The following is a 144,179-nucleotide window of genomic DNA, read 5'->3' as shown; positions in this document are numbered from 1 at the left end:
AGTTAAAGAGAATACTCTGATTTCTACATTATGCTTTTATATTAGGTATTATTGTATGTTATAGACATATTTGTACATTACTATACATAACCTTTAAATGAGTTCTATGGTTATCACCTAACTGTTTCTGAATATTTTAATGTGAATGTTTTTGTAGCAAAATATAAAAACTTTTGGGGTTTTTTGGCCAACCTTGTGCAATCAATATTAATTGTGCTTTTTTTGTTTTGTTTTGTTTTAAATGGAGAAAACCTTACAGAATGCATAAGCTCTATTCTATGTCACTGTCAAAAATCAGTTAATGAACAGGCAGGATGGCATTGTTTGAGAGGTAGACACAATAACTAGGATAAGACAGAAGTTATGGCAGTTCTGGGGGAGTCTCACTATGTGGGTGTGCCATCATGATATGCACTCGCAGGGGCGATTGATCTGTTAGAAGGGAGGGAGTAAGTGAATGGGGACAGATGGAAAATGGCATATTGAAAAAAATCATTACTTTTATTCCAGGTTATGGGAATGGTCATCTGGGAGAGGTTATAGGCCAATGATTCAGACGCTCCTTTAAAGCTTCTGAGTATTTTTGAAGAAGAATGTGATGACTGAGGCAGAAGTGGCTCCAGTTCAGGTTCCTTACTGCCCCTTATTATCTATGATTAACTTCTCTGACTCAGTTTTCTCACTGGTAAAGTTGGGATAATAATAAACATAACTTCTGGGATTGTGAGAAGTCTTCACTGCCATTCAGGGTCTCAGGTTGATGAGGCTCTACTACCACATACGTGTGAACTTCAAGTTCACTGTGCTTGTCTCAATTCCAATTAGCTCGAAGGGGAGGAGCATGGACAGTTTTATGAGTGAGACCTGGAAGTGGCTCATACCTCTTTCACTCATATTCCATTGGCTAGATCTCATCATAGGGCCACATCCAATGCAAGGGAGGCCGAAAAAAGGGGGACTACCAATATACTCAAGGAGAAGAAAACATGGATTTTGGTGAAAATGGAGCAATCTCTAGTACCAGGTGTAATAGTACTTGACAGAGTGTTTTTGTTACTATGAACTCTCAGCTTAATGGGCCCCATACGCCTGAAAAATATTCATTCATTTATTCACTTGTTTATTCATGCCACACACACTCTTTAAGAACTTACTAGACACTATTCATTATGCTAGTTCTGGTAACTAAAATGGAAATGACTTAGATTTGTTTTTTGCATCAAAAGAGGAAAAAACTCAAATTTCCAAACATGCATGTGTTATATTACATCATAACATATAATGAATAGCAGAAGTCATGTAAACCTGTTGTTTTTTACTGCATCAGAATTATACACCTAGCATATCTCTTTCTGACTCAATACAGTTCTGACTGAACACACAGAAAACACTCAAACATATCTGTTCATTAACAGTATATTTATTTGATCAAGGAACAAGTGTGCCTGAAACCCATTAACAAATATGAATCAACCTATTCAATATGTTCCCTAAAAGGATTTAAATTTTAAGAGAATATTTTGTTATTTTTTAGGGATTTTGGCTAAATTCATTGACCACTTTATTTAGTGCTGTGTAGACAGGACCTTTAGCTCTTGGGGTAATAGATCTTATGGGACCAATTTAGTTTCATCCAGGAAAGCAAATTTCCCTGCTCTGAATGAGATCTGATTTTCATTAGATGGGTTTACTACAAGGTTATTTAGTGAAAGTAATGTCCAGAAGTTTCTAACTCAATTTAAATTGAACTTTTTCTCATCCACCTGCATCCGTGTGGTGCCTGAGTCTGAAAGCATGCTGGAATTTCATTTGGGAAGCTACCATTGACACAATTTGTGCTGAAAGCTTAGCTCTTCATGGAAAATGAATGAAAGAATGCTTAAGCATGACTTTCCTCAGAAGAATAAATTAAGGATTAATGTTGCATTTCAACTAAAGTTGGCTAATGATTATTCTCTGCACCGTGGTTTCTGAAATAACATGATTGTTGGATGAATCACAGAAATAAAAGGAAGGAAGGAAAGAACTAGATCAACTCAGGGGGACAAGTTGCTTGGGAAAATAGCTGAACCATCTAAAGCATATTTTAATTAGCCACAGTGGAGCAAACACTAAATTATGCTTTGGGCTCAACACACCTTGAAGCAGCTAGAGGGATTCTGGGGATGAATAGCTTAATTTTGTCCAAAGAAAACCACTATATAATACATCTGTTGGTGGTTAACAGATCTTCAATATGTGTAAAAGACTGAAAATATTGTATATTTAAGGAATATAATTTTGGATTCTGCTTTTTCATGAATTCAGCTGTAGAAAGGAAAACATTAGAAATGAGGCTCCCAGACTTTACTTATGAGAACTTTTACAGAAATATTCTAAGAAAAAAAATTTCATCAATCTTTATAGTGCCTGGAGGACCACTAAGGACAACAACCTAAGGACTTCTTTGAATATTCCCTAGCCTATGCACTAGGTAGGCAGAAGAGTGTGCATTAATAATTGTGGAGTCAGAACTGTTGAGTTCTGATGGCTCTTAATTCCATATCACATAGTATCTCTTCTCATGTAGGGTATTGGTCTTCTTAGCAGAACCTACAGGCTGGAGCTGGGAAGAATCTTGCCTATAGATTCGGAGTTGGAGACGGTGGCAACTTAGCATGTCTTCCCTGGAAATGCTGGTTGCTGCAGAAAAGAAGAATCCAGAAGTTGTTTTCATAACTGCTGGGGCTGCTGCCTCCAATTACCATGTAAACTATCTTGGTATTTTCTTCTGTCTGGGGATTTTGGACATTGGAGTGTCTCTGGAGGAGATACAGTGGTTCTAAACCCTGGCTACATGTTAGAACCTCCCAAACAGCTCTTTAAAAAAATGAAGATACCAAGACCTACTCACAGATATTTGATTTAATTGATCTGGGTTGGGGCCTGCTTATGTGTATTTAAAAAAATTTTCTTTGGGCATTAGTTGTGCAGTCAGGGTTGAAAACCATGGAGACAGAGGGAGCTTGATATTTTCCAAGGACTAGGAAACGGTTACATGCTGGACTTGCTCAAAGCCCAATTCAGTTTTTCTTCCCTTGTCACAGACTTTCCCACTAGAAGACATTTATGGAATAGGCCTGGCATTATTCTTGTAATATTGGATACTAACCAGTAATGGTTCACATTTTTCAATCTATCTACATTGTTTGTAAATTGTTACTTCAACTATCAAAATTAGTTGGACTAGACCACACTGGCTACTGATTAGGGCCTAGTTAACTTCTCTCTGATGCTTTGAATTATTTTATGGTTTACTCGGTTCCTGTCAGTCAGTGATATGCAAATTAAAATTTGGTGTATATTTTTCATAGTGTATAATTGTACAATCTGAAATATCCAAACCATATCTATACCTAATCCTTTCCCATGCCACACCCCCATTTCTTTTAAGCCAAATGTACATGCCCACTTACATGTTATAGTTAATGCAAACCCTGTTTTGTAGATGAAATTGGAATGGGTTTCTGTGCAGTGTTAAGTTGGCTCTGTGATTAATCCTGTATCTTTGTATTAGGTTATAGTCTCAGGTGATTACTTGGTTCCCTATAAGGTAGAGGCACTTCTTTAATTATCGTAGGTTTCCTTTACAGATACAATTTACTTAGGTATTTAAGGTGGGTCACACTGACTCAGAAGAATATGGTAGCTTATTGATTCTATTCCACCAGAAACATGATGTGGCAATCCACAAGAAACTTTCATGCATTTTTACTTAAAATAAAAGAGTCACAAGGGTATTTACCATGATTAGTAGGTGAATGCTTGGTTAGTTTGTCTTCTGAAGACAGCTGATCTAGGGAGGCTAAGGATGGCAGAAAGAATACCTAGGGGCAACAGGGAGTATTCCAGATGGCGCTGGGCTGAGAATTGGGGAAAAAACTTGGAGATGGCTCTACTACTTACTGTATCTGGAAAATGACCTGGTTGAGCTAGATTATGCCTCAGGCTCTCTGCAGTCCTAAGAGCCTATGTTTTTGTTCATTACCATATTTTACAATTTTGTTTTTGTGTTAGATGATTGCCCTCATGGAGCTCAGGACCAGCATTTACATCGTCTTAAATGTCCATGGCATTTAGGGCAGCACTTCTCATTTTCCACAGTAAACTCACTGGTGATATTTAAAAGATTATTAATTTTTGAAAAAAAGTCATGCTTCTTCAGTCTTGTCAGGACACCTTAGGAGGGACTTGTTACTGAGTGATCTAGAGGAAGCAGTTGGGGGCCAGGGGAACATTAAAGGAGTGAGGGAATCAGCGAGGAGTGGAGGTTCCCTGAAAGAACAAGATGTGTATGAAAGGAGGTAGGGGTGGGAGAGTTTCATTTAAAGTTTCTGTCCTTGTCTCTGCTTGGAGTTGAAGTCTGCACAGATGTCAAATCTGTATTATTATTTTACTTAGAAAAAGTTTGTGAATTATATTTGTTACTTTGAAGCTTTTCTCAACTTTTTGAAAAAAAGATTACTGAGAAAAAATCTCCTAAAAGTTAGTCTACCTGGGTCCAAGTGCCAGCTTGTGCCAACTGAACAGGCTGTAGCTCTGGGCTGATGTCAAGTTGAAGATGGGAATGTGAACAAAGAGTTCTATTTTCTCCAATGCCTTATGGGCCCTTCTGGGCCTTGCTAAAGCCAAATTCAAGGAGGTCTTAGGGGATATGCCTCTAAGGCTGGCCCGAGTGAGGAATCCTTTGAAGTTTCCTGTTTTTTTTTTTTTTTTTTTTTCTGTTGTTTCCACTCAGTGAAGGTTTAAGATGAGACTCTGGCTCCACAGGAAGCAGCAGTTTAGAAGACAGATCCGGTAGAAACACAGGCATAACCAGCTAACCCCATCACTGGGAGGGCAGGTTTGGGAACAGAGTCATCTGAAGTTGTATTAGCATTGAGCTGAATTACTGATTTCTGCAAAACTGGAAAACATTGTCCTCTGTTAAATAAGATGTTTGCCCTTTGTGTTTCTTTTTCAAGCTTTGTTTTTGAAACTTCCTTACCCATGACTCTTTTAATCAGTTTGTTTTTCTTTAACAAAACATTAAAACCACTGGATATGTTTATAGGTTGGGGGAGCTGGGACTAACTGGGAGAATATTTAAATTTTTGTTTTCTATTTTTTTTCCTTCCCTTTTCCCTCCCTTACTACTTCTGTGGGTCAGACATCCTCTCTCAAGTGCCTGTGCTCATCCTGACACTCTGAGACCTTCCATTGTCACTTGCTCCCTGGGCAGTGTGTCATGCTCCTGAGCTCTTGGATTCTCGGCCCCACCTCACCTCTTACCCCATTATGACACTGCCAGAACAATGGACTGTGTCCTCAGAGCTTGTAAGGAGAAGGGGGCAGTCTATTAATTCAGGATAAAGGGTTAATGGACCATAATGGTCTAAAGCAAGGTCTAATGGACCATGATGGTCTAAAAACATTTTCTGTAAAGGGCTTGATAGTAGGTATTTTAGGCTTTGCGGGCCATACAGTCTCTATTGCAACTACTGAATTCTGTTGTAGTACTGAATAAGTAGCCATAGACAAAATTAAAGAAATGTATACATGTGCCATGTTGATGCGCTGCACCCATTAACTGTTCATTTAACATTAGGTATATCTCCTGTGTAACAAACCTGCACGTTGTGCACATGTACCCTAAAACTTAAAGTATAATAATAAAAAAAGAAATGTACATTGCTGTGTTCCAATAAACCACGGATATTGAAATATAAATTTTGTACCGTTTTCACTTGCCACAGAATATTATTCTTCTTTTGAAGTTTTCAGCTATTTATAAATGTTAAAACCATTCTTAACTCATTGACCAAACAAAAATAGCTTGCAGGTTGGATTTGACCAGGGCCCATAGTTTTCTGACTCCAGGTCTAAAGTGTGAGTCCTCTCAGATAATTTTTCTATATTTACCAGTACATTAGATTGCTTCAACAGAAGTAATCAGCAATTTCAGGTATTGTGTGTAGAGATATGGGGGAAGCTTCCAATCACAGCTCAGAGTTGACTGCCTGTCCATCTTCCTTCTTTAAGATCAGCTCTGGAAAGAGCTGCATTTTTCAAGTACATTTGCTCAGCTCTACAAAAGCTCAGCTGTTGAGTAGGCACTGCTATGTAAACAGTCCATATGTGTCATTTATGTTTTAGAACACAGAAGGCTCTGATTCATAATGCGAGTCAATCATGAAGCTCTGCTGATTTGTCCTTGAAAATTCTGCGCATTCTTTTTTTTTCCTCAAATCTTCTGTCCTGTGGTAACATTTGTCAAGAGTGGCCCACTTTCCTTGTTTTCCTCTTTTTTAAGGTATGCCAACTTTGGGGGATGTGTAACAATGCCTAAAATCCCAATGGCTTGATCAAGGTTCTCACTTACATCAAGTCCAATGCAGGCTGATGTCCTTGGAGGTTGGCGGTATGAATGGGGGTGCAGGTTGGAGAGGTATCTCTGCTTTATTCAGTTCCTCAGGGACACAGGCTCTTTCATGTAGTGGCTTTGCCATTCCTCAATACCCAAGAGCATTCCACTGGATCCTCTGCGTCTGACTGGCAGACAATAGAGTATGTGGAGGATCCTGCAGGAAGTGTTTTAGGGTCCAGGCTGGGAGCTCAAATGGGATGTTGGCCAGGAACCTCGATTCCTTTCCATGTGAGACTCTCTGTAGGGCTGTTTGGTCCTCTTCATGGCATGGCAGCTGGATTCCATGAGCAAGTGTTCAAAAAATAGGAAGTAGAAACTGCCAGTATTTTAGAGCCTAGGCCTGGAAACAAGCACAGTGTCACTTTTGCTGTATTTTATTGTTCAAGCAGTTATAGAGGCTGTCTCCATTCAAGAGAAGAGGCTATATTTCACTTTTTCATGGGAAGTGTTTCAGAGAATTTGAAGCCAACTTGAAACCAACACAGGGTGTTATGTTGAGAGTAAATATGAGTGAGTGCATGAGCATGACACTAATTCAGAAGTCTTCATCTCTATTCATGCCCCGCTGTGAACTATGGGTCAGCCATCCCAGGAGCATGTTGGAGTTACAAACTGATTGTTTAATGCAGGGGTTGGCAAACTACAGCCTGTGAGCTAAATCTGGCCAGCTGTCTGTTCTTGTAAATACAGGTTTATTGAAACACAGCAATGGTCAGTCATGTATATGGTATGTGCTCTTTTTACACTACAACAGCAGAGTTGAATAATTGTTATAGAGAGTATGGCCTGTAAATCATACTCTCTAATCTTTTACAGAAAAAGTTTTTTGACTCTTGCTGTAAAGAGACTCAAAAAATCTCCCATCATTAGGACCAAGTGCAAATAAGCTTGCAAAAGTCAGACCTGCTATTGTGATCGACATGAGGGCACACACATTACTCATGGTCATGAATTGCTCTGTCTTTATTAACAGAGCCTCTGAAAAGTGAGTGCATTGTGCCTTGAAATCACCCAGCTCTCCAGCAGAATAAAATGTTCTGGTTATTTGAGTGTGTTTGCTCTTGACAGTCCCTGCCTGGAAACTGGCAACAATCTATATGTTTCATTCCATCTTCTTCCTCTCATTCTCCAGCTCCATTTCTGCAATCACGGGTGCAGTCGGTAGGACCACAGGTATGTTTTTCAACCTAGATACTTTGGATGGTGCTCCTGAAGGAGTCTTCTGGAGCTGAGTGGTTCTAGGCTTTTTGTGGCTCTTCTCAGACATTGCTTGCATTTTTTGGCTGGAGAAAGATTTCTCACTCGACACCCTTTCTTTTAGAGCAAAGTTCCAAGCACTGGTCTTATGTCTGTTTTTGCTTTTAAGTCAGCACTAGATTATCTGTAGTAGTGGCATGTGTACATATTGTAAGGAGAAGTTAAAAATAAATAATCACTCATTTGGAATTGACATTTGGAATTTTCTCTCTTTCTCCTTGTCCCTTATTTTCTTCCTCTCTGAGGCAGTATTTTAGTCAAGTAAGTGTTCAAAAATAATCCACATTGAAAAATCACTTATAAAAAGCCTCAGTGGGGAGGTATTCATCAAAGGGTACAATGTTTCAGTTATGCAAGATGAATAAATCCTAGAGATCTACTGTATAGCATGGTGCCTGTAGTTAACAGTATTGTATTGTATACTTAAAATTTGCTAAGAGAGTAGATCTTATGTTAAGTGTTTTTATCACACACACAAAAATAATAAATGAAGGTGGGAGGAAACTTTTGGAGATAATGAATATGTATGTGGCATGATGGAGGTGTTGGCTTCATAGATGTGAAAGGACATTCATATCTTTCTCTTGTTTTGAAAAGTTCTCTGTTATTAGTTCTTTGATTAAACTTTCTACCCAAATCTGTCTCTCTAATTCTGCTTTAGGGTCTATAATTTTTAGATTTTCCTTTTTAAGGCTATTTTCTAGATCTCATAGGTATACTTTATTCTTTTTTTTTCTTTTCTACTTTTTTCTGTATAGTTGTATACGTATCTCCAAACTCATCAAGTTGTATACAATGAATATGTACAGCTTTTTGTATGTCAATCATACTTCAATAAAGTGTTTTTTTTAAAGCCTCACTGTAGGAAACCTAATGGTTTCTTTTCAAACTTCGTCCTTTCCCCTCCATCTTTCTCTCCATCTTTTTCTCTCCATCTCTCCCTCCCATCTGCTCCTTCTGTAACATCAGAGAGGGTTTATGGTCATGCCAATGACTTGGACTCCTGAGAAGGATGTTTTAGATTACATGTGCTGTGTTCCCATTTACAACATGGGTCCCTTGGTTAACATTTTATCGAAAGGAACATGGAGAAGGATCTTTGCTCAACCTGTGCTTTATCATCTCATAATTCATTTGGAATAGCTAAAAAGAAACCTCTAAAGATTTCACTTCCCAAGAAAGCCATAGACTTGAGGGCCTCCAGGAATGATGCTTTCGGCCTGCTTTAGACTCCATATCAACATGAAATTATGTGTTCTCTTTTATTATTTTTTTGCCAATTCCAATGTGTTTTTCGATTTTATTCCTTTGATTTGTGCTAATCTGAAACAGGCTGTTAATCCAACACAGCAGAAACATTCACTGACTTGATTCTTAGCATTCTGTAAATGTTTAGCAGAAGTCGGAATTAGAGAAGTGATAATGAAATGGGTGTGTGTGTGTGACGAAGGTCTCCTTCCCCACCTTTGCCCTTTACCCTAACATGGCTCCCAGCTTCTGGTAACCATAGTGGAAAGAGTGGAGTGGCTTTATTAGAAAAGGGAAGTGGCAGAAGAGAGGCATGTAGGAATTAACAACTTGGGCCTATGGATTTTGGAAAACACCTTGACTCCAAGATAAATGTGTATTTTTTTTCTCCCTACAGACTACAAGAGCAACTGGGAGGTTCTGATCAGCAAACACAGCTATTCCTAAGCTCACAGTCAGCACACTGACCCCTCTACCTGGAGGAATTGCCATCTTTCCCTCACATATGAAGCCAGCCTGGCTGGCTGGATCAATCTGAACCATCAATGGGGTGGCCAATGCTATATGCAGATTACTCTGAAATTCACTCTCTGGGATACTATTTGGCATATTAGTCCAGTTGAGATTTACTAATTAGTGCCCTAGTATAGTAAAAATTGGATGCCCTTTTCTACTCAGCAATCTTGGCCCTCCCCAATGCCCCTTTCAAAATATGAAATGCATTATACAAAGTACCTCTGCCTCAAAGGAGCTGGATCCATTCTTAACCCTTGGTATCTTTCAAGGATGTGAGAATGAAGATTCAGTATGTCCTGAGCATAACAGTTTGCAGGTAAGAAAATGAGGGTAGAAGGATGACATATGTCTTGCCTGAGTTCTATGAGCCTTTAGCAAACTGTAGATCACCACAGTCCTTTCCACCTTTCTCTCCTTCACTGACTTTCTTCCTCCCTGCTTGACTGCACTTTCTCCATTGATCACCGTCATGCTCTAGGCCAGTGTCTATGAAAGACCCATGGACTTCAACTCTAGCTACTAAAGACCTGTCTTTTTTCCCTCTTCTCTTACATAAAAAAATCTGTGTTGCTTTATCCTGTATTTGTGTCTTAGGAGAACATTTGCTCTCTTAGCAGTTGTCAACTATCATTTCTCTTGGGCAGAGACTCACCCTTTTGGGGCTCTGGTGCTGGCTGGCATCAAGATTTCAAAGAAGGGACTGAAGTTACTCTATGGGAAGCAGAAAGAGAAATTTGTGGCAGCTGACAAGTTGTGGAGGAAGGACAGCAAAGGGCCATGCACTAATGAGATGCTTTACAGGGATGATGAGACACACCATCTTGACTGGGCACATCTTTAGTGAATTGCTAAACTTATAAGTCATTTTGTAAGAATAGACTTCTTTGTATAAACTAGAGAAGAAGTTGAGTTTCTGACTGGATTAGTGAGGAGTAAAACAGAGTTTGTTCAACACTGAAGGCAGAATCAGAAATGGCCTTGTGGGAGCAACTCTCAAGGGACTTTAGAAACCATGGGAGGGTTTGGACTGTCACAATCCATGGCATTAAGAGCTCAGGTCAAGTGTATGTAGGTTTTTGAGGGTTGAGAAAGCCTGAGATGTTGTTATCTGGAGCACACAGGTCAATCTGACTAAAGCAATATGATGCTTCATTAACTATTGCAACAGTCACATGTGAAGCCCTTTACTCCTCCAATAGGCTTAAATTTGGCTAGGAGAGGGACTGAAGTTTTCAATTGTTTATTTTTCGGAGCTCAAGTTAGGATACACTTGAGTAAAGTTACCAAATAGGAACATCTTTGACCAATGAATCCTGGGGATAGTAGGGTGCAGGGGACAAGTCAGAGTAGATAGTGGGAACTGAAATAACTGGACTGTGGCCCTCTGTGTGCCTGTCTTTGCTTCTCCATCTCTGTCTCTGTTTCTCTTTCACAAGATGGAAACTCAACATGGAGGAAGCAGGGTGGGTTGTGAAGTCAATGCTAGTTTGGCTGGCATTTTCCCTGGGCAGAGGAGGTGACTCTCTTTCTTTGATTCACCCCTTCCCCAAATTCTCACCCATCAAGGTTGAAATGTCTTGATCAGGTTGTTAAGGACTTCTGTTTTTCTATTAGAAATAAGCCCTAAAACAACCACTGTTGAAAGAAGTTCCACCTTGATTTAAAATCTCAATATAGTTCAATGGCCACTATCAGACCTTGGATGGAGAGTGTGGAGGAAGCAGAGCACCAGGAGGGGTGAGATGCAGAAAAGACGTAATGGTTACACAGTGTCCTCAGTTTTAGGCACTCCTTGTTCATTTGAATTTACGCAGCAACTCCCATGAAAACAGCATTATTTTCTCTTTTTTTGTTAAATGAATTACTTCATGCACTTCCTTGACTCTGGGGATATAATGGCTGCCCAGGACCTCAGGAGTGAGGCTACATCTAAGGTCAATTTCAACCAGAAGGCAGCTGTAATTTCAGGAAACCATGAGATTGAATGCAAGGATGAGCACTTGTATTAAACAACAAGTCTTTTTGTATAAACCAAGGCACAGAAAGATCAAATAACTTGTTCAAGGTTGTGTGGCTACTGGCATACGAGGAATTAGATATTTATCAGGCCGTATCACACCTTATTGTGTACCAACTATGGCGAACTGAGGGGATAAAAGGTGCGTCAAAGAACACGATATGTTGAAGAGCAAATTTTCCTTTCATGATTGACCTTAGGCTGGCTATGATGGTTGGTCATTGCGGTGGAAGGAGTTGGAGAAGGGAGGGATTAAGTGAGTCAGGGAGGGAGACAAAGCAGATCATGGGGAAGGGTTAAATCTGAAAGAAGAGAAAGCGTAAAGTAGCAAAGAGAAGAACTTGGAAGAAGAAGAAAAGGAGAACAAAGAATTTACACAGGAGGATTTCTCTGTTCCCTTAGAAAACATGAGTTAAGTGGAGTGAAACTAAAAAAGAGTTCAGCTTTGGAGCAACAGATATCCATACCTATCTATGGCAAATTTCCCTTTGTGTTCATTTGAACAAAATAAATTCAATAGGATGTCATCATTGAAATTCAACCAAAATATTTTGTATGGTCTGGAATTGGTTTTAAAATTTTAAACAGTCTAGGAGAGATTCTTTCTTTTCCTGACTTTAAAAAAGTTGCAGATAAATGTGCTTCTGATCAGAGAGGAAGCAAGGAGAGGGCACTGTGCCAAACATATGTAGGCAGGTGCTATACAACTTCTCCACACAGCCCTGCCAAAGCACTTGTGGGTGACCTTGGCACTTAATGAAAAATGTGTGCTTCTCTGTGCACACATTGCAAGGAGGATGAGACCTCCCAGCTTATCTGGATTTGATATTAAAACAATATTGGAACACATCACTCCAAAGGTGTCAGAGTGGGCAATTCCCTCTTCATGTCTGGTCCTGCCCCATGCCTCCACCCAAATTCAATTCTTTTTATCTCCTAGAATAATGAGGCTGCTGAGCATCAATGATAACATCATCTGAGATGTTGGCGGATTTTGAAAAAATAACAGAAAATAAGTCTGTCTTTTGGCCCACACCTTTACCCTTAGAGTGAGCAGGATTTTCTGCTTTGCCATTTAATTTTCCTGTGACTGGAAAATACAAGGTCACAGAAAGGAAGCCTAATGAGATGGAGTGGATTTTCACCATCTCAGAACAGGTGTGGTGGAGGGTCCTGGCTCTAGTCCAGGTAGGTATATTAGTTCTAAGGGTGGTTGTAACAAATTACCAAAAATGTGGTGGCTTAAAACAACAAATCAATCCTTTCCAATTCTGAAGGCAAGAATTTCAGAATCATAGTGGCAGCAGGGACATGCTGTCTCTGAGACTCTGGGTAGAATCCTTCCTCATCTATTCCCAGCTTCTAGTGGTGGCCAAGAATCCTTGGTATTTCTTGGATGGCAGCTGCATCACTCCAATCTCTGCCTTTGTCATCACCTGGCATTCTCCCTATGTGTCTGTCTTCATGCATTTTTTTTATCCTTTTCTTATAAGGACACCAGCCATAACGGACTAGGGCCCACCTTAATGATCTTATTTTAATCTGATTCCACCTGCAAAGACCCTATTTCCAAATAAGGTCATGTTCACAGGTACCATGGATTAGGATTTCAGTGCATCTATTTGGATGACACAATTCAACACATAGCAACAAGTATTTGGGTCTGAAATGCTGGTGGGGCAGAGGCTACAATGAGATCTAATTATACTAGCTGATTGGCATGCGGGTAGGGGCAGGATCCTGGGAAGGAGAGGAAGGGAAGCCAGAAGGACAGGGTCAGTATGAGGTCTAGTACATTCTCTGGTTTACTCCAAGGAAACAGGCCTGAGGCCTGCAGAGGGTGGAAAGCTGTGTTGTCAGGGAACTCTGGGAGTTGCAGACTAGGGACAAGAGCTGCTTTGGTGCCCAAGTGATTCAGATAGTGATACGGTTTGGCTGTGTCCCCACCCAAGTCTCATATTTAATTCCCACTTGTTCTGGGACGGACCTGGTGGGAAGTAATTGAATCATGGGGGTAGGTCTTTCCCTTGCTGTTCTCATGATAGTGAACAAGTCTTATGAGATCTGATGGTTTTAAAAAGAGGAGTTACCCTGCACAAGCTCTCTCTCTTCATGTACTGCCATCTGTGTAAGACATGACTTGCTCCTCCTTGCCTTCTGCCATGATTTTGATGCCTCTCCAGTCATGTTGAACTGTAAGTCCATTAAACCTTTCTCTTTTAAATTGTCCAGTCTTGAGTATATCTTTAACAGCAGGATGAAAACATACTAATACAGTAAATTGGTACCAGTAGAATGGGATGCTGCTGAAAAGATACCTGAAACTGTGGAAGCGACTTTGGAACTGGGTAACAGGCAGAGGTTGGAACAGTTCAGAGGGCTCAGAAGAAGAGAGGAAAATGTGGGAAAGTTTGAAACTTCCTAGAGACTTGTTGAATGGCTTTGACCAAAGTGCTGTTAATGATATAGACAATGAAATCCAGGCTGAGGTAGTCTCAGATGGAGATGAGGAACTTGTTGGGAACTGGATCAAAGGTGACTCTTGTTATGTTTTAGCAAACAGACTGGTGGTATTTTGCCCTTACCCTAGAGATGTGTGGAACTTTAAACTTGAGAGAGATTATTTAGGGTATCTGGCAGAAGAAATTTCTAAGCAGTAAAGCATTCAAGAGGTGACTTGGGTGCTGTTAAAGGCATTCAGTTTTAAAAGGGAAACAGAGCATAAAAGTTCAGAAAATTTGCTGCCTGAAAATGCAACAGGAAAGAATATCCCATTTTTTAAGGAGAAATTCAAGCCAGCTACAGATATTTGCATAAGTAATGAGGGTCCAGATGTTAATCACCAAGACAGTGGGGAAAATGTCTCCAGGGCATGTCAGAGAACTTTGTGGCAGCTCCTCTCATCACAGGCCCAGAGACATAAAAGGAAAAAAATTGTTTCATTGGCTGGGCCAAGGCATGCTGTATGCAGTCTAGGGACTTGGTGCCCTGCATGCCAAGCCATGACTAAAATGGGGCCAAGGTACAGCTCAGGCTGTGGTTCAGAGAGTGCAAGCCTTAAGCCTTGGCAGCTTCCATGTGGTGCTGAGCCTGCAGATGCACAGGAGTCAAGAATTAAGGTTTGGGAATCTCTGCTTAGGTTTTAGAAGATGTATGGAGATGCCTGGATGTCCAGGCAGAAGTTTGCTGCAGGAGCAGGAACTCGTGGAGAACCTCTGCTAGGGGAGTGTGGAAGGGAAATGTGAAGTGGGAGCCCCTACCCAGAGTCCCCACTGGGGTACTCCCTGTGAGAAGAGGGCCACCGTCCTCCAGACCCCAGAATGGTAGATCCATTGACAGCTTGCACTGTGCACCTGGAAAAGCCACATTCAACATCAGCCCATGAAAGCAGCCAGGAGGCAGGCTGTACCCTGCAAAGCCACAGGAGCAGAGCTGTCTGAGACCATAGGAACCTACCTCTTGCATCAGCATGACGCATATGGGAGACATGGAATCATTTTGGCTAATTTCTCCATTCGGAATGGGTGTATTTACCCAATGCCTATACACCCATTGTATCTAGGAAGTAACTAACTTGTTTTTGATTTTACAGGCTCATAGGTGGAAGGGACTTGCCTTGTCTCAGATGTGAGTTTGGACTGTGGACTTTTGAGTTAATGTCAAAATGAGTTAAGACATTGGGGTACTGTTGGGACGGCATGATTGGTTTTAAACTGTGAGGAAATAAGATTTGGGAGGAGCCAGGAGCAGAATAATATGGTTTGGCTGTGTTCCCACCCAGGTCTCATCTTGAATTCCCACGTGTTATGAGAGAGACCCAGTGGGAGTTAATTGAATCATGAGGACAGGTCTTTCCCACGCTATTCTCATGATAGTGAACAAGTCTCATGAGATCTGATGGTTTTACACAGAGGAGTTCTCCTGCACAAGCTCTCTCTCTTTGCCTACTGCCATCCATGTAAGACGTGACTTGCTCCTTCTTGCCTTCCACCATGATTGTGAGGCCTCTCCAGCCATGTGGAACTGTAAGTCCATTAAACATCTTTCTTTTGTAAATTGCCCAGTCTTGGGTATGTTCAGCATCATGAAAATGGACTAATACTGTTAGGGAAAGGAAGGGGGGCTTTCTTTACTTTTTCAAGGAATACAGTGTGACTTTGGCACATGGAAGACCCCAGAAATACAGCACTGTTTGACACCTGGAGAGTTGACAGCCTTAAGGGTGCTAGGAGACAGTAGAGATATTAATGGGGACAAATGGCAGTGGTAGGGTGGGTCCTCTCAAGATGGCTTTTGATAGGAGTAAAAGAACAATAGAGAAAGGCAGGTCCTAAGGACCCTCCAGAACCATTAGTTTTTCAGTAGTGTGCCCATACAGACAATTGCCTGAGCTGGAAGAGTAAGAGAGTGGGAAGGGGGTACTACCAGTAATTACCCAGGGACAGCTGGAACTTCTCAGAGAAACCAGCCTCATGGCCACCCCACTTTTATTTAAATTTTATAAAAATTACATGTATTTAGGATGTACAATGGGATATTTTGATATGCATATATACAGTAAACATTACTATAGTTAGCTAATTAATATATCTATTTCTTCACATAGCTACTGTTTTTTTTTTATGTGTGGTGAGACCAGTTAAAATCTACTCCTTTAGCAAATTTCAAGTATACAATACAGTATTATTAATTATAGTCCCTGATACAGTTAGGCTTTGTGTCCCCACCCAAATCTCATTTTGAATTATAGTTGCCACAATCCCCATGTGCCATGGGAGGGACCAAGTGGGATGTAATTGAATCGTGGAGGTGGTTTCTGCCATGCTGTTCTCATGATAGTGAATGAGTTCTCACAAGATCTGATGGTTTTATAAGGGATTTTTCCCCTCTTCACTCTGCACTTCTCTCTCCTGCCACCATGTGAACAAGGACATGTTTGCTTCCCCTTCTGCCATGATTGTTAAGCATACTGAGGCCTCCCTAGCCATGTGGAGTTGTGAGTCAATTAAACCTCTTTCCTTTATAAATTACCCAGTTTCAGGTATTTCTTCATAGCAGTGTGAAAACAAATACAGTCCCTATGCTATACATTAGATCTCTTGAACTTATTCACCCTGTATAATTGAAACTTTATACCTTTCAACTAATACTTCCCTGTTCTCTTCCTCCCAGCAACCACCATTCTACCCTCTGTTTCTATGAGTTGGACTGTTTTAGATTCCTGATATCAGTAGTATAATGTATTATTTGTCCCTTTGTGTCTAGTTTATTTTACTTAGCATAGTGTCCTCCAGGTTCATCTAGGTTGTCACAAATGACAAGACTTTCTTCTTTTTAAAAGCTGAATAATATTCAATTGTATATGTATACTACTTTTTTTAAATCTATTCATCAATTGATGGACACTAAGATTGTTTTCATATGTTGGCTATTGTGAAAAATACTGCAATGAACAAGGGAGTGCAGATACTCTTTCACATACAGATTTCATTTCCTTTGGTTATGTCCTCAGAAGTGGGATTGCTGGATCATTTGGTTGTTCTATTTTTAATTCTCTTGAGCAACCTGCAGACTGTTTTCCATAATAGCTATACCAATTTACATTCCCACCAACTGTGTACCAGAGTTCCCTTTTCTTCACACCCTCACTATTGCTTGCCCTCTTGTCTTTTTGTAATAGCCATTCTAACAGCTATAAAGTGATATCTTATTGTAGTTTTAATATGCATTTTCCTGATAATTAGTGATGTCAAGTACCTTTTATATATTTTTTGCCCATTTGTAAATCTTTGGAAAAGTGTCCATTCTGTTTCTTTGCTCATTTTTAAATGAATTGTTTTTTTAAAAAAAAACTGAGTCATAGGAGATTCTTATATAATTTGGATATTAACCCTTTGTCAGATATATGGTTTGCAAATATTTTCTCCTATTCCATGGTTGCTTTTTTATTTTGTTGTTTCTTTTGTTGCACAGAAGTTTTTTCATTTGATGTAGTTCCACTTATTTATTTTTGCTTTTTATGCCTGTGCTTTTGATGTCAAATACCCCCCCAAAATTGCCAAGACCAATATCGAGAAGCTTTTTCTCTAGGTTTCCTTCTAGGAGTCTTATGTTTCAGGTCTTATGTTTAAATCTTTAATCTATTTTGAACTGTTTTGTTTGTGAGTGGTGTAAGACAAGCCTCCAATTTCATTATTTTGTATGTGAATATCCAGTTTTTCCAACACCATTTATTGAAGAGACTATCCTTTCTCTGTTGCATGTTCTTGCTGCCCTTGTCAAAAATTATTGGATAGTATATGTGTAGGTTTATTTCTGGGCTCTCTATTCTGCTCCATTGGTCTATATGTCTTTTTTTTTTATTCCAGTGCCATACTGTTTTGATTACTAAATCTTTGTAATATAATTTAAAATCAGAATGTATGATGTCTCCACCTTTGCTCTTCTTTCTCAAGATTGCCTGGGCTATTTAATGTCTATCGTGGTTCCATGTGAATTTCAGGACTGTTTTTTCTATTTCGGTGAAAAAATGCCTTTGCAATTTTGATGGGGATTGCATTGAATCTGTAGATTGTTTTGACAGTCACCCTACTCTTTAGAAGCCTGTGGTACTGTGAGCACAACAATCCCTTTCAGGGCTGACCCTAATCATAGGCATAGTGGGCAACAATCTTTTATTGATTTGAATTGGATTTGAGGTAGGCTATAGAGGGCAATAAAGTTCATTGTTTTGATTTTAGGTTTAACTTTTAGAAAAATGCCCTATAGGCTTATTTAAATGATCTAGACTTTTGCCTTTGGATTGAGGGTCCCTTCAGTACAGTGCTCTCTTTGTTGACACAATACAAGGACTACAGGAAAATACACAAATGCTAACTCTTCAGGAGATGAGCGCCCTAGCTGGGAGAGGAGTGATCTTCTTCCATTATACTATCAATGTTGGCTGGGTTGATAGAATAGCAAGTGATCACCTTTGATACCATATCCTTAGGGGATAAAGGTTCAATAGAGGGGATAAGTACTGGGGAGGAGATTGTTATCCACTTGTCTTGGTCCAACCCAAAGTTGAGGGATGGGGAATAGAGTCTGGGGGCATTGCTGAGAAAGAGTCTCAAAAAAGGACTCAAAGGGAATCTAAGATGTAATATGTCTAATTATCAAGGGTCCAGAAGCAACCTTTCTTATATCCAGAGGGAAACTCTGAGCAAAGGAATTCAGAAATATTTCATTTCTCTTCTTGGCTATGTAACCATCCTTTTCCAGGGACCAGGATGTCTGGCTTCTCTGAAAGGTATTAGTTTCCAAATATGACATTGATGACAGAGATGCCATCCTGTTTTATTATTTTAGGGTCTCTCTTCCTGCTACTATGGAAGAATGGAAAGTTTAGCTTTCAGAGGATTTTTATGAGAATCAGAAAAGCTTATACCAGCAGTCCCAGAAAGCACTAAGCATTTCTGAGTCTGTCTCAGGTCCTCTAACTTTTCTCTTCTTAATTTTTATTTTTTGCAGGTACACAGGAGTTACGTATGTTTATATGGTACATGAGATATTTTGGTACTGGCATATAGTGTGTAATAATCTCATAAGGGTAAATGGACATCCATCACCTCAAGGCATTAATCATTTCTTTGTGTTACAAGCATTCCAATTATACTCTTTTAGTTATTCTAAAATGTAAAATACATTATTCTTGACTGTAGTCAAGGTGTTATGCTACTAAATACTTGATCTTATTCATGTTATCTATTTTTGTACTCTTTAACCATTCCCACTACTCATCCCCCCACCCCTGCCACTAACCTCTGAGGCCTCTCATAACCATCTCTTTACTCTCTATCTCCACGAATTTAATTGTTTTAATTTTTAGCTCTCACAGATAAGTGAGAACATGCGAAGTTTATCTTTCTGTGCTTGGCTTACTTCACTTAACGTAGTGACCTCCAGTTCTATCCATGTTATTGCAAATGACAGGATCTCATTCGTTTTTATGGCTGAATAGTATCCATTGTGTATATGCACCACATTTTCTTTATCCATTTGTCTGTGGGTGAACACTTAGTTTGTCTCCAAGTCTTGACTATTGTGAACAGAGCTGCGATAAACATGGGGGTAAAGTTATCTCTTCAATATGCTGATGTCCTTTCTTTTGGATAGATACCTAGTAGTGGGATTGCTGGATCATATGGTAGTTTTATTTCTAGTTTTTTGAGGAACCTCCATAATGTGCTCCATAGCTGTTGTACTAATTGACATTCCCCCACCAATAGCGTATGAGGGTTCCTTTTTCTCCACATCTTTGCCAGCATTTATTATTGCCTGTCTTTTGAATAAAAGACATTTTAACTGTGGTGAGATAATATCTCCCTGTAGCTTTGTTGTGCCTTTCTTTGATGATCAACGATATTGAGCCCCTTTTCATATATGTTTGTCATTTCATGTCTTCCTTTAAGAAATGTCTATTCAGACCTTTTGCCCATTTTAAAATCGGATTATTGGATTTTTTCCTGTAGAATTGTTTGAGCTGCTTATATATGCTGATTATTAATCTCTTGTCAGATGGATAGTTTGCAAAAATTTTCTCACATTCTGTGAATTGTCTCTTCATTTTGTGGATTGTTTCCTTCACTGTGCAGAAGTTGTAAACTTGATCTGATCCCAATTGTTCATTTTTGCTTTGGTTGTCTATGCTTGTGGGGTATTACTCAAGAAATCTTTGCCTAGCCCAGTGTCTGGGGGAGTTTCCTCAATGTTTTCTTTAGTAGTTTCATAGTTTGAGGTCTTAGACTTAGGGCTTTAATACATTTTTATTTGATTTTTATATATGGTGAGAGATAGGGGTCTAATTTCATTCTTCAGCATATGGATATGCAGTTTTCCCAAGAATGCTCTGTCCAATTTATATGCCCTTTATTTCTTTATCTTGTCTGATTACTCTAGCTAGGATCTCCAGTACTTTGTTGAATAAGAGTGGTGAACGTAGGCATCCTTGTTATGTTCCAGATGTTTGAGGAAAGGCTTTCAGTTTTCCCCATTCAGTATGATACTAGCTGTGTGTCTGTTATATATGGCTTTTATTATGTTGAGGTATGTTTTTTCTACACCCATTTTTTAAATCATAAAGGGATGTTGAATTTTATCAAATGTTTTCCAGCATCAGTCAAAATGATCATATGATTTTTATCCTTCATTTTGTTGATGCAATTGTCACATTGATTAGTGTATGTTGAACCATTTTTGCATCCCTGGGATAAATCTCACTTGGTCATAATGAATGATCTTTCTAATTTGTTGTTGGATTTGATTTGCTAGTATTTTTTTGAGAATTTTTGCATCAATATTTATCAGAGGTATTGACTGGTGGTTTTCTTTTTTGATGTATCTTTAGTTTTGGTTTCAGGGTAATAATGGCCTCATAGAATGAGTTTGGAGGTATTCCCTCCTCCTCTATTTTTTGAAGTAATTTGAATAGGATTAGTATTAGTTTTTAAAAAATGTTTGGTAAAATTCAGCAGTGAAGCCATCAGGTTCCAGGCTCTTTCTTGCTGGGATGTTTTTATTATGGCTTAAATCTGATCATTAGTTATTGATCTGTTCAGGTTTTGAGTTTCTTCCTGGTTCAATCATGGCAGCTTGTAAATATCCAGAAATTTATCCATTTCTCCTAGGTTTTCTGGTTATTGGCATATAGTTACTCATATTAGCCTGTAATGATCCTTTGAATTCTGCAATATCTGTTGTAATGTTTCCTTTTTCACCTCTGTTTTTATTTATTTGGGACTCCTTTATTTTTTCTTAGTTAGTCTGGCTAAATATTTGTCAATTTTGTTTATCTTTTTAAAAAACAACTTTTCATTTTATTGATTTCTTGTATTTTTTTGTTTAAATTTTATTTCTGCTCTGATGTTTATTATTTATTTATTTTACTAGTTTTGGGTTTGGTTTGCTCTTGCTGTTCTAGTTAAGATGCATTGTTACATTGTTTATTTAAACCTTTTCCACTTTTTTGATGTAGGTGCTTATTGCTATATACTTCTCTCTTAGTACTGTTTTTACTGTATCCTATACGTTCTGATATGTTGTGTTTCCATTTTTATTTTGTTCAATAAATTTTTAAAATTTCTTCTTAATTTCTTTATTGACCCACTTGTCATTTGAAAGCATATTGTTTATTTTTATTTATTTATTTATTTATTTCTATTTTATTTTATTATTATTATACTTTAAGTTTTAGGGTACATGTGCACAATGTGCAGGTTAGTTACATATGTATACATGTGCCATGCTGGTGTGCTGCACCCATTAACTCATCATTTAGCATTAGGTATATCTCCTAATGCTATCCCTCCCCCTCCCCCCACCCCACAACAGTCCCCAGAGTGTGGTGTTCCCCTTCCTGTGTCCATGTGTTTTCATTGTTCAATTCACACATATGAGTGAGAATATGCGGTGTTTGGTTTTTTGTCCTTGTGATAGTTTACTGAGAATGATGGTTTCCAATTTCATCCATGTCCCTACAAGGACATGAACTCATCATTTTTTACAGCTGCATAGTATTCCATGGTGTATATGTGCCACATTTTCTTAATCCAGTCTATCATTGTTGGACATTTGGGTTGGTTCCAAGTCTTCTATTGTGAATAGTGCCGCAATAAACATACGTGTGCATGTGTCTTTATAGCAGCATGATTTATAGTCCTTTGGGTATATACCCAGTAATGGGATGGCTGGGTCAAATGGTATTTCTAGTTCTAGATCCCTGAGGAATCGCCACACTGACTTCCACAACGGTTGAACTAGTTTACATTCCCACCAACAGTGTAAAAGTGTTCTTATTTCTCCACATCCTCTCCAGCACCTGTTGTTTCCTGACTTTTTAATGATTGCCATTCTAACTGGTGTGAGATGGTATCTCATTGTGGTTTTGATTTGCATTTCTCTGATGGCCAGTGATGGTGAGCATTTTTTCATGTGTTTTTTGGCTGCATAAATGTCTTCTTTTGAGAAGTGTCTGTTCACATCCTTCACCCACTTTTTGATGGGGTTGTTTGTTTTTTTCTTGTAAATTTGTTGGAGTTCATTGTAGATTCTGGATATTAGCCATTTGTCAGAGGAGTAGGTTGCGAAAATTTTCTCCCATTTTGTAGGTTGCCTGTTCACTCTGATGGTAGTTTCTTTTGCTGTGCAGAAGCTCTTTAGTTTAATGAGATCCCATTTGTCAATTTTGGCTTTTGTTGCCATTGCTTTTGGTGTTTTAGACATGAAGTCCTTGCCCATGCCTATGTCCTGAATGGTAATGCCTAGGTTTTCTTCTAGGGTTTTTATGGTTTTAGGTCTAACATTTAAGTCTTTAATCCATCTTGAATTGATTTTTGTATAAGGTGTAAGGAAGGGATCCAGTTTCAGCTTTCTACATATGGCAAGCCAGTTTTCCCAGCACCATGTATTAAATAGAGGATCTTTCCCCATTGCTTATTTTTCTCAGGTTTGTCAAAGATCAGATAGTTGTAGATATGCGGCATTATTTCTGAGGGCTCTGTTCTGTTCCATTGATCTATATCTCTGTTTTGGTACCAGTACCATGCTGTTTTGGTTACTGTAGCCTTGTAGTATAGTTTGAAGTCAGGTAGCGTGATGCCTCCAGCTTTGTTCTTTTGGCTTAGGATTGACTTGGCGATGCGGGCTCTTTTTTGGTTCCATATCAACTTTAAAGTAGTTTTTTCCAATTCTGTGAAGAAAGTCATTGGTAGCTTGATGGGGATGGCATTGAATCTATAAATTACCTTGGGCAATATGGCCATTTTCACGATATTGATTCTTCCTACCCATGAGCATGGAATGTTCTTCCATTTGTTTGTATCCTCTTTTATTTCATTGAGCAGTGGTTTGTAGTTCTTCTTGAAGAGGTCCTTCACGTCCCTTGTAAGTTGGATTCCTAGGTATTTTATTCCCTTTGAAGCAATTGTGAATGGGAGTTCACTCATGATTTTGCTCTCTGTTTGTCTGTTATTGGTGTATATGAATGCTTATGATTTCTGCACATTGATTTTGTATCCTGAGACTTTGCTGAAGTTGCTTATCAGCTTAAGGAGATTTTGGGCTGAGAAAATGGGGTTTTCTAGATATACAATCATGTCGTCTGCAAACAGGGACAATTTGACTTCCTCTTTTCCTAATTGAATACCCTTTATTTCTTTCTCCTGCCTAATTGCCCTGGCCAGAACTTCCAACACTATGTTGAATAGGAGTGGTGAGAGAGGGCATCCCTGTCTTGTGCCAGTTTTCAAAGGGAATGCTTCCAGTTTTTGCCCATTCAGTATGATATTGGCTGTGGGTTTGTCATAGATAGCTTTTATTATTTTGAGATATGTCCCATCAATACCTAATTTATTGAGAGTTTTTAGCATGAAGTGTTGTTGAATTTTGTGAAAGGCCTTTTCTGCATCTATTGAGATAACCATTTGGTTTTTGTCTTTGGTTCTGTTTATATGCTGGATTACGTTTATTGATTTGCGTATATTGGACCAGCCTTGCATCCCAGGGAAGAAGCCCACTTGATCATGGTGGATAAGCTTTTTGATGTGCTGCTGGTTTCAGTTTGCCAGTATTTTATTGAGGGTTTTTGCATCAATGTTCATCAAGGATATTGGTCTAAAATTCTCTTTTTTTGTTGTGTCTCTGACAGGCTTTGGTATCAGGATGATGCCGGCCTCATAAAATGAGTTAGGGAGGATTCCCTCTTTTTCTATTGATTGGAATAGTTTCAGAAGGAATGGTACCCGTTCCTCCTTGTACCTCTGGTAGAATTTGGCTGTGAATCTATCAGGTCCTGGACTCTTTTTAGTTGGTAAGCTATTGATTGTTGCCTCAATTTCAGAGCCTGTTATTGGTCTATTCAGAGATTCAACTTCTTCCTGGTTGAGTATTGGGAGAGTGTGTGTGTTGAGGAATTTATCCATTTCTTCTAGGTTTTCTAGTTTCTTTGCGTAGAGGTGTTTGTAGTATTCTCTGATGGTAGTTTGTATTTCTGTGGGATTGGTGGTGATATCCCCTTTATCATTTTTTATTGCATCTATTTGATTCTTCTCTCTTTTCTTCTTTATTAATCTTGCTAGCGGTCTATCAATTTTGTTGATCCTTTCAAAAAACCAGCTCCTGGATTCATTAATTTTTTGAACGGTTTTTTGTGTCTCTATTTCCTTCAGTTCTGCTCTGATTTTAGTTATTTCTTGCCTTCTGCTAGCTTTTGAATGTGTTTGCTCTTGCTTTTCTAGATCTTTTAATTGTGATGTTAGGGTGTCAATTTTGGATCTTTCGTGTTTTCTCTTGTGGGCATTTAGTGCCATAAATTTCCCTCTACACACTGCTTTGAATGTGTCCCAGAGATTCTGGTATGTTGTGTCTTTGTTCTTGTTGGTTTCAAAGAACATCTCTATTTCTGCCTTCATTTCGTTATATACCCAGTAGTCATTCAGGAGCAGGTTGTTCAGTTTCCATGTAGTTGAGCAGTTTTGAATGAGTTTCTTAATCCTGAGTTCTAGTTTGATTGCACTGTGGTCTGAGAGACAGTTTGTTATAATTTCTGTTCTTTTACATTTGCTGAGGAGAGCTTTACTTCCAAGTATGTGGTGAATTTTGGAATAGGTGTGGTGTGGTGCTGAAAAAAATGTATATTCTGTTGATTTGGGGTGGAGAGTTCTGTAGATGTCTATTAGGTCTACTTGGTGCAGAGCTGAGTTCAATTCCTGGGTATCCTTATTAACTTTCTGTCTCGTTGATCTGTCTAATATTGACAGTTGGGTGTTAAAGTCTCCCATTATTATTGTGTGGGAGTCTAAGTCTCTTTGTAGGTCACTCAGGATTTGCTTTATGAATCTGGGTGCTTCTGTATTGGGTGCATATATATTTAGGATAGTTAGCTCTTCTTGTTGAATTGATGCCTTTACCATTATGTAATGTCCTTCTTTGTCTCTTTTGATCTTTGTTGGTTTAAAGTCTGTTTTATCTGAGAGTAGGATTGCAACCCCTGCCTTTTTTTGTTTTCTATTTGCTTGGTAGATCTTCCTCCATCCTTTTATTTTGAGCCTGTGTGTGTCTGCACGGGAGATGGGTTTCCTGATTACAGCACACTGATGGGTCTTGACTCATTATCCAATTTGCCAGTCTGTGTCTTTTAATTGGAGCATTTAGTCCATTTACATTTAAAGTTAATATTGTTATGTGTGAATTTGATCCTGTCATTTTGATATTAGCTGGTTATTTTGCTCGTTAGTTGATGCAGTTTCTTCCTAGCCTTGATGGTCTTTACATTTTGGCATGATTTTGCAGTGGCTGGTACTAGTTGTTCCTTTCCATGTTTAGTGCTTCCTTCAGGAGCTCTTTTAGGGCAGGCCTGGTGGTGACAAAATCTCTCAGCATTTGCTTGTCTGTAAAGTATTTTATTTCTCCTTCACTTTTGAAGCTTAGTTTGGCAGGATATGAAATTCTGGGTTGAAAATTCTTTTCTTTAAGAATGTTGAATATTGGCCCCCACTCTCTTCTGGCTTGTAGAGTTTCTTCCAAGAGATCTGCTGTTAGTCTGATGGGCTTCCCTTTGAGGGTAATCCGACCTTTCTCTCTGGCTGCCCTTAGCATTTTTTCCTTCATTTCAACTTTGGTGAATCTGACAATTATGTGTCTTGGAGCTGCTCTTCTCGAGGAGTATCTTTGTGGTGTTCTCTGTATTTCCTGAATCTGAATGTTGGCCTGCCTTGTTAGATTGGGAAAGTTCTCCTGGATAATATCCTTCAGAGTGTTTTCCAACTTGGTTCCATTCTCCCTGTCACTTTCAGGTACACCAATCAGACGCAGATTTGGTCTTTCCACATAGTCCCATATTTCTTGGAGGCTTTGTTCATTTCTTTTTATTCTTTTTTCTCTAAACTTCCCTTCTCACTTCATTTTATTCATTTCATCTTCCATCACTGACACTATCAAGCATCTTCTCTGAACCTAGGTAATAAAACTAGAAATCAATAACAGGAGGAATTTTTAAACAAATATTCTTGCAGCATATTGTTTAATATCTGTGTGTTTGTATAGTTTTAAAAATTCCTCTTATTGATTTCTAGTTTTATTACATGTGTTCAGAGAGGATGCTTGATATTATTTTAATTTTCTGAATGTTATAAGAATTGTTTTGTGACCTAACTTATAGTCTGTCCTTGAGAATAATCCATGTGCTAAAGAGACAAATATGTTTTCTGTAGCTGTTACATGAAATGTTATGCAAATATCTAGTAGGTACTTTTGGTCTATAGTGCAGATTAAATTTGATGTTTCCTTATTGATTTTCTGTCTAAATGATCTGTTCAATGCCCAAAGTGGGGTCTTAAAGTCTCCAGTTATAAATTTAACAGGGTCTATTTCCTTCTTCCCTCTTTAGCTCTAATAATATTGGCTTTATATATCTGAGTGCTCCAGTGTTGGGTGCATATATATTTACAATTTTATATACTCTTGCTGAATTGACACTTGTTAGTATGTAATGAGCTTCTTTGTGTCTTTTTATAGTTTATGTCTTGAAATCTATTTTGTTTGATATGAGTATAGCTATTCCTGCTTATTTTTAGTTACCATTTTCATGGGATATCTTTCTCCCTCCCTTTATTTTTAGTGTCTGTTTGTCTTTATAGGTGAAGTGGTTTTTCCATAGGCAACAGATGATTTTTTTTTTTAATCCATTCAGCCACTCTGTGTCTTTTCATTGGAGAGGTTAATCCGTTTACATTCAATGTTATTGTTGATAAGTAAGGACTTACCCCTGTATTTTTGTATTTGTTTTCTGATTGCTGTGTGGTCTCCTCTTTCTTTTTTCCTTCCTTCTTATCTTCTTTTTAATGAGGATGATTTTCTCTGGGGGTATATTTCAATTTCTTGCTTTTTATTTTTTATGTATTTGTTGTATGTGTTTTGATTTGAGATTACCATGAGGCTTGCAAATACTATTTTATAACCGATTATTTTAAACTGATGGCAACTTAGCACTGATTGCATAAACAATCTAACAAACAAAAAGAAAGCTAACAAAATGTTTACACTTTGACTTTACCCCCCCATATTTTAACTGTTTGTTGTTTCTATTTATACTGTATTGTACTGAATATGTCTTAAAAAGTTGTTGTAGTTATTATTTTTGATCAGTTCACCTTTTAGTCTTTTTACTCAAGATATGAGTAGTTTACACACCACAATTACAGTGTTATAATATTCTATGTTTTTCTGTGTACTTACTGTTACCCATGAGTTGTGTATCTTCAGATAATTTCTTTTTGCTCGTTAACATCCTTTACTTTCATATTGAAAAACTTCTTTTAACATTTCTTATAGGATAGGTCTGGTGTTGATGAAATCCCTCAGTTTTTATTTGTCTGAGAAAATCTTTATTTCTTCTTCATGTTTGAAAGATATTTTCATTGGATATACTATTTTAGGATAAAGGTTTTTTCTTTCAACCTTTAAATATGTCACGCCAGTCCTTCCTGACCCATAAGGTTTCCACTGAGAAGTCTGCTGCCAGACATACTGGAGCTCAATTGTATGCTATTTTTTTTCTCTTGCTGCTTTTAAGATTCTTCCTTTGTCTTTGATCTTTGGAAGTTTGATTATTAAATGCTTTTGGGTAGTCTTCTTTGGGCTACATCTGCTTGCCTGTCTGCAACCTTCTTGTTCTTGAATATTGATATCATTCTCTAGGTTTGGGAAGTTCTGTTATTATTGCTTCAAATAAACTTTCTATCCTGATGTCTCCCTACCTCCTCTTTATGGCCAATAACTCTTAGATTTGCCCACTTTGAGGCTATTTTCTAGGTCGTCTAAGTATGCTTCTTTCTTTTCTGTTTTATTTTCTTTTGTCTCCTCTGACTGTGTATTTTCAACCAGCCTGTCTTCAAGCTCACTAATTCCTTCCTCTGCTTGATAAATTCTGCTGACAAGCAACTCTAATGCAGTTTTCAGCTTGTCAGCTGCAGTTTTCAGCTCCAGAATTTCTGCTTGATTCATTTTAATTATTTAAATATCTGTTTAATTTTTCTGATAGGATTCTGAATTTCTTCTCAGTGTTATCTTGAATTTTGTTGTGTTTTCTTAAAACAGCTATTTTGAATGCTCTGTCTGAAAGGTCACATATCTCAATTTCTCCAGGACTGTTCCCTTGTGCCTTATTTAGTTTGTTTGGTGAGGTCATGTTTCCTCGATAGTCACCATACTTGTAGATGTTCATTGGTGTCTGGGCATTGAAGCATTAGGCATTTATTGTAGTCTTTTCATTCTGGGCTTATTTGTACCCATCCATCTTGGTAAGGCTTTCCAGGTGTTTGAAGGGACTTTGGTGCTGTGATTTAAATCTTTGGTAACTGCAGCCATATCTGCATTATGGGGCACATTAAGCCCAGCAACACTTTGGCTCTTGCAGATGTGTAGAGGTGCCACCTTGATGGTCTTGGATAAGACAGAGAATTCCCTGGTTTACCAGGCAATTACTCTTGTTCTCTTCCCTTGCTTACTCCCAAACAAATGGAGTCTCTATCAGTGCTGTGCTGCCTGGAGCTTGGATAGGGCTGACACAAGAACCCCTGTGACCACCACAACTGGGAGTGTGCTGGCTCAGACTTGAAGCCAGCAAGGCAGTGGGTCTTGCCCAATGCTCATGGTAACCACTGCTTGGCTACCCTCTTTGTCTGCTCAAGGTCCTAGGGCTCTACAGTCAGTGGGTGGTGAGGCCAGTCAAGCTTGTGTTCTTCCCTTCAGGGTAGCAAATTAATCCTGGCCCCTAATGGGTCCAGAGATGCCATCTGGGAGCCAGTGCCTGGAGTCAGAAATCTTAGGGATCTACTTGGTGCTCTATTCTACTGCAGCTGAGTTGGCACCAAAACCACAAGAAAGAATTCCACTCTTCCCTCTCCTTTCCACAAACAGAGGAGTGTTCCCATAGCCACTGACATCCCAGGCCCATAGTGAGAACTGCCTAGCTACTGCTGATGTTCACTCAAGGCTCAAAGGCTCTTCAGTCAGCCTGTGGTGAATGCTGCTAGTCCTGGGATTCTGCCTTCAGGAAAGTTGGCTCTCATCTGACCCAGGGCAGTTCAAGACATCCCGCCAAAGAGCCAAGGCCTGGAAGAACCTACTTAGGGCTCTACCTTACTGTGGCCTAGCTGGTACCTAAGATGCAAGACAAAGTTCCATTTACTCTTCCTTCTCCTTTTCTTTTCTTCTCTTTTTATTTTAACCATATAATTTTTAGACTTAAAAAATTTACCATACATTACCCTGTTTTCTTAAACAAAGACTAATCAACAGGATGCTTATTAGAGTCTTAATTTTACACATAAATTATAGTGCCATTGTTTTTTTGAAGCCATCATTGATTTTATTGAAGAATTATAAATATATCATTAGATCTAGAATGTTTTTCAAAATAAATGTGATTGTAAATATAGGGAACTAAGTAAGAAGCATTGGTTTTTTAGCATGAATATTTCTTTTCTTTCTTTTTTTTTATACTTTAAGTTTTGGGATACATATGAAGAATGTGCAGGTTTGTTAAATAAGCATACATGTGCCATGGTGGTTTGCTGCACCCATCAACCCATCATCTACATTAGGTATTTCTCTTAATGCTATCCCTCCCCTTGCTCTCCACCCTCAGACAGGCCCCAGTGTGTGATGTTCCCTTCCCTGTGCCCATATATTCTCATTGTTCAACTCCCACTTATGAGTGAGAACATGCAGTGTTAGGTTTTCTGTTACTGTGTTAATTTGCTAAGAATGATGGTTTCCAGCTTCATCCAAGTCCCTGCAAAGGACATGAACTCATCCTTTTTTATGGCTGCATAGTATTCCATGGTAGATACCTGCCACATTTTCTTTATCCAGTCTATCATTGATAGACATTTGGGTTGGTTCCAAGTCTTTGCTATTGTGAATAGTGCTGCAATAAACATACGTGTGCATGTGTCTTTATAGTAGAATGATATATAATCCTTTGGGTTTATACCCAGTAATGGCATTGCTGGATCAAATAGTATTTCTGGTTCTAGATCCTTAAGGAATCACCACACTGTCTTCCACAATGGTTGAACTAATTTACACTCCCACCAATAGTGTAAAAGTGTTCCTATTTCTCCACATCCTCTCCAGCATCTGTTGTTTCCTGAGTTTTTAATGATCAGCATTCTAAATGGCTTGAGATGATATCTCATTATGGTTTTGATTTGCATTTCTCTAATGACCAGTGATGATGAGCTTTTTTTATTATGTTTGTTAGCTGCATAAATGTCTTCTTTTGAGAAGTGTCTATTCATAACTTTTGCCCACTTTTTGATGGAGCTGTTTGTTTCTTTCTTGTAAATTTCTTTAAGTTTTTTGTAGATTCTGGATACTAGCCCTTTGTCAAATGGATAGATTGCAAAAATTTTCTCCCATTCTGTAGGTTGCCTGTTCACTCTGATGATAGTTACTTTTGCTTTGCAGAAGCTCTTTAGTTAAATTAGATCCCATTTGTCAATTTTAGCTTTTGTTGAAATTGTTTTTGATGTTTTAGTCATGAAGTCTTTGCCCATGTCTATGTCCTGAATGGTATTGCCTAGCTTTTTTCCTAGGGATTTTATGGTTTTAGGTCTTATATTTAAGTCTTTAATATAACTTGAGTTAATTTTTGTGTAAGGTGTAAGGAAGGAGTCCAGTTTCAGTTTTCTGCATATGGCTAACCTGTTTTACAAACACCATTTATTAAATAGGAAATACTCTCCCCATTGTTTGTTTTTGTCAGATTTATCAAAGATCAGATAGTTGTAGATGTGTGGCATTATTTCTGAGGCCTCTGTTCTGTTCCATTGGTCTATATATGTGTTTTGGTATTAGTACCATGCATTTTGGTTACTGTAGTATAGTTTAAAGTCAGGTAGTGTGATGTCTACAGCTTTGTTCTTTTTGTTTAAGTTGTCTGGGCTATATGGGCTCTTTTTTGGTTACATATGTAATTTAAAGTAGTTTTTTCTTGTTCTGTGAAGAACATCAGTGGTAGATTGATGTGAATAGCATTGAATCTATAAATTACTTTGGGCAGTATGGCCATTTTCACGATATTGATTCTTCCTATCCATGATCATGAAATGTTTTTTTGTTTGTTTGTGTCCTCTCTCATATCCTTGAGCAGTAGTTTGTCATTCTCCTTGAAGAGGTCTTTCACATCCCTTGTATGTTGTATTCCTAGGTATTTTATTCCCTTTGTAGCAATTACTAATGAGAGTTCACACATAATTTGTCTCTCTGCTTGTCTATTATTTGTGTATAGGAATGCTTGTGACTTTTGCACATTGATTTTGTATCCTGAGACTTTGCTGAAGTTGCTTATCAGCTTCAGGAGTTTTTGGGCTGAGACAATGGGGTTTTCTAAATATACAATCATATTATCTGCAAACAGAGACAATTTGACTTCCTCTCTTTCTATTTGAATACCCTTTATTTCTTTCTCTTGCCTGATTGCTTTGGCGAGAAATTCCAATACTGTGTTGAACAGGAGTGATGAGAGAGGGCATCCTTGTCTTGTGCTGGTTTTCAAAGGGAATGCTTCCAGTATTTGCCAATTTGGTATGATGTTGACTATGGGTTTGTCATAAATAGCTCTTATTATTTTGAGATGCCTTTCATTAATACCTAGTTTATTTAGAGTTTTTAGTATAAAGCATTGTTGAATTTTATTGAAGGCCTTTTCTGCATCTATTGAAATAATCATGTTGTTTTTGTCATTGGTTCTGTTTATGTGATGGATTATATTTATTGATTTGCATATGCTGAAGGAGCTTTGCATCTCAGGGACAAAGCAGACTTGATCATGGTGGGTAAGCTTTTTGATGTGCTAGTGCATTCAGTTTTCCAGCATTTTATTGAGGATTTTTGCATCAATGTTCATCAGGGTTATTGGCCTGAAATTTTTTTGTTGTTGTGTCTCTGCCAAGTTTTGGTATCAGAATGAGGCTGGCCTCTTAAAATGAGTTAGGGAGGAGTCCCCCTTTTTATATTGTTTGGAATAGTTTCAAAAGGAATGGCACCAGCTCTTCTTTATACCTCTGGGGGAATTCAGCTGTAAATCCATCTGGACCAGGATTTTTTTTGGTTGGTAGACTATTAATTACTGCCTCAATTTCAGAACTTATTATTGGTCTATTCAGGGATTCAACTTCTTCCTGGTTTAGTTTTGGGAGGGTATATGTGTCCAGGAATTTATCCATTTCTTCTAGATTTTCTAGTTTACTTGCATGGAGGTGTTTATAATATTTTCTGATGGTAGTTTGTGCTTCTGTGTGATCAGTGGTGATATCCCCTTTATCATTTTTTATTGTGTCTATTTGATTCTTCTCTCTTTTCTTCTTTACTAGTCTGGCCGGTGGTCTATCTATTTTGTTAATCTATTTTTTTTAAAAACAACAGCTTCTTCATTCATTGATTTTTTGAAGGGTTTTTTGGGTCTCTATCTCCTTCAGTTCTGCTCTGATTTTAGTTATTTTTTGTCTTCTGCTAGCTTTTGAATGTGTTTGCTCTTGCTTCTCTAGTTCTTTTAATTGTGATGTTAGGGTGTCGATTTTAGATCTTTCCCACTTTCTTCTGTGGGCATTTAGTGCTATAAATTTCCCTCTAAACACTGCTTTAGCTGTGTCCCAGAGATTCTGGTATGTTGTGTCTTTGTTCTCATTGGTTTCAAAGAACTTATTTATTTCTGCCTTCATTTTGTTATTTACCCAGTAGTCATTCAAAAGAAGGTTGTTCAGTTTCCATGTAGTTGTGTGGTTTTGAGTGAGTTTCTTAATTCTGAGTTCTAATTCTATTGCCCTGTGGTCTGAGAGATTTTGATATGATTTTGCTTTCTTTCCATTTGCTGAGGAGTGTTTTACTTCCAATTATGTGGTCAGTTTTAGAATGAGTGCAATGTGGTTCTGAGAAGAATATATATTCTGTTGATTTGGGGTGGAGAGTTCTGTAGATGTCTATTAGTTCCACTTGGTCCAGAGCCGAGTTCAAGTCCTAAATATCCTTGTTAATTTTCTGTCTCGTTGATCTGTCTAGTATTGACAGTGGGGTGTTAAAGTCTTCTACTATTATTGTGTGGAAGTCTAAGTCTCTTTGTAGGTCTCTAAGAACTTGCTTTATGAATCTGAGTTCTCCTGTATTGGGTGCATAGATACTTAGGATTTTTAGCTCTCCTTGTTGCATTGATCTTTTTACCATTATGTAATGCCCTTCTTTGTCTATTTAATCTTTGTTGGTTTGAAGTCTGTTTTATCAGATACTAGGATTGCAATCCCTGCTTTTTTTTTTTTTTGCTTGGTAAATAGTCCTCCATTTCTTTATTTATAGCCTATGTGTGTCTTTGCACATGAGATGGAGCTCCTGAATACAGTACACTGATGGGTATTGGCTCCTTATCCAATTTGCTAGTCTTTGCTTTTTAATTGGGAAATTTAGCCCATTACATTTAAGGTTAATATTGTTAAGTGTGAATTTGCTTCTGTCATTATGATGCTAGCTTGTTATTTTGCCCATTAGTTGATGCAGTTTCTTCATAGCATTGATGGTCTTTACAATTTGATATGTTTTTGTAGTGGCTGGTACCAGTTTTTCCTTTCCATACTTAGTGCTTCCTCCAGGAGCTCTTGTAAAGAAGTCCTGGTGGTGACAAAATCCCTCAGCATTTGCTTGTCTATAAAGGATTTTATTTCTGCTTTGCTTATGAAGCTTAGTCTGCCTGGATATGAAATTTTGGGTTGGAAATTGTTTTCGTTAAGAATGTTGAGAGGTGGCTGGCAAGATGGCTTAATAGGAATAGCTTTGGTCTGCAGCTCCCAGCAAGATCAATGTGGAAGTTGGGTGATTTCTGCATTTCCAACGAGATACACATCTCATCTCATTGGGACTGGTTAGGCAGTGCCAATAAATTGGCAGTGGGTGTGGCCCATGGAGGGTGAGCAGAAGCAGGGTGGGGTGTTGCCTCATGTGTGAAGCACAAGGGATGAAGGAACTTTCTTCCCTAGCCAAGGAAAGCCCTGAGGGACTGTGCCATGAGGACTGGTGCATTCCAGCCCAGATACTACACTTTTCCAATGGTCTTCACAACCCACAGACCAGAGGATTCCTTGGGGTGCCTACACCACCATGGCCCTGGGTTTTAAGCACAAAACTGGGCGATCATTTGGGCAGACACCATGTTAGCTGCAGAAGTTTTTCATATCCCAGTGGTGCCTGAAAAGCCAGTGAGACAGAACTGTTAACTTTCCTGGAAAGGAGGCTGAAGCCAGGGTGCCAAGTGGTCTAGCTCAGTGGATCCCACACCCACAGAGCCCAGCAAGCTAACATCCACTGGCTTGAAATTCTCACTGCCAGCACAGCTGTCTGAAGTCCACCTGGGATGCTCGAGCTTGGTGGGGGGAGGGGCATCCACCATTACTGAAGCTTCAGTAGGCATTTTTTTCCTCACAGTGTAAACAAAGATGCCAGGAATTTGAACTGGGCAAAGCCTACTGCAGCTCGGCAAAGCCTACTGCAGCTCAGCAAAGCCACTGTAGCCAGACTGACTCTCTAGATTCCTCCTCTCTGGGCAGGGCATCTCTGAAAGAAAGGCAGCAGCCCAGTCAGAGGCTTATAGGTGAAACTCCCATCTCCCTGGGGCAGAGCACCTGGGAGAGGGGGTGGCTGTGGGCACAGCTTCAGCAGACTTAAACGTTCCTGCCTGCCAACTCTGAAAAGAGCAGCAGATCTCCCAGAACAGCACTTGAGCTCTGCTAAAGGACAGACTGCCTCCTCAGGTGGGTCCCTGACCCCCATGCGTCCTGACTGGGAGGCACCTTCCGGAAGGGGTTGACAGACACCTCATACAGAAAAGCTCCTGCTGACATCTGGCGGGTGACCCTCTGGGATGAACCTCTCAGAGGAATGAACAGGCAGCATTCTTTGCTGTACTGCAGCCTCCACTGTTGATACCCAGGCAAGAAGAGTCTGGAGTGGACCTGCATCAAACTCCAGCAGACCTGCAGAAGAGGGGCCTGACTGTTCAAAAAAATCAAAAGCAAAAACAAAAACTAACAAACAGAGAGGAATAGCATCAACATCAACAAATGGGACATCCACACAAAAACCCCATTTGAAGGTCACCAACAACAAAGACTAAAGGTAGATAAATCCATGAAGATGAGGAAAACCAAGCACAAAAATCTGAAAATTCCAAAAACCAGAATGCCTCTTCTCCTCCAAAGGATCACAACTCCTCACCAGCAAGGGAACAAAACTGATGGGAGAATGAGTTTAATGAATTGGCAGAAGCAGGCTTCAGTAGGTGGGAATAACAATCTCCTCTGAGATAAAGGAGCATGTTGTAACCCAATGCAAGGAAGCTAAGAATGTGACAAAAGGTTAGAGGAATTGCTAACTAGAATAACCAGTTTAGAGAAACAAATGACCAGATGGAGCTGAAAAACACAGCACAAGAACTTCATGAAGCATACACAAGTATCAATAGCTGAATTGATCAATGAGAAGAAAGGATATCAGGGATTGAAGATCAACTTAATGAAATAAAGTGTGAAGACAAGATTAGAGAAAAAAATGAAAAGGAACAAACAGCCTCCAAGAAATATAGGACTATGTGAAAAGACCAAACCTACATTTGATTGGTGTACCTGAAAGTGATGGGGAGAATAGAAACAAGTTGGAAAACACTTTTCAGGATATTATCCAGGAGAACTTCCCCAGTCTAGCAAGACGAGCTCACATTCAGATTCAAGAAATACAGAGAACACCACAAAGATACTCCTTAAGAAGAGCAATGCCAAGATATATAATCGTCAGATTCACCAAGGTAGAAATGAAGGAAAAAATGTTAAGGGCAGCCAGAGAGAAAGGTTGGGTTACACACAAAGGAAAGCCCATCAGACTAACAGCAGATCTCTCTCCAGAAACCCTACAAGCCAGAAGAGAGGGGCAGCCCATATTCAACATTGTTAAGGAAAAGAATTTCAACCCACAATTTCATATCCAGTCAAACTAAGCTTCATAAGAGAAGGAGAAATAAAATCCAGACAAGCAAATGCTGAGGGATTTTGTCACCACTAGGCCTGCCTTACAAGAGCTCCTGAAGGAAGCACTAAATATGGAAAGGAAAAAGTTGTACCAGCCACTGCAAAAACATACCAAATAGTAAAGACATTTGGCACTATAAAGAAACTGCATCAACTAGTGGGCAAAATAACCAGGTAGCATCATAGTGACAGGATCAAATTCACACATAACAATATTAACTTTAAATGTAAATGGGCTAAATGCCCCAATTAAAACACAAAGACTGGCAAATTAGATACAGAGCCAACACCCATCAGTGTGCTGTATTCAGGAGCTCCATCTCACATGCAAAGACATATATAGGCTATAAATAAAAAAATGGAGGACTATTTACCAAGCAAAAAGAAAGAAAAAAAAAAAAAGGCAGGGGTTGAAATCCTAGTCTCTGATAAAACAGACTTTAAATCAACAAAGATCAAAAGAGACAAAGAAGGGCATTACATAATGGTAAAAAGATCAATGCAACAAGGAGAGCTAACTATCTTAAATATATATGCACCCAATATAGGAGTACTAAAATTCATAAAGCAAGTTCTTAGAGACCTACAAAGAGGCTTAGACTCTCAAACAATAATAGTAGGAAACTTTAACACCCTACTGTCAATATTAGACAGATCAATGAGACAGAAAATTAACAAGGATATCCAGGACTTGAACTCAGCTCTGGACCAAGCAGACCTAATGGTCATCTAAAGAACTCTCCACCCCAAATCAACAGAATATATATTCTTCTTAGAACCACATTGCACTTATTCTAAAATTGAGCACATAATTGGAAGTAAAACACTCCTCAGCAAATGGAAAGGAAATGAAATAATAACAAACAGTCTCTCAGATGACAGTGCAATAGAATTAGAACTCAGAATTAAGAAACTCACTCAAAACCACACAACTACATGGAAACTGAACAACCTTCTTCTGAATGACTACTGGGTAAATAACAAAATGAAGGCAGAAATAAATAAGTTCTCTGAAACCAATGAGAACAAAGACACAATGTACCAGAATCTCTGGGACACAGCTAAAGCAGTGTTTAGAGGGAAATTTATAGCACTAAATGCCCACAAAAGAAAGTGGGAAAGATCTAAAATCGACACCCTAACATCACAATTAAAAGAACTAGAGAAGCAAGAGCAAACACATTCAAAAGCTAGCAGAAGACACAAAATAACTAAAATCAGAGCAGAACTGAAGGAGTTAAAGACATGAAAAACCCTTCAAAAAGTCAATGAATCAAAGAGCTGTTTTTTAAAAAAAAGATTAATGAAATAGACCACTGGCCAGACTAATAAGAAAAGAGAGAAGAATCAAATAGATACAATAAAAAATGATAAAGGAGATATCACCACTGATCACACAGAAATACAAACTACCATCAGAGAATATTATAAACACCTCCATGCAAGTAAACTAGAAAATCTAGAAGAAATGGATAAATTCCTGGACACATATACCCTCCCAAAACTAAACCTAGGCAGAAGTTGAATCTCAGAATAGACCAAAACAAGTTCTGAAATTGAGGCAGTAATTAATAGCCTACCAACCAAAAAAAGCCTAGGAGCAGATAGATTCACAGCCAAATTCTACCAGAGGTGCAAACAGGAGCTGGTACCATTCCTTCTGAAAGTATTCCAATCAATAGAAAAAGAGAAACTCATCGCTAACTCATTTTATGAGTCCAGTCTCATCCTGATAGTAAAACCTGGCAGAGACACAACAAAAAAAGAAAATTTTAGGCCAATATCCCTGATGAACATTGATGCAAAAATTCTGAATAGAATACTGGAAAACTGAATCCAGCAGAGCATCAAACAGCTTATCCACCACAATCAAGTCGTCTTCATCTCTGGGATGCAAAGCTGGTTCAACATATGCATATCAATAAACATAATACATCACATAAAGAGAACCAATGACAAAAACCACATGATTATCTCAATAGATGCAGAAAAAACCTTTGATAACATTCAACACCCCTTCATGCTAAAAATTCTCAACAAAGTAGATATTGATCAAATGTGTCTCAAAATAATAGAAGCATTTCCTTTGAAAACCGGCACAAGACAAGGATGCCGTCTCTCATCACTCCTATTCAACATGCTACGGAAATTTCTGGCCAGGGTAATCAGGCAAGAGAAAGAAATAAAGGGTATTCAAATAGCATGAGAGGAAGTCAAATTGTCTCTGTTTCCAGATGACACGATTGTATATTTAGAAAACCCCATCGTCTCAGCCCAAAACTCCTTAAGCTGATAAGCAACTTCAGCAAAGTCTTAGGAAACAAAACCAATGTGCAAAAATCACAAGCATTCCTATACAGAAATAATAGACAAACAGAGAGCCAAATCATGATTGAACTCTCATTCACAATTGCTACAAAGAGAGTAAAATACCTAGGAATCCAACTTACAAGGGATGTGAAGGACTTCTTCAAGGGGAACTACAAACCACTGCACAAGGAAATAAGAGAGGACACAAACAAATGGAAAAACATTCCTTGCCCATGAATAAGAAGAATCAATATCATGAAAATGGCAATACTGCCCAAAGTAATTTATAGAGTCAATGCTATTCCCATCAATCTACCATTGACTTTTTTTAAAAATTATACCTTAAGTTCTAGGGTACATGTGCACAACGTGCAGGTGTGTTACATAGGTGTACATGTGCAATGTTGGTTTGCTGCACCCATCAACTCATCATTTACATTAGGTATTTCTCCTAATAGTACCCCTCACCCAACCCACACCCCACAACAGGCCCCAGTGTGTGATGTTTCCCTCCCTGTGTCCATGTATTCTCATTGTTCAACTTCCACTTATGAATGAGAACATGCTGTGTTTGGTTTTCTGTCCTGTGTTATTTTGCTGAGAATGATGGTTTCCAGCTTCATCTGTGTTCCTATAAAGGACATGAACTCATCCTTCTTTATGGATGCATGGTATTACATGATGTATACGTGCCATATTTTCTTTATCCAGTTTGTTATTGATGGACATTTGGGTTGGCTCCAAGTCTTTACTATTGTGAATAGTGCTGCAATAAACATGTGTGCATGTGCCTTTATAGTACCATGATTTATAATTTTTTGGATATATACCCAGTAATGGGATTGCTGGGTCAAATGATATTTCTAGTTTTAGATCCTTGAGGAATCACCACACTGTCTTCCACAATGGTTGAACCAATTTAAACTCCCACTAACTGTGTAAAAGCGTTCCTATTTCTGCACATCCTCTCCAGCATCTGTCGTTTCCTGACTTTTTAATGATTGCCATTCTAACTGGTGTGAGATGGTATCTCATTGTGGTTTTGATTTGCATTTCTCTGATGGCCAGTGATGGTGAGCATTTTTTCATGTGTTTTTTGGCTGCATAAATGTCTTCTTTTGAGAAGTGTCTGTTCATGTCCTTCACCCACTTTTTGATGGGGTTGTTTGTTTTTATTTCTTGTAAATTTGTTTAAGTTCTTTGTAGATTCTGGATATTAGCCCTTTGTCAGATGGTAGATTGAAAAGTTTTTCTCCCATTCTGTAGGTTGCCTGTTGACTCTGATGATAGTTTCTTTTGCTTTGCAGAAGCTCTTTAATTTAATTAGATTCCATTTGTCAATTTTGGATTTTGTTGCAATTGCTTTGGTGTTTTGATCATGAAGTCTTTGCATGTGCCTATGTCCTGAATGGTTATGCTTAGGTTTTCTTCTAGGGTTTTTATAGTTTTAGGTCTTACATTTAAGTCTTTAATCCATCTTAAGTTAATTTTTGTATAAAGTGTAAGGAAGGGATCCAGTTTCAGCTTTCTACATATGGCTAGCCAGTTTTCCCAGCACCATTTATTAAATAGTGAATCCTTTCCTCATTGCTTGTTTTAGTCAGGTTTGTAAAAGATCAGATGGTTGTAGATGTGTGGTGTTATTTCTGAGGACTCTGTTCTGTCCCATTGTTCTGTATATCTGTTTTGGTAACAGTACCATGCTGTTTTGATTACTGTAGACTTGCAGTATGGTTTGAAGTCAGCTAGCGTGATGCCTCCAGCTTTGTTCTTTTTGCTTAAGATAGTCTTGGTTACATGGGCTCTTTTTTGCTCCATACAAAATTTAAGGTAGTTTTTTCTACTTCTGTGAAGAAAGTCAATGGTAGCTTGATGGGAATAGCATTGAATCTATAATTTACTTTGGGCAGCATGGCCATTTTCATGATACTGATTCTTCCTATCCATGGGCATGGAATATTCTTCCATTTGTTTGTGTCCTCTTTTATTTCGTTGAGCAGTGGTTTGTCATTCTCCTTGAAGAGGTCCTTCACATCCCTTGTAAGTTGTATTCCTAGGTATTTTATTCTCTTTGTAGTAATTGTGAATTGGAGTTCACTCATGATTTGGGTCTCTGTTTGTCTCTTGCTGGTGTATAGGAATGCTTGTAATTTTTGCACATTGATTTTGTATCCTGAGACTTTGCTGAAGTTGCTTATCAGCTTAAGGAGATTTTGGGCTGAGACAATGGGGTTTTCTAAATATACAATGATGTCATCTGCAGAGACAATTTGACTTCCTCTTTTCCTAATTGAATACATTTTATTTCTTTCTCCTGCCTGATTGCCCTGGCCAGAACTTCCAATACTATGTTAAATAGGAATGGTGAGAGAGGGCATCCTTTTCTCATGCCAGTTTTCAAAGGGAATGCTTCCAGGTTTTGCCTATTCAGTATGATATTGGCTGTGGGTTTGTCATAAATAACTTTTATTATTTTGAGATATGTTCCACCAATATCTAGTTTATTGAGAGTTTTTAGCATGAAAGACTATGGAATTTTGTCGAAGGTCTTTTCTGCATCTGTTGAGATAATCATGTGATTTTTGTATTTGGTTCTGTTTGTATGATGGATTATGTTTATTGATTTGCATATGTTGAAAAAGGCTTGCATCCCAGGGATGAAGCTGACTTGATAGTCATTGATAAGCTTTTGGATGTGCTGCTTGTTTTGTTTGCCAGTATTTTATTGGGGACTTTTTCACTGATGTTCATCAGGAATATTGGCCTAAAATTCTCTTTTGTATGTGTGTGTCTCTGCCAGGCTTTGGTATCAGGATGATGCTGGCCTCATAAAATGAGTTGGGGAGGATTCCCTCTTTTTCTATTGATTGGAATAGTTTCAGAAGGAATGGTACCAGCTCCTCTTTGTATCTCTGGTAGAATTTGGCTGTGAAGCTGTCTGGTCCTGGCCTTTTTTTTGGTTGGTAGGCTATTAATTTTTGCCTCAATTTCAGAAACTATTATTGCTCTATTCAGAGATTCAACTTCTTCCTGGTTTAGTCTTGGGAGGGTATATGTGTCCCAGAGTTTTTCCATTGCTTCTAGATTTTCTAGTTTATTTGCATAGAGGTGTTTTTTGTATTCTCTCATGGTATTTTGTATTTCCGTGGGATTAGTGGTGATATCCCCTTTATTTTTTTTATTGCATCTGTTTGATTCTTCTCTCTCTCATCTTTATTAGTCTTGATAGTGGTCTATATATTTTGTTGGTATTTTCAAAAACCAGCTCCTGGATTCATTGATTTTTTGAAGGGATTTTTTTGTGTGTCTCTATCTCCTTCAGTTCTGCTCTGATCTTAGTTATTTCATGTCTTCTGCTAGCTTTTGAATGTGTTTGCTCTTGCTTCTCTAGTTCTTTTAATTGTGATGTTAGGGTGTCAGTTTTTGATATTTTCTGTTTTCTCTTGTGAGCATTTCGTGCTATAAATTTCCCTCTAAACACTGCTTTAGCTGTGTCCTAGAGAATCTGGAACATTGTGTCTTTGTTCTCATTGGTTTCAAAGAACATCTTTATTTCTGCCTTCATTTTGCTATTTACCCAGTAGTCATTCAGGAGCAGTTTATTCAGTTTCCTTGTATTTGTGTGGTTATAAGTGAGTTTTTTAATCCTGAGTTCTAATTTGATTGCACTGTGGTCTGAGAGACAGTTTGTTGTGATTTCTGTCCTTTTACATTTGCTGAGTAGTGTTTTACTTCCAATTATGTGGTCAATTTTAGAATAAATGCAATGTGTTGCTGAGAAGAATGTATATTCTGTTGATTTGGGATGGAGAGTTCTGTAGATGTCTATTAGGTCCGCTTGGTCCAGAGCTGAGTTCAAGTCCTGGATATCCTTGTTAATTTTCTTTCTCATTGATCTGTCTAATATTGACAGTGGGGTGTTAAAATTTCCCATTATTATTGTGTGGGAGTCTAAGTATCTTTGTAAGTGCCCAAGAACTTTCTTTATGAATCTGGGTGCTCTTGGATTGGGTGCATATATATTTAGGATTGTTAGCTCTTCTTGTTGAATTGATCCCTTTACCATTATGTAATGCCCTTCTTTGTCTCTTTTGATCTTTGTTGGTTTGAAGTCTGTTTTATCAGAGACCAGGATTGCAACCCCTGCTTTTTTTTTGCTTTCCATTTGCTTGATACATCCCTTTATTTTGAGCCTATGTGTGTCTTTGCACATGAGATGGGTCTCCTGAATACCGTGCACTGATCCATCTTGACTCTTTATCTAATCTGCCAGCCTGTGTCTTTTAATTGGGACATGTAGCCCATTTACATTTAAGTTTAATATTGTTATGTGTGAATTTGATTCTGTCATTATAATGCTAGCTGGTTATTTTGCCCATTAGTTGATGAAGTTTCTTCATAGCGTTGATGATCTTTACAATTTGGCATGTTGGTGAGAAAATCCCTCATATTTTGCTTGTCTGTAAAGGGTTTTATTTCTCCTTCACTTTTGAAGCTTAGTTTGGCTGGGTATGAAATTCTGGGTTGAAAATTCTTCTCTATAAAGATGTTGAATATTGGCCCCCACTTTCTTCTGGCTTATTGGGTTTCTGCGGAGAGATCCACTCTTAGTCTGATGGGCTTCCCTTTGTGGGTAACCTGACCTTTCTTTCTGGCTGCCCTTAACATTTTTTCCTTCATTTCGACCTTGGTGAATCTGACAATTATGTGTCTTGGGGTTGCTGTTCTCTAGGACTATCTTTGTGGTGTTCTCTGTATTTCCTGAATTTGAATGTTGGCCTGCCTTGCTAGGTTGGGGAAGTTCTCCTGGATAATATCCTGAAGAGTGTTTTCTAACTTGGTTCCACTCTCCCTGTCACTTTCAGGTACACCAGTCAAACATAGATTTGGTCTTTTCACATAGTCCCATATTTCTTGGAGGCTTTGTTCATTTTTTTTTTACTCTTTTTTCTCTAATCTTGTCTTCTCACTTTATTTCATTCATTTGATCTTCAATTTCTGGTATCCTTTCTTCCACTTGATCGAATTGGCTATTAAAGCTTGTGTATGCTTCACGAAGTTCTTGTGCTGTGGCTTTCAGCTCCATATGGTCATTTAAGCTCTTCTCTACACTGGTTATTCTAGTTAGCCATTCATCTAACCTTTTTTTTAAGGCTTTTAGCTTCCTTGTGATGAATTAGAACATGCTCCTTTAGCTTGGAGAAGTTTATTATTGCCAAACTTCTGAAGTCTACTTCTGTCAATTCATTAAAGTCATTCTCTGTCCAGTTTTGTTCCCTTGCTGACAAGGAGTTGTGTCCCTTTGGAGGGGAAGAGGCGTTTTGGTTTTTAGAATTTTCAGGCTTTCTGCTCTGTTTTTTCCCCATCTTTGTGGTTTGATCTACCTTTGGTTTTTGATGTTGGTGACTTACAGATGGGGTTTTGATGTGGATGTCCTTTTTGTTGATGTTGATGCTATTCCTTTCTGTTCGTTAGTTTTCCTTCTACCAGACAGGACCCTCAGCTGTAGGTCTGTTGGAGTTTGCTGGAGGTCCACTCCAGACCCTGTTTGCCTGAGTATCACCTGTGGAGGCCACAGAACAGCAAATATTGCTGCCTGATCCATCCTCTGGAAGGCTCATCCCAGGTCACCCACCTGTATGAGGTGTCTGTCAGACACTATTCAGAAGTGTCTCCCAGTCAGGCTACACAGGGGTCAGGGACCCACTTGAGGAGGCAGTCTGTCTGTTATTGGAGCTCGAACATCATGCTGGGAGAACCACTGCTCTCTTCAGAGCTGTCAGGTAGGGACGTTTAAGTCGCAGAAGCTGTCTGTTGCCTTTTGTTCAAATATGCCCTGCCCCCAGAATCTAGAGAAGCAGTAGGCCTTGCTGAGCTGTGGTGGGCTCTGCCCAGTTCAAGCTTCCTTGATGCTTTGTTTACACTGTGAGCATAGAACCACCTACTCAAGCCTCAACAATGGCGGATGCCCCTCCTCTGCCAATCTCCAGCACCCCAGGTTGACCTCAGACTGCTGCCCTAGCAGTGAGCAAGGCTCCGTGGGCATGGGACCTGCCAAGCCAGGCACAGGAGGGAATCTCCTGGTCTGCCAGTTGCAAAGACCATGGGAAAAGTGCAGTATTTGGGTAGAAGTGTACTGTTATTCCAGGTACAGTCACTCATGGCTTCCCCTGGCTAGGAAAGGAAAATCCCACAACCCCTTGCACTTCCCGGGTGAGGCAACACCCTGCCCTACTTCTGCTCACCCTCCATTGGCTGCACCCACTGGCCAACCAGTCTTAATTAGATGAACCAGGTACCTCATGTGGAAATGCAGAAATCACCAGTCTTCTGCATCAATCTCACTGGGAGCCGTAGACCAGAGCTATTCCTATTTGGCCATCTTGGAAGTGACTACCACTGACTTTCTTCACAGAATTATAAAAAAACTACTTTAAATTTCATATGGAACCAAGAAAGAGCCTGTACAGCCAATACAATCTTTAGCAAAATGAACAAAGCTGGAGGCATTATGCTACCTGACTTCAAACTATACAACAAGGCTACAGTAACCAAAACAGCATGGTACTGGTACCAAAACAGATATATATACCAATGGAACAGAATAGAGGCCTCAGAAATATGCCACACATCTACAATCATCTGATCTTTGGCAAACCTGACAAAAACAAGCAATGGGAAAAAGGATTCCCTATTTAATAAATAGTGTTGGGAAAATTGGCTAGCCATATGTAGAAAACGGAAACTGGACTTCTTCCTTATACCTTATGCAAAAATAAACTCAAGATGGATTACAGACTTAAATGTAAAACATAAAAGCATAAAATCTGTGGAAGAAAACCTAGGCAATACATTTAGAACATAGGCATGGGCAAAGACTTCATGACTAAAACACCAAAGCAATGGCAACAAAAGCCAAAATTGACAAATGGAATCTAATTAAACTAAAGAGCTTCTGCACAGCAAACACAAAACAAAACAAAACAAAATACAAACAAACAAACAGAAACCAAAACACTATCATCAGAGTGAACAGGCAACCTACAGAATAAGAGAAAAATTTTGCAGTGTATCCATCTGCCAAAAGGCTAATATCCAGAATCTACAAGAAACTTAAACAAATTTACAAGAAAAAGAACAAACAACCCCATTAAAAAGTGGGCAAAGGTTGTGTAAAGATACTTCTCAAAACAAGACATTTATGTGGCCAAAAACCATATGAAAAAAAGCCCATCAGCCCTCATCATTAGAAAAATGTAATTCAAAACCACAATAAAATACCATCTCATGCCAGTTAGAATGGCGATCACTAAAAAGTCAGGAAACAACGGATGCTGGTGAGGACATAGAAAAACAGGAACGCTTTTACACTGTTGGTAGGAATGTAAATTACTTTAACCATTGTGGAAGACAGTGTGGCAATTCCTCAAAAATCTAGAACCAGAAATACCATTTGACCAAGCAATCCTATTACTGGGTGTATACCCAAAGGATTATAAATCATGCTACCATAAAGACACATGCACATGTATGTTGATTGTGGCACTATTCACAATAGCAAAAACTTGGAACCAACCCAAATGCCCATCAATGATAGACTGGATAAACAAAATGTGGCAGGTATCTACCAGGGAATACTATGCAGCCATAAAAAAGGATGAGTTCATGTCCTTTGCAAGGACATGGATGAAACTGGAAACCATCATTCTCAGCAAACTAACACAAGAACAGAAAACGAAACACTGCATGTTGTCACTCATAAGTGGGAGTTGAACAATGAGAACACATGGACATAGGGAAAGGAACATCCCACACTGGGGCCTATTGCGGGGTGGGTAGCTAGGGGAGGGATAGCATTAGGAGAAATACCTAATGTAGATGACGGATTGATGGGTGCAGCAAACCACCATGGCACGTGTATAAGCGTGTAACAAACCTGCATGTTCTGCGCATGTATCCCACAACTTTAAGTATAATAAAAAAATTAACATTAAATATAGGGAAAGACAAATGATAATTACATAATTTTTAATACAGAATATGCAATAACAGCTATTCAAAAAGATGACAAAAGAATTAAAATAGCAATTATTTTTGTGATATCATTTTTATTTTATTCTATTTTATTATTTTTTTTAACTTTTTTTCTTTTTCTTCTTCTTCTTCTTATTATACTTTAGGCTCTATGGTACATGTACGCAATGTGCAGGTAAGTTACATATGTATACATGTGCCATGCTGGTGCACTGCACCCACCAACTCGTCATCTAGCATTAGGTATATTTCCCAATGCTATCCCTCCCCCCTCCCCCCACCCCACAACAGTCCCCAAAGTGTGATGTTCCCCTTCCTGTGTCCATGTGTTCTCATTGTTCAATTCCCACCTATGAGTGAGAATATGCGGTGTTTGGTTTTTTGTTCTTGCGATAGTTTACTGAGAATGATGATTTCCAATTTCATCCATGTCCCTACAAAGGACATGAACTCATCATTTTTTATGGCTGCATAGTATTCCATGGTGTATATGTCCCACATTTTCTTAATCCAGTCTATCATTGTCGGACATTTGGGTTGGTTCCAAGTCTTTGCTATTGTGAATAATGCCGCAATAAACATACGTGTGCATGTGTCTTTATAGCAGCATGATTTATAGTCCTTTGGGTATATACCCAGTAATGGGATGGCTGGGTCAAATGGAATTTCCAGTTCTAGATCCCTGAGGAATCACCACACTGACTTCCACAATGGTTGAACTAGTTTACAGTCCCACCAACAGTGTAAAAGTGTTCCTATTTCTCCACATCCTCTCCAGCACCTGTTGTTTCCTGACTTTTTAATGATTGCCATTCTAACTGGTGTGAGATGGCATCTCATTGTGGTTTTGATTTGCATTTCTCTGATGGCCAGTGATGGTGAGCATTTTTTCATGTGTTTTTTGGCTGCATAAATGTCTTCTTTTGAGAAGTGTCTGTTCATGTCCTTTGCCCACTTTTTGATGGGGTTGTTTGTTTTTTTCTTGTAAATTTGTTGGAGTTCATTGTAGATTCTGGATATTAGCCCTTTGTCAGAGGAGTAGGTTGCGAAAATTTTCTCCCATTTTGTAGGTTGCCTGTTCACTCTGATGGTAGTTTCCTTTGCTGTGCAGAAGCTCTTTAGTTTAATTAGATCCCATTTGTCAATGTTGGCTTTTGTTGCCATTGCTTGTGGTGTTTTAGACATGAAGTCCTTGCCCATGCCTATGTCCTGAATGGTAATGCCTAGGTTTTCTTCTAGGGTTTTTATGGTTTTAGGTCTAACATTTAAGTCTTTAATCCATCTTGAATTGATTTTTGTATAAGGTGTAAGGAAGGGATCCAGTTTCAGCTTTCTCCATATGGCTAGCCAGTTTTCCTAGCACCATTTATTAAATAGGGAATCCTTTCCCCATTTCTTGTTTTTGTCAGGTTTGTCAAAGATCAGATAGTTGTAGATATGTGGCATTATTTCTGACGGCTCTGTTCTGTTCCATTGATCTATATCTCTGTTTTGGTACCAGTACCATGCTGTTTTGGTTACTGTAGCCTTGTAGTATAGTTTGAAGTCAGGTAGCGTGATGCCTCCAGCTTTGTTCTTTTGGCTTAGGATTGACTTGGTGATGCGGGCTCTTTTTTGGTTCCATATGAACTTTAAAGTAGTTTTTTCCAATTCTGTGAAGAAAGTCATTGGTAGCTTGATGGGGATGGCATTGAACCTGTAAATTACCTTGGGAAGGATGGCCATTTCATGATATTGATTCTTCCTACCCATGAGCATGGAATGTTATTCCATTTGTTTGTATCCTCTTTTATTTCCTTGAGCAGTGGTTTGTAGTTCTCCTTGAAGAGGTCCTTCACATCCCTTGTAAGTTGGATTCCTAGGTATTTTATTCTCTTTGAAGCAATTGTGAATGGGAGTTCACTCATGATTTGCCTCTCTGTTTGTCTGTTATTGATGTATAAGAATGCTTGTGATTTTTGTACATTGATTTTGTATCCTGAGACTTTGCTGAAGTTGCTTATCAGCTTAAGGAGATTTTGGGCTGAGACAATGGGGTTTTCTAGATATACTATCATGTCATCTGCAAACAGGGACAATTTGACTTCCTCTTTTCCTAATTGAATAACCTTGATTTCCTTCTCTTGCCTAATTGCCCTGGCCAGAACTTCCAACACTATGTTGAATAGAAGTGGTGAGAGAGGGCATCCCTGTCTTGTGCCAGTTTTCAAAGGGAATGCTTCCAGTTTTTGCCCATTCAGTATGATATTGGCTGTGGGTTTGTCATAAATAACTTTTATTATTTTGAGATACGTCCCATCAATACCTAATTTATTGAGAGTTTTTAGCATGAAGGGTTGTTGAATTTTGTCAAAGGCCTTTTCTGCATCTATTGAGATAATCATGTGGTTTTTGACTTTGGTTCTGTTTATATGCTGGATTACATTTATTGATTTGCGTATATTGAACCAGCCTTGCGTCCCAGGGATGAAGCCCACTTGATCACGGTGGATAAGCTTTTTGATGTGCTGCTGGATTCTGTTTGCCAGTATTTTATTGAGGATTTTTGCATCAATGTTCATCAAGGATATTGGTCTAAAATTCTCTTTTTTTGTTGTGTCTCTGCCAGGCTTTGGTATCAGGATGATGCTGGCCTCATAAAATGAGTTAGGGAGGATTCTCTCTTTTTCTATTGATTGGAATAGTTTCAGAAGGAATGTTACCAGTTCCTCATTATACCTCTGGTAGAATTCGGCTGTGAACCCATCTGGTCCTGGACTTTTTTTGGTTGGTAAGCTATTGATTATTGCCACAATTTCAGATCCTGTTATTGGTCTATTCAGAGATTCAACTTCTTCCTGGTTTAGTCTTGGGAGGGTGTATGTGTTGAGGAATTTATCCATTTCTTCTAGATTTTCTAGTTTCTTTGCATAGAGGTGTTTGTAGTATTCTCTGATGGTAGTTTGTATTTCTGTGGGATCGGTGGTAATATCCCCTTTATCATTTTTTATTGCATCTATTTGATTCTTCTCTCTTTTTTCTTTATTAATCTTGCTAGCGGTCTATCAATTTTGTTGATCCTTTCAAAAAACCAGCTCCTGGATTCATTTATTTTTTGAAGGGTTTTTTGTGTCTCTATTTCCTTCAGTTCTGCTCTGATTTTAGTTATTTCTTGCCTTCTGCTAGCTTTTGAATGTGTTTGCTCTTGCTTTTCTAGTTCTTTTAATTGTGATGTTAGGGTGTCAATTTTGGATCTTTCCTGCTTTCTCTTGTGGGCATTTAGTGCTATAAATTTCCCTCTACACACTGCTTTGAATGCATCCCAGAGATTCTGGTATGTTGTGTCTTGGTTCTCGTTGGTTTCAAAGAACATCTTTATTTCTGCCTTCATTTCGTTATGTACCCAGTAGTCATTCAGGAGCAGGTTGTTCAGTTTCCATGTAGTTGAGCAGTTTTGAGTGTGATTCTTAATCCTGAGTTCTAGCTTGATTGCACTGTGATCTGAGAGATAGTTTGTTATAATTTCTGTTCTTTTACATTTATTGAGGAGAGCTTTACTTCCAAGTATATGGTCAATTTTGGAATAGGTGTGGTGTGGTGCTGAAAAAAATGTATATTCTGTTGATTTGGGGTGGAGAGTTCTGTAGATGTCTATTAGGTCTGCTTGGTGCAGAGCTGTGTTCAATTCCTGGGTATCCTTGTTGATTTTCTGTTTCGTTGATCTGTCTAATGTTGACAGTGGGGTGTTAAAGTCTCCCATTATTAATGTGTGGGAGTCTAAGTCTCTTTGTAGGTCACTCAGGACTTGCTTTATGAATCTGGGTGCTCCTGTATTGGGTGCATATATATTTAGGATAGTTAGCTCTTCTTGTTGAATTAATCCCTTTACCATTATGTAATGGCCTTCTTTGTCTCTTTTGATCTTTGTTGGTTTAAAGTCTGTTTTATCAGAGACTAGGATTGCAACCCCTGCCTTTTTTTGTTTTCCATTTGCTTGGTAGATATTCCTCCATCCTTTTATTTTGAGCCTATGTGTGTCTCTGCACGTGAGTTGGGTTTCCTGAATACAGCACACTGATGGGTCTTGAGTCTTTATCCAATTTGCCAGTCTGTGTCTTTTAATTGGAGCATTTAGTCTATTTACACTTAAAGTTGATATTGTTATGTGTGAATCTGATCCTGTCAATATGATGTTAGCTGGTTATTTTGCTCGTTAGTTGATGCAGTCTCTTCCTAGTCTCGATGGTCTTTACATTTTGGTATGATTTTGCAGTGGCTGGTACCGGTTGTGCCTTTCCATGTTTAGCACTTCCTTCAGGAGCTCTTTTAGGGCAGGCCTGGTGGTGACAAAATCTCTCAGCATTTGCTTGTCTGTAAAGTATTTTATTTCTCCTTCACTTATGAAGCTTAGTTTGGCAGGATATGAAATTCTGGATTGAAAATTCTTTTCTTTCAGCATGTTGAATATTGGCCCCCCACTCTCTTCTGGCTTGTAGGGTTTCTGCCGAGAGATCCGCTGTTAGTCTGATGGGCTTCCCTTTGATGGTAACCCGACCTTTCTCTCTGGCTGCCCTTAACATTTTTTCCTCCATTTCAACTTTGGTGAATCTGACAATTATGTGTCTTGGAGTTGCTCTTCTCGAGGAGTATCTTTGTGGTGTTCTCTGTAGTTCCTGAATCTGAATGTTGGCCTGCCTTGCTAGATTGGGGAAGTTCTCCTGGATTATATCCTGCAGAGTGTTTTCCAACTTGTTTCCATTCTCCCCGTCACTTTCAGGTACACCAATCAGACGTAGATTTGGTCTTTTCACATAGTCCCACATTTCTTGGAGGCTTTGCTCATTTCTTTTTATTCTTTTTTCTCTAAACTTCCCTTCTCGCTTCATTTCATTCATTTCATCTTCCAGGGCTGATACCCTTTCTTCCATTTGGTCGCATCGGCTCCTGAGGCTTCTGCATTCTTCACGTAGTTCTCGAGCCTTGGTTTTCAGCTCCATCAGCTCCTTTAAGCACTTCTCTGTATTGGTTATTCTAGTTATACATTCTTCTAAATTTTTTTCAAAGTTTTCAACTTCTTTGCCTTTGGTTTGAATATCCTCCCGTAGCTCGGAGTAATTTGATCGTCTGAAGCCTTCTTCTCTCAGCTCGTCAAAGTCATTCTCCGTCCAGCTTTGTTCCGTTGCTGGTGAGGAACTGCATTCCTTTGGAGGAGGGGAGGTACTCTGCTTTTTAGAGTTTCCAGTTTTTCTGCTCTGTTTTTTCCCCATCTTTGTGGTTTTATCTACTTTTGGTCTTTGATGATGGTGATGTACAGATGGGTTTTTGGTGTGGATGTCCTTTCTGTTAGTTTTCCTTCTAACAGACAGGACCCTCAGCTGCAGGTCTGTTGGAGTACCCAGCAGTGAGGTGTCAGTCTGCCCCTGCTGGGGGGTGCCTCCCAGTGAGGCTGCTCGGGGGTCAGGGGTCAGGGACCCACTTGAGGAGGCAGTCAGCCCGTTCTCAGATCTCCAGTTGCGTGCTGGGAGAACCGCGGCTCTCCTCAAAGCTGTCAGACAGGGACATTTAAGTCTGCAGAGGTTACTGCTGTCTTTTTGTTTGTCTGTGCCCTGCCCCCAGAGTTGGAACCTACAGAGGCAGGCAGGCCTCCTTGAGCTGTGGTGGGCTCCACCCAGTTCAAGCTTCCAGGCTGCTTTGTTTACCTAAGCGAGCCTGGGCAATGGCGGGCGCCCCTCCCCCAGCCTCGCTGCCGACTTGCTGTTTGATCTCAGACTGCTGTGCTAGCAATCAGCGAGACTCCGTGGGCGTAGGACCCTCTGAGCCAGGTACGGGCTATACTCTCCTGAGGCACCGTTTCCTAAGCCCGTCGGAAAAGCACAGTATTCGGGTGGGAGTGGCCCGACTTTCCAGGTGCCGTCTGTCACCCCTGGAAAGGGAACTCCCTGACCCCTTGCACTTCCTGAGTGAGGCAATGCCTCGCCCCTGCTTCGGTTGGCGCATGGTGCACTCACCCACTGACCTGCGCCCACTGTCTGGCACTCCCTAGTGAGATGAACACGGCACCTCAGATAGAAATGCAGAAATCACCCGTCCTCTGCGTTGTTCACTCTGGGAGCTGTAGACTGGAGCTGTTCCTATGCGGCCATCTTGGCTCCTCCCCCCCGTGATATCATTTTTAAAGGAAAGTTTTTTGTTAATTTTTGGTTTTGTTTTGTTTTTTTAATGTTGAATATTGGTCCCCACTCTCTTCTGGCTTGTAGGGTTTCTGGAGAGAAATCTGCTGTTAGTCTGATGGCCTTTCCATCCCGATGGGCTTTTCAGATGATCTGTCACTATGTTCCATCACTCCCAAATGGGACCTTCTAGTTGCAGGAAAACAAGCTCAGGAGTCCAACTGATTCTAGATTAGGATGAGTTGTATAATTATTTCATTATATATTCCAATGTAATAATAATAGAAATAAAGTACATGGTAAATGTAATTTGCTTGCATCATCCAGAAATCATCCCCCACCCCCTGGCCCATGAAAAAATTGTTTTCCATGAAACTAGTCATTTGTATCAAAAGGGTTGGGGACCTCTGCCTGAGTTCTTATTTTATGTTAGTGATATTGTAATGACTTCTCTGCTGTTTGATGAAGACTCCATTCACGTTTCTTACTTTCCCCTTTAATTTCACCATCCCTCTGCAATGAGGCTGTTCATACTCCATGCCAATGACAATTTTTTATTCAACAGGACTCTCTTCCACATATGCTGTTGCACATAAAAGAAAGCTTAGATATGGTGTTTACCTTAAAGGAACTTTAATTAATATAATCATAGAATGAGATGTTACAATCTCACAAGATAATCACCTATGAAGAAATGAATTGATGATACCTATAAGCAATTGCATATATCCGTATGTAGCTTTTAGCCCACAGCCTGGCTCTTAGAAGTGTTGGGAGAAATGTTATTTATGATGATAATAACAAGAATGCTGGTGGTGGTTGTAATGATATCCAGAGTAACGTATTTATGCATGTACACATATATACAATGAAACCTTCTGGAGGGATTGTTCCAACTGTATGTGTCCTGTCATTTCAGATGCAACAAAGGCAAAACTAAGTTTATAATATGCCATTCCATGCCAGATCATTCTCTTCACTTTCCTATTTATACAGGATAAGTGTTCTCTTAGTCATTCAGTTTTTTTATTATTTCACTTGAAGTTCTAGGATATATGTGCAGAATTTGCAAGTTTGTTACGTAGGTATACATGAGCCATGGTAGTTTGCTGCACCTATCAACCCATCATCTAAGTTTTAAGCCCCACATGCATTAGGTATTTGTTCTAATTCTTTCTCTCCCCTAGCCTCCCACATCCCAATAGGCCCCAGTATATGAAGTTCCCCTCCCTGTGTCCATGTGTTCTCATTGTTCAACTCCCACTTATGACTGAGAACATGCGGTGTTTGGTTTTCTGTTCCTGTGTTAGTTTGCTGAGACTGATGGTTTCCAGCTTTGTCCATGTCCCTGCAAAGGACATGAACTCATTGTTTTTTATGAATGCATAGTATTCCATGGTGTATATGTGCCACATTTTCTTTATCCAGTCTATCATTGATGGGCATTTGGGTTGGTTCCAAGTCTTTGCTACTGTGCATAGTGCTGCAATAAGCATACATGTGCATGTGTCTTTATAGTAGAATGATTTATAATCCTTTGGGTATATACCCAGTAATGGGATCACTGGGTCAAATGGTATTTCTAGTTCTAGATTCTTGAAGAATCGCCACACTGTCTTCTACAATGGTTGAACTAATTTACATTCTCACCAACAGTGTAAAAGTGTTCCTATTTCTCTACATCCTCTCCAGCATCTGTTGTTTCCTGACTTTTTAATGATTGCTATTCTAACTGGTGTGAGATGGTATCTCATTGTAGTTTTGATTTTCATTTCTCTAATGACGGGTGATGATGAGCTTTTTTTCATGTTTGTTGGCTACATAAATGTCTTATTTTGAAAAGTGTCTGTTCATATCCTTCACCCACCTTTTGATGGGTTTTTTTTTTCTTGTAAATTTGTTTAAGTTTCTTGTAGATTCTGGATATCACACCTTTTTAAAAAAATTTTTACTTGAGAAACAATTACATATAATTGTGGGATACAATGTGATATTTTGATATATCCATACACTTTATAAAGAGTAAATCAAGCTAATTAACATATACATCACCTCACCTACTTATAAATTTTTATAGTGAGAATATTTGAAATCTATTCTTCTAACAATTTTAAAATATTCAGTACATTATTATTAAATATGGTTACCATGCTATGCAATAGATCTCTAAAACTTTTTCCTCTGTCTAACTGAAACTTTGTGTCCATTTGACCATCATCTCCCCTTTCCTCACCCCTGACTCCCCACTTGCCTCTGGTAACCACCGTTTTACTCTTTGCTTTGAGCCCAACTTTTTAAGATTTTTACGTATGAGTGAGGTCATGCAGTACTTGTCTTTCTGTATCTGGCTTATTTCACTTAGCATAACATCCTCTAGATTGATCCATGTTGTCCCAAAAGGTATTCAGCTTTGACACCTCTCCCTCCCCTCCTCTCTCTGCCTGAAGGACACAGGAATCTAAGAGCCAGGCCTGCTTTCTCACTATTTTATCTCCAGGGCCTGTCATACTGAAATGCATGAAGCACTGAATTTGAGCAGTTGGTAAGTCCAGTTACCTCAGTTTCCATTCTTTCTGCACATATGCATTTATTGGGCATCTGTGATCTGAAGGGTGCCATGAGGAGAATGACCTAGCTATATAAAATCTCAGAAATGGTAGCCAGAAATTTGTGTGTAAAGACAGTGGTCAGTAAGTTTAGTTTGGCTTAAATATACAGTCTGAACCCTTGTGTTACTGAGAAAGAGAATAAGTAGGTGGAAAGCATTAAGAAGCAGCCAATAGAGTTTTGAAGTCCACAGTTTTGTGATGGTTGTGACACAAATTAATTCAGAGCTGCAGCAGGCCTTTGCACAAAGAGACATCAGCCTGATATTTGTAACTAAAAATAGTTTATTTGGCTGTAGTGGTGGGCGGATGAGTTAGAGCAGAATGCGGGAAAAGAGTAAGAGAAAAGAGAAAGACTTTGAAGATAAAAACCATCTAATGAGAATCCAAATCAAATTCAATAAACTTCTCAATGGCAGACACTATTGGCTACCTACCTCAGAGCCACCCAACTTTGTTCCTTCCTAGCAGAATCTTGGGCTTATTCAGGTATCATTCCTTCTTGCATAAGTTTCTGAGGTGGTCAAGCTTATTTGCAAACCCAAGAGGTAAACTAAAAGTGGCCCAAGCCAATTTTGGTGCTACTCTTATTAGAATGTGTCTAGTTCTGGCCAATGAGGAGAAATTGTTTGAAGGAATTCTGAGGAAGTTTTTCTCTTTGTTTTTGACTTTTCAAAGTTTGACCATAATATATCTAGGTGAGAATCTCTTTGAACTTATTCTACTGAAATTTTGTTGTGATTCTTGCATGTATGAATTAATGTTTTTCATCAAAACTGGGAAATTTTAGATCGCTATTTCATCAAATACTTGTTTACGCTTGCCCGTTTCCCCCTCTCTTTCAGACATCTATTATGCATATGTTGTTACATTAATGGTATCTCACAGGTCCCTGAGGCTCTGTTCGCTTTTTTTTTTTTTCTTGAGACGGAGTCTTGCTCTGTCACCCAGGCTGGAGTGCAGAGGCACAATCTCAGCTCACTGCAAGCTCCGCCTCCCGGGCTCACGCCATTCTCCTGCCTCAGCCTCCCGAGTTGCTGGGACTACAGGCGTCCACCACCATGCCCAGCTAATTTTTTGTATTTTTAGTAGAGGCAGGCTTTCACCATGTTAGCAAGGATGGTCTCAATCTCCTGACCTCGTGATCCACCCGCCTCGGCCTCCCAAAGTGCTGGGATTACAGGTGTGAGCCACCGCGCCTGGCCTGTTCGCTTTTATTCATTCATTTTTCTTCTGTTTCCTAGACTAGGTAATCTTTATTAACCTAGCTTCAAGTTTACAAATTATTTGCTCTAATAGCTCAAGTCTGTTGTTAAAACCCTGTAATGATTTCTATTTTCATTTCAGTTATTTATTTATTCACTCCAAAATTTTTATTTGAGTTTAACATTTTTATAATTTCTACCTCTTTATTGATATTATCTATTTGATAAGACATAGTTGTGATAATTTCCTCTAATTCCTGAAACGCGGTTTTTTCTTTAATTCTTTAAACATATTTATAATAGCTGCTTTAAAGTTTTTGTCTAGTTAGTCAACATCTGGGGACTCCTCAAAGCTAATTTCTGTTACCATCTCCCTTCATGTATGGACTATACATCCCTGTTTCTTTATATGTATCTTTCTTTTTCTTCCCTGAAAATTGGAATTTTCTTGTATGTATTTATTTATTTAAAAAATCCTTAACTTTTTAAAAGTTAATATGTGCAGTATAGGAAACTGAAAGACATCAGAATCAAAGAACAAAATTATTCACAGTCACAAGCGGTTTACAGTTTGATGTATCCATCTAGGTCCTGTGTGTTTATAGATACAACATCCAAATTTTATGAGATTGAGATTGTACAATATGTATCATACTTTTTCAAACATTGTGAATGTTTACTGTGTTTTGATAATCAAAAATATACTATACCAACTCAATTTGTTAGAAAAAAATGTAATCCCACCTTTCCTGGTACAAAAATTTCACAGAAAACAAAAATCACAACAGGTCTCTAGATAAAAGTATTGGCAGAGTTACCTCAAACCAGCCTTCCCTTAATGCTCAATTTAAAATTAAACAGAAAGCAGCAGAGTACACTAAGTATATTGTTTTTAAGAGAATTCATGATCAGATCTATAACATTAAAATATTAACAAGGAGGTATGTTTCCATTGAATTACTTAATGTATTCCTGCAGTACAGCCTAAAGAGATGTGCATACATGGATGGCTATTGTCAAAAAGTAAATATAAACACATCTACATATGTCTCTGCCTTTATACTTCCTCCTGCCCCTCTGCTGCTAACCTAATTAACAAGTTCTGACATACACTGGTCAGAGGTGGTTTAACAATTCCATGTCCAAGATTCATCTTTTCTATAAAGTATAGCCAAAAGATAGTTATAAACTGGCCAATTCACTAGCTCTATTTTTTATCGTACATTGTCACCTCAGGACATCCATAGGTTAGATGTTGCAAAACAATGAACTTTGTCCATAATAAACACACGCACTTTAGTAGAAATGCACATAGAGACCTACAGTTGTAATCTAAAACCATCTTCTAGATATGGAGGTATAAGCAAACTGCTCTTCCCTTTACCCTTCCTCTTCTTCCTCTTCCAACATTCCAGTGACTAAATACAGAGTTACATCTAGCTACAAGAGGTGGATTAACAAACGTCCACTCCCACAAGACAGCCCTTCCTAAAAACTAACAAAAGAATATTTATAAAGGAATTATTTTACTATCTCTACTTTTAACATACTTTGAGATTTAGGACTTGTTTACCCTTTAAAACACAATATTAATTAAAATGCACACACAGAACAGTGGTTAGACCATCTGAACTAATCTAACTCATAGGCACAGAACCCTTCTCTTTCCCCTACCTGCCACTGCTTAGTAAATAGTCAGCATACTCTCTAAGACATCAAGTTTAACAATGCTATTCCCAAATCTAACTGATTGTATGAAATAACAAAAAATACTTTAGCCGTTTACTTTTAACATATGTTGTATGCTTTTAAACATCTAGAAAGACTAGATGTTTCAAATAGGACATAAGTTTTCCACTATATACACAGTAGCATTGAATAAATGGTACACATATATGACAAAAGCTATAATTTGAAAGTGTCTTCTAAACAAGAAACAGTCTGACCTAGAACCCTTCCCCTTCCTACCTCTATCAACTCAGTGAACAGGTATAAGCATCTGTAATGCTTAGAGATTTTAACAATTTTCTTTCCACAAGAAAGATGGTGTTTTTAAGAACAGTCTTTCCTATGAATTTTAACACAAAGTATACTCAATATATTAGTTTACTAACTCTACTTTTGTCATACACTGGCAAATGCAGGGGATTTTATTGCCAACAGAAGTAACTTTCAGCAGGAAGGGGAGCTGGAAAGGGGATACAGTGGGAAGGTATTCTTCCCCTGAAGTCTGGCTGTCTCTCGCTGGACTTTTCTCCAAATTCCTGCCGTCAAGCCACCCCTCTGAAGCTAAACTGCTTCTCTCTGACATTCAGCTGTTATTCTCTTATCCCCTTCTCTGGTCTCTATCAGTGGAGCCTGTTGTTTTTATGAGTACAGGATGGGGGTGGATCAGGCTAGAGGTGGTTTTGGAAAAGGCCACATTCTGGCAGGAAAAATGGAGATGCAAAGTTCTCACTTCAGGCTGTGGTTCCAGGCTTGAAGTTGGGCCCCTTGCCAGGGACCCCAACATTTTCTGCCTAGAATGTCTCTGTTTCCTGCCTCTATTATTTCTTTGGACATAAGCATGGTCTGCACATGTGCATGGTCTTCTAGATCCCTAGGAATATGTCAGAACTTTTCAAAGCCATCTATAGAAACCTTATTCTCTAGATCTTCCATATATATTTTTTTCCAGGCTTTTATTTGCTCCAGCTGGTAAAACATCCTTTGTCAAATGGAAGTTTAAAAAATTGAAGCTGATTAGTTTCCTCAGTGCCCTGGGGTCAAAGCTTTTCCTGTGGAGCCGAGCTCTGAGTCTGGTCAAATAGACAATACCCTGTGGATGAGGCTACTCTAGGGAACTGTGAGTCAGGTGAAAAAGTAACCGTGGTTTGGCAGTAGGATTTTTTCAGGAGCTCCAAACCCTGTCTGCCTCTCTGGTGACTGTTAGGCTTGTGGATTTCAAGGCCTGCCATGGAACTGAGGAGGGGGTAGATGGGAGTAACCCAAGTAAAAACTTTATTGTCCCTGGTCTTCTTATCAAGTTCAGCAGTTTTTCAGTTCTTCAGATGTTGTAAGCCTTTGATCACTTTCCAGAGATCAAAAAAGTTGGTTTTGATAGTTTTGCCAGTATTTTCATGACTTTCATAGAAGAATGGATTTCTGGAGGTCCCGACTCTGCTATTCCAGAAGTCTTGCCTCCACTAAGTAGTTTCATCTTATTTTGTTTTGATTGTTTTTCTCTTCATGGGCAAAATAACCAGGAAGGCTCATTTCTCAATCCAATAAATTTAGGTCAGGATTCATTTGTAACTCTGGCCAAATACTCTATTTTTCTGTACTAAAATGATTATCGTTCCATGGAAGAAAAAAATTCTATCCGTAGTGTCTGTCCTTGGAAACAGAGATCCTTTGTTTTCCATGTCTAGAATGTAGGAGTGGTGTCAACATTCCAAGCATTCTGGATACTATCCAGTAATATCAAGTAAAACAGAAAGAATCTACAACAAATACTGGTGGTAGAGAATCTAATATTTATTGAGCATTTAGTATATGCCATTTCATTAGAAAAGTACGATCTTAGCCAATGCATAGTATTTAAATAGTGAATTATTCTATTAGATTCTTATATCAGAGGTAAAGGAGAATTACTAGGTAAGAAGATGCTTAGAGGCCACTTTAATTACTACTCCCCCCCACTATAATTCTTACTTATTTCTATGTGTAACTGAGACTGTTATGTGTATATGTGTGGAAAATAATAAAAGTTGAAAAAATATGTTGATCATATATACATTTAAGTTTTGCTCATTTTTACTTTTGTAGATGCTGCAAATTTGCTTTTGATCTGCTTTTTTATTTGGTCCCAAGCTCTTTATCTATTTCTTTTAATTTCATAAATATTGCTGGTACAGGCCCATCTCTATACACAGCACATGCTCAGGAAGTTGTTGACTTACTGATAGTCCACTTGGAAATTCAGTCTGAGCCTGGGACATGCCAAGGTTATTCCCTTGAAAAAATTTCATCTTTGTAGACAAAAAATAAAATTTGTATCATTGTTGTATAAAAATTGTCTATAAATTCATTTTACATTATAAGCTGAGGCATCAATGCCTAAAATATGTCCAAAATGCAGCAAAGATGAAGCAAGTATTTTTATTCTTCTTTGTTATTCATAATAATCAAAATTATATCTACAAACTTAAGCCCATGTAGTTACCCAGGAGAAACAATTTCTATTGTGCATCACATATCACCTTTCATTCCTCTTTTCTCACCCCTTTGATTTTGCTCCCACCCCCACCTTACCCTAGCATGTTGGAGTTACACATCACACAGAGAGTAGACAATACTAGAAAGGAGGTAAGTGGGAAATTGAAGAGAGTTTGGGCTACAGCATGTTGAGGCAGACTGATGCCCAAGTGAGGCAGAAAAAGCAGAGAATTCTAAGATTATTTATTTTCCCAAATATTCCAAGAGTGTGTGACAGTCTTTACTATGTATCTTAGCGTTGCAAGGGAACCTTGGAGAGAGTACAGAGAGAAGTCACTTCTAGATCATGTTCCTGATTCTGCTTTCTGTCTGCTATGGTTTGAATGTTTGTTCCCTCCAAAACTCATGTTGAAATCTAATAATCATTGTGACAATATTAAGACATGGGACATTAGAGGTGGCTGAGTGCTCATGAGTGGGATTGATGCTGTTATAAAAGGGGGAGTTCAGCCCCCATTTTCTCCTTCTTATGAATGAAAAACCAAATGCACTGGCATTAATATTAAAGGTTTTCTTATATGTGTTCAATATCTTCAGGTTCATTAAAAAAATCAATTCATTAGCAGCTTCTAAAGTAGGAGTAATGAACTAATGAAAAGGCAGAATCTTCTTTGATAGCTAGCCAGGTAGACTGAAAGAATTAATTTGCATCACCTGAAGCTCAAGCTTAGAGTCTAGGGAAGCTTTCTGCATTATGTAGAAAATGTGAGAAATATGAAAATAATGATGAGTTTAAAACTTAATCTTCTGGTTCTAACAAAATTGTAGGTTTGACTATTCATAATTTAGTCTCATGACCTCTACTAACCACTGAAAATAGATTATTAATCTTTTCTCTTTGCTCCCATGGCATTTTTAAAATTTTCCATAAGTTATTGGGGTACAGGTGGTATTTAGTTACATGAGTAAGTTCTTCAGTGGTAATTTGTGAGATTTTGGTGCACGCATAACCTAAGCAGTACACATTACACCACAATTTGTAGTCTTTTATCCCTTGCTCCCCTCCCACTCTTGTTCTCAAGTCCCCAAAGTCCATTGTATCATTCTTATGCCTTTGCATCCTCATAGCTTAGCTCCCACGTATCCGTGAGAACATATGATGTTTGGTTTTCCATTCCTGAGTTACTTCACTTAGAATAATGGTTTCCAATCTCAGTTTTGAGGGATCTTGTTGAAGGTTCTACTGTAGAGTGACTACTGAATTGTTTGCTTGGGAAACCCTGATATTAGTATCTTGAAGTCTTTTCTCTTGAGATGGTTTCATTTCCCGGGGAAGTGTGTATCAGTCTTCAGTCTAGAGTTTATATACCTGGCTGCCAGTATCATGACAGCCAAATAGGGACAGAGAGTTGGTATTTTCAGCCATCAGTACATAAGGTTTTTCTTAATCTCCCTGTTTGCTTTCAGCATTACCTGCTCTTAATTGTATCTGGTGTTCCTGGTGCAGAAACTTCTGTTTTACCTTCTTCAGAAAATAAAGCTCCAGTCTATTGCTGACGTGAGGAAGGAGAAGGGCGTTAATCATGTTCCGAATAGACGTTCAGCCAGTTCTCCAGTTTGTGTCTCTTACTCCTTATGTCCCTTCTAGAAATATCTGATATCTTCAATTCTTGAGACTTCAGGGTGTTCTACACTATAAATTGGATGAAGTCAGAGATTTTCTATCTGCCTTACGCCTTTCCAAGGTCAACTATCTATCATGCATCTGCTTTGTTAATTCCACATTTTTATTTATTTATTTTTAAAGATGGAGGCCTTACTCTGTCACCCAGGCTGGAGTGCAGTGGCTCAATCATAGTTCACTGTAGCCTCAAACCTCTAGGTTTAAGTGATCTTCCTGTCTCAGCCTCCTGAGTAGCTAGGATTATAGGCATGTGCCACCATGAATGGCTAATTTATATATATTTTTTATTTTTTGTAGACATGGAGTCTTTTTATGTTGCCAAGGCTGATCTTGAACTCCTGGCCTCAAGACATCCTCCTGCCTTGGCCTCCCAAAGTGTTGTGATTACAGGTATGAGTCACTATACCTGGCCTTCCATATTTTTGTTTGTCTTATTCCACCTTTTCCTCCTGCTGCTTCTCGAACTCTTCTTCTTTCTTCTACTTTTCCTCCTCCTTCTCCTCCTTCTTTCTTAAGTAATGACAAAATAATTCTTATAGAGGAGGTTTCATGGAGAGGAATAGGTGAGCATTGGTATTTGTCTATGCTAAACTTAAGAACACATAGTCTTTCATTGCTCTGGAGTTCTGAATTTAGAGGATCAAATGATGGTAGTTAACACGGTAGCTGGTGATTTTGTTCCTTTACTTTTGATGATACTGACTAGAAAAGGCAAAAAAGAGGAGGAGGAATAAATAAATCTATAATTAATCTGAATCTTATAAATAAGTAAAATTAAAAGTTACTGTTCTGCACAATGTAATTTTTAACAAGGACACATTAAACAAATGAGACAAAGATTCTACCTTAGACATTTAGTACAAAGAATGGTATCAACTTTTCAGTTTTCAAATTTTAAAGTAGTGTCCCAAGAGTCAAAGAAACAAAACCTGCAGAATTTCAACTTAGGGGCAAGGTTAGGGTGGAAGGAGAGTAAATTCTATAGTTGGAAAAGCAGTTCTGGATAAAAGAATAAGAAAATTATCTAGGGAACAAATCAGCTGTGGGCCAAATTTTAGTTTCTGTTCTTTCCCAATTTGAGAAGTTCTTCTTGCATATGTGTCTTGGATGTTATAAAACCCTTTCTTTGTCTGGCAATTTGCTGCCTGCCTGATTGTAACTATCAAGCTGTAGAGAAGCTCCAGTTATGACAGTTTTGAAAGAAAAGATTGAAAACCAATAAGAAGATTTGCTAAGCAAAGAGGGAGTCAGGAAGGGAAAGTTATTTTAACCTAACAGTCTATAGAAAAGAAACCTGACATTTTGGTTTTTGGCAGTTTACAGCTGGTAAAAGAATTGGGAAAATTTTTGAGACAGAGGAAGTGATGTGTGGGGAGGGCTACAAAGTGAGTATGGTGCTAAAGGGGCTTGGGGTCTTTCTTGTGAATATGCTTTTCTCTGGTTCCTGCCAGAGGTGAAGATGTGGCCTTCACTTTTAGCTTACTCAAGTATCCGTGCCACCTAGGCAAATCAGGTGCGAATACTTCCTTTTAGGTACCACAGACTGTACAACCATGATCCAAGAATGGAAAGAATCAAGTAATTCAGAATTTAGTATCTGAAATGAGAAATTGGGCTCAGAATATCTTCAACCACTGCCTTGTATTATCCCCTAACTCTGTGTGACTTCTCGTGTGTTTTTGCGATGCTTCCCTATGGAGATTGTCAGAAGCTTGAGGCATAGGTCACATGCATTATTCATTCACTCAACAATTTCTTATAGAGAGTCTATGATATTGTGGTCATTTTGCTAATGTTGAAAGAATCGAAGATGACTAGCATAGTCAAGGAGCTTAGACAATTTTCTAACATTTTATTGTTTATCAAGGAATTTTCTCATACATTAACCATTAGCTAACTTAATCAGTAATCAACTAATTGATATACAATTGATGCTCATTATTTGTGGATCCCGTATTAGCAAATTTTCCCATTTGCTAAAATTTATTTGTAACACCTAAATCAATGCCTGTGGTGCTTTCATGGTCATTCATGGACATGCGAATGCACAGGGCAGTGAAAATTTTGAGTGCCATTTATAAGTGGGAGCTAAGCATAGGGTACATGTGGACATAAAGATGGAACAGTACCTTTAGGGAACATCAACAGTAGTCTGGAAGTACTCTTCATGGCCTGGAGTGGTGGTGGCTATAGGGTGAGGTTCCTCAGCCTTTGAAATGGGTAAGAAAAAGTGGGAAGGATTGTGTCATGTGGTTTAAGTGCCAGCTCAGCTGCAATACAGTAGAACATCAGGTAGACTTCTCAGGCTTTTGACTCTAGTCCCCGAGTCCTGGACAACACTTCTGGAACCACCCAGGGATTAAGGGACCTCACTGCCCTGAAGAGAAGGACACAGGCCTGGCTAGCTTTGCCACCTGCTTATTGTAAAACCCCAGGTTCTTGAGCAAAGAGAGACAATAGCCAGGAAGTAGTTACAGCAGGCCTTGAGAGAGACCCCTGTGCTAGCTTCAGTTCTGACCCACACACTGTTCTGGTGGTGGCCACAGGGGTGCTTGTTTCACTCCACCCCCAGCTTTAGGTAGCTCAGAAAAGAGAGGGGTGGGGGAGGGATGGAGGGAGGGAGGGAGAGAGAGAGAGAGAGACTGACTCTGTATGTTTGGGAGAAAGTAAAGGAAGAGAATATTCTGCCTGGTAATCCAGAGAATTCTCCTGGATCTTGTCCAAGACCATCAAGGTGGTACCTCTACGAGTCTGCAGGAACCAGAGTTACTGGGCTTGGGGGGTGCCCCCTAAAGCAGGTACAGCTTAGATCACAGCACTCAAGTCCTTTCAAATATCTGGAAAGCCTTCCCAAGAAGGATGGCTACAAAAAAGTCCAGACAGTGAAAACTACAATAAATACCTAACTCTTCAATGACCAAACGTTGAAGAATATCTACTAGCAACAACACCATCCAGGAAAACATGACCTCACCAAAAGAACTAAATAAGGCACTAGGGAGCAATCCTGGAGAAATAGACATATGTGACATTTCAGATAGAGAATTCAAAATAGCTGTGTTGAAGATACTCAAAGAAATTCAAGATAACACAGAGTAGGAATTCAGAATTATATTAGATAAATTTAACAAAGATTGAAATAATTAAAAAGAATCAAGCAGAAATTCTGCAGCTGAAAAATGCAATTGTCATACAGAAGAATGCATCAGAGTCCTTTAGTAGCAGAACTGGTCAAGCAGAATAAATAATTGGTGAGCTTGAAGGCAGTCTAGTTAGAAATACACAGTGAGAGGAGACAAACAACAACAACAACAACAACAACCCTGAAACACACCTAGAAGATCTAGAAAATAGTGCCAAAAGGACAAATCTAAGAGTTTTTGGTCTTAAAGGGGAGGTAGAGAAAGAGATACGAGTAGAAAGTTTCTTCAAAGGAATAATAACAGAGAACTTCCCAAACCTAGAGAATTATATCAATATCTTAGTATGAGAAGGTTATAGACCACCAAGGAGATTTAAGCCAAAAAAGCCTACCTCCAGGCATTTAAGAATAAAACTCCCAAAGGTCAAGGATAAAGAAAGGATCCTAAAAGCAGCAAGAGAAAAAAAAAACAAAAAAACAAATAGCATTATAATGGAACTCCAATACAACTGGCAGCAGACTTTCAATGGAAACCTTATAGGGCAGAAGAGAGTGGCAAGGCATTTTTAAAGTGCTGAAGGAAAAAACTTTACCCTAGAATGGTAAATCTGGCAAAAATATCCTTCAAACATGAAGGGGAAATAAAGACTTTCCCAGACAAACAAAAGCTGAAGGACTTCAGTAACACCAGACCTGCTCTACAAAAATCATAAAGGGGGTACTTCAATCAGAAAGAAAATGATTTAATGAACAATAAAGAATCACCCAATGGTGCAAAACTCACTGGTAATAGTAAGTACACCGAAAAACAGAATATTATAACCCTCTAACTGCAGTGTGTAAACTACTCATCCTAAGTAGAAAGACTAAATGAGGGACTAATCAAAGGTAACAACTACAATAACTTTTCAAGACATAGTTCAATAAGATATAAATAGAAACAACAAAAAGTTAACAAGCAGGGGGACATAGTTAAAGCATAAGTTTTTATTAGTTTTCTTTTTGCTTGTTTGTTTATGCAAATAGTGTTGTTATCAGGTTAAAATAATGGGTTATAAGATAATAGTATTTGCAAGCCTCATGGTGACCTCAAAACAAAAAACATACAATGGATCCACAAAAAATAAAAAGCAGGAAACTAAATTTTATTATCAGAGAAAATCACCTTCACTAGAAGAAGACAAGAAGGAAAGAAAGAAGAAAGAGAATATCATAAAACAATCAGAAAACAAATGACAAAATGGCAGGGCAAGAGTAAATCCTTACTTATCAATAATAATATTGAATGTAAATGGATTAATCTCCCCAATCAAAAGACATAGAGTGGCTGAATGAATACAAAAAAAAAAGACCCTTTGATCTGTTTCTTACAAGTAACACACTTCACCTATAAAGACACACATAGACTGAAAATAAAGGAATGGAAAAAGATAATTCCAGACCAATGGAGTCAAAAAAAAGAGCAGGAATTGATACACTTATATCAAACAAAATTGATTTCAAGACCAAAGCTATAAGAAGAGACAACGAAGGTCATTATATAATGATAAAGGGGTCAATTCAACATGAGGATATAACAATTACAAATATATATGCACCCAACACTGAGGTACCCAGATATATAAAGGAAATATTATTAGAGCTAAAGAGAGAGATGGGCCCCAATAGAATAATAGCTACAGACTTTAACACCCCACTTTCAGCACTGGACGAATCTAGACAGAAAATCAACAAAGAAACATAAGACTTAATCTGCACTATAGACCAGATGGATCTAATAGATATTTACAGAACATTTCATCCAAAAGCTGCAGAATACACATTCTTTTCCCCAGCACATGGATATTCTCAAGGATGGACCATATGTTAGGTCACAAACAAATCTTAAAGCATTCAAAAACTTGAAATAATATCAAGCATCTTCTCTGACCACAAGGGAATAAAACTAGAAATTAATAACAAGAGGAATTTTGGAAACTATACTAACACATGGAACTTAAACAATATGCTCCTTAATGACCAGTGGGTCAATGAAGAAATTAAGAGAAAATTAAAAAAATTCCTTGAAACAAATGGTAATGGAAAAACAACATACCAAAACCTATGGGATACAGCAAAAGCAGTACTAAGAGGGAAGTTTGTAGCTGTAAGTGCCCACAATAAAAAAGAGGAAAAATTTCAAATGAACAGTCTAACAATGTATCTTAAAGAGTTAGAAAAGCAAGAGCAAACCAAACCCAAAACTAGTAGAAGAAAAGAATAAACATCAGAGGAGAAATACATGAAATTGAAATGAAAAAAATACAAAAGACCAATGAAATGAAAAATTTGTTTTTTAAAAAAGTTAAACAAAATTGACCAACCTTTAGCCAGACTAATTAAGAAAAAAAGAGGGAAGATCCAAATCAAATCAGAAATGGAAAAGAAGATATTACAACTGATACTGCACAAATTCAAAGGATCATGATGATTTAAAGGATCATTATGGGCAACTATGGAAAATATAGAAGAAATAGACAAATTCATAGATACAACCCATCAAGATTGAACCAGGAAGAAATCCAAAATCTGAACAGACTAAAACAAGTAGTGAGATTGAAGCTGTAATAAAAAGTCTCCCAGTAAAGAAAGGCCCAGGACCTGATGGCTTCACTGCTGAATTCTATCAAACATTTAAGCAATAATGAATACCAATCTGACTCAAACTATTTCAAAAAACAGAGGAGGAAGGAATGCTTCCAAATGCATTCTATGAGGCCACTAGTACCCTGATACCAAAACCAGACAAAGACACATCAAAAAAAAGAGAGAAAACTACAGGACAATATATCTGATAAGTATTGATGCAAAAATCCTTAACAAAATACTAGCAAACTGAATTCAACAATACTTTAGAAAGATCATTTATTATGACCAATTGGGATTTATCTGTGGGATCTAAGGATGATTCAACAAATGCAAATCAATCAGTGTGATACATAATATCAACAGAATGAAGGATAAAAACCATATGACCATTTCAATTGATGCTAAAAATTCATTTGATAACATTCAACATCCCTTCATGATAAAAACCTTCAAAAAAAAACTGGAGATAGAAGGAACATACCTCAACATAAAAAAAACCATATATGACAGACTCACAGCTAGTATCATACTGAATGGGGAAAAACTGAAAGCCTTTCCTCTAAGATCTGGAACACAAGGATGCCCACTTTTGCCACTGTTATTCAACGTAATACTGGAAGTCCTAGCTAGAGCAATCAGACAAGAGAAAGATATAAAGGACATCCAAATTGGAAAGGAAGAAGTCAAATTATCCTTGTTTGCAGATAATATAATCTTATATTTGGAAAAATCTAAAGACTCCACCAAAAAGCTATTAGATTTAATGCAATCCCTATCGAAATACCAATGACATTCTTCACAGAAATAGAAAAAGAATCCTAAAATTTACATCAAACCACAAAAGACCCAGAATGGCTAAAGCTATCCTAAGCCAAAAACCAAAAATGGAGGAATCACATTATCTGACTTCAAACTATACTATAGAGCTACAGTAACCAAAACAGCATGGTACTGGAATAAAAACAGACACATAATCAGTGGGACAGAATAGCGGACCCAGAGATAAATCCATACATCTAGAGTGAACTTATTTTTGACCAAGGTCCCAAAAATATATATTGGAGAAAGGACAATCTCTTTAATAAACAATGCTGGGAAAACTGGATGTTCATGTGCAAAAGAATGAAACTAGATTCCTATCTCTCACCATATATACAAATCAAATAAAAATCAATTAAAGACTTAAATCTAAGACCTCAAGCTATGAAAGTATTACAAGAAAACATTGGAGAAAATCTCCAAGATATTGGTCTGGGCAAAAATTTCTTGAGCAATATTGCACAAGCACAGGCAACCCAAACAAAAATGGGCAAATGGGATCACAACAAGTTAAAACGCTTCTGCACAGCAAAGGAAACAATCAATAAAGTGAAGAGACAACCCACAGAATGGGAAAAAATATTTGCAAACCATCATCTGACAAAGGGTTAATAACCAGAATATATAAGGAGCTCAAACAACTCTATAGGAAAAACATCTTATCTGATTAAAAAATGGGCAAAAGATTTGAATAGACATTTCTCCAAAGAAGACATGCAAATGGCAAACAGCTATATGAAAAGATGCTCAACATCATTGATGATTAGAGAAATGCAAATCAGACTGGGCATGGTGGCTCACGCCTGTAATCCCAGCACTTTGGGAGGCTGAGGCGGGTGGATCACAAGGTCAGGAAATTGAGGCCATCCTGGCTAACATGGTGAAACCCCATCTCTACTAAAAATACAAAAAATTATCCAGGTATGGTGGCATGTGCCTGTAGTCCCAGCTACTCGGGAGGCTGAGGCAGGAGAATCGCTTAAACCTGGGAGGTGGAAGTTGCGGTGAGCCGAGATCGCGCCACTGCATTCCAGCCTGGGTGACAGAGTGAGACTCCATCTCAAAAAAAAAAAAAAAAAAAAAAAAGAGAGAGAGAAATGCAAATCAGAAGTACAATGAGATATCATCTCACCCCAGTTAAAATGGCTTATATCCAAAAGACAGTCAATAACAAATGCTGGCAAGGATATGGAGAAAAAGGAACCCTTGTGTGCTATTGGTGGAAATGTGTTATTAGTACAACCACTATGGAGAAGAGTTTGGAGGTTCCTCAAAAAATTGAAAATTGAGCTACCATATGATCCAGCAGCCCCACTGCTGGGTATATACCCAAAAGAAGGGAAATCAATATTTGGAAGATGCTACACTCCTATGTGTGTTGCAGCACTGTTTACAATAGCTAAGATTTCGAAGTAACTTAAGTGTCCATCAACAGATGAGTGGATAAGGAAAATATGGTACATATACACAGTGGAGTACCACACTGCCATAAAAAAGAAAGATCTAGTCACTTGCAACAACATGGGTGGAAATGGAGATCATTAAGTGAAATAAGCCAGGCACAGAAAGACAAACTTTACATTTTCTCACTCATTGTATCTAAAAAGCAAACCAATTGAACTCATAGACATAGAGTAAAAGGATGGTTACGAGAGAATGGCAAGGGTAGTGAGGGGCTGGCGGGAAGGTGGGGATGATTAATGGGTAAACAAAATAATATTTAGAAAGAATGAATAAATCCTACTATTTGATAGTACAGTAGGGTGACTATAATCAATAATACTTTAATTGTACATTTTAAAATAACTTAAAGAATGTAATTGATTTGTTTGTAACTCCAAAGGATAAATACTTGAGGGGATGGATACCCTCTTTTCCATGTGTGCTTATTTCACATTGCATGTCTGTATCAAAATATCTCATGTACACTATAATATGTACATCTATTAGGTACCCACAAAAATTAAAAATAAAAAAATGGCCCCCAAGAGTAGTGCTGAAGTGCTGTCTTATGTTCCTAAGGGCAAGAAAACAGTGATGTGCCTCATGGAGAAAATATGTGTGCTAGATAGCTTCATTCAAGCCTGAGTTATAGTGCTGTTGTCATGAGTTCGATGTTAACAAATCAACAATGAATATTAGATAATGTATTTTTAATCAGAAACTCACACCAAATAAGGTTATGCACTGATTAGTTGATAAAAATGTGACCAGAGATTTGTTGGAACCTAACCTTGTATTTCCCCAAGGAACAATATTTTAGTATTTATTAATTCAGTGCTCATGGAGTCTTTATAAGAAACGATGATGAGTAATGAGAATCAACTATACTTTGATTCTAATTCTCATTTAACAGATGAGGAATTGAGTCTCAAAAAAAGAAATAATTTTTTTAAGTTTCACTTCTATGATAGAGCTGAGTTCCTAACTAAATCTTCTGATTCTAAATATTACAATTTCCTCATCATATATGTTGCTGAATGTCTTTACATTCACCAAACACACCACTCATAGTAAACCTTCTAATACTGGCAGAATAAACCATGTTAAAACCTCCTAGTCTGGGAAAGTCCTAGTCCAAATTTCACATTTATAAAGCTAAACATGAATATGAGCTAAATGAAACTAGACCCAGTTTCCATATTATTGCATTTCATTTAATGAACTACACATGTGTGGGTGTGTGCCTGCCTGTCTGTGTATGTGGCTAGGTCTCCATTTGATTCTACGAAAAACAAAAAAAGGAAAGAAATAATATCTGAAGATATTTTTTGATGAGACCGCTTTGACATTTTAATTGTCAAGCCTTTTACTGCTTCCAAAGTTCAAAATGCAATTCTAAGATGACGTTTTACCTTCAAGCTTTGGTGTTCCTTTTGATATTTGACTAATTTTTAAAATAGCTGTACAAATCCGTGATAGGAGAAGGCTTGTTATTCACCAGGACATTGGCAATTTCTGAAAGGCCAAATTCCATGGTGTTTGCAATGAAGTTCAAAGGCTGGAGTCTGAAATGCCAAGGAAAATAACTTTATCTGAGCACGTGAAAGTAAACTCATGATTCAAATAAGTTTTCTATGCTTCCTTTTAAAGTTGTTCAGTATGGTGTAAAATTTTTCTGCAAAAAGTTTTACACTTTTTAAAAAAAACTTACTGAGATAGATGATTCCTAGAATGAAGGACTTTTCTTTTGGCAATATGATTATTGACACTGAAAAGAAAATGACAACCCGGAAACATATTGTAAAATAAGTTACCATCAGAGTTGCAGTGTTTACTGGGGCCATCTGAATGGCCTCAAGCTCCTTGGTGATTCTTATGTTGGGTTACTGGGCATGCACTAGAGAAATTCATTACTTGAAAACAGTGGTTCATCACCGTGTTCCCACAATATGCTGAAGGCACTCTCAGTGTATCTTTTCTTTAAGTCTTTTTAATGTATGGCAACTTTTAAATGTATTTGAAAATAAAATCCTTGAATGTAAAGGATCTGTATTGAGAAGTAATAGAAAAGTATGCATCGCTGGTTCATCTCTACTGAGTAAAGGTGTCTATAGTTAGGACTTGTAATGAAGAAAGAGGGCTTAAGTTAAATATAAACATTCTTGATATTAATTGTAGCTGGTTACTGTGGCAAGTTATATCTTTTAACTTTTGCAGTATACTGGGAATATAAAGTGTATTTGCAAAGGCATCGTATTTGGAGATGTGCCTGCATGTGTAGAGAGGTAAGGGACAGTAATGTGCCCAAAACTGTCCTCTTGGGCTATTTGATCCTGACCTGTTGCCCTGAGTAGAATCCAGTCAGCCCCATAAGCCCTCTGCACCACAAATCTGGGGCAATATACCTGTAGCCATAACTCATGGAACATTAAGAGCCTTGGGACCAGGCTGTGGAGTTTCACAGGATGATGGTCACCCATGACACGTGGGAAGGGAGGAACATTCTGGGAGCCAGCAATCTGGTTTCTCCTTTTGGTTCTGGGCAGCACAAATGAGTTGTTAAGAACACAAAATCTGGACTCAGATTGTTTGAGACTGGAATTCTATCTCAGTTTACTAATCGTGTGACTATTTTACTTAATTTCTCACTCTTAATTACTGCTTTGTCACAATTCCAGAGGATTCTGGGATTAATCTAACTGATGAATGAGCATCTACAGCACTGTTGTATATGGATGATACTTTAGCACAGTGCCCGGTACATGGGAAACACTCCATAATTATTAGCTATTATTTTTTTCCAGCTAAAATTGATGAGCTTGGAAATGCATACCTTGATAGTTGCATGAATTGGTGAAGATGATGAAATCTCCACTGACAAGCTTTATAAATGAGCTAGACTTCCTATTATTCTTTGATAGTTTAAGGTCCTATTGGACCTAACACTGGTGATGGGAGTGGAGGTTTATAAGACCCTTTGGGTTTTCTTGAAGTTCACTTAGTTGATGACTTCTACATCTGCCTGATACTCCCATTCCTCTCTTGTGAACCTTGCCATTCACTGGTTATTTTCCATGGAGGAAAAGTACTGGAATTTGAAGGAAGTATATAGCTCCTCAATTTGATTCTTTTTTCTTTCCAGAATCCAGTCAGCTCAGACATTTGTTAGCTGTTTATAGGCTTTCATAAATTGTTGTAGAACAGTTTGATTTACTTGGACAGAATCTACCTCATGAAATAAATTGTGTTCCAAGTTCATGTATAAATTAGTTGTCTGGAACTTTTGCTGATTTCTCCATCTAATGCTATAAATGCCATAGCAGTTTTTAGATGAACCCAATCAAATATACTTAATGCTAGCTATTAGTAGACTCAAAATGCCTATTATACTACCATGTGTTCTACGTTGTGGAAATGGGGGACATATGGTGCAGGAGGAAGTGAAGGAGATGGAAGATTTCTTCATCCTTTGCAGGGTACAAGATTAACTCCACTGGAACTTCCAAATGGATGTGCTTTCTGGAGTTGTCACTTCCCTACCACCTTTTGTGCACCCTTGCTTATTCCCCAGCTCTGTTATCCTTGGGGCTTTTGGACTGCAACAATTATATTGTTTTCCTTTCCCTGAAACCGCAAGTTTAGCATTGAGTATCCTATCAGAAGCTGTTTCCCTCTAGATATTAGCAGGCAAACAATTTGATGGAATTTCTACACATGACCATATCAATGATTAGTAGTCCTTAATTTTTCCAGTGGTAGAATTGAAAAGGGGGTCAAATAAATGTTTAATTAGCAGAATTCTAGACAGTTTAAGAAAGTGAAATGATACATTTAAGCGAAACTGAGGAGGAAGTTAGTACTGTTTGGAAAGGAGAAGTACTTCGTAAGAAATAGCAGCCTGTTCTTCAGAGCAGGCATAGAGATCTTGCTTCTAAAACAGGGCACCTATTCATCAGCCTGGATAGAAGATGTTGTGTATCTTCCTGAAGTGTCAATTTTCTTTATGGTAATTTAAAATATATAAATATTAAGGCAATTACAGAAGTATAAGTTATAGAGTGCAGACTCATTTAATAGACCACTGGAGTTCAATGACATTTCCTGCTTGCTGTGGGTCACTCCAGGTTATGCCAGCAGACTCCACTGGGGACCAGTCTGCAGCCTCTGCTCTTCTGGATCCTGCAGAGGCAGCATCTGAGAAACCCTAGGCAGAACTCCTTCTGCACTGCATGGTTTCTTTTTTGTATGACCCCAGAGTTTCTCTAAAAGTTTCAAGATTTCCAAAACGGATGGCAAGGAGAGCGGTGGGAGCTGGATCACTCTTCAGCTAGTGTTTGCAAGATGGAGACTAATTGTACTTTAAAATCTTCAAAGTTTTAGCCTATTATAGTTGAAAATGTCTGAAACAAAAGTAAAAGGGTCTTCTTTACCCTCTGGCATTTTCAAAATTTTAGTCAATTCATTTCAGGGCTTTTCTTGAAAGGAATGTCATTATAATAAGCAAATGATGTTATTGTTGGTAATACATTGGAAGTTTTTTTGGCAGATTTAAAAATGTGCACACCTGTGCAAGAGACAGGTATCTCATAAAGTTTTTTTCCTTTCATTTTTTTTAACCCAAGACATAAGATAAAATCAATAATCTTTTATAAATGTAAGAAAATTCCAAGGATAAATTTTTTTCTGGACAGTAGAGTGGATTATTAAAGTATTGACCTTTGACTAAAGTTTATAGAATACAGGGCTGGATTGTAAATGTCTTAAGTATACCATGATCTTAAATCTAGGTAGGAAGAGAAGTGGAATTTGGTTCTTTTCTTCTCTTCTAAAAACAAAAACGATTAAATCTCTTAATCTAGGCTTAGTGTAGAACCCAAACCACACGGTGTAATCAAGAACAGGAAATTTGTCCATGTGGACATCTCTATGAAAATACAGCTTGTATTTTCAATATTAAAAACAGACCAGCTCTCAATAAGCCTATGGTAGACCTTTATTAAGACAGATATTTCCAGTTTGGCAAAAACCTATCCCTGTGGTACTGAGAAACTAAAACAAAGTGAGTGCACAAGTCATGGTTAATAAGAGATAGAAAAGGAGAGAATTAATTACCTGTTTTCATAACATTAAAGAACTCAGTTGTTTCCCATTACTGCCTTTGTTTAGCCATTTGTCTCCCATTGCTTCCTCTGTAGCAGGCTGTGCAGGTCAGGCTCAAGTAAGGAATGCGTGAAACTCAGCTTCTAAAGGGAAATCCAGGTTAAAAATTTCAGGAAAAAACCCTGAGGTTTTGTGCATTCTCTAGGGAAATCCAGACTAAAAATTTGAGGAAAGAAACACTGAGGTTTTGTCCCTTTTTTAGAACATTGATCTTAGATTCCCTCAAGGGCATTTTTTTTTCTGTTGAAACAAAACTTTGCCCATTATACAATTTCTATCTTTGGCACTTTGTTGACCACTTATATTCAAACAAAACTTAGGCATGTCTTGTGAAAGGGTGAGTGTCTATTTTAGACACTTAAACTTTGAAAGACTTTTTCTCTGTTCTGGAAAGATCGTATATGAACGAGTGAGGAGATGAAGGGAGGGAGAAAGACAGAATAGTTTTGGCTGATATTATAAACCTCTCACACAAGAGCAATCATAAAAGAGCACCACAGATTTCTTATTCCACTGTTCATGTGCCTCTCAATTTTCCATTTCATTTGCTCATTCTTCTTTGAGAGAGAATTTGAGCTAGTGAATTCTTAGGTAATTTTTGTCACCTGTCTTGTGCATTCTTGTTTGGTCAGAAAGTTGAACATGAAGACCTTTAAGTAAAAATGGCAGCCTTTCAGAGATAGTATGGATAGTGGTGATCAGGATTGCCTCATTCTCAGTTTGCATTGTCTGAATAAATCCTAATGAAAAACAACAGCAACAGCAATATCAGCAATGCTTCCTGACTGTAACACAGTTATCTTCTGTTTGTACACCAATAAGACTGGTATTTGAAGCCACTGGTTAACTCAATAGCACTCGTGTTCTTATAAAACCCTTGGTGCTGTTACCTCAAAATATCTCAAATGAATATTGTGGGTTGCTATTGCTGCCATATTGGGATACAGATTTTCCTGGATAAAATTCATATTGGGTTCTTAAAAAAAAAAAATGGAGAAGTCCCCAAAGTAACCCAAGATGCTGTGTGCTCTTGGAAGCTGGCCATTTTGTCGTTCTTGAGCTTTGCTACCAAACTTAGAGACCACAGTAAGTTACCGAAGGAGATTTCAGGTAGGACACTGCTGATTACACCAATCACCAGCTTCTGATAGAGTTGCTCAATACTGAATATCTCCAATGTGAATGGTAAGGTACCAGTCAGCATTAGAAACTTACCCCTCTATCAAGGGGAAGAAGAGGAGCCATCTGAAAAGAAATTTTGCTCTTGGACAGAGAGGCTATCAACAGCAGCTTAAGATGTGTGATTCTTTTCAAGTTAGTGTCCTACTCTGCCTCAGCAAAAAGAAGAACCAAGGTCAAATTTCTTGAAAAGAATGATGGAGTTTTAGTTCCTGCAGTGAAAGACTCCGTGGGACTTGTATCTCTGACTACGCATGTCCCTTTGTAGAACTATGTCTTGCAGCATAAAGATGGTTAAAATGTCTCAGAGGAGAATCTGAATGTTGATCACAAATTCCTAACAGGGATGGTTCTATATCCTGTACATTTATGTTATCTTAATGTAATTTTGTGTTTTCCATTCAGAGCTAGACAAGCTGCAATCCAAATATACATCCTGAAAAAACAGTTCTCTGGGGTTACAAATGAATTTTCATTGTGTCTCATAGATGGCCAGTCTTGAAGCCATAGAAGAACCAATTTAGTACATTTTTTCCAAATCCAGCTTCACCCCCCTGCATGTTCAGCTAAGAGCAGAACTAAGGGTGTATTGCCCATGTTCTAGAAAATTACCTTCACCCAGTACAAGGGTGAGCTGGCTGCTTATATCTGCCTTAATGCATTGGTAATTCTTGGACACCCTGCTGACCCATTTGCTTACAGATAACATTGACCACTCCAATAAACACACTGCCAACTCTTTTTATTTTTTGCCTTCTTTTTTTTTTTTTTTTCCTACTTTATGCTATTTGCAAAATGCATTTGGAACTGACCTTCAGATGTGAACTGACAGTAAAGTAGGATTTACATGGTGTGTGTGCTTAGGTTGGGTCTCTTTCTCTGCTTCCATATCCTGCCTGGAGTGTGAGTCACAGTCTCCGATTCCATACAAAGCGCCCTTTTCCTGAGATTTGAATCGGACTCTCAGGTTCATTTTCTCTGTTAAATTTATGTTCTGCTTGTTTCCTTGCTTCCACCCAAAGCCTGGAGTTATATGACTACTCAAGAAATGCCTTTCCAGGAGAGATGCCGGTTTTAAGCTGCGTGTGTGTGTCAAAGGAGTAGTGCCTTTCTCAGTTACTTTACTCATCTGATGGTAGAAACCAGATTTTTTGTTTTTAAACTTTGAAGAATGCAGTGGGGGTGGGGTGGGGGAGTGGGGTGAAGAGGTTATATAGTGTTTTACTTCTTTCCAAACATAAAAACTTCAGAAATTCTGTGCCAAGTTGCTGACTTCGGAATGTATTGGAGGCGATGATAAGAGCAAGGCGATTGCAATGGGAGCAGATGAAGGAAACTGTCTTGCCCACAATGTCTCCTAGCCCTTCTGTTAGATATTCCATTTTATCTTCTGCTTCTACTCTCCACATTTCTGCAGACTGTTTTCTACCCCAAGCCCACCTGCATGGACTGCAATGATGGGCTTTGCTGCCTTCTGGCTACCTTTGGGCTCAGCCAGTGGGGATCCCTGGCAGGAGATTGGAAGGAATGCAGACAGTGAGGTCAAGGTTTCTGTTCCTTGGCCTCCTCAAGATGTCTTGGACTGGTTGTTCACCTTGACTAAGGTTATATTTCCTTTCAAGAAAGCCAATGCTAAGTAACTTGACTTTTAGGTTCTGGTAACTTCTTCCCTCCTTTGTCCCTTTGGGCCTAGGGGTGGGGCAGATCTGCTGCTGTTAGCTCCAGGCCCCTGCATTATTTCTGTGATTCCCTTTTGTCCACTCATGACTTTGTAATCAGTCCCTTTGTAAATGATCTCTCCTTGAATTATCTTAATTTGAACATATTTGCTGTTGTCTGTTAGGATCCTGGCTAATATAATCAGAGTTTGAACTTATTAGTTAAGTTACTTATTTGGTTAAGAAGCTCCTCATTTACAAATCAAATACATCCTGGAAAGGTTAAGCTTGTATTTATCCTAAACTATGAATGACAAATCAGGTTTTTAGGAATCTGGTCTCCCCTCCCCTCCCCTCCCCTTCCCTTCCCTTCCCTTCCCTTTTCTTTTCTGTCCCTCTCCTCTCCTCTCCTCTCCTCTCCTCTCGTCCCTTCCCCTCCCCTCCCCTCCCCCTCTTTCTTTTCTCTCTTCTTTTCTTTCTTTTTTCTTTTCTTTTTTTCTTGTGACAGGGTGTCACTCTGTGGCTCAGGTGGGAATGCAGTGGTGCAATCTTGGCTCACTACAACCTTTGCCTCCTGGGCTCAAGCGATTCTCTTGCCTCAGCCTCTCGAGGTGCTAGGACCACAGGCATGTGCCACAGTGCTTGGATAATTTTTTGTAGAGACAGGGGTTTTGCCATGTTGCCCAGGCTGGTCTTGAATTCCTAGGCTCAAGGGATCTGTTTGCCTCTGCCTCCCAAAGTACTGGGATTACAGGCGTGAGCCATTGTGCCCAGCCTAGAATCTGATATTTTCAAGTTGGAGATTTGAAGGGAGGAAAAGGAAAGAGATTTTTGAAGAGTGGAGGGAATAGAAGAGGTGGGTAGGTATAAAAGACAAATGTAGGCTACTTCACAATGTTTTAGCTCTGTTTATCCCTGACAATTATCTATAGCAGAATGAAGGGGGATGGACAGGGCCTGTTGTTTCTCCATTAGAGGTGTTTCTCAATAAACATTGCTGTCCCCTTGGAACACTGTCAGAAGGTACGTGCCCTGCCTCTTAGAAAGGGGATGAAGCAGGTTGTCAAGGGCACACAGGAAACAGCTAAGATTGGATTTGAACTCAGAGTCTGATTTCAGCCTCCAAGCTTTTAACCACTAAATGTATGTCTTTGACTGTGAGTGGCCTTTATGTGTCCAGGCCACAAAATAAATGGAGAAGCTGTTCCTTTGATAGGAATCTTGGGATTTGAAGCATTTAAACCTGGCTGGGCCACAGAGAGTTTAGAAACGTACGAAAACTACAGAGACTAACGAGAAAGCAGAATAAAATTCATGTGGAATTTGTGACCAACATTCAAATGTTCTTTAGAGATATTTTTATTATCTCATAGTTGTGAGACTTCTTGTAAAGGGACCCAGGGAAGGAGCCAGAAGCCACGGGGAATGATCAGGCCAGAGAAGACCCGGAAGGAAGTAATAATGACTTTCACACTCACCATCAACCAGGACTTCCACTCACTATCAACCAAATTTGTCCTGAATCAGACACCTAGAGTAGAAAAACTCTTTATCCTACTAGTAATCCTCTAAGCTACTTAAATACTGGATTTAAATATTTTTCAGCTGTTTTTCCAGCCAGGTTGTGCCAAAAAGCTGTTTTTAGGTGGAGGTAGTGGGTGTTACTATTTGAGCGAAGTAGTGTTTTGGAGCAGATTGCCTGCATAAGCCTGAGGTCATGTTTTTTGGTTGGTGCTGGGGTTTAAGCAATCAGGCAGGGAGATCCTGCATGGTGGGGGATGTCTGGGAAATCTGTGCTGGGAAAACAAAGTGTTCATTTCAGTGGTTTAGGTGCTGTCTTGGCCATCCACGCTGTTATCTGCTGAATGCACAAATCATGTTGTGGTGAGTGGAACACAGGTCTCTTGTGCTTCCCACGCACTTACCAGAATATGAATGTTACAAAGAAGAAATACTAGAGACAAAAAAGCAGCTGGGTTAGACTTATACAGGCAGTTGGTTCAAAAGGTGATATACAAACTGTGTTTAGTCCAACAATTGTGAATTTGATATTTAATTTTAACTGAAACCTGGCAATACGTGAACTTGAAAATTTATTAGCTGTAACAGAATACAGCTCTTAACACTCTATGAAATCTCTGACATGCTTTAAAGGCAACAGCTGGTTTGTTAATTTAGTGAACTTATGTCAAGTGTAATCACGCCTCAGCCCTCCGAAGAATCTTGAGACTAGACGCACAAAAATAAAAACCAAGTATAGTGACTGTTGGTGTATCCTTAAAAGATTTTGTGTTGAATGTGTTAAATGGAAGTTAGAGCTAATGCACAGTTTGGTTTCTACAAAACAAACAAAGCAACAAACCCAAACCTCACTATATTTTGATTATGTTTATCCTCAGAAGTTAGAGAGAAAAGGTACTTAATCAAAGATGAAAAAATGAGGAGGCCTGCTAACTTAGCCTTTTTTTAAATGTGAGAATTTAGGGTTAAAAATGTATCCTTTAACAAACTCTTCTAGTGTAAGGCTAAAATGTAGCAGAATCTAAATATGGCTGAAGAATAGGTGGGAGGAAAAAGTCTTTAGGCCACATCTATTAGCTTTTCCTTTTTTTCTCTTTTCCTTACTAATTTACATTAAAATGATATTTCATCCCACTATCTTTCTTCATATAATAAAATATCAATTTAGACTTTTCTAGATTAGACATTGTGGTATTTTGGACACAGTAATTCTGACATGTTATTTGCAGTATTTATGAAGAAAAAGGTTTGTTACAAGAATAAAGGGTGCAAATATGATTTCCAAGGGGAGTCTTAAAATTCATTGAGATAAAATCCTTTTGCAGACTTTTCTTCATTAACTCTATGCTTCTATGGACAACTGAATCTCACTAGATAATAAAATGATAAAATGGTTGTAGAACACTGGCACATTAATTATCACATGCTCTTCTTTCTTAAAGTGATCCCATTTGACTTCTTAGACACCATTTGTTAGCATTAGTATATTTTAGCACAAGTTTGGCACATGTTAAACCTGAGCTCTGTCATTACAGTGTTCTGCTTAAATACCTAATGGCAGATGGAGAACGAATGGTTCGTTAACATTCATAGATAATTTGAAAGTTATCCAGTAAACAATCAGTAAGCCCTGTTAAGCCCCCAACAGTGTGCTAGGTGCTAGCTCTGCAGGGATGATGACAGAGTGGTGTCTAATGAGGGAGACCCATAGCCAAAGGATAATGATGTGACAGGGTGGTTCCACCACAGCGAAAAACAAAACACACTGGAGTTATTGAGCACACCACCCAACCAGCTTGGTGTTGGGGCTCAGAAGTGTCTGAGATGGTTTCATGGAGGTGATATCAGGCTGGGTCTTGAAGAATTGATCAGGGGAAGCCCAAAATGTGTTCCTTTCAAATGCTTGCGTTGCTTTGAATTTGAAAGTGAAATAAAATGTTGAACACCAGGTCACAGAATCTTCACATCTTTACAGATTCCCCACATTTTCAGCACTATAACTGTGCAGCAGTTTTGCTAAGATGTAGTTGATGTGTATGTGGGATTTCTTAAACTTACAGTGAGGAAAAATGCTTTCCGTAACACTCTCTCCCCCTCACTGCCAGGTTTCACGCAGCTCTAAAGCCGAAGGGATTATCACACAGAGTTCCTAACCTAACACAGGAGGTTGGTGATTTACTTACATGAACCAGACATCCACTTTGGGGCCATATTTCTGATGAGCAAGCAGTTCAGGGGCCGCATAGGCAGGACTTCCACCCTGAGTACTTAACTGCTCCTGAGAAAGACCCTCCAACTTCTCAGTATTACTCAATCAAAAGCCTGAAAGATTTACAAATGGACAGACCAAGAAGCTCGCCTCTGGCCGAGAAATTGAATACTTCTTAGCAGCACTTGGATAAAGAGGGTCTATGAATAACTTGATAAAATAATTCAGTAGAAAATATTTTATAGCAGCAATTCTCATGAGAATAAGGATGCAAGAAAACAGGGTGAGGCACTATTCTTATTTAAAATCATTTATTTTATTGCTTCAAATTCTTGGGCTTTTATTTTTATTTATTTTTATTTTTTGCCAGCTCTCTAGAAATGTTTTCTTTAGGTTATGTGTGGTATAACATAACTTGCCATTTGCATTCCACTATGTTGTAAAGTTTACCTGTCTGTAGATCTTGATGAGAGCACATAATGTCTGGCCTGTTAGTCCAGACTTTGCTCTTGGGTTACCACTCACCACTCTCTATTACCTCGGGAACTTGAGTTTACTCTACTCATTTTTGCTTTTTGCGTGACTCTTTTAGGGTTGGAATCACAGTTACACTGCTGCGTGACTCAATTTCCTCATCTGTAAAATGGGGAAATATTAGTATCTACCTCATAGGTTTTTATATGGATTAAAATGCTAATATAGGTTAAAGGTTTGGAACACATCATAAGTGCTCCATTAGATATCAGTTATTATTATTGTTCTTGTTATTTTTCTTGCACAATTTGTCTATTTCTACAAAGTCAGTAAGTAGAACAGCCTTTGCTGATCATTACATGTAAGGGGAGAGGACAGCCCCTGCTTTGTGCAATCATGGTTCAGCAGGAAAAAGCTGTCTGCAGGTCCACCTGGATAGCCAAGGGTCCAGGGAAGGAAGCGGAAGTGAGAGGCCCTATGGTCCTCAACTGAGGGCCTGCAAAGCTTCCCGAGTGACAATGGTAACCAGAAACAACAGAGCTTCAGTATCTGGGGTCTTGGATCTTGGACTATATAAAATCACCCCTAGTGAGCATGACTGGCCTGGAAGGACTCAAAGCTGGGTCCATGTCATGAAAGCTGTAAATTCTCAAGGATTCACCCAGCAAGATTGACAGGCAGTCTCCAGGCTCCTCTGAAAGCCTCACTGCAGACCTCTAAGCTTCAAGGATGCAGGTTATTTTCAGGATTTTATTACTTCAGTGAGAATTGCTCAGAGTTCACTTAGCAATTCTTGAAAAGCAACAGAAATGTTTAGGTATAAGGAACTTCTTAAGATTATTTTTGCCAAGATTATTTGGAATAGAATAACGTTTTGAAAAAAACCATGGAATGGTTTTACAGACAACAGAATATGTATTTATGTCATATATAACTACACTTATAAAATGCCAAATTTAGATTTTTACTTAATCATACAATATTTTAAATGAAACATCATTTTAAGTAATTTGTTACTTGATAGCTTAACATGATAATAGACTATGTGTACATCGTACATTTTTATCTATGCTTCAACTGGGTGAAGGTATGTTTCCACCACTTTTTGAAATAGTATCACTCCACCTGGATAAAATAATATGACTTTTAATGCTGCCTTCTGAGATGCTTTAGGCCTGTGTTTCAAAGAATTTAAAATTTCATTAATTAAATAATTAACTAATCAATTATTTCATTAATCTGCTGAATTAATGAAATGGACAAAGACATTTATACTTAAGAACAATTTTGATATTGTGTACATCCACAAGAAAATTTTCAATCTTCAAACCCCTAAAGACATCAAGAAAAGTAAACCTTATATACCAATATTAGTGTTTTGTGTTTTAGAACAGGAGTCCCTACCCCTATTAGGAACCGGGCCGTATAGCAGGAGGTGAGCGGTGAGTGTCCAAAGCTGAGCTCTGTCTCCTGTCAGATCAGTGGTGGCATTAGATTCTCAAAGGAGCACAAACCCTACTGTGAACTATGCATGTGAGGGATCTAGGTTGTGTGCTTCTTATGGTAATCTAATGATAAATGTAACATGCTTGAATCATCCTGAAACCACCCGCCCCCTCACTTCTGGTCCATGCCTTCCATAAAACTGGTCCCTGGTGCCAAACAGGTGGGGGACTGCTGTTTTAGAATATTGCACTTTATGCTAAAGTGGATCTTTTCTTGGCTTCAGCCTTAAAATTGATAATGAATTAAATTCCTCAAGTTTCCAGAAAAAAAAAGCACCAGCAGAGGAGACAATATTCTTTCAGCTTTCTGTTCAGTTTTGACTTGACAAGGCAGACCACTCATTTGGGTATCATCTTGTATTAAAATATGAGACCTCAGAGGCTGGGAAGAGTAGTGGGGACTGAGTGGGGAGGTGTGGTTTAGAGAGAAGGTGGGAATGATTAATGGATTCAAAAAAAAATAAAGAGTTAATAAGACCTACTATTTGATAGTACAACAGGGTGACTATAGCATGCCTGTATCAAAACATCTTATGTACCCCATCAATATATATACCTACTATGTACCTACAAAAGTAAAAAAAATTTAAAACTAAAACAAAATAAAATATTAAAATATATTTATTTATAAAATATAATTATTCATATAAAGTTCCTCACGATTCATTTCTTAGTAGGAGAAATAAATGATAAGGAGGCTTTATATGAATCATTGGGAAATTAATCAAACAAATGGAGTTTCTCTTTTTCTAATCAAGCCATAGTTGGAACGAATGCACTTAAAATCACTAAATAACTCCTAGGCAACCGGGCAGAATCTTGTATAAAGATAGCATCATTTTCAGAATTGTCTGTCAGGAACATGGGACTCAGGATAAATCATGCAGAGCACTTTTCTCCTGTCCAGCATTTTAGGCAGATAAAACTTGGCTTAACTGAACTAATACCCTAAATATCTGAGAAGAACCTCATCAGGAGACTGTGTGGAAGAAGATTGGAGTATTATCATCAAATATTATGAGAATATGAGCCATTATATTTTTTGTTGTCTTTTAAAGAATGAACTAATTGAAAAAAAAAATGATAGTCTTCTAAGTTTTTCTCTCAGTCATCCACTTGTGTGAGTCTCACAGTGGGAGTGGGGCAGAGTCCCGTAAGCATGGTCCCTGAGAAGGACTCCTAATTTGTGAGGCCTCAGAGGCATTAATGATGGCATCCAAATATCTGTGGGAATGGAGATTACCAACACTTCACTGGAGAGTCAAGAGCACTAAATAACATAATATATTTGCATATGCATCACAACATACAAAGATAATGTATGCAGGAAGTGATCTCTGTATATTTTAACCATAAGCAGAAGAGGCAGTCAGGGTGGGCTTAAAACAAAGAATTAAAGCATAAACACTAGAAACGAGATTATGTTTTCAGATGGAGTTTACTCCTTGCCTCCATCGAGCATTTTATGGAAGTTGTTTGTTCTGTCTGTCTCTTCTGTCCTTTGGTGTGTAGGCTTTTCCGAGGAAGAGAAGGCATGGTTATGCAGAAGGTAGGCAGAGAGTGGGGCCTTCTGAACTGTGTGAAGCAGTGCATGGGAGGCCCCATGAGGGGAGTTTTCTGCCTTCTTATTCTTGGACCTCACTGTGAAAAGCAGCAGGGACTTTCACCTTCTTTAGCCATGGATGTGTTACATACACACCCATGTGTAGTGATTATAAGCTTGACATCATTAAGCAATTGAACATGTGAACAAGTCATTTGTTTAAACAAATCAGAAATTTGTCAGAAACCGTTTCCCTTACAAGACTCGTTTGGATATGTATCTGTAGTGTGTTTCTGATATTAAGTTCACTATTCTCCTTTTCTTGAGTTTCTCCCATTCAAGGAAACATATAAGTATTTTTGTGTGCTATGGAAAGGGGTCACATATGATAAGAATGCAAGGATGACTAGGGAAGAAAAACTCTAGCACTAAGTTACAGAATGACTTGAAATCCTTTTCTGGCCTCTGGAGTTCTACCGAAGTGAAAAGGGAGACAGAAAACAATGCTGTGGAATGAGTTATGTATAGTTTAGTGTATGAGGGATCTTGGGAATTAGTATCTATGATCTTTCCCAAATCATAACACATTTTATAAGGCATTTAAACAATCTGGATGGATGGGAAGAACAGACACATTGTAAACCACCTAGTATCATAAGCTGGCCTCAGTCAGAGTTTCCTCCAAATCATTACGCCCACAAAAATTTGCAGAAATCCCTCCCACATTTATCAGTGCCACATTTTATGACTTTTATATATTTTGTTTATAAGAAAATTAAAGTCTTCCTCTAAACTACAATCATAGTTTTCACAAAACGTAAGTTTCTACCTAAACACTGTAAGGAGAGGAAGAATTCGTTACTCTTGGGTCAGCTCTGTGAGCCCTGTGAGCTGGTGCCTGCTTTCCCCTGCATGGCATACTCAGTGAGAAACTTCTCAAGAACACTGATCTTCCTTTAGTTTGCATTTAGCTATAGAGCCTGTGCTGGGCTCACTGTCAGTGATTGACATGTCAAGGGTTTCATAAACTTGGGGGCTTTGGTGGCTTTTCCTGACTGAGAAGAAAAAAAATGCATAATCCTTGTGTACCGTTTCATGCCAGTGCAGATGCTCCATTGCAGACAACATCTGCCTGAAGATCATCTTCACTTCCCTTTCACTTAGTTTCTTTTGATCCCAGATCCTGTCCAGGAGGTTGCCACTGAGGCATAGCTCCATCGTCATGTAATAAGAGTTCTTAGTCTCCAGGGTTTGTAGCTGGGCACCGTTAGGGTATTTAACAATTTACTGGATCCAAGATTCACACTTTGTATTCTTTAGAACATAGGAGTTTTGCTTGGCTTTCTTCTTGCTGATGCCTTTGATGGCTACCTAAATAATTGAAGATGTAAATGATGCTCAGTGAAGGTTACTAATAAAAACAGCCAAAGTTGGCTTTTTTTCTTTAAGCACAAAACAAGGAGAATAAGTAGTAACAGAAATTTTATAATATAATTTTGTAAAATTAGGATGTGAATAAAGTATCATACCTTAATAAATATCTAAAGCTAACATTTTAATAATTAAGAATTGATACTAACTATACTAAAATGTAATTATATTTCATCAATCTATTTGGTCTTTTTGTCAACTTTTCTGACATAGCTGTCAGCAAAGCTGATATGATTGTCTTTTTAATTATAAAGAACATATTTATTAATAAAAATAACAAATATATTACGTCTTGGAACATATTTCAACCACAGCCAAAAAAGTAGTTGCATCAGAAATAAAAATAATTAAATATGGAAAGAAGTTATATATGCCAATAAAATTAGCTTTAATGGATTCTAGGAAAACTCATTAGAGTTTTCTATTATTTTTCTTTTGATAGTTGTTAGTTTAAAGCAAGACTTTTTCCCTTTGTTTTCAGCAAAAACAGATAAAGAAGCATTTTATTTGGATAAGAAAATAAAACAAGTCACAATGTGATTTTTAAAATCTTATTTCTTTGAATTTATTTGTGTCTGTTGTGAAAATAATATATGTAAACACACTTAGTTGGAACACACATGTTTCTGAACTAACAAACAGATAATCAAAACTTCAAGATTTTTATTGATTTAAAATGATTTGAGCCTTCTCAGAAAACCTAGGTTGTAGACCAAGCTATGAAATAGAAAAACTATCATTTTCTACTTAATATCATATCAGATAATGGATAGGCATGAGAGTTGGATCTATTTGTCAATGTGTACTTGCCTTTTCACCCATGGGGAGACCCAGCCCTTCTATTACTTTGGCAAAAGGACCCTTGTTGATCATTTTGCCCACCAAATAAGTCCCAACTTTCTTAGTGTGAGGGAAAGTCATTTACAGATCATGGGAGAGCTTCCGGAAATACAGAGGCACCTGTAAATCCCTTCCCTGACTCTCCAGGCCTAGTTGTTCCCTGCCTAGGTGACTAGTGCTAGCTACGAAAACATCCGCCATTGTGCTTACTGCTGTGAACATCTTCACTGACCCCTACTCTAGAAAGCAGATCAGTCCTCCAGGGTAACCTGTGATGACTAACAGTTGCTGCAATTGATTCTGTGCAAATGTTCCTGAAGGCCCTGGGTAACGCAAATACCAACTCTTCCACTCTCTTCTCCTGCCCTTTGTTCCTGATCTGTGTGCTCAGGCATGCAGGTTGATCAAGTCGATGTGTAGATTATTAAGCTAACATGATACATGTCAATGAATGGCTTCCAATTGCCTTAACACCCAATCCCAGGCATTGTACAGTATAAACTTTTTTCTTCATAGAGCAAAGGGTCAGACCAAGTGTAAAGCATCTCATCAGAGAGTAATCAGCTAAATTAAAATACAGACTACTTGACTTGCTTTTCCTCCTTAATTCTTAGACTTTATTTTTTAGACATAAAAACTGAGTAGATAGTACAGAGTTCCCATATGCTATCTTCCCCTGCACACCTACAATATTTTGCACTCTTGTGGTACCTTTATTCCAACTAATGAATGATTCATATTGGCATATTGCTGTATTAGTCCATTCTCACACTGATGTAAAGAACTACCTGAATCTGGGTAATTTAAGAAGAAAAGAGATTTAATTGACTCACAGGTCTGCAGGCTGTTTAGGAGGCATGGCTGGGGATGCCTCAGGAAACTTACAATCATGGAGGAAGGTGAAGGGAAAGCAAACACGTCTTCACACGGCTGGCAGGAGACAGAGAGAGAGCAAAGGACGAGATGCTACACACTTTCAAACAACCACATCTCATGAGAAGTTTATCACAAGAACAAAAATGGGGAAGTCTGCCCCCATAATTCAGTGACCTCCCACCAGACCCCTCCAGACCCCTCCTCCGACACTAGGGATTACAATTCGACATGAGATTTGGGTAGGGACACAGAGCCAACCCATATCAATTACTATTACCTAAAGTCCATAGTTTACATGAAATTATATTCTTTGTTTTGCATTGTTTTATGAATTTTCTCGAACATGTAATCTCATGAACCCATCATTAAAGTATCATACAGAATAGTTTCACTGCCCTACAAATCCCCTGTGCTCACTATTCATCTCCACTCCTTCCAAACTCTTGGCAACAGCTGACTTTTTTATTGTCTCTATAGTTTTGCCTTTTCTAGAATGCTATATAGTTGAAATCAGACAGTATGTAGGCTTTTCAGACTGACCTCTTTTACTTAGCAATTTGCATTTAAGGTTCCTCTATGCCTTTGTATGGCTTGATAGCTCATTTCTTTTTATCACTGAGTAGTATTCCACTGTAAGAACATACCACAGTTTGTTTATCTATTGGCCTATTGAAGGACATCTGTATTGCTTCCAAATTTTGGCAATTACGAATAGAGCTGCTGAAACATTCATATGCAGTTTTTTTTTTGTGTGTGTGTGGACATAATTTCTTCAACTTATTTGGGTAAATACCAATGAGCATAATGGCTAGATCCTATGGTGAGACTACATTTAGTTTTGTGTGGACATAAGTTAGTTCAATCAAGTAAATACCTAGAGGAACTATTGCCAAATCTTACGGTAAGAGCATGCTTAGCTTTGTAAGAAACTTTTGAACTGTCTTCCAAAGTGGCTGCACCATTTTGCATGTCCACCAGCAATAAATGAATGAGAGTTTCTACTGTTCTGCACCCTCACCAGCATTTGGTATTGCTAGTATTGTTTTTGTATTTTAGCCATTCTAATAGTGATGTAGTGATAGCCCATTGTTATTTTAATTTGCAATTCCTTAATAACATGTAATGTTGAGCACCTTTTCATATGCTTATGTACAATCCATAAAGAGTTTGGGTTTTCTTTGGGGAGGTTTTCAGATCTTCTGTCCTTATTAATTGGGTTGTTTATTATCTTTTTGTTGAGTTTTATGAGTTCATTGCATATTTTGAATACAAATCTTTTATCACATAATATATTTTGCTAATATATTCTCCAAGAACTGCTTCGGTGGAGTTGGAAACAGTAATCTTTCTCCCTAAAAGACGTTATGCTACATACATGGGACAGTGAAATGTGATTAGTATACACTTGCAGTAAGAGCCTTAAAAGAGTTGAGGTTACATTAATATTTGTGGTTATAAAAAGTACCTAACTGAATTTTAGTGTAGTAAAGCAATTATTTTTTGGAGTCTTTTCTGGAAATATCTATTTTGTATGGTCAGACTGACTTGAGCTCCAGCTACAAATTGGTTAGGTTTTGGATATTAAAAATCCTTAATGTTAAAAGTATAAAGCTGCTGTATATTTCAATTCCAAAGGAAAATTTGAAGGTCTGTTACTATTTGAAGGTCAAAACTGTTTCTCCTAATGACATTCTAAATAAAGAATCATCTAGTGCAAATTCTTGTCACCGCTTTAAAGTGTTTCCTGCCACATATCTAGAAGCATGCCACATAGGAGGTGATTTCCACCTTGTTTAGGAAGATGTGAGCACCATTGTGGCCAGGGGTCTGGTTGGCTCAGATATTATAGGCTCTAGGCATGCAAACTTTCGTGACACATGTTCAGTTCTGCTATTGATGAGTGTATTTCTTACTCAAGGAAAACTTTTCCTATGTATAAAGAATATTGTTGCTGAACACTGGATAACACTTAATTTTTTTCTGTCACTTAGAGAAGCTTATATTTTCTTGACTGAAGGAAACAAACGATTTTTTTCTTTTTATTTTAGGTGGGATAGTCAGCATTTCCCATTTTTCTTAATGAACTTGTCATAAATATGCTTAGGAAAGAATTAATTGTGATGAAATTTGGCTAATAGTTATCAAGATAAACTATGATGTTTGCTTTGCAAAGTGGTGAAAATATGTGACATCTTATAACATTGATTATTTTCAAAAAATATGTCATATGAAATCCATAAATATGATACACCACATTAGCAGAAGAAAAGATTAAATCATATGCTTATCGTAATAGTTGCAAAAAAAGCATTTGACAGAATTCAAGATTCTTTCATGATACAACCTCTCAACAAATTGGATATAGTAAGAGTGTATTTCAACATAATAAAGAGCACATAAGACAAGCTCACAGGTAACACCATACTCAATGGTGAAAAACTGAAATTTTTTTTCTAAGATCAGAAATAAGGATGCTTACCCTCCCCAGTTCTATTCAACATAGTACTGGAAGTCCTGGATAGAGCAATTAGGCAAGAAAAAGAAATAAAAGGCATCCAAATTGGAAAGTCAGAAGTAAAATTGTCTTTGTTTGCAGATGATGTGATCTTATAAGTAGAAAAAACTACTAGAACCCTGATAAACAAATTCAGTAATGTTGCAAGATAAAAATGAGCACATAAAAATCAGTGGCATTTCTATGCATTAACAAACTATGTGTAAAAGAAATAAAAAATCCCATTTATAACAGCATAAAGAATATTTAGAGATAAATTTAACCAAGGACTTAGAAGGCTGTACACTGAAAACCATAAAACAATGAGGAAAAAAATGGAAGAAAACACAAATCAATGGAAAGATATCCTGTGTTCATGTATTGATGAAAAGAGTCAAGCTCTGTAAAATATTTAAAGGGACTTATTCTGAGCCAAATATGAGTGACCAATGGCCTGTAACACAGCCCCAGGAGATCTTGAGAACATGTGCCAAAGTGGTTGGTCTATAGCTTGGTTTTACACATTTAGGGAGACATAAGACGTCAATCAATACATGTAAGATATACATTGGTTTGGTCCAGAAAGGGAAGACAACTGGAAGCCAGGGCTTGCAGGTCATAGGTGGATTCAAAGATTTTCTAATTGGAAATTGGTTGAAAGAGTCACTATCTAAAGAAGTGAAATCAATAGAAAGGAATGTCTGGATTAAGATAAGGGGTTGTGGAGGCCAAGGTTTTATCATGCAGATGAAGCCTTCAAATAGCAGACTTCAGAACTCTTATTGGACCTAAAAAAGTGGGAGACTCTTAGTTAATTCTCTCCTGTATTAGAGGAAAAACCTGGAAAGAAAAGGGTTCTCTACAGAATGTTGATAATCCCTACAAGAGATAGCTTTGCAAGGCCATCTCAAAATATGTCTAAAAATATATTTTGGGGCAAAATACTTCAATTTCTTTCAGGGCCTGCTGTGTGTTATGTGATGCTATAGTAGAGTCAGGTTGGAATTTGGTGTCTGATTGCTATAAAAAGTCTGTTTCTGTAATCCCAGCACTTTGGGAGGCTGAGGTGGGTGGATCACGAGGTCAGGAGATCGAGACCATCCTGGCTAACATGGTGAAACGCTGTCTGTATGAAAAATACAAAAAATTAGCTGGGCATGGTGGCGGGTGCCTGTAGTGCCAGCTACTTGGAAGGCTGAGGCAGGAGAATGGTGTGAACCTAGGAGGCAGAGCTTTCAGTGAGCCGAGATCAAACCACTGCACTCTAGCCTGGGCGACAGAGTGAGACTCTTGTCTCAAAAAAAAAAAAAAAAAAAAGTCTGTTTCATCAGTCTCAGGATCTCTGTTTTAATGTTAATGCTGGTCAGCTGTGCCTGAATTCCAAAGGGAGATGGTATAATGAATCATGTCTGACCCTTACTTCCCACCATGGCCTTAACTAGTTTTCCAGGTTAATTTTGGAATGTCTTTGGCCAAGGGGAGGGTCCATCAGTCAGATGGAGGGCTTAAAATTTTATTTTTGGTTTACACATGGATTGAAAGAATACTGTTAAAATGTTCATGCTACCCAAAGTGATCTATAGATTCAATGCAATCCCTATCAAAAACCATGACTTTCAGATTCACCAAGGATGAAATGAAGGAAAAAAATTTAAGGCAGCCAGAGAGAAAGGTCAGGTTACCCACAAAGGGAAGCCCATCAGGCTAACAGTGGATCTGTCTCTGTAGAAATCCTAGAAGCCAGAAGAGAGTGGGAGCCAATATTCAACATCTTAAAAGAATTTTCAACCCAGAATTTCATAACCAGCCAAGCTAAGCTTCATAAGCAGAGAAATAAAATCCTTTATAGACAAGCAAATGTTGAGGGATTTTCTCACCACCAGACCTGCCTTACAAGAGCTCCTGAAGGAAGCACTAATTACGGAAAGGAAAAGCTAGTACCAGCCACTGCAAAAACATACCAAAATGTAAAGATCATTGACATTATGCAGAAACTGTATCAACTAATGGACAAAATAACCAGCTAGCATAATAATGACAGGATCAAATTAACACATAACAATATTAACCTTAAATATAAATGGGCTAAATGTCCCAATTAAAAGACACAGACTGGCAAACTGGATAAAGATTCAAGACCCATTGGTGTGCTGTATCCAGGAAACCCATCCCATGTGCAAAGACACACATGGGCTCAAAATAAAGGGATGGGGGAAGATTTACCAAGCAAAGGAAGGCAAAAAAAGGAAAGGTTGCAATCCTAGTCTCTGATAAAACACACTTTAAACCAACAAAAGTCAAAAAGACAAAGAAGGGCATTACATATTTGTAAAGGGATCAATGCAACAAGAGGAGTTAACTATCCCAAATATATATGCATCTAATACAGGAGCATCCAGATTCATAAAGCAAGTTCTTAGAGACCTGCAAAGAGACTTAGACTCCCACACAAAATAGTGGGATACTTTAACACCCCACTGTCAATATTAGACAGATCAACAAGACAGAAAATTAACAAAGATATTCAGGACTTGAAATCAGCGCTGGACCAAGTGGACCTAATAGACATCTGTAGAAGTCTCCACCCCAAATCAACAGAACATACATTCTTCTCAGCACCACATAGAACTTCTTCTAAAATTGACATCGTAATTAATAGTAAAACACTCCTCAGCAAATGCAAAAGAACAGAAATCATAACAAACAGTCTCTCAGACCACAGTGCAATCAAATTAGAACTCAGGATTAAGAAACTCACTCAAAACCACACAACTACATGGAAATTGAACAACCTGCTCCTGAATGGCTACTGGGTAAATAATGAAATTAAGGTAGAAATAAACAAGTTATTTGAAACCAATGAGAACAAAGAGACAATGTACCAGAATCTCTGGGACACAGCTAAAACAGTGTTTATAGGTAAATTTTAGCACTAAATATCCACATGAGAAAGTGGGAAAGTTCTAAAATTGATGCCCTAACATCACAATTAAAAGAACTAGAGAAGCAAGAGCAAACAAATTCAAAAGCTAGCAGGAGATAAGAAATAACTAAGATTAGAGCAGAACTGAGGGAGATAAAGACAAGAAAATCCTTCAAAAAATTAATGAATCCAGGAGCTGGTTTTTTGAAAAGATTAACAAAATAGATAGACTGCTAGCCAGACTAATAAAGAAAAAAAGAGAGAAGAATCAAATAGACACAATAAGAAATGATAAAGGGGATATCATCACTTATGCCACAGAAATACCAACTACCATGAGAGAATACTATAAACACTTCTCTGCAAATAAACTAGAAATTCTAGAAGAAATCGATAAATTCTTGGACACATACACCCTCCCAAGACTAAATAGGAAGAAATCGAATCCCTGAATAGACCAATAACAAGTTCTGAAGTTGAGGCAGTAATTAGTAGCCTACCAACCAAAAAAAAGCCCGGGACCAGACAGATTCAAAGCCTCATTCTACCAGAGGTACAAAAAGGAGCCAGTACCATTCCTTCTGAAAATATTCCAAACAATATAAAAAGAGGGACTCCTCCCTAACTCATTTTATGATGCCAGCATCATCCTGATACCAAAACCTGGCAGAGACACAACAAAAAAAGAAAAAAGAAAATTTCAGGCCAATATCCCTGATGAACATAAATGTGAAAATCCTCAATAAAACACTGGCAAACTGAATCCAGCAGCACATTAAAAAACTTATCCACCATGATCAAGTAGGCTTCATCCCTGGGAAGTAAGTCTGGTTCAACATATGCAAATCAATAAATGTAATCCATCACATAAACAGAACCACATGATTATCTCAATAGATGCAGAAAAGGCCTTTGATAAAATTCAGCAGCTCTTCATGCTAAAAACAGTCAATAAACTAGGTATTGATGGACGGAACATATCTCAAAATAATAAGAGCTATTTATGAAAAACCCACAGACAATATCATACTGAATGGGCAAAAGCTGGAAGCATTCCCTTTGAAAATTGGCACAAGACAAGAATGCCCTCTCTCACTACTTTTATTCAACATAGTATTGGAAGTTCTGGCCAGGGCAATCAGGCAAGGAAAGAAATACAGGGTACTAAAATAGGAAGAAAGGATGTCAAATTGTCTCTGTTTGCAGATGACATGATTGTATATTTATAAAACCCCATCGTCTCAGCACCAGAACACCTTAAGCTGATAAGCAACTTCAGCAAAGTCTCAGGATACAAAATCAATGTGCAAAAATCACAAGCATTCCTATATACCAATAATAGACAAGCAGAGAGCCAAATCATGAGTGAACTCCCATTTACAATTCTTACAAAGAGAATAAAATACTTACGACTACAACTTACAAGAGATGTGAAGGACCTCTTCAAGGAGAACCACAAACCACTGCACAAGGAAATAAGAGAGGACACAAACAAATGGAAAAACATTTCATGCCCATGGATAGGAAGAATGAGTATCATGAAAATGGCCATGCTGCCCAAAGTAATTTATAGGTTCAATGCTATTCCCATCAAGCTACCATTGACTTTCTTCACAGAAGTAGAAAAAACTACCTTAAATTTTGTATGGAGCAAAAAAGAGCCCATGTAACCAAGACTATCTTAAGCAAAAAGAACAAAGCTGGAGGCATCACGCTAGCTGACTTCAAACCATACTGCAAGTCTACAGTAATCAAAACAGCATGGTACTGTTACCAAAACAGATATACAGAACAATGGGACAGAACAGAGTCCTCAGAAATAACACCACACATCTACAACCATCTGATCTTTGACAAACCTGACAAAAACAAGCAATGGGGAAAGGATTCCCTATTTAATAAATGGTATTGGGAAAACTGGCTAGCCATACGCAGAAAACTGAAACTGGACCCCTTCCTTACACCTTATACAAAAATTAATTCAAGATGGATTAAAGACCTAAACATAAGACCTAAAACCATAAGACCCTAGAAGAAAACCTAGGCAGTACAATTCAGGACATAGGCATGGGCGAAGACTTCATGATGAAAACACCAAAAGCAATGGCAACAAAAGCCAAAATTGACAAATGGGATCTAATTAAACTAAAGAGCTTCTGCACAGCAATAGAAACGATCATCAGAGTGAACAGGCAATCTACAGAATGGCAGAAAATTTTTGCAATCTATCCATCTGACAAAGGGCTAATATCCAGAATCTACAAGGAACTTAAACAAATTTACAGGAAAAAAACCACACAACCCCATCAAAAAGTGGGCAAAGGATATGAACAGACACTTCTCAAAATAAGACATTTATGCAGCTAACAAACGTATGAAAAGATGCTCATCAACACTGGTCGTTAGAGAAATGCAAATCAAATCACAATGAGATACAATCTCATGCCAGTTAGAATGGCAATCATTAAAAAGCCGGGAAACAACAGATGCTGGAGAGGATGTGGAGAAATAGGAATGCTTTTACACTGTTGGTGAGATTGTAAATTCATTCAATCATTGTGGAAGACAGTGTGGTGATTCCTCAAGGATCTAGAACTAGAAATACTCTTTGACCCAGCAATCCCATACTGGGTATATACCCAAAGGATTATAAATCACTCTACTATAAAGACACATGAACACGTATGTTTATTGTGGCACTATTCACAATAAGAAAGACTTGAAACCAACCCAAATGTCTGTCAATAATAGATTGGATAAAGAAAATGTGGCACATATACACCATGGAATACTATGCAGCCATAAAAAGGATGAGTTCATGTCCTTTTCAGGGACATGGATGAAGCTGGAAACCATCATTCTCAGCAAACTAACACAGGAACAGAAAACCAAACACATGTTCTCACTAATAAGTGGGAGTTGAACAATGAGAACATATGGGCACAAGAAGGGGAACATCATACTCGGGGCCTGTCGGGGGTGGGAGGCAAGAGGAGGGATAGCATTAGGAGACATACCTAATATAAATGTTGGGTTGATGGGTGCAGCAAACCACCATGGCACATGTTTACCTATGTGACAAACCTGCACATTTTGCAGATGTATCCCAGAACTTAAAGTATTAAAAAAAGACTTTTTTTAAGTAATAAAAAAAAACCCCTAAAGTTTGCATGAAACCACAAAAGTCTCCAAGTAACTAGAGAGATTTTAAGAAATAACAAAATAAGAGATATCACACTCCCTGATTTTAAACTGTATTTCAAAGCTATAATAATCAAAACAATATGGCACTGTCATAAAAACAGACACATAGACCAATAGAACAGAATAGAGAACTCAGAAATAAACCCACACATACATAGTCAACTAATCTTTGACAAGAGTGCCAAGAATATACATGGGGAGAGAAAGTTTCTTTAATAAATGATGTTGGGAAAATTGGATATCCACATTCAAAATAATAAAGTTGGACTCTTGTCTTACACCATACACAAAGTTGACTCAAAATGGATTAAAGACTTACACACAAGACCTGAAACCATAAAACTACTAAAAGAAAGCATAAGGAAAATGAGTCAGAGTGAATGTAGAGGAAAGGGAACCCTTGTACACTGGGTTCAGAGATAATTTAACTTTGTAGAGACATTATGCATATAGCTTAATGTTTTGCATATAATGGATTATTTTCAATACTGATTTAATAAATAAAATGAGGAGATAATGGTGATTTAGGAATCATTTATTCCTCATTTCATTGTAAATTTCAAAGAATATTTTGGATCTCCTTTATTGATTAGGAGTCAGAAAAAATTAGCTATTTAAAGATGGCACTGAATTTCATAAGCAGAGATGAAGTTATTGCATTTTTGTCACCTCCAGCTATTTTCCTACTCTGTAAGCCTAACCTATTTCTACCAAAGTGTCACTTATACTCATGTTTTCTCAGGAAGTTTATATTATGTCAGAATTGGTTCATCCTGCAGAGTATAACCTCTTATTCCCATTGTTTTCAGTTCTGCCTCAGTTTTACATCTGGAACAGAGTGGGTCCTCAATTGGCCAGAGAAAAACACAGAGTTTCCTGTGGATCTCCAAGATTGACCCTTCCTATTTTTGAAGAGATTATTTTTCATCATTTTAGAAGGGTGGCATTTTCTTTTTTGGATTTACCCAGAGATTACTGCCAGATCAAACTGTAAATTTTAAGGACAATCAAGGATCTGAAATACTTGCAAAGCTGAGGCAAGGAAACCCTTGAGTGGTGTCCCATAATGTTGGACGGTTCCTACTCATTTCTACCTTCTGCTGACTGAATTTTGAGGTGATGGTGGAGGAAGGAAAGAAAGAGATAGAAAATTTGTAGTTGAAAAACACAACAATGGGCTTGAACTTGTGTTTACTTTTGGCATATGTTTGAAGGAAAGTGGAGAGGAGCCTTCTTAAAAATGCCACATACTTTAAAACCTGAAATCTGACTAAGCTATGGATTGTTGTTACTGGGGATCAGCCCAAGTTGGCACGTTGAAAAAATTCTGAGGTCAAGAAACTTCTAAAAACATTTCTTAAAATAATTCTCTTGGCACCTCGTAGAAACTTTTCTGATGAGAATAATCACTCAGGGAAGCTCTTTTGGTTTAGAAATATATTATTTATATGGACCCCCAGTCAATTGAAGTCAGTCTTTGAATATGAAAGAGGCCTCAGGTCCAGGGCAGCAGTTTCCCTCTGGCTAGATTTGCAGCTTGTGTTTTAATGTCCTCCTGCATTGAAGAGGTGTAGGAGAAGGTCACAGATCCAACACTGCTGAATGGTTTCCAGTCAGTGAAGAATAAATAGACTTCCAGAGGGAGGGAGTGTTGGAAAAGTCCAGTTGGTGTTCATCACGTTGGCTTCTGTTCAGAAACCACTATGCCCAAATTATCTTTTGGAATTTTGCTGCTGTCTTACTTTTCCTTTTATGGAGTGGGCATTTCTATAAGGAATGAGATGAGCTGAAAAAGTCTGTGCTATTTTAGAAATAAAATCAGGCTTGGATATGGATGTCAGAGGAGTGAATGAGAAGTTGCATTTAATAAAAAGTTTCCCATTTTTTCTTCAGTCTGTGTTAGAAAAAGCTAGCCTAAAAAGTAATAGACAATGTCAGAACAACTGGAACAGTTGGTGTAAAGTATTTTACACCAACTGGAAATTTACAAAATAGAAAAAAGAGGAGTAGCTAATAATCTGCTTTTAGCAAATGTAAGAATCTACTTACTGCTGCTGTCAACATGAGGAATTTGCATTTATTAGTAAGGTTTAGAAAGCTTTCTAAGACATAAGGCTACATTGATGAAGATATTATTTCTGGCAGATAAGTTTGGCATCCTAGAATCCTAGCACATTTAGAATTGCAAAATGTCTTCTTAAAATAATATTTCACATATGATTTGACATGAAATTAACTGATGGTGAGGCTGTTTCTTTTTATGCTGGATGGACTTGTTTTATTAATGGTTTATCTTCCTGATTCTAATATTCAGTGGATTTGCACCATCACCAGAGAGGCCCTGGGTTTTAGGGGTCAGACTTCTATTTTGCATTCTCAGGTTACCTGCCAAAAGATTGGGTATAAGCAATTGCCAAGAATATATGAAGTACCTTCAAATACATCCCCCAGATCATGGAGTTCTAGATCTTTGAATCCTTAGCTGTGACTTTGGTTAATGGGTGTCTGTAAATGCACATGTCTGGGTGTGCAACAGTCATTCCTTGTCTCTGTGGCCCAAAGTGGACCATAGAGTGAAAAGTGAGAATGAGACATTCATTTGTGGGATAAGATTTGAAAATTTTGGAGAAAAATAAAGTCAGTGATGCTGCTTATGGTGATCTGGGCCCTGCCTGGATTGGGGGAAGGCTTGAACTTTGGCCTTTAGGCTTTGCCCTTAATTTTAACAAGGTGTTCCATATTTACAGCTTAAGTTTTGTCTTATCATGTATAATTTCTTACTTTTCACACACCTTTTGGCAAGAACATTATTTTGTTACTGATTAGTAGGTGCAAGTTTAGTAGTTGTATAATGTATGAAGAATGTTGTCCTTTTTGATCTACTAAGCCCTTTCTTCATGAATCAGTGGCAAACTTTAATGAGAACTGCTAACCACCAATGAACAAGAATTTTTTGTTCCATATGAATGTCAGAACATTTAGCCAAGTAATGCTGACTTGTAGTGCAGAGCAGTGTGCAAACTTCTAAAGCAGTTTTGGGGTAATTCTGGGTTATGCGGCACTATTACAGAATCATAATCTATGCAAGACCTGTGCTAATGCTTACTTTTTAGTTTTAGATTAAAATTAGAAAACCACAAAGTCATGTTAGAACGATTTAGTGACATTTAAGTCTGTTCTTCAGAAATGATGGAGAAGGCTGGAATTGGAAATTGTCAATTGGTTAACAATTTAAACCCAGAGTCCTCAAGTTGTCCCACTAGAAAACACCTGCACAGAGAACTCCATATTCCACTGGGACATTTTTCCTCTTCGTATTGGCATTAATTGTGGAGCCAGCCCAGAGGCAGTAATGCTACCTGTAGGTGACAATGCTAATTTTTCTTATTACTTTGAAGACTACTGGGAAATAGCCATTTGTGAGGTGGAACAAAACACTTTGTGTGTGTATGTTTGTGTGTGTAACTATAGGTCTGAATAGTATCTAATGAATATTTGATGATGTAAAGGCAATAATTCTTCTGTTGTATTCAATAATTAGTTCTTGATAATGCTAAATAACTGGGCTCCTAATACTTCTTAGTCATGTTCAAAGGACAACAATGGATTTCTTAAAGCAGTATTCTAAGTATAGAATGTGTTTTCCTCTCTGTCTAAGGCTTGAGCAGAGTTAGAGCTGGTCTGGGTGAATTTAGGGACTGCTGGGCTTTAAACACATGGTCGCTTTTTGTTTTCCAAACTTCTCCACTGCCCCACCACTGTAACTACAATAGGTCTGTTGCCTGATATACCTGGCAAGTCAATATACCGAGACAGCAGGTTGCAGAAGATAAAGAGGTTTAATCATAGAGCTGCCGAAGGAGGAAATAGAAGGAAACCTCAAATCCATCTCCCCAAGGAGTTTAGGGATAGGGTTTTTGAAGGTTTTGGAGTGGGCCTAAGTGTGGAGATGGTTGTTAAGTCAAAGAGTACAGGGTGAAGCCATGGGACAAGGAAATGAAACTGTATTCTCATGCTGATTCTGTTCTTCTGTGTGGATCTTCAAACTGATTAGTGTCAGCTGTTTCACTGAAATTTGGGACCTGAAAATATATTAAGCAATTCTTAAACAAAAGCCTTATGATTGTAATGTCAGAAGTCCCATCTATAGGAACAATGGTGATGTAAATGGTCAACATCTAGTGAATTTTAGTTACAAGGAAATAGGTAAAAGTGAAGCCTGATTAATACTTAATTATATTTCTGTCCTGAATTCTTGTTCACCATGTGAGGATGGCTTCACCACTCTCATCTCTAAATCACCTGCCTCAGGAGGATCCTTATGAAAGGATCCCTTCTTATCCTCAGAAACACATAACTTTTCTTATAAATACTTTCTTATGTTTCCTCAGAAATGCACTACATTCTGATGCAGAGTATCTAATGCCAGGGGGTAAGAAATACTATGCTGTCCATAGAGATGCATGTGTTCTGTCAATCAAACACAAATGGTCACTTTAATAACTGTAATTATCACTGACTGTATAGTTCACACCTAACATGTAATCATCACAGACACTGGTTTCATAATTAGCCTCCTGACTAACCTGGGCAGGAAGTATAACAATGAAAAGAGGCATGTTGTGTAGACAAGTTGCCAATGCTGTAGGCAAGTTGGTCCACCCTTCTTTGGTCTAGAGAAAAAGGTTATTAACTCCTTTCCTTCCCCACTAATAAAACATGCATCTGCAAGCATTCAGACTGATCGTGACTATTTCAGGGCTTAAAGAATAGTCATCTCTGGTTGTTCTCTGGGAAGAGAGCATTCCTACACTGCAACATTAATACAGCAAATCATAGGATATATGGCCAATTTTGAAGTGAGAAAAAAGGAATCCAAGTTGTAAATTCTTGTTTCTTTAGACTGACAAGTTAATTTTAAATGTGTAGACATCATTTTGGAAAAGGAAGGCCAAAAGCTTTCCCCAGGAATATCAAATGGTTCAGAGTCATGTCTAATGGTAGATACACTCAGGTTGGGGTCATTTTGCATAGGGAGCACTGGACTGACAAGGAGGCTGTAGTCAAAGGCAGTAGGGACAAACAGCCACTTAGGCCTGACTCAGGTGTTCCAGCCTCTGACACCACTGCTCAGGGCTTCTGTGTCTGAGGACAGATTCCTGTAGAGTAGGCATCTAGCTTTTGTCCAGGAGCTTTCCGTCTCTGTCCTTACCCTTTTGGGCTATTCCTTCCTCTAAATAGAAACTCCATTATTTGCCTTTATCTTTCTTCCTCTCTTAATCTATCCTCTCATCTGATATATATTTACTGAAGTATGAACTAGACCTATGCTATGCAATCAGGATACAAAGATGACAGGATAAGTTTCTGCCCTCAAAGAGTTCATGTAGGAGACATAGATATTTAAGCAGATAATGTCAACATACAATAGAAAAGGCTGTAAGAGGGACATATACCAAGTGCTGTGGAGGCAAAGAGGGGGCATGATAACTTTTCCTTGGAGAGGTGGAGTGGGGGAAGATTTAGCCAGTAGAAGAGTTGATGTTTGAGATGAAACATGAAGCAGAAATAGAAGTAGCCAGGCAGAGAAGGAGGAAAATTAAGTATCTCATCTGGCAAAGTTTAGATTGTATTGTGTAGGCAACATAAATCCATTTTAAGCAGAAAGGGGACATGGTTAGACTATTAGCAAGATAACTCTAATGGTAGTTTAGAAGGAAACTTGGGGGGAACTCTAAGACAAGAAGACAATGAGGAGAAAAATGTAATAATCTGGCAGAAAAATGAGTGCCTGAAATATAGTAATTATTCTATGTATATATGAGAAGGTAGATAAAAGAGACTTCTCAGAAGTGTGGTTGACAGGTATTGGTGATGAATGGGGTTTGGGGCTCTATGGCTTCTCACTTAGGTGTCTGGGTAGATGTTGTAATTGTTTATTCATTCAATACCTGACATGTGTAACACACAAAGATCATCAAGATGCAATTACTCTTCTCAAGTCCAGAAGTTCTCAATTTTAACTGTGCATAAAAATCATCTGGGGAGATTTTTTAAACTTCCAATGTCTAGGCTGTACCACATATGAATTAAATTACATTCAGGGATAGAGTTGGGGGTGGAGTGGGTTCCAGGCATTAGTAGTTTTAAAATTTCCCAGGTGATTCCAATGCGTGACAAGGACTGAGAACCACTGCTCCAAAGGATCACGATCTAGTCAGTCAACACAAAGTTACAAAACAGTATAATATGAGCTCTAACAGAAATAGGGACATGGTACACCACCAGTAGAGAGAAGGACCATCTAACTCTGCTCTCTGGCTCAGACTGTCCTTCCTAAAAAAAGCTCTGCTATAGCTGAGACTGGGAGAATTGTAGGATAATTCCTGGTATTGAAGGTAGGGTGGCAACTTCAGAGAGCAGTCCTTGCAAAACATCCTGCTAATACAGAGACCAGTTGAGGAGAAGCAGAGTGAGAAAAAGAGGAAAGAAAATACGTTTCACTTTTAGTGCTTGCTGGGTCCATGGACTTCCAGGTAGAAATGCCAGCATCAGTTGGATATATGAATCTGGAGCTCAGAAAGAGTGAGGTCTGAAGATACAGATTGAGGAGTCTCAGTTTGATAGCTGCAGCCACAGGATGGTATAAAATAATTCATAAAAACTGGCATGCAACCCTAATGAGCATTGCCACTTAATTGGGGGCTGGTCTTAGAAGAAGAGCCATGCTAAGAAGGAGCAGGAAGGATGTTTATTCATCTTTGAAGATATCTTCCTTTCTCTTACCTTTCACCTCTCTGTCATTAACACCTATTTGGTCATTGTCAGACATTAGAAGTTTCAACATTTTCAACTTCTCAGTATTTTTTATTGATGGGAAAAATCTCCAACAAAGGCTACTCATTTATTATTACGATTATTTTCATTATAAAGATGGTACCGTTTGTTCAGACAAAGTCTTACCATTTTACAAGACACTGGGGAGGATACCTTCCTTGCCTATAGGGGCTCATAAATGTCAATCATAAGATATAAGCATTCTCCTTAACCACCAGTTGAAATGCTCAGAGTATAACATATCTCTTTTCTTAAACCTTTGTCTTCATTTTCAGTCTTTCCTTAGGTAGGAAGCCTTTAGATACTGTTTAGGGAAATGAATTTAAAAGAGCATACAGAGAAGGAGAAAGAATGGGGTTAAGAAGGAGAGATATTTATGGGTATAAGGGGTGCTCTTTTGATTAACTTATCAGGTATTTGTTAATCATTGACTATTTGATCACTACAGTATAAATTCCTTGGTGGTGGAGAAATGATTTATACTTACTATTGAATCTCTAGCCCAATGTCTGGCACATAGTTTATGCTTAATAAATGTTAGTTAAATAAATAAATTTTAAAATGCAGGCCAACCTTGTCTCTGATTTGTCCCATGAGGGAAAAGCAAATTAAATACAGACTTGCTCTCAAGCATTTTACAGTCTCATGAGAATGAGTGAATAAGAAGTCCCTAAATTGTTTAATATAAGTTGAAGCATAATAAATTCCTTGGGGTTGACATAAACTCAGTTATGAGGACTCATAGGAGGAAAATGTATATTAGAGTGGGTGAGGTCAGGGACAAAGATCAAGAAACATTTGATGGAAGAAGAAGCATTGAAGATGACCCTTGAAAAGATGAATAAGACTTAGACAAGTAGGACTGGATCAGTAGGACATAGCTTGAATGAAAGCAAACTGCAGTGTATTCAGAAAGGAGTGAGTGGATATAACGGAAATGGAGTAGGATTTAAGGCTGTAGAGATGGGACTGGGGCCACAGGTTATGGAGGGTTTTACCTGCTTTCCCTGAAGACATCATTCTCTTTCATGGCCTGAGCAGGCAAAGGTACTCAGTCCCTCGCAGGCAAAGGTACCTTCCATAGAGATGAACCATCCAACCCCAAATGGGACAAAGAAGAAAAGAAGGAGCTGGCATAGTAATCCCTCATCCTGCCCACCAAAGTACACTTTGCCCATCCTGTGCCTGTCCCATGGAGCCCTAGGGAAGACTGAGTGACCTGGGGCATTGATCTAAGTAAAGAGGGAGGATGGAGAGGGGAGGGGAGGGGGCTAGCACACATGTATCTCTGCCCTTCAATATTGTGGGCTCCTGGGATATAGGCATTGTCTCATGTAGCTTTGCATTCCCCCTCCCCCACTGCGATAGGGTCTAAGAGCTTCAATAAATATTTGTTAGATGAATGTGTGTGAATAAAGTTCAATAAACTTTAATATTTTCCTTTTGAAGTCCATTTATAATGTAAAAGGTGCTTTGTTAGACCGATACAAAATTCATTTCTGAGAAACAAAGATGCTGACACGTCTGGCTAGGGTGATTTGTGATGGTTGCCTTGGTATAAAATGCTACCAGGGAGGGGTCTGTGGGTGATGTGCCTGACAGGGTTCTGTGTTCAGTGCTCATTTTAGTTATCCTGAAAATCATGTCAGAATATGATACATTTACCCCAATCCTCTACCTAAGAGCTCTAATTACAGTTTCAAAATTGTTATCATTTGATCAAAATCTCTTCAAAGCTGAATTTACTTTTTTTAAACATGAGGACTTTAAAAATCTTTAACATTTCATCAATGAGTAGCTATAACATCTCTTACGTATTACCACTAAGCAGAGTTTTTGGTAGATAGTATTTTAATTCTGTGTAACTTCTTGTAAGTCAGACGTTTACATAATATGAACACTTTCACTGATTATGTTAAACTTCATTTATCCAGAGTCCACTCATTTGTAAACCAGAAGGTGTCAAGTATGAGTATTAAAAATATATCTGTTAAGCACACTGTTACCCTAAGCAAGGTGAGGTGTATTCTTTCTGCTTAATAGGATGACCAAAAAAATTGACTTTGGAGGGTGCTTTGGGGCTCTGAATACCAACACTAAAGGCACCAGTGAATTCCTTTCTTTTGTTAGTGCAGCTCAAGGCCTTTTGAGTTGGAGGATTCCACAGTTGGTCAGGGCTGTGCAGTGGGGTGGGTACAGAAGGTGTGGAAATGCCTGCTTCGTGTACATAAGACATGCCGGAGCTGGAGATTGGGGCATTTCTCCCACAGCAGCATTGGAGTCCCACTTGGCCAAAATAGCAGCCACTCAACAGGGTATGAAGGTAGCTGAAGCCTGTCCCCTCCCTCCTGCTGGGAAATACTCTCCCACAGCAGCATTGGAGTCCCACTTGGCCAAAATAGCAGCCACTCAACAGGGTATGAAGGTAGCTGAAGCCTGTCCCCTCCCTCCTGCTGGGAAACACTCTCCCACCCTCAGGGAGCTGGAGAGAGAAGACTTCCCCCTGACTGGCAAGATTGCCAATCCCCATTCTGATACATAATTTGCTTTTATTTTATCCATATTCTGTGGAATAACATTGTATTTCTTTAAAGACCTATAATGATTTTAAAGTCAGATTGCCTCCTCAACCATGGCAAATAACAACCTAGGTAAAATTTGGTAATTCAAATGAATTATCTGTTCCCTTCATTGAAGAGAAGATGCATTCACGACTTTAGTTTAATTGTTCATCTGTTATTTTTGTTGTCTCTAGAGTCCTTTGAACTTTGTTTTCCAACATTACACTACAACAAAATGTAGAGAGACACCCCCTAGGGGTAGAGGGAGCCCCAGCATCTCCTGATAAGCAACATGAGTGGACCGAATTCCTCTGTCTCTGGTACAAGACCCATGAGGCCCTGCTGTTATGATTTACTTTATGGCAGGGTTCAGAGCTTGTGTTTCTATTAATAATACTATTCTAGGGTACAGATTTATTTGCAAATGTTTTTATTGGATTCTTCTGACAGTCATCTGGTAAACAAAAGCTCCAACATTTCTGGGGTTACAAAACAAGTGTCAGAATGTTTATTAGTTTCTTTTCTTGGTGTTATTTCTACTCCCTTCCTTATCCTCATCTTTCCCTCAATTTCAGAAACAAATTTCAAAATCTCATAATCAAGTATTTATTATGAAATATAAAAGGATTACTAGAAAAACAAATATCTTGGAAGTGTCTCCCAAATCTGACCAAAATCATTTGAGTAATGTGGATGACAAATACACTTGTAACTCAGATTTCTCAATCATAAAAGATGCAGGGCTTCCTTCTCAGAAGAAAGGTTTGAATCTACTTTAAATGGATGAAGCAATTGAGATTTGGAGAGATCAGTTGTTTGCCTAAGGGGATTAGAGATACAGCTGTTGAATTTTCTTTTGTGTTTCTTTTCTCCTAGGATCTCAATGGAAGAAAAATGAAATCCTTTGCTGTTCACCTAGGAATATTTTCCTGTCTTACAACCTGCAATTGCTTCTGGTTCCCTTCCTTCCTACCACATCCATAGGGATTTCTCTGCCATTACCTTTAAATCTTAGCCTGTTAAGCACTTGTGTCCCATTCGGAGATCATTGCACCCAAACATGCTGTTCTGCTGCTTTTTCTTTTTCTTTCTTTTTTTTTTTTTTTTTTTTTTTTTTTTGAGGAGTCTTGCTCTGTTGCCCAGGCTGGAGTGCAATGGCATGTTCTCGGCTCACTGCAACCTCCACCTCCCAGGTTCAAGCAATTCTCCTGCCTCAGCCTCCTGAGTAGCTGGGATTACAGGCATCCACCACCATGCCTGGCTAATTTTTATATTTTTTAGTAGAGGCGGGGTTTCACCATGTTGGTCAGGCTGGTCTGGAACTCCTGACCTCAGGTGATCCACCTGCCTCGACCTCCCAAAGTGCTGGGATTATAGGTGTGAGCCACCGCACCTGGCCCTGCTGCTTTCTTTAGTAAGTGACCAACAGCCCATGTGAGGATCACAGGAATGTCTATTTCTCAAAATTATAACCTCCCTTTTATATCAAGGAAACTGATAGGTATTTTATAAAACTTTTCCAAATTGGTTAAATTGGTGACCATTAAGATCACCAGCTCTATTCATTGCTATCTTAGACTGTTTTTCCCTTAATAGGGAAAATCTCCCACCCACTTCTGTTGTCGTTTATGACAACAGCAGACTTCAGTTGAAGATAATTGTGACTTTTTGCTTTCAGGTTTAGATTAATGAACCCTTCCCTAAACCTTGTCTCCTGAGTTTCCGGCTGCATTTTTTCTCTCCTGGAAATTGTTTCAACAGAGTTCTGTTTTTATGTTTTGTTTTGTTTTTTAGTGAGAAGACAGCATAAAAGTTCATGTGACTGGCTCACTAAGGCCACAATGCATATTTCAGCGATAACTCCCAGTGTCCAGTTTCCTCCCGCTGGCCTAAAACAACAGAGCTCTTCATTTTGGGATTAGAGCTTCTCTCTGGAATTATGGCACATTTCTGAGACCTGTAATTCATGTTCACTAAAGGAGAAATTCTCCTTTCGTGGTGGGAGCCTGGGGAGTACATCTCAGTGAGACAACATACACTGATTTTAATCTTGATGTTCCTGCCATGAAGTTTCTGTGGGTGTACTGGGAAGATATTGAAATTCCTCCTAGGTACTACTATGACTTTACTTGTGAGAACTGCCATGAAGAGATTGTTGGGGCTCCTCTTTGTTGGTTTTATCACATGGACCCTGACTTCTGCTATCTGTAAACTTTTCTTCTGGTACCTGCAGTGCTGCAAATTCCCTCTGGACAGTCATCCTTTGCCCTCTGCTTGCCTGTGTGGCTTAAGTGGTGCTGGCCCCAGGGGTGAGCGTAGGTCCTACACCTAAGTCAGCCAACTCTTCACAGCCCCTCAGCCACAAGGGTTGCTTCAAGGACAGCATGTGATACTAAAAGAGTCAATGAACTCTATGAGACCTTTCATGGAGCTCCTGGGACACACACAGATGCTCTCCTTCTGAAGCCTGACTTTGTGAAGACAGGAGGGAGAACTACTGTGGATGTCTTGCAGCCACTTGGAGGCTGAATCCAAAGCCAACACCAAGGGTACAGCGCTGGAGAATGAACAGTGAGAAAGTAGTCCCGATGACATTGTTTGAAACCCGAATCAAGCAATGTGAGCTGGCCTTCTTTGTTCTATCAGCCAATAAAACATCTTTTCTTGGTTAAGGTTGTTTGAATGGGATGTTTGGTCACTTGCTACCAGAATCCTATCTGATATACTCAGTATGGTGGTCAAGAAATAGCACGAAGGACTCATCTACTCCAAAAATGCGTATCAGTAGATTTTAATAGACAAAAATAGAATTGGTAAATTCAAAAAAAATAAGTCATGAAAAAGTAGAAAATACTTTTAAATAAAAGACTTCTAAGTACTAAGGTCACGTAAAATCACAACAAAGCATCAACTTTTATTTATGTCATTTAATTACTCATATCCACAGGCCCTTCCCGGTCATTTTCATGATTTAACCCTTTCTATGTCAGCCATTAAATAATTTGGTACAAAATACAGTTTGGTGTATTAAATAGACTTTGTTTTGAAATGTGGCTAGTTCTTTAACTTTGGGCAAGTTTCTTTGCCTCAACTTGTAGGGATATTTTTATGGTGATAATGTATGTGAAGTGCCTCGATCAAGGCCTGGAATAATGTAGGTAGTCAAAAGTAAGAGCAGCTACTATTTATTATTACTGCTATTACTATGGCCACTTGCTAGAAATGTGAGTACCCTCCCATGTGTTCTAGTTTTCATTATTCCTAGTCAGGGAGCTGCTCTAGCCTCAGCTGCCTTCTCCTATTGTGGGTCCCTTCTGATGATTTGGAATACTAGCTGCCTTTCATATCGATTGTAACTACCAACTAAATGGCCACTTCTAGAAATTCTCTATTTCTCCATACCAGTTATTTCTGGATTTTTTATTTTGATTACAAACAAGGAAGAACATAAAATATAGTTACATATGGCAGAATGCAGCAATCAAACAACAATAGAAAGTGATGGATTGTAACGTCTCTCTGTACGCACAGGCATGTCTATAATCCTGATTATTTCCTTTTGACCAATACTTTAAAAAATCTGTAGTTGTACAAGAGTTAGCTAATATTATTTTACTATATGTTACCCCAAGAATGGCAAATAGAAGACATCTGTTGGTCCATCGCCCAATCTTCTAATCAATCTTAGCATTGTTTCTCACTGACTCTGGATCAGCCTCAGAGTCTTTCTCAACACAAACCACCCAGCAGGCACTAATTACAGAATGCTGGTGCTTGAGCTGAAACCTTTCTTTACCCCCTCATCTCTGGGTTTCTACATTTTGAAATTTTATTATTGAAATTGAGTGCATATTTTGAAGTGTTTTCAATTTTTCCTTTAATTCTCTATATACTTTAGATTTGAAGGAGAGATTATTTATTTGTACAGTCACGAAGCTGGAGGCCTCTGGTTTCATGACTCAGATTCCTTTTTTTAGTGGACAGGGACTACTTTTCTGGGATTGCTTTTATCTTATCCCAACTGATAAGAACAACTGCAAAAAAAATACACAATGGAGGGAAAAAAGAATAGAAATATAAAGAAGCAAGATGAGCAGATAAGAGTCAGAGGGAAATTAGGAAAGAGATGTCATAATCCCAAATCTTAGACTTAGTTTGGATTAATCAATAAATATGTATCAGAACTGCTGCTAAGGTCCACAAAGTGCTCAGGTGCACAGAAAAGTCTGTATGGTTCTTGCCCTTGAGGAGCTCACAATCTGGTTGGGAGAAGGAGACATATAGAACAAAGTCTGCAGTTACCAGACACTGTAGCAAGGGCTGGAATATATATGAAGAGAATGAGGTTCTAGGACTGAGTTCACTGAGCTCAAGTAAAAGGGCTCCAGTTTGACATTGTCTCACATTTCTTGTTTCATAAACTAAAGATTGGGTATGTGAGTTGTTACTTGACTTGCCTTGCTAGTTTGTCCTGTGGGAAGCCCTAGTTTTCCTAACAAGTCTGAGAAACCAAGTGTGGTGATGAATAATTTAAAAATACAGGCTCTTGAATCAGACAGTCCTGACTTCCAATGCTGACCTGTTGCTTACTACCTGTGGGATCTTGGGAAGGTTAATAATCCCTCTGAGCCCCAATGTCTTGACTTAGTGGGTTGCTGTGGCTCTTAAATCTCATCTCTCTGAAGTACCTGGTGGCACACTAGGTGTTCAGTCAATTAAACTTTATTATTGGTTAATTTTATTGTCGTTATTATCAGGTCAGTAATCTGAACCCTGCTTCAACACTTGTGTTTTATTCGTCCACTTCTAAATTGGAAGTTTACTCTTTCAAATCCTAAAGAAAAAGATGAGCTCAACCTGGGACAAGGAAACAAGCATTGAGGATGTTGGCAGTAGTTAGGGGAAAACTTCTGGACTTTATGTTTGGGGTAGAAAGATGTAAGCCAAGAGATGAATATCCCAATTGAAAGAGACAAAAAATCAGAGTGCCAAACACAGAAATCCAGGGAACAGTGACCTAAATATGGGGCAAGGTGTGCAACGAAACTGACACGGAGCAGAATTTGATTTCTAAGTGTTCTCCAGAGGGCCAGAGAAAACTATCTTAGAGTTTGGGAACAGTTTTGTTGATGTGTTGACAGCTAAGGTTAGAGTGGCATTTCCTTTAGAATATCCCAAGTGTGTGGAAAATGACCTCTACTGAATATTTTAGTTTCAGTTTAACTTCTTCCTGCATAATGAAAGCGTTGCTTTTTTTTTTTTTTTTTTTTTTTTGGAGGAGAGGCTTGGTAATAAGTTTGTTTATTTTATGGCTGTGTGGTTCATGGAGTCAATTACATTCCAAAGAAGAGAAATCTGACAGGACAGAAGAAATGGTGCTGCAGGGAGCAGATAACTGCAGCAATAGTTTTATATTTGTTTCATGAAGAACCACAAACAGAGTTTAGCACGTGCAGTTAGTGTGGCGATTAAATGTGGCCGAGGTGGCTTTAATGAAATCAGTGTCCTTAATATTTGAAATCATCTCCCAACTGTTGACAGAAATTTGGGGTTGGGTAAATATTCAAGAAAATAAGGATAGATGCTGTCCAAACTAAAAGCCCTCAACAACTTCACCAACTCCAAGTAAGTGATGTGAGAAAACATCTAGCAGTGGCATTTTCACTTAACCAAATTTAAACGCCAACTTATCAAACAGGTAGATTAGGGTTATATAAAAATATTGGGGCTGGGCATGGTGCCTCAAGCCTGTAATCCCAGCACTTTGGGAGGCTGAGGCAGGCGGATCACAAGGTCAGGAGATCAAGACCATCCTGGCCAACATAGTGAAACCCCGTCTCTACTAAAAATACAACATTAGCTGGGCGTGGTGGCGGGTGCCTGTAATCCCAGCTACTTGGGAGGCTGAGGCAGGAGAATTGCTTGAACCAGAGAGTCGGGTGTTGCAGTGAGCCGAGATTCCAGGCTGGTAAAAGAGTGAGACTCCTTCTTAAAAAAAAAAAAAAAAACAATGACAACAACAAAAAAAACTAGTTAATAATTCATTACCTCTTTTAATCCTCACAATAAGTCTCTGACTTTTGTATTTTTATTTCCACCTAACAGGCTCAAAGGCATTGAGTAACTTGCCCCAAAGTCAACAGCTGGTCACTTACCAAGGCTGAACTAGAACCAGGTCTGATACCAGCTTACAAGCTCTCAACCACTCAGCTAAAATGCTGTCTTGAAAATGACTCACCATAGTAGTCATTAAACACACACACACACATACACTCACACGTATTAGAAGCTGATAATGAAAATAAGATTGAAACGTATCTTTAAAGACAATACATATTGTGTAGAAAAAAATGCCACACTCACTAAAGTGTTGTTTTTTCATTGGAATGTATGGATAAAGGGTTAACTTTAGTAATTTGTATAATTTTGTTGGTAGAACGAAGACAACTCATCTTTCTAACTGAATTTCTCTGTTGCTAAAATTCACTTGAGCAACTCAGGTCACAGTGACTTTATTTAGCAGGGGATAAACTAAAACTCTTGCTTCTGCAACTTCTTTGATGGGAAGGCCATTTTCAAGCAGATGTTCTGGGAGGAGATAGGTGTGCAAAAGGTGAGTGGGGAGATGACAGTAACCCATGATTGTCATGGGTACAAAATGTCAGAAGAAGCAGTGCATATTATAGGGTAGCTGGAATCATTTTTTAAAAGGCAGGGGGATTTGAGTTACATACCAATGATCACTTTGAAAAGTCTGTCTTACTAAAACAAAGAGTTTTCAATAAAAAAATCAGAACACTGAAGGAGAGGGGCATGAGTATTCCACAACATTCTTAAATACACTGAATTTGCAGTATGCCTGTCTCTTCAGTAAGTATAAGAAGTGTTGGTCCATGCAGTCAATTGTGAGGAATTGTAGGCTGTCGACAGCACATAATATTTTGGGGTTCTGAGAGTCGCAGAAGACATGGAACCCAAACAGGAGTCAGGACCTGGAACAAGTAGAGATGAGGCTGGAGGGAAGCATGACAGTTGGTCCCTTCACTCCTCCTCAGCCTCCGACACAGCCTGGCTTTTCTGTCCAGGTGGGTCAGAACCACGGACAATGGCAGCAAGGAACCTGTTCTAAGTCTCAGATTTGAATCCAGGGCTGAAAGGGTGAAACACTCTCTAAGAAGAACCACCCCGTGTCTTCAGGGAGCTCTGGCTGCCAGCAGGAGTCTGATCTGGAACTCTGGAGCAGTGATTGCATATGCTGTCTTACAGAAGCTGCCTTCCTGCCATATCTTCTCCCCATACTGTATGCCCCAAGTGAGAGACAAGCCACAAATATTACGGATTCCTTAAGAACCATAATATTTGCCCCTCCTTTATGGTAATTCATAGAACATGTCATCAGCTTAGTTTAAATGTTAAAAATCTTAAAGTAACCTCTTTTCATTGTTTGCTCTGTATTAGTCAGGGTTCTCTAGAGGGACAGAACTAATGGAATATATATATATGTATATGCGTATATATATGTACTATATATGTATATATGTATATATACATATATATGTACGTATATATATGTGTGTGTATATATATATGTATGTGTATATATATGAAGGGGAGTTTATTAAGTATTAACTCACATGATCACAAGGTCCTACAACAGGCCATCTGCACGCTGAGGAGCAAGAAGAGCCAGTCTGAGTTCCAAAACTGAAGAACTTGGAGTCCGATGTTCAAGGGCAGGAAGCATCCATCACAGGAGAAAGATGTAGGCTGGGAGGCTAGGCCAGTCTCTTTTTTCACATTTTTCTGCCTGCTTATATTCTAGTCTCTCTGGCAGCTGATTAGTCGTGCCCACAAAGATTAAGGGTGGATCTGCCTTTCCCAGCCCACTGACTCAAATGTTAGTCTCCTTTGGCAACACCCTCACAGACACACCCAGGATCAATACTTTGTATCCTTCCATCCCAACAAGTTGACACTCAGTGTTAACCATCACAATATCTAACTTTAGTATATCACATAGCTGACTATTTTATATGTATATATAATATAAACCTTCATACATATGTACATACATATGCATATAAATATGTAATCTCATGTAATCCCCATATAAACTTTTACTAAAATAGCACATGTATTTTATTATAAAGAAAACTGGAACTCAAATTGACTCACCAGACCAAGATGTTGGAGCTAGTGAGATGCACAGCAGATAATAACACAGGGCTCTGTGAGTCTGGTGTCTTTTAAAATTCTGCCATGGTTTTTGCTCAATGTGAAGCTCGCTGGCTGCCCTAGATATGATTGAGTTGGGACTTCCTGGGATATTTAGCCGTGGAGCAGAAGTCATCAGAATAAGAAAAAGTGACAGTGCTACAACAACACATGCAAAAAACATCCCCTACAACAATGACATCCTATTTCACTGTGCTTGACTTTATTTTTATAGGACCTAGGTTAGGCTTTTGTTGGCTGACCTTCCACAGTAGGGTTTAGTCAACCGTTCAGTAGCATATGAGACAGTGTAGTGTAGTAGAAAGAGTGGGGAGATTGCAGCCAAACTGACCTGGGTTTGAATCTTGGCTCTGGATTTTTTGTGTCTTTTGCAGGTTACTCTACTTCTTTGTGAATTTAACTTCCTAATCTGTGAAGCAGGACAGACACCACCTTTCAGAGTCATGGTAAGGTGCTTGATATAGTGGCAGTTGATTAATTGATGCTAGTATTACAGTTACCAGTGGCGTACGTGGGCCAAGAAGTGGAGGGGGGGACCTGCAGAGCCATTGCAGAAGGGTCTCAATGGAAGCTTAGTTGTGAGGTCCTGAGTGGTCTTCTGTTTCTCCTCAGCTGGGAAGCCTCTGGCTCTCCCTGCCTCCCTCTCCACCTTGCTGTAATTGTGTTATGAAGAAGAAGTGATAGCTGTGAGACTCTGAAGAGGGTTTCAGAGTTTGCCTACTGCTCCCAGGTTCCTGGTGGTTGCCTCTAAAACTGAGTTATCTAAAATAGGTACTTCCACTGCGTGGATATTCAGGGTTTCCACAGCTGTCCTGGGAAGATTTTGGCGGGGGCTCATCTGCACCACAGTCCAGTGTCCCTGCAGTAGAAGCGGGATTTCCAGTCATCCCATCACTTCTCGGACTTCCCCTGGGGAACCAGCGGTGACAATGTCCTGGTGCACTGTGGCCGGTAGACAGCAGAGGGCACCTCTTGCTTGCAATGGAATGCAAACAGACCCCGAGAGCCAGAGGTGTGAAACATGCCAGCCCCACGGTGGCCACACGGACTGCTGCTCCCCGGTTTCTCTCACTCTATACCACTGCATTGGTTCTACCAGCATTTGTTCTCTACTCCCCCACATTCACCCCCACCCTCTGCTTGGGACAGCCTGTTGGTCTTTCATGACTTTTGAGTGAAGAGGGAGCTTTGGACTTGGAGGGGGTTGATTCCCCTGCAAGCTGGGGACTGCCGGCAGTAACTCCTCCAGGCCTTTGTAGAGAGAGGCCTTCCGATCGTGTGTGGAACTTTGTTTTATTAAATCTGATGAGTTCTATATTTTTGCCACATGTCACAGATCACCCACGTTGACTGAGCCCTGCCAGAGCTGAGCTGCTGTTGCCCTGAAATGAAGCCAGATTTTTTAAGTGGGTGGGGGTGCACCAGTTTGGTGCAATAAATTATATGGTTCTGCTTGATTTGTTTTGCTCTGGGCTGGGAGAACTCATCACGGAATGTATCTGGAGATGTGTGCATATGGGGAGGGGGGGCCAGCAGGAGCAAGGCAGGGGGAGGAAGGAAGAGAGAATTACAATGTGCTATAGTGAACCAGTTGAAGAGTAGATACAAACATAGCCCCTGTCTCTTCCTTTCCGCCCTCCTCCCCAAGTCAGCCTGTTATTTCTATTTTTTTTTTTAATCTTTTCAAAACTTGGGGCTGTTCTTCTAAAATCCCAGGAAGAAACTTGGGGACTCAAGTTCCCCATGAAGGGTAACAGAATTTCTTGTAATCCTATCTACTTCTTTATCACAGAAGAAAACTCTGGGAACTTAGAATACTAAGAAATATTACTTGTAGAAATTCACTTTTCTGCTGTGAGTCTGTTAATACTGAAGGAGAATGCTGGAGGATGGCGATTATCATTCGTTCATGGCAATAATTTAAATATGGTTGGGTTTCTGGGAAGATGAGCCTGGAACCACATAGATAAGGAAATAAGATTTAAGCTTAATTGTTTTCTTAATTAATGGGGCGGGGTTTAGAATCATCTGGACCCGACAGGCGGGGAACTAGTATATAAAACATATTATAGTAGAGTCAGAGAGGACTAAAGTTGGAAAATCTGTGTTCAAATCCTTACTCTGCCTCAAATTCCTAATCTCTCTGAGACTTGCTTTTTTAATCAGTAAAAATGAGGATAAAATCAACCTCACAGGACTGTTATGAAGATCAGATGAGAAAATGTGGGTAAATTCTTCTGTGACATCAAAAGAGCTCAATAAACATTTATTTTTTACTTTTAAAACAGTTCTGTGTGCATGAGGGCAGATTCGGCTGTTGTCAAGGAAAGAAATCCATTTGTCTTCTGGGACTTCTCTTTGATGGGGCAGTGAGATCGCGATGATGCAACTTTCCTGGTCTCACAGCTGGAGTAGAAAAGCCTACAGCTTTAAGAAGGACTTCTATAGAGAAACTAGGAATCATATTTTGAAGACACACTGTATTTATAAAAAGTGCCCTTCATTTACTTCCAAAACAAATAGGTTTAAATAAGCCCAAGTTTTTATTCCTTATTTAGGATTACTTTGCATGTAATTCCAGGTTTGGAATCTTACAAATAAAGTTTTAAAAAAATTTCAGTGAGCTTCAAAAAGCATCAGAAAAAATCGTAAGCAAAAAAAACACACTCCTCCAAGTTCAGAGAACTCTCAATTGTAGAAATTTGCTTCAAAAAAATCATACAACTGAAAAATTTTAGCTCACCAGAGGGATGAAAATTTTTTTCTCACAGTAACATTTATTTGCACTCATACTGGCGTGGGACTGAGTTGAGTTGCAGGTGATTTCATCAGAATGACAGGAGGAAACCTTGGGCTTTCTTCTCCACTATAATATGATTCGTTGAAAGCCAGGATTTTGTTGAGAATCATTGCTATATAAATAAAATAAACTGACTCTCTTCACTAACCTGTTGTGTATTAGAGGATAAGCTCTTTGCTCTCTGTGTGGCATCTCTATCTATTATGAAAACATCTATCTTGGGCTAAAAAAATTCTCAACATTTCTGCTTCTTATAACCTTGTAGAAAAAATACTTGAGCAAAATTTTTAAAAAGCCACTTGAGGAAAAGATTTATAATACCTTGGCAATTGAGTCATGAGCTGAGAGGGCTTGCACATGACTGCGTGGGGTTGCCCTGTTGGAGAAGCCTCCCTTTTGCTTATTCCCCATTGCCCTTCTTACCCACACCTCCCAGTTTTGTCCATCCTCCCTAAATCCTTTGGTCTTCCTAACCCAGGCACCAGCAAGCACTGTTTCTTCGTGTCCTCTCCCTGGGCATGAGCTTTCTTCATCTAACAATCATCCCAAGTCACATTACTATAGAAAATTAGCTAACAATAGTGTTGACACCTGTTTCTCTCAGCTCTATCTTCCGATTTCCCTGACTATGCAAATATTCACTTTTCCTACTGAAACTTTCACAGTAATATTTTCTCTCCTGTTACACCTGCCAAAATGTAAACCTTATTAAAGGCACTTATTAATTTAAAATCTCTTTAGTAATAGCCTTAATCACGTGGAATTTGCTAAATCTTTCTGGAGTACTTTACTATAGAATGTCATGTGTATTTCTACTTGAATTTCCCAAAGCTGCACTATTAGTAGTACAAACATTGATGATTTATGATTTTGCAGAAAATAAATTGCTGTTAAAAATAAATAATTGTTTTCAAAATGAAAAAGCAAATTAGGCAAGTTTTGAAGACAACTGGAAGACTCTTGAAGCCATCAAAATGAACTTGGATCTTTTAATAGCTCACTGCTTGTTTGCATCGTGACAGGATTTGTATTATTCGATTCCTTCAAAACTACTTTTCTTTCACACTCTTCTATTTTCTGCATCATTATAACTCAGTATTTATTGAGTCTCCTTCCTGTGCCCAAGGACAGTGTATATTCTATTGGGCAGAACTTGAAAGAGGCAAGAAGAAGGATGGGACGTCATTAGCTCTGACCACATCCCTGCTCTGGTTTGGAGAATTATTAGCTTTTTTTCCAAGTGAATCAGCATTGAAGGTAAAAAGGGAGGTCAGGGTGTTATGTTTCAGAGAGGTTAGCATCTTTTTTGACAGAATTTAAGATATAAGTATAACGATATTCTAAATATATTTTTGTCTTTCACATATAATTTTGGGCAGTGAGTAATTATTTTCCATCAAAGAACGTTCCTCCTGACTCTTACTTATTCCCCCTTATTCGTTCAATATATACTTGTTGAACATCTTAATGATCACAGCATTGGTTTAACTATAGGAGAAAGCAAAGCCATAGAAAATACTCCTTACCCCATAATTTGTTCACAGTTGCAACCAGGATGAAAAGTATAGAGTGGAATATATTAGGTAATAATGAAGCAATAAAAAATTGAGACATTAAATACAATAAGAGCAACATCAGTGCATTTTCAAAGAGCCTAGAGGGACAAGAGAGAACAAATGTGGAGATGGCAATTTGGCTGAGGAAGGAAAAGAGTTTTACGTGTTGATTATGAACACACACACACACACACACACACACACACACACATTTCTTTCTCTTTTCTGCCCTGCCCTGAGTCTTGGAATGCTGACCTCCATGGACTTCTTCACCTAGCTTCCTTAACATCTGGCTTCCTGTTGGTTCTACCAATGGTAGGTAAAAGCAGGTGAACAGAGAGTCTGTGATATTTCTTCTTCTGACCCCTCCCTTCTTGGCTTGGCGTTGGCAGCAGCTGCATTGTCCCTATCTTTGACCAAAGCTCTTGTTGGACAGCCCCTCTTCCAGGTAACACTGTTCTCTCCCCTTGCTGTGCAGGTCAAAAGTGGCTAACAGGTCTCCCTTGTTGTGATTCACTAAATATAGACCATATCTCTGTAAATAATTTGTTAAGGCTTTTGAGTTCATTGGTCCTGTCTTCTCCTGGAACTATGACTGACATTGCAGTCTTTCTAGGTGAAGAAAACAATATGCAGGGAGGCTAAAAGCAGGAATATGCTTGGGCAAATGCAGATGGATGAAATGGAATAGTTAAGTGAGAAAGTGTACCACATAAGTCAAGTTTGGAGAGAATGGTAGAGATCAGGTGGAGAAAGACATCAAGTACCAAGATATTTGGAGTCCTTCTCTGAAAAGGGAAGTCATGGAAGGTTTTTGGTTAAAGAAGGCATATGAGAAAATAATTTGTCGAATGTGGACTAGAATAGATAAAGGGGAGTGACAGCAAGATAATTTTTTTGGAAAGCTATGACAAAAATCTCAGAATTCTTATTGGGAAAGTGTCTTGGTCTGTCATGTAAGCAGCATGCTTGAGAATTTACTGCTCCAGCCTTGAGTCTTAAAGGATCGCAAATGTGGGTGTCAGTTGGAACTCCCAATATTCATATAGATAGGAAATAACTGTTGGCTTATTTTGGTTGACTATGTGAGTTAGAGATCCCCTTAGCAGCTGGTAACACACCTTTGAACAGGAAAAGGACTAAATAAATGACAGAGGACTTTGCAGCAAGAAATATTTTAAAGAGAACATGTTTCCATCTTAGATATATTTTGAATTAACGATCCAAATATTTCATTTCTTACAGATGTTGGAATAGCATCTGCATTTCCCAGATGGGTTTCTGATGGCTGCAGCTGTGCCCCTTTATTAGGTGGAGTTCTGAGAACCCTGAAATTTGGACGATAACAGTGGTGAAGCCATAAGGTTGTTGGGCTTTCTGTGTGCATAGTTCTTTGGAGAATATGGGATCCTTCAGGACCAGGTCTCAATTTTCCTGATAGAGGCGAATTTGAAGTCCCACAGTTGGAGATAATATAGAGGAAAATCTCTGAGTGATAGTTTTGGCTCGTCCTTCTCTTTTGTGTGGATAGTTGCCTTTGATATGGTATAGTTGCCTTTGATAATAAATAAGACACATAAAGATACTAAGGAGAGGGTTTCTTAACCTTCATACCATGTTAGTCTATTTTCTGCTGCTATAATGGAGTACCACAGACCGGATAATTTATAAAGAAAAGAAATTGATGTCTCACAGTTTAGGAGGCTGGAAAGTCTAAGATTGAGGGGCTGCATCTGGTGAGGGCCTTCTTGCTGCATCATAACATGGCAGAAGGCATCACAAGGTGAGACAGAGAGTACCAGTTTAGGTATCTCTTCCTCTTCTTATAAAGCCACTAATCCTATCATGAGAGCCTCACCCTGGTGATCTCATCTAACCCTATTTACCTCTCAAAGGCCCCACCTCCCAATATCATCAACATAGGAATTTGGAGATAAAGTTACCAATGCATGAAACTGGGGGACACATTTAAACAAAAGCATATTTTGGGTTGAATAATTCTTTATCATAGGAGAAGGAGCTGTCCTGTATATTGTACGATGTTTAGCAGTATCCTTGGCCTCTGCTTTCTAGATATCAATAGGATTGCACCCTTGTCCCTTCTCCCATCAATTGTGACAACTAAAAATGTTTCTAGAAATTGTCAAATATTACCAGGTGGCAAAATCATACCTAATTGAGAAGCACTGTTAACAGAAAGTAATAATAAAAGTACTCTCTTTGGAATTTAAAACAATTTTTTCCAAGTGACCAGTGATGCAGCTGATACAGCTAAGAGCTTTGGTGTGATACAAATGGAGTTGAGGAAAATTAATTGACCCATGCCTTCAGCCATATCAGCATGATGCTCTCACTGCCTAATCAATCAACTAAAGACAATGGGAAGCAATATATTTCTAGCTATGTAGGATAGCCTCAGCTTTAATTGTTAGTTGGACCACTTCTGGCTATTTCACTCCAGCTTGGGACTTCCTTAATTGGTATCATCATAAAGTCTACTAAATTTGCCTTGTTGCTGTTTCATTGTATAGTCTTGGACATTTAGAACAGGTAAAAGAATCCAGAGTTCTCTATCTTTTTATGGTTTTAGAGATTCTTTAGTAACTAGAAATGTTTAGGAACTTGTAGATAATGTTTATCAACAGCAGCCCATTAGTATGTCCCATTTGTAGGTCACAAAATCATTAGTGGGCTATAGTGACTATTTTTCTAGAAATGAGATGATATAAAATGGAAAACATTGGATTGCATTACACAAAGTATGGGTAAATACTAAATTGAGAACTATGGTTTTAGTTATGTGGGTGTGGGTGTGTTTGTGTGTTAGGATGTGATTTCTTATGAGTGATAGATAAATTTAGAGAATATTCCTCTACATAGATGAAGAAAGAAAAGCTCTGATTGTTCATTATTAGCAAATAATTTGGTTTTGAACCACTGGGTGGAATAACCTTTGAATTGATTTCATCTATAATTCAGCCGCTATTCTTTAGTATATTTCAAAGCAAAAATGATAAAATATTTGATGATTGCACATTATGAACAAGTCATGATGTAAAGATTATGAGAATGTAACATATGCCTTCAAAAATTAAGAAATGCAAATTTTAAATACTGGCTATGATGGCAATGAATATTTGCAAAGAATGGTTGACAAATGTGTGGAACACATATCTCTGCATAACATCGAAGATCTCTGAAGGCTGAGGTTACTAGTGAAAGCTGCATGAGGAAGGATGAGGCTGTGCCTGGTCCAATAACCAAAGAAGATGTGTGCGTCTGGGTGGGAAGAGGAGGGAGGTGGGCAGTCCAGGCTGGTGGTAAAATGTGGTGGGAGACAATAAGTGGATTATTTTGCTAAAGGTTTTTTTTCTCAATAGTTTAGGGTAAGTTATAAAGACATATGGGGGCCAAATTTGAAGGGTCTCAAATGAAAGTCCAAGGGGTTTTGGATATATTCTTAATCCAGGTGAAATCACAGAAGGCTGTGGAGCAGGAAATTCCAAAGATAAGCAGGGTATTTTACTCATTCATTCACTGAACAGTGTGTTAAACACCTCTTACATAACAGTGAAGGGGTGGATGAGGCCAAAAGATGCATAAGATCTTCTTCTTTCTCAATTTTCTAGAAGTCCAGAAGGAGAACCCTACATACAAATAGCCTCAGGAGTAACACAAAAACAATAACAGAACAAAACGACTACAAGTAATCTGGGGAGAAAGAGGTTGATTTTGCCTGATACTTACGGTATTTTTATTTGTATATATGGGCAAGGACTTCATGAGCAAAGTCACAGAGATGGGAAAGAGGAGCTGGTAATCCAGTTGGGCTGGGGCACATGCATGTGAAAGGGAATGTTTGAGGGTAAGACTGGTGAGGCTGGTTGGGACCCCAAGGAGGAGGGCCTTGAACACCATTTGGTATGTATCCTCCTTTTGGCAGGCAGGGGCACCTGCCAAGACTGTCAACCTGGAGACATGCCATCAGATGTCTGCTTTAATGTGAGCAGTCCGGAGGTCATGTGTGGAATGGATTAGAGCAGGAAAGACTGAATTACTTAGCATTGCACTAGGAAGTTTTATATCACCTCATTCCTCATCATTCTATGAAATCTAGGGTGAGCCAGGCTTTTTGTATTTATGGGATAGACAGGGCCAGATGAGTGTCGGCAAGTGTCAGTAAGTTACCAAGGAGTAACAAACCACATTGTCCACTGCTAAGCATACTGTTCATTGAGTAAAAGTCAAATAAAAATAATAAAAGCATTTTTTGGTCCAACTTATTTTTTGACCAATTTTTAAATTTGTTTAAACATTGAAAAAAACAATAAAATGACAATATTCAAACAGCTTTTAAAACACAACATCAAGTCTCCACTTTATTTCTAGGGCTCAGAGCCCTGGAAAACAGCTTGTACAGTACCAGATTTCTAGAGTCTTTGTATTTCCTTCTCTCTGTGGATCAATAAATTAAGTAACACATCAATACTGAGATAGCAGATGAACATCTGTCACAGAGAACTGGTCCTGAGGGCTTTATGCTGTGGTATGGAAAGTGTTTGATCTTGGTGTGCCGTCATAAAAGATGGGAGAGAGTTTATTATCTTTTATGATCCCGACTTACTAACAATACCTGACAGGGTGATTGTGCCTTAGCCTCTAGTTGGAGCTTGGGATGTTCACTTTGGTTTGTCCCTGTATGAGGCACAAAACTTGCTGGTGAAACATCAAAACAAGCTATAATATGCCTCTGGCAATGGGATTCAGAACAGCTGCAGGGCTTTCTCCTGTAGGGGCTGGCAGGAAGAAGAAAAATGAAAGTAGAACAATCAATCTCTATAGCATTCTATATATTAATAATGTTTGCCAGCTCCAGACATTGTTTAATCAATACCGGATGCAGGAGTTTGCAATGTTTTGTAATAGTAGTTATGCCTTTTGGAAACAGCCTGAACCCGTGGTGTAGGGAAGTGGGGAGGGTTCAGAAATATCCACGGTGTTATGTCGTTTCGTATCCAGGCAGTAAAGGGTGCTGGGAACTGAATAAAATGACATAAAAAAGATTATGTCTCAAGCTCAGAAAACTAATTCTTGAAATTTTGTTACAAGAATGGATTCCAAGAGAAGCTATATAGCCGACTGTTTCCCTTCCTCTTGACTGTCTCAGCCTCCTTTTCCCGGATGTCTTCAGTGAAATCTGAAGAGGGATTCTCTTCTGAGACCAGCAGAGGAGAGAGGAGAGGCATGGTGCAACCACCAGGGGGAGCCCATCAGGCTGAGCCCACAGGATGCTGTGAGCCACTGAGGCCCTAAAGAGAAGCTTTAATTTCATGGAATTTGGGGGTTAGAGAGGATTGCATACAGGGAGCCTCACTGAACTCAGATATTTGCAGAACAATAAAAGTTCAAACAAAAGTCATCTAATGCCATCGAAGAATGTTATTTGGTTTAAGCTTGGAGGGCAAAAGCATAGAGGATTTTCCTTTTGGGAAGGTTTAATTGATGAAAGGCAATCCTGAGCCTCCTAGATCTTCCTGCTAGCATGGAAAGGTAGAATCTAGCCTAGATGGGACTGCTGTGAGACAGGCATCTCAGCTTTCACCAAAAAACTTCAGTTTAACAAAACAGGACAGATTTCTTTTGACGTAGTCAGCTGTCATTGGCCACCTTTTTCAGGCCCCTAGGTCTAGGAGTGTGCCCTGATGTACAATAACAGCAACAACAATGAAAATCAAAATCAAATTAACTCTTCAAACAAAAACCAAAAACCAAAACTCCAACACAAACTTCAGTCCTTTCATTTTCTACATGTCTTTCCCCTGCCCCCGCCCCCCGCCCCATTATATTTTGACATCATTTAAACCCTGAGTCTGTGGGAAGTTTGCCATGCAAGATGAGGGTGCGCACACACGTGCGTCTAACAAGCTGAGAACCAAAGCTGAGGTGGCAATTTGCTCATAAACCAGATAATTAAGGATGTGCCAAATTACCTGTGGGGAACCCGGGATTTATCAGTGGTTTTTATTTACTGTTTAATAGTATAGCATGTTACATAAACCTTTAAGTAAAACAATTTGATTATAAAAATAGCCTTTTCAAAGTCACAGCACCTCCCCTACAGAGTTCTAAAATCAGTGGAAAATGGGCAGCATCAATAAACACGGTGACTTATGTCAATAAATGTTCTGCCCACCCGGGCATTTGTTAACCAAGACTTGTATAAGGGCAAGGTGTAAATATGAAAATGTATCTCAGTTCTCCTTCTTCCATCACTAGAATTTTAGAAATGTAGATGTCTTTAAGCCACACTTGAAAACTTCTTTCCTTCAATGAATCTAGTTCAAGAATAGTCTTTTCTACTCTTTTTTGTTTAAGTATTTTTGTGTTTTTTAAGGTTGATTTTTGCTAATGTGACTAGAACAGTGGTTCTGAAACTTGGCTGCATATTAAAACCATGTGGAGAGGTTTAAAAAGTACTGGTGTCTGGGTTCCAACACCAGAAATTGTGGTCTAATTGGCCTAGAATTAGAAAAATTCCCCAACTTTAATGTGCATAGGGATGACTTGGGATTTGTTGCAGAATCTAATCAATAGGGGTGCATGTTGGGGACCAGGGGAGGTGGATGTACAGGATGAGATTCTACATTTTTGACCAGCTTCTGGGTTAAGCTGCTGCTGTGTGAGAGTACATTTTGAGTAGTGAGTGTCTGGAGGAAGCATTTTGGGTATGGATTTTTTTTCTGAAACAATCTTTATCTTATGAAGGCCAACATGGAAGGGAGAAAGAAGGTACGGTGGAAGGCCCTTTCCACCATTCACATCAGTCTTTCATGTGTGGAATTTCTGAACACATTGGCCTAGACCCTTTCACTACTTCCAGTGTAGGTAAATCCTATCAAAAGCTAAGATTTTCCTAAAACAACAAAAATCTGATCTCAAACGCACCATGCTGAGTGATGGTTTATGCTGGCTAGGGTGTTTCTAGGTATGGCTGGAGTTACGAAAGGCAGAGAAAGCACGTGTTCTAACCTTGATTGAGTACTTACTATGTGCCAAGTCCTAGTCAAATTCTTTGCACTCACTGTGCTATTCAATCTGGGAAGGTGAGGTTATCACTCCGTTTTCACAAATAAGGAAACCAGAGCTAAATGGGAAAAGGTACTCGACCAAGATCATAGAATTAACTCTTGGAGGAATCACATCTGATTGTTGCCTATTTATGTTTTCAGAGTCCAAACAGTTCCCCTGCCCCCACCATATCGCCCGTTCCACTCTGTAAGCCTGTCTTTTCCTGTTTGGATGACCTGGTTTTCTTATTCTTTATCAAAGACTATAAAGTTTCTTTTGCTAGGTCACAGCTACTCTGATTAGCCAATTTATGTTCACATATTAATGGGTTCATGGGCTGCTATCATTGTCTTGTGACATAATTATTAAGTGTTTTCTCTTTTATCTTCATTCTAAAATGATAAAGATTTTCTGATTGAGTTTCACTGTTTGCCTTGCCGCTCTTAAGTGATGCCAAAGTAACCAGTCAGTTCATTAAGAAAAACAAATCTGTCAAGGGATGTATTTGAGGTCTTGTGGAACAAGCAGCTGCTTGACTGACAATGTTATTTTCTTCCCCCTGGTTTGGTTGGCATACGATGGACCCAACCACAGAATATTGAGTACTTATTTTTAAAAATTTACCACTGAAAGGCATCCAATCGGGGTGGCTTTCAATGTGCACACAGTAACGCCATTCATCACATCTGGCTCTGAGGAGGACACAGCACTGTGGGGTTTTAGAGACTGAAGTCTCACACGGGCCCTCCCACTCCTTAGCCTGACCCTACACCTCCCCAAGCTACATCCTTCTGGTCCCCAGAGCTCTCTTGGGAACAAGATGAAGACTTTTCTTTTTCTCTACTGAGACTTTCCAAAGCTTGGGGCACCTACTGTGCAGGGTATCTGTGTTAGGGAGAGGACCCTGGATCTGACGGACTCAGGAAACAGGTAGCAGGGCCTTCGGCTGCTACTCTCCACCCAAAGCTGCCTCTCCCAACAGCTGCAACTGCTAAAACAATCTTGTTCTTTTGTTTTCCACACTTAAAGAAAGGCCTTCAGCCAAACTGTCGCCTCTGACCTTGTTTTATATTTCCAATGTGCATTTTATTAACTCCTTTTTCATATGGTACATGTGGAGCCTGCCACCAGATGAAAAGGAGGCACATTTCACAATTCTGATGGAAACAGCAGCTCCCTAGGAACAATTTTTGTAACAAATATATCTTTTGTGTCGATCCGAGTTTCATTTGGGTAAATGAGCTCAAAGCATAGGTGATAAAAATGCATTGAAGTTGTGCAAATCACTTAATTAAAAAAATACAAATAAACCTACCATTAACCATGCATTTGCAGCCTTCTTAGAAGTTATTTTGACCAGCAGATAATTGAAGAGCACTAAATGGATATACTCTGTTGTCATGGTCATGGTGGAACTTTAACTTTTATTCTTCAACTTGGCAATTGACTACGGCTGAATTAGGAAGAAACTGGAGTACTGTATAGCCTTAAAAAACTGAGCCAAATAAAAATTCATCTTGCATACACTTTCATTGATTTTTAACAGTCCTGTTCTTTATAGAACAACAGCCGGGAAAATCATTTCTGTCTATGGAGGAATGATATACTGCCATTAAAAAAAAAAAAAGTTAGCCACTCCCTGGCGCCCCCGCCCCCGCTCCACTTTCTTCCCCTAGGACTGTGTGCCTGTGTGCAGGAGTGTCTACCTAATTGGCCACAAGAGGGAATTAAACTAAATAAAATCACTATCCACGGGGGGCCTGTAAATATGCCTTTTTAATTTGAAAATTTTTGTGGGTTATAGTGTAATTCAAGCTTTTCAAGGTTTATTAGTGCATAGTTGTTCACAGGGCTCACAGAGCTCAAGACTCCAAGTCTGATACACTCTCCGCTGCTAACACAGAAAGCCAAAGTGCCTTTCATCTGCCGAACACATAAAGTGACACAACTCCTTAAAAAAAACTCCCTCAAATAAAATGCATATTAATAAAAGTGACTGAAGGGAGTTGAAGTTGGTAATTTGTGCTGCTGACTTGACACCGTGTTCGTCATTGCCTGTCTGAGGAACTGTGACAATTCATTACCTTTGCAGGGAACGCACCTTGCTGATGATAAAGATGTTGCTCGCAGATACGCGTAAATGCCCGTGACCTGACGCGTTTGCTGTGGTCCGCGTCAAAACACGCCCCTCTGTGTAATTAATTGCTGCGAGAGGAAGCGGACCAATGGCGCCTTCTGCTGTGAAACTGTTAATGGAGAACTTATGGAGAGAAAGTCAAGTCCTCCCATCCAAATTGGAATGTGAAAGAAATCTGTTGGAAGGTGATGACAGAAATGAAGTAAAACAGTTGTTTCCTGATCCGCGTGCCAGGTGTGTCACATACTGTGATAAATAAGATCTGCGTCTTACACTCCAGAAATTGGGGAATATTACAAGGGTTTATTATAGCAAGGTACAAAAAACACACTTGAAATGCTTTGTTTCTCCTGGCACCAAACAGTGAGCAGTTATTGCACAATGCCTGGAGCTGCTAATTCCTTTGTTTAGGTTTAAGCCAACACGGCCTATTAAAAGCTTAAATTCAATTTTATTGTTAAGGTATTTATTAACTGATTATGAAAAGACATTAAAAGACTCATAATTAAACTACTAAGTTGTTCCTTACCTTGATTAATTCTCTCCTTTTCTTACACAATAGAAAATATCCTTGTGTTTTGAGGTAACTGTTCACTCCCTTGACATTATTTGCTTCAGCTCTCACCTCTGCGCCAGCCAGAGCCTTAAATTAAAGATATCTGTGAAAGCCAGTGGGTTATGGTTACAAGCATTTCCCCATAGCTACGGTGTGTGCAGTGCTTATGTTTAACTTTAAAACCATTGCCATGTTTCACCCGAGGAGGGAGTGTGAATGATTCGTGGCAACAATTTTTAAATTGCCTTACTGATGTTTTACTTGTTAAAAGTCTGTTGCCAAGTGGTACATGTGTACGTGTGCACACATACACAAGCCAGGGCTTCACCAGAGTACCTACCTCTGTCTTCTTCATGGAATGATCTTAGTCTTGCTAAAATGATAATATCACTGAAATTACTTTTCTTTCTTATTTTTTTAAAGCCTCAAAGTATTTTAATGTACTGTATTTCATTTACCAATTGTTTTATCTAAAAACTGCAAAAGATATATGACATTTTCTTACTAAGAACAAAAGAAAAATTTTATGAAAAATTATTGGAAATCCTGACTATACATTATAATCTTTTTGACTATATAAAAATCTAAATGTATTTTATATATATGTATATATACAGTCTTTTGACAATGGAACTTATGTATTTAAACTGTTTACTAAGTTTGTTAATAGCAGTGATTACTCCTTGAATAAACTTCATTGATTGCAATACCACCAGTAGTCAAAGCGGGATTTAAAACTTCAAAAAAAAAAAAAAAAAAAAAAGGGAATTGCAGTAACTTTGAAAACACAAGATATTTAGTTATTGTTGAATTATATATTTTATTAAAATCTTCCATTTCAGAGCCATATCCCCCTGCTACTGTGCAGTCATTTAAAATTGGTTTGAAAGTTGAGGAAGCCTAATTCTTAAAGGGGCCCCTTACGCATATTAAGGAAGTTAAACACAACACTTAAGTTAGAATTGCCGGCATTATGAGTCAAAAAATTATAAAATGCCAACTACAGCTATGTTTCTCTTAAAGGTACCAACTATAATTTTTGTAGTTTATGCGTATTATCACAAATTTATAGACAGTACTGAAATTTTGTAGGAGATCTCAACTTCTTTTAAAAAAATTATATGTATGGTGCGAGTTTGGGATAATTGAAAACCTGATATTTAACTTTCTAAAAGTGCTGAGTCACTGCTAATTTCCAAAATTTAAAATTAATGCTCACTAAAACTAATATCTTTACCCTGCAAAGCAGACTCATTTAAAGTTATCAAGATAAGAATTTCCTGTTTGCCATTTAAAGTTGTCTTATTTCATGAAAATATTACTTGAGAGACAAGTAACTATAAGCTTTTCTTTTTAAGTTGTTCCTCATAATCAATAATATTTCAAAACATAATTAATATTTTAGATGATATTCTTTGTGCAGCATTTGTTCAGAAAAGGTTAAAATTATTTTATCTAAATTGTTTTGATCAATCATTTTCCTTTCGTTCATTAAAGAACCTATAAAAGTGGTATTTTGTAGTTACTTGCATCTTGAAAGTGTAACATTAGCCTGTTTATTTCTCAGTTTTTCAGTAGGGAAGATTTCATTTGTTCATTCAGTCACTGCTTCCACAGTATTGGTTATTTATAATGGGTACTTCCAAATCCTACAGACTTACAATAGTGAAAACACAGTTCTTGTCCTTGAAAATCTTGGCTGAACCGAGATTTGGATATAAAAAAAGGACTTGGGAGAAAATATGGCCCAAATACCTATTTTATTTCTGCAAACTTAGAGAGGGAATCCAGAAGAAAATAATCTATAAATAATTCAGACTTGGCTGTGGATAAAACCATCTACCAAATTTTTGTTTCTCATTTCATTAATTGGTCTCTGGGCCTCCCTTTTGTGCTTTTGTCTATCGTCCTTTCTCCAACTCTCACACCACATGAATCATGTCCAATGCATCCACAGCCCGCAACCCTTCTATAATTGTTCCTGAAGTCCAACCAGTGTCAAACCACAGCCTCTCTGTGTCTAGATGGTTTGCTTTGGCCAGAAGAAAACATAATTCCCACAAAGAGGTGTATCTATTTCTGTCACCTCCCCTACTGAGTCTGTGTTGTGTTCCATGCTTAAAGAAGGCTTTTGGACAAAATAGGCAGCTGAAGAACAGCTCCCACATCCCTTCAGAAAGGCCCCCCATCCCTGGCCCTGGGGGTTTAATGGGAAGAATGATGCAGCTTAAAGGAGCTGTCTTTTTACAAGAGCACCTCCCCCTCACTGCGCCAAGCCAACAGTATTTGCCAGGCAAATATTACCCAGTGCCGGGCCTCAGCCAGCCTACCTCCCACTGCCTGAATCAAGGCCTGTTGGCAGCTACAAAAGTGAGGTGTTGCTGACTGACGCATAATTACGGTGGACAGAAAAATGTAGACGTGTTAGCAAAGTCAATATTATGGAGACCCCTGTCTTCCCAAATATTGTAAGTAAAAGATATTTCTAGGGTATAGCCAATTACATTCTCTATTTTTACGACCAGTCACAAATGTATTTTTTATTAGCTGGTGTGTTCAATGTTTTGAATGCATAGCCCTTATTTCAATCTCATTTTAGTTTGTAGTAAGTGCAAAAAGATTTTTGCTGACTTGAAATAGTGAAGCTGCTCTCTTTTAACTGAACTTCAGGGCCTGTCACCCTGAGAGTTTATTCCACAGCCTTCTGCAACTCTTGCCTGTAAATTAGTCTGTGAAGTGGTGTTTATTGCTGAATGGGGAGGTTAAGACAGCCTAATTATATGTTTGTGCAGGAGAAAACACCATGCCCCACCATGAGCAGTTATACTGTCCCCTTTTTATAGTTTAATCTAGCTTCAGCTAAGAAGAATGAGGAGATAGACTGTCTTCACCAGCAACTTAGCTACCACGCATTTTCAGTGTTAATTAGAAATTTTATTCAATGAAAGAGTGACTTCTTAGCATAACTCAGCCTTCAGCCAAGCAGACGGCATCTGGTAAGGCAACTTGAGGTGTCTTTGTGGATTAGATCTCTAATTCCACCCACGAGGCAACACGTGGGTGGGACTCTTGCCACACTCTCAAGTTCGTTTCATGGTGCAATTTTCCTTTTTTATGCATTTAAAGCAGTGAATGTTCTATATGGCAGGAGAGAGACTATTAGGATACTGGGGCTCTGTGTAGATTTTTTTTTTGGAAATAAAAATCTTGCTTTTCCTAAGGGATTTTTTCTTACGTTAAGAAGGATGTAGTGAATAAAAACCAGAACAAGATCAACAGGTCAATGTCTTTAAAGTTGGTCATAAAATGTATCACAACAAAGAGCCTGTAGGATAGGAATTGCATGCTGAAATATCTCTGTCTTTGTTCTTGGACACTTCTCTGTCACAAGGGCAGAATACTTCTGTTTCTCTTCAAAAGCATTTGGCTCATATTTTTCATACACAGGCACATGCTGAAGTCTTACAATGCATAGGTTCAATTTCCTCTTAGGAAAATAAAAGATGCCCTTCATGTCTTCTCGCACTCAACTAGAAATGCTCATTGTCATTGAAACGAGCTGAGGGAAGAACCAGTTCTCTACGAAACAGCATCTCAGTCTGGTCCAATCTGCCTGATGTGATGGGTTGCCTCTAGGGAAATAGACTTCTCGTTATTAGCAAATTTCCAAGCTATCACTCAGTTTCCCTTCTTCTTATCTCATTTCTATGAGTTTTGTTTCTAGAATGATATAATATCTCTCTCCCTACCCCCTTCGAGCTCTCAACTTTCTTTGCCTCTTAAGACTTAAGCAAGACCCCCTTTCCCCATTGGCTAGCTCTTCTGGGCTTTTTATTAGCTTCATTTAGTTTCTACCTTTCTTTTGCAGGGCAAGTTATTCAAACACTATGCTTGAGATACAGGCATAAAAATCTGGGAGCAGTATGGAGAGGCAATTTAATTCTTTCCCACTTATTTTAAAACCTAAAACCTTCCCACCATGTTGTAGAACAGCTAAACACTTTAGGGAAATCTTTAATAAGTATATTCCGTGTTTCTCTTCTCTGCTTGTCAGAAGAAAGTGATTTGGGTGGATGGAAGCTGGCAGAGCTGTTTGTAGTTTCTTCATTATTTTAAGCTTCTTTAAAAAAAATTCTCAAAAGACTATATACTTATCCCAGTGAAATCATATGAGGCTCCCCAAACACTCTCCTCCTATTCTATGAAATGCCAGTGATTTTTTAATTTTATTTTATTTTATTTTATTTTTGCTGGAAAGCACTGATATTTTGGCTGGCCTATCAGATTGTAAGCTCATTTATTCAGCAACTATGTGTTGAACACCTTCTGTGTGCCAGGCTCTATTCACATAAATGACATGTGCTATGCTGCTGGTTTCCTAGGCTTCTTCCTCCTCTGCTAGAGCACATTACTGTTTTTTGACATATTAATTATTTTTCAATTACCAATTTCAAATCTCTTTGAAGCAAATAGTTTTAATCTCATGAAGTGGTATTCCATTTTAACCTATCACTTCCAGAGTGAGAAAGTGAAGGGGTGACTTTGCATTGACTTCCCAAGGGGTGTGTTGATATTATTAAGGAATCTGATAAATGGTGATCTGCTGGGTGCTGGGGTGAAGGGGCAGCTCCGTGACGATATTCTACACAGAGGTCTATGTAACACTTTAAGCCATGACTGCCTTTAACATACATTCTGCTTTAACTTAGCTTTCTCTTTATTTCAGGGAGCCACAGGAAGATGACAGGAGAAACATTTTTAATGATAATCTATTTTCTAATCAATAAATTTGAAAGGAGCCCTTTTGAGTGTTAGAACTCAAAATTTAGTCTGGCTGAAGAAAACACAGGTTTAACCTCTGCGCTATATCTTCTCTGTGAAGGGCAGAGAGTTAAAATCCCTAAATTCAAGGTCACACACCTGCTTAGCGGCAGATTGGGGCTAGATCTCAGGGTTTCTGAGTTCCACTTCAGCACTCAAGCTACGCATCCTACTAGGTGACCTTGTATGTAGCCCAAGGCACCATCTACCATATTACTTATCATCTTCTGGCTTTGACTTTGCCCAACAGTCAATTCCCTTTAGAGAGTTTTTATCAGGATTGTCAAAACCTTCTTCAAGTCTATCTGAAAACCTAGAAATAAACCTCGAAATGAAATTTCATAGCTTGTTGTATTAAATTCTTGCTTGACTTCCACAGCCTCATTTCTGCTTTAAATTACAGCTGTGCCGGCTTCATTGAGGTTGTTAAGTCTGAATTAAAAGCTAGCAGACTCTGTCTTATGTAAAAATGTGTAGGTACTACCCTTGCATTTGAATTGAGGAGAGAGAGAATGAGTGTATTTCTGCTAAAGCAGTCTATAAAACAAGAAGGCAGCAGCTTCAGGCCTTAAGAATTCCCAGGAAATAAGCCCTGGAAGAGGAGGCTGCTTCCCCAAATGCTGGCCTGGTGACTGGAGGGAAGACTTAAAGTCTGGCTTTAGGAGGAGGTTAAGGAGGAAATGAGAAAACCCACCACAGGGACCTGGGCATTGCGGTGGAGGGACTCAAGTTCAAATACAGATTGTGTTCCATATTACCCATGTGGTCTGGAGGCAATTTTCTAGCCTTTCTGAAAAGGCTAATACATAACCAACATGTTTTAACAAATGAAATAAAATAGCAAATGCAAGGGCAGTTTCAGTTTGTGTGTGTGTGTGTGTGTGTGCATGTGAACCTACCCACCCACACAGATGTATCTATAGCCACGTATGCACTGGATTGCTGTAGTATTGCATGCTATTTCCTACTGTGGCTTATGGTCAAAAAAGAGTGAAAGCCTCTGGCCAGGCAACTACTGTACCCTTGGATGTTTCTGGATCGAGACTCCTTGCCCGTCTGGGCTGTGCTAACAGCTTGGGTAATCTTCCTCTCAAAAGTAGCTAAGTTGGCAAGACCATCTTGCCGTTCCCAAATCTGAATTACTCTTCACAGCCAAAGCCAAATGAGAGTCTGGCTTATATGAGACATATGGAGAAAGTGCTGATTTGGGCTGGAGAGCAACATATGAGCTCATCTACAAATCATGAGGTTGTGTCTGACAGCATTCCACATTAAAATTGGGAGTGGTTTTTCTGTTGGTGACATGAGCCAAATGTGAGGTAAACTGAGGTATAGTAGGAATCAGCTGCAGCTAGAGGAGCTATATATATATATACATATATGTATTTGGCACATGGTAAGTGTATTGCTGATAGATTCTTGCAGGAAATAGACTTTAAAAATAACAACACCGACAATAACTGGATTTTGTATTTGCAGGTGCAGTCTGTAAATTCAGAATATGTTCTCTTCACGCTGCAGACGTAACCTTCCTTGAAACAAAAATGCTACTCCTGAGTGTGGAGTAAATCTTAGTCTAATGATGGCAACTGCCAGCTAGCTGAGCCCTTAGTGAGAGAATTTCAACATCAAACTTAACTTCATACTCAAAATTTCAGGGCAAATTTTGTCAATGACACCTTCTATGTCTCAACATAAGTGGTAGGCAAGACTTTCCAATAATAACATCTCCTGCAAAAATATGGAAAGTAGGCCCTAGTCCCACTAGAACTTAAAAAGCCTCAAGAGATCTTATATTATTCTGCTGTAATGAAGGCACATAATGGCTTCTCCTAGGTCCCCTTCACACCCATTATCTCCCCTCTCTACAAATTAGGTACATTATTGGGTTCTTGTTCATGCCTGGTGACTTGATCAGGTCTTCAGGAAGCAACATAATATAAAGTTTAGGCAATTAGACCTTGGCATTAGAGTGCATGAATTATATCACTTGCTAAACATGTGGCTATAACAAGTTACCTTCCCCAAGCTTCCGCTTCCTCACTTACACAATACAAATGATAATAGTATTATGTAATGGGTTTTTATGAGGATTAAATAAAACCACATAGAAAGTGCTTATTATAAGGTTGTTAGTATTTTCCTCTTATGCTAAGTTTGGATGATGGAAATGTAAAATTATACATAATAATTATTTTTATAATTTACTTTTTTACTATTTTGATATAAAGAGAAACAACAAAAAGCTTAAAAGTGGAAAGATGAAGTTAGGTGTAGAGTTTTTATAGTTTTCATTTTTCTTATTTGTTTATGCAGTCCGCATTAAATTTTCATCCACTGAAAATAATGGGTTATAAGAGAGTGTTTGCAAGCTTTATGGCAAACTCAAATAAAAAACCATGCAATGAATATACAAAATATAAAAAAGCAAGAAATTAAATAATACTACCAGAGAAAATCATCTTTACTAAAAAGAAGGCAGGAAGGAAGGAAACAAGGAAGAGAAGATGGTAAAACAACCAGAAAACAAATAACAAAATGACATGAGTAAGTCCTTACTTATCAAAATAACATTGAATGTAAATGAACTACTCTCCAGTCAAAAGATACAGTGGTAGAATGGATACAAAAACAAAATCCACCTATCTGTTGCCTACAAGAAACACTCTTCACCTATAGAGATACACATGGACTGAAAATAAAGGGATGGAAAAAGATATTCCATGCCAATAAAAACAAAAAAAAAAGCAAGAGTAGCTATAATTATATCAGATAAAATATACTTGAAGACAAAAATTGTAAGAAATGACAAACAAGGTCGTTACATAATGACAAAAGGGCCAATTGAGCAAGAGGATATAACAATTGTAAATTTGCATGTACCCAAGACTGGAGCAACCCAGTCATATACAGCAAATATTATTAGAGCTGAAGAGAGAGATAGACCTCAAAACGATAATAGCTGGAGACTTCGATAACCAGCTTTCAGCATTAGATGATCTTCCAGACAGAAAATCAACAAAGAAACATCAGAATTAATCTACACTTTACAACAAAAGGACTTAATAGGTATTTAAAGAACATTTCATTCAGTGACTGTAGAGTACATACCCTTCTCCTCAGCACATGGATTATTCTCAATGATACACCGTATGTTATGTAACAAAACAAATTTCAAAACATTTTTAAACTGAAATAATATCAAGCATCTTCTCTGACCACAATGGAATAAAATGCGAAATCAATAACAAGAGGAATTTTGGAAACTATACAAATACATGGAAATTAGACAATATGCTCCTGAATGACATGTGTCAATAAAGAAATCAAGAACTAAATTGAAAATATCCTTGAAACAAGTGATAATGGAAACACAACATACCAAAACCTGTGGGATGCAGTGTAACTAATACTACGAGGAAAATTTACAGCTATAAGTGCCTACTTCAAAGAAGAAAAAAATCTTGAAATAAACAACCTAGCAATGCATCTTAAAGAACTAGAAAAGCAAGAGCAAACCAAACCCATAATTAGTGGAATAAAAGAAATAATAAAGATCAAAGCAGAAATAAATGAATTTAAAATAAAAATGTGAAGTATCAATGAAATAAAAAGACAAGCAAAATTGACAAACCTTTAGCCATACTAAGGAAAAAGGAGAGAAAACCCAAATAAATAAAATAAGAGATGCAAAAGGAGACATTACAACTGATATTGTAAAAATTAAAAGGATTATTAGTAGCCACTATGAGCAACTTTATGACAATAAATTGAAAAATCTAGAGGAAATGGATAAATTCACCTACAAATATGGAATCACGAAGAAATCCAAAACCTGAACAAACCAATGACACATAATTATACTGAAGCTGTAATAAAAAGTCTCCCAGAAAAAAAAAAAGCCCATGACCTGATGGCGTCACTGTTGAATTCTACCAAACATTCAAAGGACAGCTAATACCAGTCCTACTCAAACTGTTCCGAAAAAATAGAGGAGGAGGGAATACTTCCAAACTACGAGGCCAGTATTACCCTGATACTAAAACCAAACAAAAATGCATCAAAAAAATAAAATTACAAGACAATATCTCTGATGAATATTGGTGCAAAAATCTTCAACAAAATACTAGCAAACCAAATTAAATAACACATTAAAAAGATCCTTCATCATGACTGAGATTTATTCCAGGGATGCAAAGATGTTTCATCATATGCAAATAAATCAGTGATACATTATGTCAACAGAATGAAGGATAAAAATCATGTGACAATTTCAATTGATGCTGAAAAAGCATTTGATGAAATTTAATGTCCTTCATGATAAAATTCCCTCAAAAAACAGGGGATAGAAGGAATATACCCCAAGATATTAAAAGTCATATGTGACACACCCAGAGCCAGTATCATACTGAATGGGGACAAACTGAAAGCCTTTCCTCTAAGGCTGAGAACATGACATAAATATCCACTTTCACCACTGTTATTCAACATAGTACTCAAAGATCTAGCTAGAGCAATCAGACAAGAGACAGAAATAAATGGCATTCAAATTGGACTGAAAGAAGTCAAATTATCATTGTTTGCAGATGATACGATCTTATACTTGGAAAAACTTAAAGATTCCACAAGAAAACTACTGGAACTGATAAACAAATTCAGGAAAGTTTCAGGATACAAAATCAACATAAAAAATCAGTAGAATTTTTATGTGCCAAAAGTGAGCAAGCTGAAAAAGAATTGAAAAAAAGGAATTTTATTTAGAATAGCCAGAAATAAATATCTAGGAATTAATGTAACCAAAATGAATAATCGTTATAATGAAACTATAAACCACTGATAAAAGAAATTGAGGAAGACACAACAAAATGGAAAGAGAGTCCATGTTCATGAATTGAAAGAATTAATGTTATTAATATGCCTATACTACTCAAAGAAACCTACAGGTTCAACACAACTCCTCTCAAAATGCCAATGACTTTCTTCACAGAAATAGAAAAATCAATCCTAAAACTTATGTGGAACCACAAAAAGCCCGGAAAAGCCAAAGCCATCCTGAGCAAAAAGTACAAAATTGGAGTAGTCACATTACTTCAAATTATACTACGGAGCTATAGTAGCTAAAATAGAATGTTACTGGCGTAAAAACAGACACAGAGACCAATGGAACATATTAGAGAACCCAGAAACAAATTCATAATCGTACAATGATCTCATTTTCCCTTTCTTTCTTTTTTCTTTCCCTTTCTTTCTTCCTTTCTTTGTGTCTCTTTCTTCTTCTTTCTTTTTTCTTTCTTTCTTTCTCTTTTTTCTTCTTTCTTTCTTTCTCTCTCTCCCTCTCTCTCTCTCCCTCCCTCCCTCCCTCCGTCCCTTCCTTCATTCCTTTTTTTTTTTCCTTTCTCTTCTTTTTTTCTGAGTTGGAGTTTCACTCTTGTTGCCCAGGCTGGAGTACAATGGTGCTATCTCAGCTCACCACAACCTCCGCTTCTGGGCTCAGGTGATTCTCCTGCCTCAGCTTCCTGAGTAGCTGAGATTACAGGCATGCACCACCATGCCCGGCTAATTTTGTATTTTTAGTAAAGATGGGGTTTCTCCATGTTAGTCAGGCTGGTCTCGAACCCCTGACATCAGGTGACCCGCTCACCTCGGCTTCTTTCTTTCTTTTTTTTTTTTTTTTTTGAGAATTGACAAGATGAATGCCTTATTTTTAAGAAATCATAATTTTATGACAAAAGACATTTGTCATCTGTACTTTGAAATGGACTAATATGATCTCTTTATTAGTACTAATAGGAATATTATTTTGAGAAAGATACTTTTTAAAATTTCAATAGATTTTTGTGGAACAGGTGGTATTTGGTTCCGTAAATAAGTTATTTAGTGGTGATTTCTGAGATTTTGGTTCACCTATCTCCCTAGCAGTGCATACTGTACCCAATATGTAGTCTTTTATCCCTCACTCCCTCTCACTCTTTCCCCCAAATTCCCAAAGTCCATTGCGTGATTCTTATGCCTTTGCATCCTCATAACTTAGCTCCCACTTATGAGTGAGAATAGACGATGTTTGGTTTTGCATTCCTGAGTTACTCCACTTAGAATAATGGTCTCCAATTCCATCCAGGTTGCAGCAAATGCCATTATTTTCTTCCTTTTTATGGCTGAGTAATATTTAATGGTATATATCATATTTTCTTTATCCACTCATTGATTGATGCGCATTTGGGCTGGTTCCCTATTTTTGGAATTGCAAATTGTGCTGCCATAAACATGAGTGTGCAAGTATCCTTTTTGTATAATGACTTCTTTTGCTCTGAGTAGATAGATACCCATTAGTGGGATTGCTGGATCAAATGGTAGGTCTACTTTTAGTTTTTTAAGGAACTGCCACACTGTTTTCCATAGTAATTGTACTAGTTTACATTCCCAACAGCAATGTAAAAGTGTTCCCTGTTTGCCACATCCATGCCAACACCTATTATTTTTTTATTATGGGCATTCTGGCAGGAGCAAGGTGGTATCTCACTGTGGTTTTGATTTGCATTTCCCTGATAATTAGTGATGCTGAACATTTTTTCATATGTGTGTTGGCCATTTGTATATCTTCTTTTGAGAATTGTCTATTCATGTTATTAGCCCACTTTTTGATGAGATTCTTTTTTTCTTTCCTGCTGATTTGTTTGAGCTCCTTGTAGATTCTGAATATTAGTCTTTCCTTGGATGCACAGTTTGCAAAGATTATCTTCTACTCTTTGGGCTGTCTGTTTAATCTGCTGATTATTTCTTTTGCCGTGCAGAAGCTCTTTAGTTTAATTAAGTCTCATCTATTTATGTTTGTTTTTGTTGCATTTGCTTTTGGATTCTTGGTCATGAAGTCTTTGCCTAAGCCAATGTCTAGAAGAGTTTTTCCAGTGTTATTTTCTAGAATTTTTATGGTTTCATGTCTTAAATTTAAGTCCTTGATCCATCTTGAGTTGATTTTGGTATAAGGTGAAAGATGAGGATCCAGTTTCATTCTCCTACATGTGGCTTGCCAATTATCTCAGCACCATTTGTTGAATAGGGTGTCCCTTCTCTACTTTATATTTTTGTTTGCTTGTCGAAGATAGTTGGTTGTAAGTATTAGGGTTTATTTCTGGGTTCTTTATTTTGTTCCATAGATCTATGTGCCTGTTTTTATACCAGTACCATGCTGTTTTGATGACTATGGCTTTATAGTATGGTTTGAATTTGAGTAATGTTATGCCTCTAGATTCATTCTTTTTGCTTAATGTTGCTTTTGCTACATGGGCTCTTTTTTGGCTCCATATGTATTTTAGGATTGTTTTTTCTAGTTCTGTGAAGAATGATGGTGGTATGTTCATGGGAATTGCATTGAACTTGTAGATTGCTTTCGACAGTATGGTCATTTTCACAGTGTTGATTCTACCCATCCATGAGCATGGGATGTGTTTTTATTTGTTTGTTGGTATATGATTTCTTTCAGCATTGTTTTGTAATTTTCCTTGTAGAGTTCTTTCACTTCCTTGGTTAGGAATATTCCTAGGTATTTTATTTTATTTTGCAGCTATTGTAAAAGGGGTTGAGTTCTTGATTTGATTCTCAGCTTGGTCACGCTTGGTGGATAGCAAAGCTACTGATTTGTATACATTAATTTTGTATCCTGAAACTTTGCTGAATTCATTGATCAGTTCTAGGGGCTTTTTGGATGAATCTTTAGGGTTTTCTAGGTATACAATTATATCATCATCAAACAGCGACAGTTTGACTTCCTGTTTACCAATTTAGATGCCCTTTATTTTTTTCTCTTGTCTGATTGCCCTGGCTAGGACTTCTAGTACTGTATTGAGTAGAAGTGGTGAAAGTGGGCATCCTTGTATTGTTCCAGTTCTCAGGGGGAATGCTTTCTACTTTTTCCCTTTCAGTATAATGTTGGCTGTGTGTTTGTCATGGATAGCTTTTATTACCTTAAGATATGTCCCTTCTATGCCAATTTTACTGAGGGTTTTAATCGTAAAGAGATACTGGATTTTGTCAAATGCTTTTTCTGCATCCATTGACATGATCATGTGATTTTTGTTTTTAATTCTATTAGCTTGCCTATATTAAACCATCTTGCATCCCTAGTATGAAACACATTTGATAATGGTGGATTATCTATTTGATATGCTGTTGGATTTGGTTTGCTACTATTTTGTGGAGGATTTTTGCGATTTTTGCATCTGTGTTCATCAGGGATATTGGTCTGTAGTTTTCTTTTTTGGTTATGTCCTTTCCTGGTTTTGGTGTCAGGGTAATACTGGCTTCATAGAATGATTTAGGGATGATCTCCTTTTTCTCTACTTCATTAATAGTGTCAATAGCATTTGTACAAATTCTTTGAATGTCTTCTGGAATTCAGCTGTGATTCTGTCTGGTCCAGGTCTTTTTTTGTTGGCATTATTTTTATTATCATTTCAATCTTACTGCTTGTTATTGGTCTGTCGGGGTTTCTATTTCTTCCTGGTTCAATCTAGAAGGCTAGTATCTTTCTTTCTTTCTTTTTTTTTTTTTTTTGAGATGGAGTCTCGCTCTGTCGCCCAAGCTGGAGTGCCGTGGCGTGATCTCAGCTCACTGCAAGCTCCGCCTCCTGGGTTCATGCCATTCTCCTGGTAGTATCTTTCTAGAAATTTAGCCATCTCCTCTAGGTTTTCTAGTTTATGTATGTAAAGGTGTTCATAGTAGCCTCGAATGATTTTTTTGTATTTCTTTGGTATCAGTTGTAATATCTCCCATTTCATTTCTAATTGAGCTCATTTGGATAACTCTTCTTTTCTTGGTTAATCTTGCTAATGGTCTACCAATTTTATTTTTTCAATAACTAGATTTTGTTTTGTTTATCTTTTGTATTTTTTAAAATTTTAATTTCATTTAGTTCTTCTCTGATCTTTGTTATTTCTTTTGTTCTGCTGGGTTTGGGTTTGGTTTGTTCTTGTTTCTCTAGTTCCTTGTTGTGTGACCTTAGATTGTCTGTTTGCACTCTTCCAGACTCTTTGATGTAGGCATTTAAGACTATGAACTTTCCTCTTAGCACTTCTTTGCTGTATCCCAGAGGTTCTGATAGGTTGTGCCTCTATTAATGTTCAGTTTAAAATTTTTTTTATTTCCATGTTGATTTTATTGTTGATGCAATGATCATTCAGAAGCAGGTTATTTAACTTCCATGTATTTTCATGGTTTTGAGGGTTCCTTTAGGAGTTGATTTCCAATTTTATTCCACTGTGGTCTCAGAGAGTCCTTGATATAATTTCAATTTTCTTAAATTTATTGAGATTTGTTTTGTGGCCTATCATATGGTCTATCTTGGAGAATGTTCCGTGTGCTGATAAATAGAATGTATATTTTGCAAGTGTTGAGTAGAATGTTCTGTAAATATCTGTGAAGTCAATTTGTTCTAAGGTATAGTTTAAATCCATTGTTTCTTTTCTGACTTCCTGTCTTGATGACCTACCTGTCTAGTGCTGTTATTGATTATTGAAGTTTCCCCCTATTATTGTGTTGCTGTCTATCTCAGTTCTTAGGTCTAGTGGTAATTGTTTTATAAATTTGGGAGTGCCAGTGTTAGGTGCATATTTATTTAGGATTGTGACATTTTCCTGTTGGACAAGTCATTTTATCATTATATAATGTCTCTTCTTGTCTTTTTTAACCGCTGTTGCTTTAAAGTTTGTTTTGTCTGATATAAGAATAGCTGCTCCTGCTCAGTTTTGATGTCCATTTGCATGGAATATGGTTTTCCACCCCTTTACCTT

The sequence above is a fragment of the Pongo abelii genome, chromosome 5 (assembly GCF_028885655.2).
Source record: "Pongo abelii isolate AG06213 chromosome 5, NHGRI_mPonAbe1-v2.0_pri, whole genome shotgun sequence".
Taxonomy (NCBI): domain Eukaryota; kingdom Metazoa; phylum Chordata; class Mammalia; order Primates; family Hominidae; genus Pongo; species Pongo abelii.
This window is presented reverse-complemented; position numbering follows the sequence as displayed.